Source organism: Episyrphus balteatus, chromosome 3 (genome assembly GCF_945859705.1).
Source record: "Episyrphus balteatus chromosome 3, idEpiBalt1.1, whole genome shotgun sequence".
In the NCBI taxonomy this organism is placed as follows: domain Eukaryota; kingdom Metazoa; phylum Arthropoda; class Insecta; order Diptera; family Syrphidae; genus Episyrphus; species Episyrphus balteatus.
In genome coordinates, this window is record NC_079136.1 from 54,156,000 (window position 1) to 54,300,178 (window position 144,179).

General features: G+C 30.3%; 3 protein-coding genes across 5 annotated transcripts; 2 read left to right on the top strand and 1 right to left on the bottom strand.

The window, feature by feature from the left end:
• The first annotated feature begins 5,345 nt into the window (after positions 1–5,345).
• LOC129914202 (uncharacterized) lies at positions 5,346–69,619 on the top strand. Of its 3 annotated transcripts, none has more exons than XM_055993332.1 (16): positions 5,346–5,808; positions 9,098–9,341; positions 26,267–27,114; positions 27,192–27,265; positions 31,382–31,556; positions 31,736–32,498; positions 43,321–43,909; positions 43,974–44,078; positions 46,112–46,635; positions 46,684–47,037; positions 54,009–54,290; positions 54,529–54,628; positions 54,755–55,067; positions 55,154–55,339; positions 68,276–68,545; positions 68,620–69,619. In XM_055993332.1, exons 1-16 carry the CDS (start codon positions 5,404–5,406, stop codon positions 69,019–69,021), a joined length of 5,634 nt encoding a protein of 1,877 aa, XP_055849307.1. In that variant the 5' UTR covers positions 5,346–5,403; the 3' UTR covers positions 69,022–69,619. The 3 variants fall into 3 exon arrangements, with proteins under 3 accessions (XP_055849307.1, XP_055849308.1, XP_055849309.1); XM_055993333.1 differs by having other exon boundaries at positions 68,276–68,539; XM_055993334.1 differs by having other exon boundaries at positions 46,738–47,037.
• A 23,139-nt stretch (positions 69,620–92,758) lies between these two features.
• Positions 92,759–94,371, top strand: LOC129915000 (keratin, type I cytoskeletal 9-like). The gene has a single exon (XM_055994454.1). It carries the CDS (start codon positions 92,809–92,811, stop codon positions 94,369–94,371), a length of 1,563 nt encoding a protein of 520 aa, XP_055850429.1. The 5' UTR covers positions 92,759–92,808.
• Positions 94,372–105,053: 10,682 nt separating this feature from the next.
• Positions 105,054–105,896, bottom strand: LOC129915001 (putative mediator of RNA polymerase II transcription subunit 12). The gene has a single exon (XM_055994455.1). The coding sequence runs from the start codon at positions 105,894–105,896 to the stop codon at positions 105,054–105,056; it is 843 nt and encodes a 280-aa protein (XP_055850430.1).
• Positions 105,897–144,179: the final 38,283 nt, after the last annotated feature.

Genomic DNA, 144,179 nt, shown 5'->3' on the forward strand with positions numbered 1-144,179 from the left:
TTTCATAATAAAAACTTTCCAGAACTGTTGTACACTGCAAACAAATGAGTTATGAGTTATGTTTTTTTCCTCTGCTAAAAGACGTAGTACCTACCTTTTAAAATTAATTTTGTATTACCATAGACTAAAATCAGGAGGAAAACATGGCTCCAACAGTATAACTTATATGCCAAGTAACGATAAGAAGTACGCAAGCTATATAGACCAGTGCCAATAATTTTTGAAAATAAAAAAATTATTAGCAGCATATGGGTGGTGGGAAAATTTAGGATAAATGGTATATGAAAGGGGAAAAATTAATTGCCCACAAAAAAATTGGTGGAAAGGGGGTGGGTGGGCGAAAATCATGTTTTTTTACGATTTCTGTCAAAATTAGACGTCAGTCCTATTGAAAAAAGTGAAATGCAAAAGTTGTAGGTAGTATAAATGTCTGCAACTTTTGCTCAAACAATTTTTTTCTATAACCTCAAAAATATTGAAAAAAATGCAAAAATACGATTTTTTTATTTTTTATTTTTATCTTTTACAAAAATAGTTGGATTTTAACAAAACTTGGTTAAAAATTACTTTGTTATGTTTTATATCTATTAAAAATGTTTTTTGAGCAAAAAATTTTTGACGAATTTAATTTGAAAAAATAGCCTATTTTTCAATCAAAAAAGTTACCGAAAAAATTTTTGATTTTTGAAAAGGAATGCAATAAATTAGCTTAAAACCGTTTTTTAAAGATTGTGTGGAAAAACTATACTTTTGTTTTAGAAAATATTGAGAAAAATTGAAAAAAACAAAAAAACGATTTTTAAAATTGATTTTTCCGTAAATGACAGTATAATAGGCGAGAAATAATTTTCCATAGAAACCAAATTATACTTTTCTAATGGTCATTGACCTTTTTATTTTGAATCAAGCACTAGAATAGCTCTAACGTGCAAAGTTTTTGAGATATTGAATTTTGAACGTCCCAAACACTATTTTTCTGATTTTTGGCATGGTAATATGTCAAAAACGTGATGTGATAGAATTTTTCTGACTTCAGATTCGAGCTCAGCGCACAAAAAACTATTAGAAAAATATACTTTGATTTCTATAAAAAAAATCGAATGCCTTTTTAAATTAAATTCGTCAAAAATAGATAGAAAACATAACAAAGTAATTTTTTACCAAGTTTTGTTAAAATCCAACTATTTTTGTAAAAGATAAAAATAAAAAATAATTTTTTTTTATTTTTAAGGTTATAGAAAAAATTTTTTGAGTAAAAGTTGTAGACATTTATACTACCTACAACTTTTGCATTTGACTTTTTTCGATAGGACGTCTAATTTTGACAGAAATCGTAAAAAACCATGATTTTTGACACCCACCCCACTTTTTCGCCCACCCACCCTCTTTCCCCCAATTTTTTTGTGTTCAATTAATTTTTCCCCTTTCATATACCATTTATCCTAAATTTTCCCACCACCCTTAAGGCTTGGCCACACTGGAGGGTATGCGGTAGAGGTACGGGTAGCGGTAACGATATTTGTATGAAAAAAATTCCACATCTGAACGTTGATTTGTCAGTTTGGAATTTTTTTCATACAAGTACCGTTACCTCTACCCGTACCGCTACCGCATACCCTCCGGTGTGGCCAAGCCTTTATGCTGCTAATAATTTGTTCAACTTTTGCCTTCTCAAAACCGGATTGGCACTGGTCTAATATAATCGAACAGAGACAGATAACTGTCAAAATAAGTGATTTTCATTTAATGTCGTTTTCGATTGGTTTCACTCAAGGATTCACTCATTCTGAAATCCAATAAAACAGTTTGAATCGCTGTCTCTCAATTTTGAAATTTTATATCTGTATTTTTTAATAAGCAAATAAAATTGTGAACTTTCAAACGTCAACCATTAAATAATTTTTTTCCTTCAAACGAAATAATATAAATTAATATTCAAAAACGGTAATATTCAACAAATTAATAGGATAGATGGGTGGTAAAATATTTTAAATAAATATAATAATGCTTTTATTTGTTTGAAAGTAAATTAAAAAAATAATTTCAGAAAACAAAACAAAAGAAACTTATTGAGTGATTATTTTGACTTTTGAATATTGATGTATTAGTGCTTCTTGACTGGATTCTGATTTTGAATCGAGAAGAGAATTTCTCTTCTGAGAAGAGTTTTTTCTGTCATTTTCTTGCGAATAAAACAGTTTCAGAAAGCTTCTGAATGATTCCGGACGCTTCCGGAGAGCCAATCGAAAACGACATAAGACTCTCAAATGTTTATAGTTTGGCCGGTCACATCAGTCACTCATTGAGAAATTTTCAAATTGGGAGTGACAGATGATGATGATAATTCTATAAAGCCATGAAAACTACAGTTTTTCCCGGACGCACCCTGGCACGATTGGTAAATTGCAATTTAAATCAAAGGTAATTATCGTCAAATTTCAAAATGCAGAGGTCTTTCAGTTCAAATTCTGACAGTTTTGTCATGCAGTCCGTTTTAAGGTTGAACGCGAAGATTGTCAGTTTTTTTTGTCAAAGTCCTATTAGGGTTAAACTCACTTTCACGCACTTTCCTGAAATACCAGTTTTTTTTAAGTTATTATTTGAATTTTTTTTCTATCTAAAAAAATACACAATATTCAAAATTATAAAAAATACGAGGAAAAATTACACAAAAGTTATGCTGTGAAAACGAAATGGTAACGGAGTTACGAGTTACGGCCGTCAAAGTTACGCGAAACCGAAGTTACGAAAAACTAGAGTTGCGAATTCTAAAGTTATGTTAAGCTATGACATGTGATTTTTGGGTTGGCAACAATTGCGAGGAACGATATGGAATTATGGAAACATAAATAAGAGAATATCGATACGTAGGTGCAATATTAGTTGGACAAATAAGAAGTTAATTTCAATTATGTCCCCGAAACTTACATAAGTATACTTATTTTTTTTTTCTATTTCAACGTTTTTGCGATCTTCTCACAAAAACAAAACCATATATGTATATCTATACCTATCCAATCAAAATTTTACAAGATTAAATAACACCCATTTTCGCTTTACTCATTTAGTTCTGACCAATGAGAAAAATGTTAATCTCTTGTTTGTATTTCCATAATTCCATATCGTTCCTCGCAATTGTTGCCAACCCAAAATCACATGTCATAGCTTAACATAACTTTAGAATTCGTAACTCTAGTTTTTCGTAACTTCGGTTTCGCGTAGCTTTGAAGCTCGTAACTCTGTCGCCCGTAACTCTGGTATTCGTAACTTCGTCGGTTTCCCTGTGAAAACGTTTGTTATATTGACATAAAGGGACCAATAATATCAAAATAAAGATAATAACTGAGGGAAATTATTTAGAAAGATTTTAGACGCTGGTCTAGATTAGTTTTAATAGAGTTTCAATTTTCGTATGTTTCCATACTTGCATTTAAGCTGTTGTTATTGTTATCCGTCAATTCCATTATAGTCTCTGAACAACAACAGCAATTTGAAATTGCTACCACCAATTATTTATGGCTAGAGTTTAGGTTCAATACTGAAGTGTGACGGAAAAACTCTAGCCATAAACACATGGTGATAGTGATAGCATATTCAAGTAGTCGTTGTTGTTGTTGTTCAAAGATTATAATGGAATTGGCGGGAAACAGCAGCTTTACTGCAAGTATGGAAACATACGAAAATTGAAACAAAAATAAAATTAATAACGTCATCCATCAAAAATACACAATACATGAAAAAATACGCAATTTTGCAATTCTAGTTGTGTGAAATTTCAAAAAACTTAAAAAAAAGCACACGAGACGCTTTCTAGTTTAAAGCAACAATTTGAAGTTGGTAGTCTAATAAAAACTATCGGATTGTTAGTTATAAAATATTCATTCATTCGATAGTTCAAAACCATTCATTCATTTAATAATTCGTAAAGTTACTATTTTAATTCGAATAACGTTTTTCATTTGATAGTTTTTTCAATCGAATGATTTTTTCATTCGATAGTTTTGTTATTAAAATGGTTTTTGATTTTTTGATTCGATAACTTATTCATTCGAATTGTTTTTTTATTCTAGTTTTAGGACTAACAAAAACGAAATAAAGATAAAGTATCTTCAAATTGTTCTAAGCCAAAACCAATAAAAAGTAAAAACAAAAATTGATGAAAATAGCAGGTAATAAGACGAATAGTAGGTAATAATCACAGTACTGAGGGTAATAATAACTGAATAGATGATAGTTTATATTCGATAGTTTTTATTCGATTGTCGATAATTTTATTCGATAGTTTTTTTTATACGAATGAATGAATAAATTTATTCGAAAGCTGAAACCATTCAGTAACTAACTATCGATAGTTCTCATCACTTCTCTTGTAGGTTTGTATCATTTTATGATAAAAAAGAATTGACTTTAAAAAAAAACATGATAAACAAGCAAACAAAAACATGTGTTGGAATATTGAAATTTTAACATTTCGAAGAACTTATCGTTTCTAAATACTTTGCCTGAAAAACCAACAAATTCTTACAATGACTATTACTAGGTATGGCTAGAAAATGGACGCTTAATAGAAAAGAAACAAGTAAACTTGATTCTGAAATAAAACAAGAAAATGGACTAAGTAAGGTGTAGGATGTAGGTCTTGGCTATTAGCTATTAAGCTTCAAAAACTTAAAAATGTTTTTGCCAAACCAATATTTATCAAAACCATAAGTTTTATTTTCTTTTATAACTTCGAGTTTTAAAGAACGTTTTATATATTCTAGTAATTGATCTACATTTGAATTTTTTAAGAAAACTGAATTTACCGACGCACGTCTTAGGAACAAAATTTAAGATACTATTATAGCAACATACAAATATTTGACTAATAATTTTATTTATCAATTATAATTGAACCAGTATTTTAAGAAACTTCGTGCTCACAAGTTGCAACTAACAACCAACAGTTTTTAAAGTCTCTACTTTAAACAGTCGAAATTGATATCTCCTTGATGTTTAAGATTAAAAGCGATAGCCTAATAGTGTTATCTTTTGGTTGCCAAAAAATCTCATTAAGGTGTCCAACGTGATGTTAACAAAAACATTTGATAAATACGAATGTCAAATGCAAAATTTTAGAATGCTTACAGTTATTTTCCTTTAATATATTAATTTATTTGATATCGAGAATTGTTCTGGCTAAGCCATTACAAAAAAATGATGGATGTTTTTCCAAATGCCAAGAATGAATTGATGCATTCTTAACTACTATTTACCCTTACCTAATCGTAAAAACTAAATTATTTAATTGCCAACCACTCTTTTGTTTTTTTTTTTTTTTTTGTTTCTCATCCAACCTCAGCTCACTCACTCAAAAGTGAAATATCTTTCAAATAATTTAATTTATTTATTTATTTCCAAAAAATGGCATTTATTCATTTAATTTATTTCTACATCGCGCTTTTATCATTTTTAATTAATCCCAAAGAAGTTATCCTCGACAATGGTGGCCGCGACTCAGACATACCTTTGCCGTTTGCCACTTCATCGTCCCCAGCAATTAGTGCTGTTCTTCTTGAATGCCCGAATGTCCAGAGGCGGGCAACAGCATCAGCGGCAATGGATACTTCCCGTCCAGACTGCGAAAGACAAATGATGGTCCACATCCGAGTTAGTCCAAGTTTTCAAGTCGAAACATTGGACAAATTCCTGCTGCTTGACGAAGTTTATGACCAAAAGAGGAAAACTCGAGCAAAGCTAATGTCACCCTATTTAATTGAGATTAGTCGGGGGGAGCCGGTTGTAATGTATCCTTTGCAATTTGCCAAGGTAAGTCAATGTGTGTTTGGTTAATTAAACTTTTTTTTTTTTGTTTGTTTGTTTACTTTGTTTGTCTGTGGTAAAGTGTCGTTTGTGTGTTTAGTTTATGTTTTTAATTTGCAATAATTATTTTTCTGTCCTTTGACAATAATGAAATCAGTGTTATTTTTATTGTAGTTCAATTGAGGGTTTGCATTTTGCTATTTGGCATTCGATTTTGTAGTAGTATCTACAATTTTAGATTCCAATTTAAGAAAATGGAATTTTCATTAAAAATAATGTAGTTTGTAAATAGAACCGTTCTTTTGACATGAAATAAGTTTTTTTCCTTATCCTTTAGCTTCTAAAAGGATCAATTTTTAAAAGTCAGTAATCGTAATTTTGTTGGTAATTTTTTTTGGCTTTAAATTTAGTGATTAAAACAAATAACTCACGAGAAATAACAGCTACCGAATTGAATATAATTTAGTGACATTGAATCAAGGATTATTTAACCCAAACCCACAAAAAACCATACGAAGTTTGTGAATTGCTTTTGACTTATATTTATAAATTAATTTTTAAATACTAGGTCTGTCTAGGAGAGAACAGATAAGAGCATCACAAGCTTGTAAATACTTTTAGAACAAGAAAGAACAGAGAAGTTCAACTTCGTATTTAACAAGATTAACAGTTTTCTATATCAGTTGCAAAATTTTAATTTAAAAAATCATTTCTTGAAATGATTTTTTACTTAAATAAATGATTTATTAGGACTTTTAATATTACTTTATTTTTGTTATTTATCAAAAACTCTTAAGAAATTCACTTTTTAAAATCTTATTTTCTCTTATTTTTATTACAATCAAACAGTTGACAATTGACACTTTTCACTCACTTGCTCTACCCCCAAAAGTAGGAGCTGAAAAATTTCAACTTTTCAGTGCTTCATGGAACATAAAATGACAGATTTTGAAATAAGTTGGGGAGAGTTTTTTTTCATGAAAAAAAACTTGTACTTTTCGGATCTTTTCTGTTCTTTTCTGTGAGGATCGGATTCATTAAACAGACCTTATTATTATTTTATCGAAATAATTCAACATTTTACACAGAAATGTCGATAATATTATGTTATTAATAGTTCATTTTGAAAGTTTGGTTTTCTTGAAAAGATATACCAATGCCTACAAAAGTAAGAAATTCGAAAAACATATTTTTTCTCTCTTAACTAACAGTTTTTTTTTTTTTGATTTTCGGGAAATGTCTAAAAGTATTTCAACTATAACATTGAACCTAATGTCAAATATTCAAAATTGTATGAAGTTCGACGAATGGTAAAAACAAATATTTAATGCACACACTGTGCATTGCATTTTTTTTTTTTCAATGGAGAAAATTTTTTATTAGCAATAAATTTTCTTTTCAATGCAAAATATTTTTATTTACAGTCAATATTTTATTTTCAATACAATTTTTTTTAATGCAAAATATTTTTAGTTGAAAAAATATTTTTTTTTCAATAAAAATATTTTTCAGTTGCAATAGTTATTTTTTTTTTTTAATGCAATTTTTTTTATTTGCAATACCTAAATTTTGATAATTCTTTTTGTATTGGAAAGCTGGTGGCTGCAGTGTGGTCCCATTTCAATTTCGTTCACTTGTAGCCATAGGAACTATTTTAAAAACCATAAAACCCAGTTTTGATCGATGGAAGTCGGTTTTGTTTTTTTTGCTAAAAATGATTATTATGAAATAAAATTAATTTTTTAGCAATTCTAAAATTGTAGTGTTAAGTGAATAGGTACATATTTTCTGATTGTACCTACCAAAAGAGTTTTTTTAGAATTTGAAAAATGCTACAATTAATAGGGGGGTAACACGCGAAAAATTGAACATAACATTAGGAACGAAGCGTCCTTAGAACGAGATTATTGTACGAACGCTTAACGTTTCTGTTGGGTAGTCCTTTAAAAGGGGACTAAGGCTAATTTGTATCAAAAAATGCATGTTTTGGAAACAATTAAAATCTATTTATTAAAAATAATGGCATTTGAATATATAAAATTAAATATAATTAAAAAATACGTCAATGGCTGCAATTATTCGGGCGTGTCTCGGAAAAAAAGGAGAATTGCGGTGCCCCTCATAACTTGTTGTTGGATCATCCAAAACTAAAATGCATTCGTTTAGTAATTTTTGAAATTTCAGTTTTTCAATTTTTTAGAACAATTTTTTGAAGTTATGAGGGGCACCTACTTTAAAAACGTAACCAACAAAATACCTAGCGTCATTTTTCCTTACGCATTTTTTTTTCAAATTTTAATTTATGACTGTCAACCTCAACCATTCCTATAAAATTTTAAGAATAATTTCTTATGTGGCTAAATATTATTCAATTCTTTAAATTGCTTTAAATGCATTTATAACTCAAACTTTATCCTATAATAAAGTAAAATACAACATATCTTTAATATTTAATGCATTTCTGTGTGCCTTTAAGTTTAATTATATATAAAAATCTTATTAAAACAACCTTTCTCCACAACTTTAAACGAACTAGTAACACAATACAAAGTCCTTCGAACTTCAATCATTTTCTGTTTTCCACAGAAACTATAATGAAATTAATCTTAAGAAATCTCTACGAAATCTCAATTTATTTTAACGTCATCTCGTGAGTCAGTCGTTGTACTCTTCGATCGTCTTTGTCCAAGTCCAAGCAATTCTTTCGCACAATTGCTCTTTAAAGTTTTTATTTCCCCCGAACACAAGTTTTGCTAATCAAGAAGTTGAAAAAATAAATCTCATCTACAACCATGCATTTGCACAATATTATCCCTTATTCGAATGCAGTAAGTTATTTTAATAAAAAAAAAAATAAAAATCCTTAGCAAACAAGACGACCGAGGACTGGCTGCTGCTGGTGCTGCTGCTTTAGAAAAAAAGGATATTTCTTTAACTTCATTTATGCAACCCCTATTCACTCAACGCACACACACACACATAACATCCCAAGGATATAGAAAAATGCAATCGAGTAAACTTATAACATGGAGAACTGGCAAAGAAGTGCATATATTTACCCCCGGTCTACTATAGAATGTCCTTTTTTTTATTCTTCCTCTCAAGGATCTATAAAAGTTGTGCAAGTTATTCGTTTTTTTTTTTTTTTTTTTATTCTCACGCTTCCTTGAACAAGCAACTACTTTCAATTTTGCACCCTCCACTCAACTATATCACACTATACCACTGCTTTACCGCACCGGAAGTGTACGAAACTACGATGACTACTTATTCTCATTTTCTTATTTTCTTTCAGTCAATAAGATGTGACACATGTGGACATAAAAATGGCAACAACACAAACACCAGTCAGGGAAATTGTGAACATCCCGTCGATGCTACCATCAGCAACCCCCTGCCTACCTCGGCCTTGCATTCAGGAGGAACACCCGTTTCAGGAATTCACGTATCTCGAAGTGTTCAACAGGAGAAGGTGCCCAGGGAACAACACCATCACCACCAGGAGCATCACCAACAACAACAACAAAACACCAATGAAGGTAATGTACTTCTGGTATCTCCAGGTAATTACTTCAGCAAGTTCGTACAGGAACAGGTAAAGTACCCTCGTTTGTAGAGCACCAGGTAATCATCATCGTCCTTGCTGAGATGTTTGTGTTTTCTCTTTTTTGTGTCTTCAAATTTCCTAAAGATATAATTTTCACTGTCATTTTTGCTTGTTTGTTTAGAAAGACGAAGAAAAACTGTGTGTTTTATTGTTTTTTTTTTCTAAAATTCTTTGTAATTTCAATTTAATTTTATTTGCAGAATATTATTTATTTTGTTTTTTTTTTGTTTGTAGCACTTTTTGAAATAATAATCATTACGAACAGTAACCATCTAGTATCCACCCTTTACCCACACTTGTATTTAGTTCATGTTTAATCACACAAATAATGGCTTCATTTTTAAGAGGTAACAGGGTGTTTCATGGTAAATTGGAAGCAATTAGGTTTCTTGTTTAAAAAATTTCAATTAGTTAACTTTTTTGTTGATGATGAAGAGTTCTTAGTTTGAGGTTTTTTTTTTCTAGGAAAAAGCAATTATTTCAAAAATGAATTAAATTGATGTGAATTTTATTTACTTTTCAAAATAAAATACAAAATTTAGAAATTAACATGTTTTTCTTGAACTGAACTCGTTATCCAAACTAAAAGTCCGTAATTATAGTGATTTTATTAAAAATGAAACTCGTGTGCATTATTTGCAAAATCTGAGAGAAAAAAAAACATGGAATAAGTTTTTGTACTTCGAAAATGGTCCAAAATATATTTTTTTTTTTCTTATGAAAAGTGATAAAGACATGTTTTATAGTGGAATCGTGAAAGTAAAGTTTAGAAAATAAAATACAAAACATTAAGATATAATCGTTCAAAATAGCTGTTTCAAAAAGTACTGAACAAAAATTAGCCTCAAATTTTGGACCATAGCAAATTTTGGGAGTGCAGTTCACGAACTTCATGCGTCCTTTAAAAGTCTGGAAGCTCAAAATTCGGATATTTTAATTTTTTTATATTTTTAATCTATTGGTACTCCCTGATTTTCAAAAAAAAAAATACGACACAAAGCTTGAGTCTAGGTCCTTGTTGGATCGAAACAACCTGTTTAATTTTTGTTTTAATATTTTGAGTTTGTCTGAATTCTCTTTAACAAATTTCTGTAAAAAAATTTAAAAAAATGTTTTGAAAAAGTCAAAAAGCATTTTCCAAACCTTTTTCAATTTTTTGTAGGATTTTGTAAAATCATCTTTTTACTTATTTAAGCATGAATATTACATGAAAACAAAATATAATTTAGGACCTTTGCTATACTTAGTTTTATTTTACAAAATTCAATCCTTTTTTTTATTTTTTTGCAGAGTTTTGTTGAACAGAACTCTGAAAAGCAGAATTTTGAAAAACAGAATTTAAAAAAAAACAGAATTATGAAAAGCAGAATAATTTTGAAAGCAGAGTTTTGTAAAAAGAATTTTGACATTGGCAGAGTTTTGACCCGTTTTACCACTATTAGTAGAGAGGAAATTATTTCCGAATCGGGCCGAACAGTTCCGAATTTGAAAAGCAGAATTAAAAAAAAAACATACTTTAAAAAAGTAGGATTTTGGAAGCAGAGCTTTGAAAAACAGAATTTTTGACCACGTTAAGCCTGGTACAGACATTTGTAAGAAGTTATAAGAAAAAAAAACTGAAATTTCATTTTTAGGACTAAAATTAACGGTAGGTACCTACTTGATTAAAAAAGCGATTACGATTGATTACAATTTTTGTATGTACTGTGAAGGTCGAAAACCTTTAAGGTCTGGAAACATTTTCTTCATTTCTTCAAGATTAAATATTAAAGTAAAATTTTCAAAAAATCATGTTTTTGTATTTTTCTAATACGGGTTCTTAAAATTTTTGAAACTTAGTTTTAACTATTAATTTCAAGTTTCTTTTTGAGTAATTTTTGAAATTTAACATACAGAAAAAATTATTCTTTTAAATAAACGATACAGATTTTTTTTTTATAAAAATCTTTTTTATGCGAAAAATCAAGTTACAAATTTAATATTTTAAACAAAAAAAAGAGTGGAAAGATGTAGTTCAACAATTATAGGTACAGTGACAAAAATGTTGTCATTATCAATTTCAATACGATTACTCTAAGAAAAGTTAATGACGATTATAAATGAAGACAGATAATTTTTTCACCCCAATATAGGGAAATTAGTAAATTAAATCGCATTTTTCGCGGGACAAAATTTTTTTCATGGAATGTGTTCGGGTGGTTGTCCTTATCATAAAAGTCAATTTGTTGGGATAATTGGAGGTTGGGAACACCCACCATCTTGAAAAAGAGATTGGTATCGTTTTTATTGAATAGCTCCATTGTTATTCATTTTAACAAAAAATGACAAAGGTAAGACTTATTAACAATAAAATTATCTAAAAAATCATATACAAAACATTTCCGTGAGTTGATTAAATAAAATTTTATAGTTGGTCAAAGTGCGTGTTTGTATCGCAAAGTTGGGGCAAAATGACATTTGTTCATATATCTGACGAACTTTTGATTTGTTTGGATAATTCTTCAAAAATGAATTCTAGTATTTATAATTATCTATAAAATGAGACCATAATCGTTATTGTAACCATCATATTGTAGAAGTAATCTAACTCCGAAACTCTCCCTGTACTAGTCAAAAGTGAGAAAAAAGCTAGTTTTTTGCTAGTAGGCCGAGCAAATTTTGGGAGTAGAGGTACAACCAAAATATAAGTACGCAGTTTTGCAGCCATACGCGTCTTAATATCGATTTCAAATGTCTGACAACTCTAATCTTGTGCTTTATACGGTTTTCGGGGGGTTAAATAACTTAAGTTTTCCACTTAATGTGAATGGGCTAAATTTATACTTTTTGAAATTATAAATATACAAGCTGGTGCTTTATTATTTTTCCTAAATCTAGACACCCCAATCTTGAGAATGTGACCAATAGAACTCAAGATATAAGCCGTTGATGCGATTATGTTTTAGAGGCTTTTTTGTTTAGATTTTGTTTGTTTATTTGAATTGGAAAGCGTGATATGGTTAGTTAAAAAAGCTTATATCGTGAGTTCTATTAACCCGATCGCAGAGAACTCTTATGATAAGGACAACCACCCGAACACATTCCATGAAAAAAATTTTGTCCCGCGAAAAATGCGATTTCATGCCCATATTTTGACTAATTTCCCTGAGCTAAAATATAAAATGTAACTTAAACTTAAAAAGGAACAAAAAAATCATAAAGTTCGATAAAATATTTTTGGTAAAAGAGTTTCTTTTTTTTTTAGTTAAAAAAATTTGAACTAATTGCAGAAAATATTTAGTATTGAAGTCTAGTAAGAATTTTTGATCGGAGATAAGAATCTAAATTCTTAAGTTTATATTAATCAAACCTCCTAATATTGCTGTTTTAAATGTACATAAATCTACAGTAAAAGAAAAAAAAAAAGAGTGTGTGTACACATGTACACGCGACTGAAGTTATACTTCTCATTCAGTATATGTATGTAAATGAATTTCATTTGATATTTTTAATTTCTATTATTAAATTAATTAATCCACTCTTCGTTTTTTTTACATTTTTATCAAGTGAACAATAAATTAATTCTTTCATCCTCCTTGCGTCCATGTAGTTTTCAATTTATTCTGTGAAATTTACTCATGTTGTGCGGTTCAGAACGTACGGTATATGCTTAACGAAAGTAAATGAACTGCGCATAAAATGTGCGATATGGTAATTTTATGAGAATTGTGTGTGCTTCAGCACTAATAGTAGCAATATGGAACTTGCAGGGTTGAGCTGAGCTGATGGTTGAGCTGAGCTGTTGGGTGAGCTGAGCTGTGATAGGTGAGAGGATACATTGATTTTTATTTGGAAAGTATAATGAAATATGAAGATATTTTAAACTTTTATAAAACACCATAGCTTAAGATGTTTGGTTCTAGTTATTAATGGAATTATTTTAACACATGGATATTTTTATAAATAAACAGATAATTTTTCGTGATCTTTTCTCTTGGTTTTTTTAATAGTAAATATATTCCTATTTTTTTAGTAAAATATTTCTTTTTTTATCATAAAAAAAAATTCCGGTACAATCCGGTTTTTCGACTTATTTCAAAATTCCGAGAAAATCGCGTTTGAAAGTTGGGGTAAATTTTTTTTTTTTCGAAAAATCCCCGAATCTTTGAACGCTCCTGGAAGCTAAACCGCTTGACAGCAATTTTTGGGAGTGATGCCAAATGATAGCTTGTGTCATGGGCCTACGCTTTGCACATTGTCAGATTTTTAAAAAACCGCCTTCCATGTTAAACCGCCACATCATGCCTATTTTTTCAGAATCGTGCCTATTTTCTTTTTTACTTTTAAGCTCTCCCGGTTTGAGAACGCGTGGACCTACAGGGATGAGAGTTGTACCCAAATGTAGGTTAGAGTCCCCGCTACCTTTTGGCATCAAAAATTTTATTTTCATTTTCTTTAAAATTCAGCGATTTAGGCGTTGGAACGCTTTGATCTAGAGACAGGGGAGTGGTGCCATATGAAAGCTTATATTCTCAGCAACCCGATAGTGGTATAATCCGGTTTTTCGATTTTTTTCAAAATTCCGAGAAAATCGCGTTTGAAAGTTGGGGTAAAATTTTTTTTCGAAAAATCCCCGAATCTTTGAACGCTCCTGGAAGCTAAACCGCTTGAGAGCAATTTTTGGGAGTTATGCCAAATGATAGCTTGTGTCATGGGCCTACGCTTTGCACATTGTCAGATTTTTAAAAAACCGCCTTCCATGTTAAACCGCCACATCATGCCTATTTTTTCAGAATCGTGCCTATTTTCTGTTTTACTTTTAAGTTCTCCCGGTTTGAGAACGCGTGGACCTACAGGGATGAGAGTTGTACCCAAATGTAGGTTAGAGTCCCCGCTACCTTTTGCCATCAAAAATAATTTTTTTCATTTTCTTCAAAATTCCGAGATATAGGCGTTGGAAGTTGGGGGCGCTCACTTTCAGCTCAGCTCAAATGAGCTGAGCTATGGTACCTAGCTCAAAAGTGAGCTAGCTCAAATTTGAGCTGAGCTGTGAGCTGAGCTGAAATGTGAGCTTTTTGCAACCCTGGCAACTTGCCACATGGAAATTACCACATGCAACTTGTCACATGCAACTTGCCACATGTAACTTGCTACATGTAACTTGCCACACGCAACTTGCCACATGCAACTTGCCACACGCAACTTGCCACATGCAGCTTGCCACATGCAACTTGCCACATGCAACTTGCCACATACAACTTGCCACATGCAACTTGCCACATGCAACTTGCCACATGCAACTTGCCACATGCAACTTGCCACATACAACTTGCCACATGCAACTTGCCACATGAAACATGTAACTTGCAACGTGTTGTGTGTTTTATGTTTGCCGTACTGCGGCGTACTGCATTTTTAAATACTAAAGTACTGCCTACTCTAAAGGTGAAACGACAGCCCTGCTACCCAGGGTGATCGCGTCATAATCCCTTTGACATTCTTGTCAAAAAGTAAATTTTCATACCCACCCTCCCATAAGAAGTATAACTTCAAAAATATAACTTGACGTGCTATTATGTGAATTTTCACTATTTCTCATACGAACAAGCATACATATATTATTTTCAAAACACCTTGTGGTATTTGCAATTCAACAATCATAAAATTGTTTGTTTTCAAAAGTTATACGAGAGAGAGACAACATTTAACTGGCATGGAATATTATAGCAACTTTTAATTTTTAAAGATACATAATCCTGAGTATGTCCTTGCCGTTATAATAGAAGTGTGACACCACCACCGCAGAGACAAAAAGGGTATACAACAAAAATATAAACCCACATTTAGGGATATCTATCCTTGTGGTGGCTTGCTACACCTCGTTTATGAAGTGTGATAAAATTGAGTGTGTTGTCTGTGGGTGTACACAATCGTGGTTGTGGTTTGAAATGAATTCCTCTGTTTTATTTGATGTGGGGAGAAAAAAACTTAACATGGTGTACCGAGCTTCATATGTTTAAATATGAGAAAGTTCTAAGCCAATTATAAGCATTTTGGTGTGCATTTTGTTCGAAAAATCTGATAGAATTTTTTTTATATAAACGCAATTTCGTTGAAAAATTTTGAATAATTAATAAATTTTCGTAAAAAATAATAAAAAAAAGATACGTTGTAAAAACTTATGTGGAGTTTTTGGTTTTCTAAGAAAAAGGAAAATCTTTACAGGTGTTCGGGGTGTATGAGTAACCTTTTTTTTTTGTTTTTTGTTAATTTAGATCATTGTATATGTACCTATATCTTTTTTGGGGAAAGTTAATAAATAAGGGTATTATTCAAATAATACACTGTTATGTTTTTTATCTACCAAAATCTCTCTTTAATACTATTTTTTAACATTTTACACCCATATTAAAATTTTTATATGATAATAGCTGACTTTCACGATGCCAGAACCTAGCATTCCGAGGTCAACAGTCAAATTTATTTTACCATTCGAGTCATGCTCTCTCATTGGGAAATGATAAATTGAGTCCTTTTTGATGTTTACTCCTTGGAGTGTATTTTTTTGCACAGGAGAAACATCATAAATTAATTCAAGAATTTTTTTTTGAGAAAAAAAAACTTATCTAGATTTTTTTCCAAATTCCTTTCAAAGCCAAATCAAACTATAACTTCTAGGGAAGCCAAAAAAAAAAAATCAATTTTCTACTCCATTCAACTTGATCTTGATGCTTTTGATGTGCCGTAATTTTCAATTCTATACCATCTTACCATCTTACCCTCTCCACAAATTTTATTCATGCTCATTCTACTTTCTTGCTATCTTTATTTGCAAATCAAAATTGTTATTAAGGATAACACCGAATCTCTGAATAAACAAAAACCAAAAGTTTTTCACACAAAACTTCTTGGCCTAACAACTGACTGACTATAGCAGGAAGAATGAACATCACTCGTGAAATTCTTGGAAAAAAACTCTCTACTAATGAAATTACACGTCATAATATCTGAATTTTTGATTTTTTGTTTGTGGTGCTGGTTATGAGGTTGTACAAATGAGTAAGTAAATGTTTTAAAGAATGAACACATTTCAAGGAATCGGTATTTTTTGTTTTAAGTTTATTAGTGGTTTGGGTAATGGTTTTTATGTCAAAAATATGATTTGAGTTAAACTTCAAAGATTTAAATGAAATTTCAATGATTATGGTTTCTTTAAGATTTTAAAGTAATTAGGAGTATTTTCTTATTATAATTAAATAAATGTTGACAGAGTAAATGAAAAAAGAAGGTTGGAAATTTGAAATTTTGAAAAAAGAAGCAAAAAATAGCATTCAGTAAGTTTCCATTCATATCGTATTATTCATTATAAAGTCCCCATAGGTGTAAATAACTAGATCATCATGGATTTGCTTCCTTGTAGTCCTAGAGAACATCCCTACAAAGTTTTAGCAAAATCTAAAATGAGGCATCAATTCCGATTGAACGCTTTCATACGGAATGACAGTAAACGGTTCTTAAAAATTGTTGTTTTAATAATGCAGCCCTATACTAGTTTTACGGATTCATCGACTTTCCCTGGATTCCGAGATTTTACCAATTTTATGCTTAATTTTACTCGACTAGAAAGCATTTATATAATTTTAATATAAGCCAAAAATAAAATATTAAAAAAGAATAATTTTTGGATTACAAAAAAAAATGTTTTATTGAAAAATCGAATTTTCAAAAACCGGACATTGAATTTTTTTTAAATGGTGATTTGAGATGTTGATTGGTAATTTCTACAAAATGGCATCCAAATTTAATTAAATTTTTTTTTGAAAAAAAAAAAAAAAAAATATCTATGTATTTATAAAAAATTAATTTTATAAAAAACGACTCTAACGATTTTGACATTTATTTTTTTTCTAAAAAAAGCCTCTTAGTAAAAGATATGAAATTGCATACGTGTTTTAGAGCTCATTTGCTTTCCGATGTTTTTTGAAAAACGAATTTTAAGTTTTTTTTCAAATAAATTTTCTAAGCTTTATTATAAATATGTAGTTTTGAACACGGGGCACATTTGAACACTGCATATAAAATTTTAGTATATCAATCTTTTTTAGAAGTATTTCGATATTTGAACCCGTCAACACGATATCCATAAATGTCAACGAATTTCCATCGTTATCTCGGCTGACTTTCAGATTTATAGGTGGAAGGTGATATTTATAGTGGTTTTGCATTATTTCAGTTTTTTAGCTGTAAGAGTTTAAAAAAAAATTGGTACGTGATTTCAAAACGCAATACAGTTTTTGTTAATGGTTAATGATTTTTAAACTAATTGACGTTGAATTTTTGAATGAATATATTAATGTTAAATATTTATTCAACATTTTATGTAGTTGACACAGTGGGGGCAGTTTTGAACAAGTAAGGTGGGGCACTTTTGAACATGTTCAAAACCGCCCCGAACAGTTTGTATCAGACATTTTAAGGACACTTGAATGTGTTTTATTTAATAAATCGTAATGTTCTTATAAAAAAAAATAATGAAACAAGCATTTGTGGGCAAAATTAAAGAAAAAATGGGAATATGTACAACATAATTGAACATTTAAAAAAATGCCTGAATTCTTCAAGTTCTGCTAGACTGTTCTCGGTGAGAACTCGATTATATACCGCTTAAGCGTTATAGAAATTAAAGTCAAGCTACCTACACCAATTAATGCTCCTGGTACATGAAGAACATCCGCTTTGTTAACATTTGGATTTAATGTCTAGAAATATATCTATATACATACATATATTGAAAATAAATCTATTTTACTCTGAGAAGCATAAATGGTATGAATACCATTTTTCTAAGATATATTTTAAATGAATTTTTCTTGGCTTTTGTTTTTCTTTTGAACTTATAAATGTGATAAACTGATAACTATAGTTTAAATTTTAATGTTATTTTTTCTGAGTTTTTATTATTTGTTGAAGATGATATAATATTCAATTTGGAGTTTTTGTATGTTCTTATTAAAAAACTAATGAAAAGTTAAGTATTATTTATTCATTACAACGAAATTAATACTGATGTTCAAAACTGCCCCATACATAGGGCACTTTTGAACATAAGATCTAATATTGGTTAAAAATTAAAATTAAATATAAATAATATGCTAAAATAACTAAATATAATTTAAAATCGAAGTTCAATATCACTGCTTCATATAAGTAAACTTAACAGATCAATAAATCGAATAAATATCTTTCTAGCAGTTGCGAAAGCAAAAAGTGTTCAAAACTGCCCCACTCTCCCCTACTCTAAAAAATTTTAGCAACATGAAGCCTAAGGGCAATTTCATGCATTTTATTTTTTTTTGAAACGAATCCAACAATTTTTCTTAAATATTAGAAATTCATTGAAATAAGTAAAAAAAAAATCAAGTGGCTTACTTTATTAAGGCCAAATTTATTCAAATTTTAAAATGGGTATGCGATTTTGTCATATTTTCAATTTTTAATGGTGACTTTATTTTAACATGATAAAGAGTGAATAAATTAAATGTTACAACAATTTAAAGAGGTGATATCGTAAATTTAAAAATAGCTTTTAGTCAAAAAATAATAGGGTTACCAAGGTAATTGTTGGCCTGCACTAATTAAATTATTTTATTATTTGTTCACTGTTTTGGCTTTAATTTGATTTTTTTAATTCTTTTACGAAACTACAAAGATTTGAAAAATGTAATTATGTTTTCACAAAGAATTTCGATGGAAATGGGATTCAAAATGCGATAATTTTTTATACATAGGTATTTCAAATTTGAAATGAAATGATTTCCATCTCATTTTCACGAAATCTCTCAAGAAATTAAGTCATGACTCTACGAAACGAACACACTCAATGCTCCATTTAGATCGAGAGTGGGTAGTACATTTCTTGCGTAAGAGGTAGCTAATCGATTTATATAATAATAATAATTACAGTCTGCCATTTGGTATCGGTGTCGATTCTGCGAAAAAGTAAGTGGAATAAAAGCGCAGTGTTTTCAAATGATAATGTTTCAAAAATATTGCTGGCTGTACGATATAGCTTTCATCCGTGATACCAAAAATACAAATTATGAAAATTTAAACGAATTAATTTAAACAAAATATGCAATTCAATTCCCTTGAACCTGGCGCCTGATTAGCGACTTTAAATATCCTAAAAATGCATTGATTACGTACTCTTAAATATATTTTTAAAAGAAGTGGTCCACACCTCGATTCCTGTGGTACTCTTATCTTGATTGCAGTAAATACGCCTTTTTGGTGAATACTTTTAGAAAGAACTCCTTACATTCTTGGTCATCTTTACAAAAAATCATTAACAGCTTATATTTATTAGATAATTGATGATTTGTTTCATATTCAAAAACATTGGGTAAGATTAAATTAAAATGATTTGCTACACAAAGTTACAATATTATTTTTTATTAACCTTACACATTTTGTTCTACATTTAGTTGTAATCGATAAATAATTTAAAAACGATAAAAAATATTTAAAAACTTCTTAGCAATAATTCTATAATGCACAGAAAGAATTTCAATTACAAAAACACATCCAGCCACACTTAACAAACCAGCAAACACCTGAAATGCTCCAGAAAAATGTTGCGGGGACATTTTAAATGGCAAATCATTAAACGATCTTCTCTTCAATATACGAGTATTTCTAATAAAATTCTTATACAATCTAATTGACAATCCACTCGAATGCATGTGTGAAATACGATTATTTAAAATTGAGTTGAAAAAAGAAAATTTTGGCATGTATATTACAGTCAAACCTATACAAATTGGACTCTTAGTTACGATCCAATCCTTAAGTTCTTCTTCAAAGGGTGATTTTCCATGCCTCAAACCTGCCAAATATTCACCACCTCCTATCATAGCATATTTCCCTTTGATCTTTGAAAATCTTTTATAAATTTCGTCTACAGTAATATCAAATATTTGTATACGAGATTTATCTCTTATTTTCTTCTGCAGAAATTGACCGTAAATATCGTAAAAAGTTTATCCATAAGTTATAGCTTCATCTAAATTTTCAGGAAGTTTTTTCATAGGATTTTGATGAAGAAATTTATAAACTGATCCTCCATAAGAACTTTGAAATATCAATATACTCCAAAGCCATATGATCATTAAGAGTTTAAACGATGATCGTTTAGTGAAGTTAAATCTATTTGATATTCTTTTCCACAGAGTTTTAAGTATAAACTTTCTCATGACAACTGACAAAATTGTTATCCAGGTAATATGATCGAAGGGGAAGAATAGAATAGATAGCGAACTATAGTTTTCAGGAGGCTTGAATATTAATCGAATAGACGGGTAAAAATATTGGGTTGTTGCAGCAAACTTAGCCAATCTTTTTGGATTTAGTGATGTTCCAGCCATCATTAAATCTCCAAGTCCTTTATTTAGCTTAATGGGGAAATAATAAAATTTGATACTAAACTTTGTAATATAATTTATATAATTTACCATCTTGAAGCCTTTCGTTACTGTTCCATTGGAGTAAATACCTCCTGGTCCAGATGGAATATTGACAATTTTCCAAGTCACTTTCATATTTTGTTGCAAGAAATTCAAAATTTCTATATCAACTCCTGACGGATGTTTTAAGTTCTGAACAAATGGATGCTCTACCCATAAGATAACTTTCAAGGGACATTTCCACAAGTTGATGAATTTTGATGGAAATACTGGGTTATTCCATCTGAATGTACCATTTTCATAAGAGTTATAGATGAAAGGTGTACTATTTCTGCAACTTGTTGATGTAAATGGAAAATATGTATAAATTGTAACGGTCCCGTTAGCATTATCCACTAGAATATTAACATTTGCTATCATATTTTCAAGGCAATATTGAGTTAACTGTTTCAAAACACTTTTCAAATAAAAAATTGTACTTGGCAATATAACATAAAAATACTGAAAAACTCCCAACACATTTTTTGTATGAGAACGTTGAAATATCACAAGTCTTCGAAAAGCTTCAAATGAATCAACAAACATAATTCGCCTATGAATGGAAAGTTCCTCAGTCTTTTGATTTATATTGTTGTTGACGTTTTGTATTTTGAACATCACATCGAAATCATTTGAAGCCAAAAACTGATCCACTATTTCGCCAAATTTCCACTTTTCTAACTTAGAATCAGTTTCTATGTTTATTTGGATAAATTTAATGGGTGTCACTTTATCATTTCGAATCATACTTTGTAGACATTTAGCTAGATTATGTTTGGTTTCGAATGTTTTCCAGGCAATAACACATGTTGGTAGAAGTAAAAACAGTACAATTGCATTTAAACGTCTCATAGCTTTGAGTTTTAATTTATAACTAACTGATTTTTTAGTAAAGTGTTTGCCACAATTTTTTTTTTATCGGTATCAGTTGTCACTATTAATAAGTTAAATGAAAATAGAAATTAAAAAAAAAAAAAAAACAATTTTCTTCAATTTTAGATTCGAAATTGATTTACAGTAATTTTACATTAATTGCTTCAAAAGAATGATAATTTTATAATTGGCGATATGGCGTATTAGATTGAAGATATTTGAACTGAAGTACAATAATATTCAGCAAGAGCTGAATGCACATACATATACCTACATAATAAAACTAACCTATACGAACATATTTTTAATTGCGGTAGGTACCTACGTAGGGGAAAATTGTTTAATACAAAATGCACCAAAAGGTCGCACGAATTTGCTCTGATATATAAATCATTATAAAATTGTTTATTCAAAAATTAAAATAAAAAATTAAACACATCATATAATTTGTTCTTTAAGTAATAAAAACGAGTTCTTAAAATCGTTTTCAAACGAATAAATTAAATTTAAATGAATATCTTGGTGTGCTGCATTTGTTTGAAAGATAACAAACATCTTAAAAAAGAAAAAGAGAGAAAAAAAAATTAAAGTAAAAAAAATTATTTGAAATTTTGTTTTTTAGTTATTAATTTTTTTTTAATCTAAACTATGATTTTTTTTTATTTTTTTTTAATAAGAAGATTTTCATATGAAATTAAGTGGATTTCTGCTTAATTTAAGACGGAAGTCATCTTGGCAAAAAAAAAAAGAAAAAACTCGCTTTATTTTAGGTGGTCTTTTTCGCCGTGTATCTATGTTATCTTGAAATAATATAAAATAAATCAACACTTAAAGTATAAATTAAAAACAAATCAATATCGACTTCAGCAAAAATTAATATTCAAGTCTGAAATTATAATTTCTTTTCGAATGCTGAAACACAGCCGTTTGGCGGGAAAAAGCCCTTAGACGCGTGCAGCTGTGGGTCGGTACATTAGCATTCGTAAAAAAACTAACTCAAGATAACAAATCAGACATATTATTAAAACGATAGCGAATTTAATTTTAGATGTCTATCTTTGTCTGTCTGTCTGCCTGTCCCTATATCTCCATCTGTAGCCATTAACCTACTATTGAATTTTTTTTTATAAAAAAAAACTAACGGTACTTTCCATACGACCAAATTGATTTTGAAAATCGATTAATATCTTTCCTTTATAAACTTTTCCTTTGTGTCGGTTAATATTTCATTTTTACTGGCATACCAATTTTTGTTTTGTTTTAAAAAAAGTTGGAATATTTTTAAATACATACAAAATTATTTTTTCCTCTTTTCACAATTTAACAAAAATCTTTCATGTAAAATATGTAGAACACTTAACATCTTGTTTTTTAACATTACGATGTTACATTACATTTTAACATTAAGATGTTAATCACAACCGGTGATAAGGGTAGGTACTTATATTTATCAAAATCCGCCTTTGGCTGATACATATTGGAGTCTCCTTTGATATCTACAGGGGGCAAATCTCAAAATTACTAGGTATACCGGGTCAAGCGGGAATACCCTTAACACTTGAAACTAGGTAATAAAACATTGAAAAATGAAAATAGGCGAGAAACTCGAAAATTCATGTATTAGAATATGTTTATTTGAACATTGTTAGTTATTTGGACCTATTCTAAAGTGAAGTTTACGTTTGTACCCAGGATTTCGGAGAACAAAAACTCAACCACTTTTTTTCTTTCAAGCTGAGTATGGTCTTTCAAGTGTTTGATTTGATGCTTATAAATTATGCCTTGGTTCTGGCCTACACCGAAAAAAAAATTGATAATAACAGCTATCAAATTAACATTTTTGAGTGACAAAAGTCGTCCAACAATTAAAATATCAAATTTTGAAATTTTTTCATATCATTTTGACATTTTTTAATTTTAGGTGGATATAGAAAATTTCACTTTGTCAATTAAAATATCATTTTGACATTTTTTTAAGTTTAAGTGGATAGTGAAAATTTCACTTTGACAATATTAAAATATCAATGCTGACAGCTGACTAGATTTTACGTTTTAGTTTATTATAATGAAACCTATTTCTTTCTTTTTCTTTTTTATTATTTTTTATTATTTTAAGTATTTTCTTTCTTTTTCCAAAACATTACTGAAAGTGAATATTCTTTACAAAATAGTGGTGATATTATTTTTTCTATTATAGGTGATATATTGGTTTGTTATTTTCTCCCAAACTATGTGAAGTAAAATCTTATTGCCGATCAAATTTTCTCAGTAAATCATACATTTTACTTCGAAAAAACACAAAGCGCCTTTAAATTAGTACACATTAAGAATATTTTATTTAATATTTTTCAATAATTTGGAATGAGAAATTGACATGAAAAAATGATAATAAAATATCAAAAAAAATTTCCAAAATGTGATATTTAAATATCATCCTGATAATAAAAATATTGTTTTAACATTTTAAATATCATAAAACACATTTTATAGAGCATTTTTGGCTGACATTTAAAAAAATGTTAATTTGATATTTAAAAAATGTTAAATTGATATTGGTTTTTTTTTTCGGTGTAGAAAGTACCTAAGTGTTGAATTAATTTTAGGTCAGACCGTAGGTACTTTTTTGCCTCCAAAACGATTTTATGTTCTTATTTTATTTTAACAAAGTGTAGCCTAGAAAATCCAATGACTGGCAGATAAATCCAAAACAAAATTTAATGATAAATTTTTAATAGAATGGTAAAACCTTAAGGACTTTTCTTGTCTAGAAAATCGGTATTGAGTCAAAGTCGCTATCTTGGATTAAAGTGTTCTAGAGAATAACTCAGCCATTTTTGATTTTTGACATAAATGAAAGAAAAACTTTGTAGAAACTTTTTTTAAGGCATCATTTATAATATTTACTCATTTTTTTCATCATTACATTTACTAGTTAAAAGATTTTATTTATAAAATTTAAAAAAAAAAAAAAACACTAACATCGCAGCTAGATTTTTCACCCTCAAAAATATAGATACATATAAAAACACCACCATATTGCGTTGATCTTAAAATATACCTAAACTCAAAGAGAATATAACTTTTGAGCTGAGTAAGAAAATAGTATTTTCAAATTAACTCATAAAACATGGATCATAGAGACAAATTTGCTGTATAAAAGTTTGAGAAAATAAAATTTTCTACAATTTTGTCAAAATCAAAAAATCAAAATGGCCGAGTTACTTGTAATTCTGGCCCTTAAACCACCAGAAAATATGCGAAACCTACCGACTAACTTGGCTTTTGAAATTTGAAAATGTCAAATCTTATTTCATTGCAATACCTATGTTAAAATTTCCTTCAACGTTGTATATTTTCTTGACCTTTTATTCCCAATTTCAATTTACGAACAAACAGAAACATACAGTTTTTTCTAAAGGTTAAGCATCATGAATATTTAAACTCAAACCATTTCGATTCATCCTCTCAAAATTGAATCCTTAAATCCAAGATGGCGACTTTGGCTCACGCTTTTTCCCAAAAAATGATTTTAAGCTCCTCTACAGAAATATGAAAAAAATTTCACGAGTACATATTTTTTCATTTCAGCTTTATTTTATGTAGGTACATTCATTCTACATAACATAGGGCTAAATCTGTCTTACTCAGGAACCCACACCTCGCTCAGGAATGGTAAAAATTATGTCGGCTTCATTAAGCACACTTTCCAGTTTAAATATGAAATTAAATGTGAAAGAGCAAATAAGTGCGAAACAGTCAAGCATTTTATTTCTTTCAGTTATTTCCTTTAAACTTCTAACAATTTCCAAAATTATTTAGCTAATAAAACGAATTTCCATAAAAAAAAGTATCTCAACTGTTAAATTGACTTTAAGACCCATTCAATAAGTAGGTTAACAAAAAAAAATTCTAATCGCATCCTCAAAACTCAAATGAAGCTAGTTTACCCTCCAAAAAACCATTATTGCTATCACAAGTACACTAACTTTAATTACCAAATCATTGTTGTTCTTGTTTTCCAAAAAATGAAAATTCTATTTGACAAAAAAAAATTAAATTCCCTACTCACCGCAATTATTTTATAAATCTAAGAACTCAACCGCAGTAATAATATGCCCCAACCAAAACGACGCACGACACAATGATCTTTATACAGAAACGAGAGTAACAGTTCCATGCCATTTCCTTTGCTAAATGCTTTAATAGACATCACTTCCATCGAGGAAGTGTATTTTCCATTTTCTAAACACTCGAACAACCACATTTTCTTGGCATTAAAAAATGGCAATCGTAAGGTCGTTTCCGCCCAAGTCAAACTCGAACAGAGGATACCAAAACCAAAAAAAAAGAGAACACAAAAAAAAAATACTGTTATTGTTAATTTTTACGATTATTTCTATTACCTACTTCACAGAATTCACACAAACTTACTATACTGTGCACGCTGCGCTGTTTGCCATTGAAAAATCCCATTTCGTTAACACAAGCATTTTTCCTTTAATAGCTCCAATGGGAAACGGGCATAATCCTACTGCTGCTTCTGCCGGTCCGAGGCCATCCGAGAAAATCGAATCACGGCAAAAACTCGCTATCGGAATATTGGATTCATCCCATTTTGGTGGCGAGGCAAACAAACAATTCAGCAGTCCCGTTGTCGATCCGAAGGGATTTTCTTCTAAGGACATTCAGCTGCGGGCCCAGGATGAGGTTAATATGATGATGGTATATGATGATGTCGATGTCGATGAGTATGATGAACTCAATTTGAACGATGATGATGCTGCTGCTGCTGCTGCTTCTGCCTTTGGTAGTGCAGAGAACTCTGGCCAAAATACACTTCGTGATAAACGACTCAAAACGCGACCCTCTTTGTCTTCATCGAATTCGGGTGATGTGTTATTCCGGCGGAATGGGGAACTTTTTCGTGAAACTGAACGTCAAGGCGCACAACAGGCTCGCATGGAAACGCTTCGAGCTTTCACCAGGAAACATGTTCATGTACAACCCCTTGGCAATGATGTTGGCACATCTGGGCCAGCTCCTGTTGATGGATATAGAGCCACAGCCAGGAGTTGGGTTAATGTAGGAAAACCACATGTCGTTGGCATACAAGAGGATTGCATTAGGCCACAGGGAGCGTTTGATGCTGATGAAATTGACGATGTTGAAACTGATGTTGGTGGGAAAGTTGTTCGAAGTAGCAGCAGTAGCGGCGGTGGTGATGGGAGACAAGAGCTGGATCCTCGGTTACAGTTGAAGAGTTTTTTGTATAAAAACGGACATCAAATGGATGGGGCAGAGATGGAAAATTTACAAATTGATGGAACCCAGCAAAAGAGTCAACCACGAAGGGTGATTTTGTTTTTTTTTTTTTTACCTTTTTTGGACAATTTGAAGCAAACTATGTGTATTTATTTTTCTTTATATAGCCTGTCAATAAACCGTTGAAAACAAGTACCAGTGCACATAAAGGATCACTTTCAAATCAAAAGAACTCAAACAGGTAAGTTTCAAGAGATGGTTTTTTTTTTAGAAGATGAAGTGAAGTGGTTTGGGTTTAAAAATTCATGATGCTTAACCTTTAGAAAAAGTTGTATTTTTCTGTTTGGTTGTAGGTTGAAATTTGGGAATAAAAGAGTAGGTATGTCAAGAAAATATAAAAAGTTGAAGGAAATTTTAACATATTGCTATGAAGTAAGATTTGACATTTTCAAATTTCTAAAAGCCAAGTGAGTGGGTATCAGATATATTTAAGCGCTTAAAAGGTTAAAGACTTCCAAATTTAAGATTAAGCGTATTGTGCGCTGATTCTATGTAATACTTAAAAAATAAGGTCAATATAGTGTGTGATTAGTTAGATATTTACGAGTTGGTTTAAGTACAAACATTTAAATAAAAAATATCACAAAATGGCTTCTCTCAGCGAGTATCTGTACGTGTCTTCAAAAAACAACGTACACCATAAATCTAGCAGTTTTGGACCAATTGCTTTATAATTTGTTCATAGCACATAAACTTAAGCGGACACTGTGGCGTATGTGGAACGTTTTTTTTTTATAGGTAAACGATTTTCTGGCTAAACTGAAACATTTAGTTGTGGTCAGTCGAAACATTATAAAAGTTATGAGGTGCTTGTTTCTATTAGAATTAAAAAATTAAAAAATTTGGACAGTAAATCAACACATAAAAACAAAGTTTCAATTAAATTAATTGGACCGTTTTCAAAAAATTTTTTTTTTGAATTTTTTTCTTAATGTATTAGAATTAATAAAACGTTTTTATACATAAATTTACATTGAAATCGGTCGTGTCGTTTAGGAGAAAGTCAAAATCGTCAGAGTCATTTATGAGAAAAACAACATTTTCCACTTTGGTCGGTGGGAAAATTTGTGCTCCAAAAATTTTTCATGAAACAAAAATCCGAATAAAATATAAACTTTTAAATATTTTCTCCCAGAAGACAGACCTAGACCAAAATGTAAATTTAAATTTTATGGTTAAAAACAAAAAAAAAAAAAAAAAAAATTGCAAAATTTATTTTAAAAATTATCTGGCTAGTTAGACGATGTATGCAGGGTGTCCCGCAGTCACCGCCCCAAATGAAAACCATGGATTCCTGAAGTCATTTTAAGTCGAAAAACTTAAGTGGCAATTTTCTCGTTTTCGTCCCATTTTCGAGTTATAACGGTTTTTATGATTTTTGATCTCTTGTCCTTTAACTGGCCTTATCTTTGCCCAACTACGTCTGATTTGAAATATTTTTTTTTGCAACCGATCAAGAATTTATTACAATTTTAGATTGTCTCACAACTTTTTTTTCTGTGGGCAACCGTTTCTCCGCAATTTTGCATCAAACACAATTTTCTTCGTTTTTTAAGTTGTTATTTATACTTTCATATCATTTGAGTCAAAAAAACAAGTAAATGGGTATTAACTTTTTGCACACATTATTAAAGCCCAGTTTGTTTCCTTAAAAAATAAGTTTTTTTCCATAAAAAAGACTACTGAAAGTAATTAAAAAAAATAAACAAACTGAGTGAATTAAAAAAAAAAAAATTTTTAGATAAAAAATTAATTTAAATGAACTTAAAACTTTTTCTGAGCTATTGTGGTTAAGAAAAAAACAAATAGATAAGCTCAGAAAAACTTTTAATTCATTTAAATTAATTTTTTATTTAAAAATTATTTTTTCTTAATTCACTCAGTTTGTTTATTTTATTTTAATTACTTTCAGCAATCTTTTTTATGAAAAAAAAAATTGTTTTTTTTTTTTTTAATAAACTAGCCTTTAATAATATGTGCTAAAAATTACTTAAACTTAACTTAACTTAAATTTAAAAAATGGACAAACAAAAAAGTGAGTTCAATTTGAGCGAAAAGTTTTTTTGTGTAAAATTGTTGTACGTGTGGTTCCAAAAGTATTTTACGCCGAGGGTTCATTTTAACACAAAAAGAACGGTAACGATTGTATTTTTATGTTTCCTCATTGCAATAACTAAGCAAACGTGATTATTCGTGTCATTTGAAGAAAACAGAAGTGTAGTCAAATGGGGGATATGGCACCCAAAAACCTCGGGATATATGGCACCGGTGCCATTTCCCCCACATCTACTTTTCAACCTATTTATTTTTGAACTGAGAATTATTGTATTAACAAAAAACTTCAGCAAACCAGGCCAAGTGGGCTAAAACCCAGCTCAAAGCAGCCGTTGGAGCTGCTGAATGTCAAAAAAAGCAGGACCTAAGCATTTTGCGATTCCCCTCACACTTAACTACATTAAAAAGGCTTCTAATGACCAGAACCTAAAAGTTTGCCAAATAGCTTTCAGATTGGCTGAAAAGTGCGGAATAAGGCAGTAATCATAATGTCACTTTTGGTCTCATGATTCGAGTACGTCTTTCAACAACACATGCAACAAGTGTCACAAAAAAATATCAAGAAGACATAGGGTGCCATATCACCCTCGATTAGGTGCCATATCACCCTCCATTTTTTCAATCATGTTTTTTTTAATGTTTTTATTTTTGCAAAAAATAACAAGAAATTATCTTTCAATTAAACTTATGTAACTATTTTGTATTTAAGAAATAGTTTTAAAATAAATCTGCTTTTGTTTGAAATAGAAATCTTCTTTATTTCCCAAGTAATAACGAAAAACGAAAATGGGTGCCATATCCCCCGACTTTACCCTACCCATTTACGTATTTTTTTGACTTAAATGATATGAAAGTATAAAAAACAACTTAAAAAACGAAGAAAATTGTGTTTGATGCAAAATTGCGGAGAAACGGTTGCCCACAGAAAAAAAAGTTGTGAGACAATCTAAAATTGTAATAAATTCTTGATCGGTTGCAAAAAAAAATATTTCAAATCAGACGTAGTTGGGCAAAGATAAGGCCAGTTAAAGGACAAGAGATCAAAAATCATAAAAACCGTTATAACTCGAAAACGGGACGAAAACGAGAAAATTGCCACATAAGTTTTTCGACTTAAAATGACTTCAGGAATCCATGGTTTTCATTTGGGGTGGTGACTGTGGGACACCCTGTAGAATTTTTACTTGCGATGCTAAGGATTTACTTGTTACGATGTTAGGATTTAAAAAAAATTGAAGAAATATTTTTTGAACCATTAATGGTACCTACCTACCTTCCAGAAAATATTATTTTATTGTTTCTGAGTTTCCCGTAAACAACTTAACCGATTTCAACGAAAGTTTTTGTAAAATCATTTCCGTAACCTTAATTTTTGGATTAAAAAAAATCATTTTTTTTAATCATTTCTTGAAAACAACCAACAAACCATAATAAAATTTTGTCTTCATGTGTCGATTTTTTTTTTCTTTTTATGGCATGCCAATTTTATTTTTTTTTTTTGGACCAAATTTGAAAACTTCAAAAACAATAATTTAATTTTTTTTCTAAAAATCCTCTGTTATAAAAGAAATAAAATTGCATTCTTGATTTGGAAGCTGAAACCGTTTAAAACAAAAAATTCAAATGCGGTTATGCCGCCATTTAGGAAAAAAACATCTTTTTTAAAATTTTAGCGTTCTTCTATAATGTTTGGAAAAAATTGCTCGAAAGAACTTGTTCCAACTTCAAATATGGTTGTTTTAAGTATGGGATTTTAAATTTAAAAGTCAAAATTTCCCTTAAAAATGCTACCAGTCTTGCGTCAAGAACAAAGTACCTACAGTACCAAAAGCTTAAATCGCAGTTGTAGCAAAATGGAATAGATACTTGTTCATATTATAATCATTAATTAGTGGATATTTAATGTTTTAAGAACCCAAATTTTATTTTTTTGCCAAAAGGTAAAATTGAAATCAAAATTCTAATTGGATATTACTTCCCAGTATATTGTGATGACAAAATAAAAAAAATATTACCGATATACCTACTGATTTCTTTTATAAATTTTTTACCAAATCTGATCAAGTTTACTAAAAGCTATTTTCTCCCTCAACAACATAGAAACAAAATAATACACTTAACAAACAAAAAAATATCTAACAAACTTTTATAATCCCGTTTTACTTTTCGAGAGAGAACGATTTCCTTGAAACATTTTCCTTTCTTTTCATTTTTTTTTGTCTTCTTTTTCTTATTTTTCCAGCAATTCTAATCGTGAAAAAGAAAATGCACTTCTTTTGGCTTCATTGAAATCGGTTCCAGGAAGTCATGGTCCCTTGCAAAAGGAATTACAACAACAACAAAAACTCCGTCTCCAGAAGCCCGATGACATCAAAAACGCCGCCGCCGCCGTTGTCGTCGTCTCACCAAATACAAAAGTATGTAGCGTGTACCAAAAAAAAATTTATATCGTTTAGAAATCAATATAAAAAGGAACATCCCCACTCACTATATCCGTTTTGTAATTTTTTTTCTTTTCTTTCATATATTCTATTCTGCTCGCTCGCATATCCTTTGGCGCAAAACATCACGTGTATATGGGTGGCTTCCTGTGTAGTTTCCATTCAGCAGCACTGATGGCGATGACTCCTCCGACACTCAACGATTCGATGCCAATGGCAGCGACGCCGATGAAGATGATGGCGGTGGTGGTGAAGACTACTACGACAGAATAGATGCTTCTGTTCGCGATTCCTCGGTAATCGAATCGAAGGGTAATATTACTACAAGTCCTGATCATATCGACACTGTGGCTGGGGGAATGGGCGATGAATTCTACTGGAACACCCTGCACTATCCTAGTGCAAAACACAAAGGAGTCGATGCGTCGTCGTCGTTTCATGATGATGGTTTAAAGATCAGTGCTTCTGACAGGGGTGGCAAATTCCATGAATCCTTGGATCATAATGTACCCAGGAAATTGAGCAATAACGTTAAAGCAAATGGTAGGGATGGTAGCAACAACAAAGAGTCTGGTGGAGCTGTCAAAATCCATTTGGAGAGAAACTACAATGACCGCCAAACTGCCTCCGCACGCAGAACTTCATCTAAGAAAAGTCCTGACACCACTACCGCACCCGATAAGGATAAGCAAGGAGTGGGAGCATCATCAAAGCATCCCATTAAGAGACTTGGCAGTAAGGTAAGGCGTGAAAAGTTTTCCGATAAATCAGCCATGGCCAGGAATAGAATGAAGATTCGAAGTAGTGATGCCGTCGCTTGGACTGGCAGCAATGGTGGTGGTGGAGTTGTTGAGACTTCTGGCATGTACACTGCCAAAGACGGTGTAGTTCCGGCATTTCCTCTAAATGGATACCCCGGTGAGTCTTGATTTTGTTTTATTCTCCTTTTTTTTTCTCTTCCACGGGTAAATAAGTAAAAAGTTATATAAGGAGAAGAAGAAGTTTCAATTAAAAATATTTATCAAGGACTCTCTGCAGTATCCACTCTCGTGGATCGTTGCTTAAATTTATTATATCCTTTATTTCAGTTGGTTGGTGCGTTTGTTCTGACTTTGTTTTTTGTTTTTTTTTTTTTTGTTTCTTTTGTTGGAATCCTCTGAAGGATATTTTTTGTAATTTTTTTATATACTCTTCTGGTTTCTATTTATATTATCGATGTGGTGGTTTGATTAATGATTTTGATCGAATTTTTGTAGAATTTTTCAAATGATGGCCGCCTTTGGGCTATTTTATAGAAACTTCAATTTAGCTATAACTAGAAGAGACTATAGGGAAGATTGGCGGCTAGGGATTGGAAATTGGAATTGTGGAATGAGTTTTTGAACTGAATAAATTGGGTTGTCATACTTTTGTTTGAATTAATCGACTATCGATTTTTATTTCATTTTTTATTTTTATTTAAGTTGAACTGGGTCAGAGTAAATATAAATACATAAAACGGTTTATAGTGTGTTGTTTTTTTTTTTCATAGGAAATATAGAAATTTTCATCCAGGATCAGAGGATAGATTTCCGGAGATGGTCGCTGGTCATGGGGGGTTGGTTTTATTTATATAGTGCGTCTATGGGAAAGTTTTGAAAACTCTAATTGAATGAATAAACTTAGTAAATCTGATTAGAGAGGCAGAGTGGATACAGATAAGAGCATCAGCCCTATTCTGCTATCCATCGGGGGGAAAAATCGCTAAATATTCACCAATTACGATTCTGCTATTCATCGGGGGGAATCCAAACTCACGTCAGTAATATCGGTAATGTTGTTCAGTATTCCACTAATCACGTGAATGAACTTGCTCCATACATTTGCAATCCGCATAAAAAATGTTGCGGATCTGTCACTTTTGTTTGTAAAAATAAATTCACCATCGTTGAAATTAAGCAAAATGCCACTTTTCATAAATTTTTAATTATTTCTTAACATTTAATCGGCTGCTTTTATTTTTTCTATGCAAATAAACACAAACAAAAAATTTTTTTTTCCTTTCAATTTACTTCGTCGCCATTTTTTTTTTAATTTGACGTTCACCTCGACGTCAAATTGAGGGATGATAATGCAGTTTACCCGATGGATAGCAGAATGGCAAGGTAGAGTTAAAGTGAACCGAATGTGTGAATCGGATCTGAGATTCACGGGAACAGCAGAATAGGGCTGCATGTCTATATATAGCTTTGACTTTGGCTTCGGTATATCGCATGATAAAAGTTTTTCATATGAAAATTAATTTTGTTTGGATATTTTTATATTATGTTGTATTATGTGTTGAAAATTAAAAAAAAATAAATAGTAGTGGGAGTTTTTAGATAATCTCTTTTTTTTTTGGGAAAATTTTAAAGGGTGGGAAACTCAACTTGAATGAAGGCTTTCATTGCTCTTTTTTGTTTGTAATAGGTATAGCTTCATATAAAAGTAAAACTTCCGTAAAAATGAAATCAAAATAAGAGGTGGTAGTCATATTTCATAGTGAGATTTGACCTTTATTTCATGAAGTTCTTCTGGTTATTTCTAAAAGTATGTAAAATGTAATAAATAAATTATAAAACAAATTGTATTTTTAGTTTGATTTAAATGAGTGAATATGAAATGAACTTTTCATATTATTCATTTTAAAATTTTCGTCCAGTGCTCCTAACTTGACTTCCAAAGTTAGTTAAGCTATCTTCAATTATTTTAAGATACATATATATTATGAAGACTTTTTAATGAGGACTTTTTACTTCATGAAGACACACTTTTCACTTCTTGAAGTTCTCATACATTATGAGGACTTTTTAATGAGGACTTTTTACTCCATGAAGACACACTTTTCACTTCCTGAAGTTCTCATACATTATGAAGACTTTTTAATGAGGACTTTATACTCCATGAAGACACAATTTTCACTCCCTGAAGTTCTTATACATTATGAAGACTTTTTAATGAGGAGTTTTTACTACATGAAGACACACTTTTCACTCCCTGAAGTTCTCATACATTATGAAGACTTTTTAATGAGGAGTTTTTACTCCATGAAGACACACTTTTCACTACCTGAAGTTCTCATACATTATGAAGACTTTTTAATAAAAAGTTTTTACTCCATGAAGACATAATTTTCACTCCCTTAAGTTCTCATACATTATGAAGACTTTTTAATGAGGAGTTTTTACTACATGAAGACACACTTTTCACTCCCTGAAGTTCTCATACATTATGAAGACTTTTTAATGAGGAGTTTTTACTCCATGAATACACACTTTTCACTCCCTGAAGTTCTCATACATTATGAAGACTTTTAAATGAGGAATTTTGACTCCATGAAGGCACACTTTTCACTCCATGAAGTTCTCATAAATTATGAAGACTTTTTAATGAAGAGTTTTTTCTCCATGAAGACACACTTTTCACTCCCTGAAGTTCTCATACATTATGAAGACTTTTTAATGAGGAGTTTTTACTCCATGAAGACATACTTTTCACTCCCTGAAGTTCTCATACATTATGAAGACTTTTTAATGAGGAGTTTTTACTGCATGACGACACACTTTTCACTCCCTGAAGTTCTCATACATTATGAAGACTTTTTAATGAGGAGTTTTTACTCCATGAAGACACACTTTTCACTCCCTGAAGTTCTCATACATTATGAAGACTTTTTAATGAGGAGTTTTTACTGCATGAAGACACACTTTTCACTCCCTGAAGTTCTCATATATTATGAAGGCTTTTTAATGAGGAGTTTTTACTCCATGAAGACACACTTTTCACTTTCTGAAGTTCTTATGCATTATGAAGACTTTTTAATGAGGAGTTTTTACTACATGAAGACACACTTTTCACTCTTTGAAGTTCTCATACATTATGAAGACTTTTTAATGAGGAGTTTTTACTCCATGAAGACATACTTTTCACTCCCTGAAGTTCTCATACATTATGAAGACTTTTTAATGAGGAGTTTTTACTCCATGAAGACACACTTTTCACTCCCTGAAGTTCTCATACATTATGAAGACTTTTCAATGAGGAGTTTTACTCCATGAAGACATACTTTTCACTCCCTGAAGTTCTCATACATTATGAAGACTTTTTAATGAGGAGTTTTTACTACATGAAGACACACTTTTCACTCCCTGAAGTTCTTATACATTATGAAGACTTTTTAATAAAAAGTTTTTACTCCATGAAGACATACTTTTCACTCCCTGAAGTTCTCATACATTATGAAGACTTTTTAATGAGGAGTTTTTACTCCATGAAGACACACTTTTCACTCCCTGAAGTTCTCATACATTATGAAGACTTTTTAATGAGGAGTTTTTACTCCATGAAGACACACTTTTCACTCCCTGAAGTTCTTATACATTATGAAGACTTTTTAATAAAAAGTTTTTACTCCATGAAGACATACTTTTCACTCCCTGAAGTTCTCATACATTATGAAGACTTTTTAATGAGGAGTTTTTACTCCATGAAGACATACTTTTCACTCCCTGAAGTTCTCATACATTATGAAGACTTTTTAATGAGGAGTTTTTACTCCATGAAGACATACTTTTCACTCCCTGAAGTTCTCATACATTATGAAGACTTTTTAATGAGGAGTTTTTACTGCTTGACGACACACTTTTCACTCCCTGAAGTTCTCATACATTATGAAGACTTTTTAATGAGGAGTTTTTACTGCATGAAGACACACTTTTCACTCCCTGAAGTTCTCATACATTATGAAGACTTTTTAATGAGGAGTTTTTACTGCATGAAGACACACTTTTCACTCCCTGAAGTTCTCATATATTATGAAGGCTTTTTAATGAGGAGTTTTTACTCCATGAAGACACACTTTTCACTTTCTGAAGTTCTTATGCATTATGAAGACTTTTTAATGAGGAGTTTTTACTACATGAAGACACACTTTTCACTCTTTGAAGTTCTCATACATTATGAAGACTTTTTAATGAGGAGTTTTTACTCCATGAAGACATACTTTTCACTCCCTGAAGTTCTCATACATTATGAAGACTTTTTAATGAGGAGTTTTTACTCCATGAAGACACACTTTTCACTCCCTGAAGTTCTCATACATTATGAAGACTTTTCAATGAGGAGTTTTACTCCATGAAGACATACTTTTCACTCCCTGAAGTTCTCATACATTATGAAGACTTTTTAATGAGGAGTTTTTACTCCATGAAGACACACTTTTCACTCCCTGAAGTTCTTATACATTATGAAGACTTTTTAATAAAAAGTTTTTACTCCATGAAGACATACTTTTCACTCCCTGAAGTTTTCATACATTATGAAGACTTTTTAATGAGGAGTTTTTACTCCATGAAGACACACTTTTCACTCCCTGAAGTTCTCATACATTATGAAGACTTTTTAATGAGGAGTTTTTACTCCATGAAGACACACTTTTCACTCCCTGAAGTTCTTATACATTATGAAGACTTTTTAATAAAAAGTTTTTACTCCATGAAGACATACTTTTCACTCCCTGAAGTTCTCATACATTATGAAGACTTTTTAATGAAGAGTTTTTACTACATGAAGACACACTTTTCACTCCCTGAAGTTCTCATACATTATGAAGACTTTTTAATGAGGAGTTTTACTCCATGAAGACACACTTTTCACTCCCTGAAGTTCTCATACATTATGAAGACTTTTCAATGAGGAGTTTTACTCCATGAAGACATACTTTTCACTCCCTGAAGTTCTCATACATTATGAAGACTTTTTAATGAGGAGTTTTTACTCCATGAAGACACACTTTTCACTCCCTGAAGTTCTCATACATTATGAAAACTTTTTAATGAGGAGTTTTTACTCCATGAAGACACACTTTTCACTCCCTGAAGTTCTCATACATTATGAAGACTTTTTAATGAGGAGTTTTTACTGCATGAAGACACACTTTTCACTCCCTGAAGTTCTCATACATTATGAAGACTCTTTAATGAGGAGTTTTTACTGCATGAAGACACACTTTTCACTCCCTGAAGTTCTCATACATTATGAAGACTTTTTAATAAAAAGTTTTTACTCCATGAAGACATACTTTTCACTCCCTGAAGTTCTCATACATTATGAAGACTTTTTAATGAGGAGTTTTTACTGCATGAAGACACACTTTTCACTCCCTGAAGTTCTCATACATTATGAAGACTCTTTAATGAGGAGTTTTTACTGCATGAAGACACACTTTTCACTCCCTGAAGTTCTCATACATTATGAAGACTTTTTAATGAGGAGTTTTTACTCCATGAAGACATACTTTTCACTCCCTGAAGTTCTCATACATTATGAAGACTTTTTAATGAGGAGTTTTTACTCCATGAAGACACACTTTTCACTCCCAGAAGTTCTTATACATTATGAAGACTTTTTAATGAGAGATTTTTACTACATGAAGACACACTTTTCACTCCCTGAAGTTCTCATACATTATGAAGACTTTTTAATGAGGAGTTTTTACTGCATGAAGACACACTTTTCACTCCCTGAAGTTCTCATACATTATGAAGACTTTTTAATGAGGAGTTTTTACTACATGAAGACACACTTTTCACTCCCAGAAGTTCTTATACATTATGAAGACTTTTTAATGAGGAGTTTTTACTACATGAAGACACACTTTTCACTCCCTGAAGTTCTCATACATTATGAAGACTTTTTAATGAGGAGTTTTTACTGCATGAAGACACACTTTTCACTCCCTGAAGTTCTCATACATTATGAAGACTTTTTAATGAGGAGTTTTTACTACATGAAGACACACTTTTCACTCCCAGAAGTTCTTATACATTATGAAGACTTTTTAATGAGGAGTTTTTACTACATGAAGACACACTTTTCACTCCCTGAAGTTCTCATACATTATGAAGACTTTTTAATGAGGAGTTTTTACTCCATGAAGACACACTTTTCACTCCCTGAAGTTCTCATACATTATGAAGACTTTTTAATGAGGAGTTTTTACTACGTGAAGACACACTTTTCACTCCCAGAAGTTCTTATACATTATGAAGACTTTTTAATGAGGAGTTTTTACTACATGAAGACACACTTTTCACTCCCTGAAGTTCTCATACATTATGAAGACTTTTTAGTGAGGACTTTTTACTCTATGAAACACACTCTTCGTTAAAAAGTGCCAAAAAAAAAACGTTGTTTTTATGATGTTTATATTTAAAAAACCAAGGCTAATAGAATATTTTCAATTCGGATTCGAGTTCAGCAGCCCTTGAACCTTCAGAAAATTATTTGGTTACTGTGTCAAAAATCTTGCAGACCAGTTTTTGTGTAATGTACCCCTGAATTTTCGCCTTGTTTGATTGCACTTTAAAATATTTATTTAATATGTTTTTACATTCAATACTTCTAAAGCTTTAGCCAACTTCAACTTGAAATTCTTTAATTGCTAAATTTCGAACTTATTTAGAGCAGAAAATAAACTTAGATTTAATTCCCTTCAAACACTTTAACCCAAAAAAAATTACTACCAAAGAATGAAAGAATATAATTCTCTTTATTGAAACGATTTTAAATATTTTTAATCATTTTTTTTTTTTTGAAATCCATGTGAACTCGAGGTCAAAATACGCATAAATCAAAATACCATTATTTCGCTTTTTTAGATGAAAATCTTTTCAAAAAAAAATCTTCCCAACATAACTTCCATCTGATCTTATTTCTGCCCTTAAAAAAATCTAACAAAAGATTCATCTTTCTGAAGCTGACCCATACACAGTTCAAAAGGACACCACTCTTTAGTGTCCTTGTATCCAAATATTATACTAAACCTTACATCGTCTTATAAGATAATCAAAATGAGAATACTGTGGATGGAATTCTTTTTCGTTGGTCCATTTTACGACGACAAACTTTGTGCATAATATTAAAGGACAATATTTTCAAGGACTCTTTTTTTTTATTTCCTCGTCTCTGGAATTTCCTAAATATCCCAATATAACATGACGATATTATAGAGAGACTTTTTTACGTTGTCACTCTTTACATTGTTGACCATGTCCATGGCCAAGGATGAAAACGACTATGACAATCCCTATTATGTCAGTTATGGTGGCGAGGCGAGAATACAAAGACCAACCAATATTTATAGAAAAATAAAATAAAATAAAATCAAAAAACTTTATTTTGGTAGCAATCAAGAAAGTTTTTCAGTCAATCAAGAAGAATTTATTTACAAAAATGCAAATACTCTTGGCCTCTGCACACACACAAGTCTTCAAGACGATACTCGATTCGTTCCGTGTTATGCTAGGTCGATCTTCTTGGACCTATTTTGCTTTCGCGCCCGCAAAAGATGAAATTTTATAAAAAAAAAATTGAATAAGAAAAGAAAAGTGATTTTCGTAACGCAGCTGCAAGATTGGAAAATCATCTGCTTAAGTCAACACTCACTGAAAAACCGTCGAAAGGACAAAGTTGGGCCAAAGGATTAGTATAGTGAGTCCGTGTATAAACTTGGTTGGTTGGATGGATGAATGGTACGACCAAAGCAAGTGGTATTCAGGATCAGTGCTGGATTTTGTCTAACTCAAAAAGCAATTGATATCTTTGAAAAAGCTCTTAAGGCATATTTTCGAGGGAAAAAGATATTAAACAAGATATAAGACTTTGTCAAAAATCTTCGGCAAGCGTTAAGTCTGTTCTATGTATTAGTTTTTGGAGATTGTATTGGGGCCTGAAAATTTAAGTTTCGAAATTTTCTTACGGTATGCAGTTGCACCAATTAATACACCTTTATATGCTGAAATAGGGCATTGTATGAAATTTCACTCGATTTAGGCAATTTTAATAGGTTCTGAACATCACTTTTAGACATTTTTGTTCAATTATTATTGTTACCATTTACCAACTTTTTTTTTGAGATATAAATTTTTGGAAAACGGACCGATGAAATTTTTCAGCGCTTTTATTTTTATGTGTTGATTAGTATTTTTGAAAATTTAATTTATAAAAGACTTAAAAACTTAAAAAAATAATGGCTTCAATGATGTTAAAATTTATTTGTTTAAAAATTACTTGATATAAAAGAAACAAAAGGCTAAAACTAAATTTTATATTATTTTTGTTGTGTCTTTTAAATCAAAAATATTTTTGCTTCAATAGCTCTAGTATTCTTATCAATTTTTACCCAATCGTAGATTGTATTATATGTATTTTTTAATTTTTGCTTCGATATCTCAGCGTCGAAGTGGCCCTATCAACTCTTAAAAATCAAATTTAAGCTTAATGAACAAGTGATTGGATTCATATAGTGGTGAAGCTATAAATTGTTTTTCCAAATTCGTAGACCAAAAATAAAAAAACCAGACGAACTTAGTTCTCAATAGGATTGAGCGGAACACTTTGTTTGGAAAAAATATTCATCGTAAAATCTGAAAAAGATGAAATTTTTAACCCAACCCTTAATTTTTCCACTAGTTAAGTTGGCAAAGATAATGAATTTAAAAAAAAATAAATGGAAAGTTTTCAAAATTGTTGCTTACTAAAAAAAAAAAATTACACGACTGGGTCGAATGAACTTGTTCTTGTAGTTCAAATCGCCTTTATATGAGTAGCCATTTAAAGTTTTAGTTTGTGGTAAAGTTATCAAACGAAAACAAAATAAAATGCCTGACTGGGTCGCACGAATTTGCTCTTGGAATTCAATATACTAAAATTTTTAAGACTTATTTTTACAAATTTGGTAAATTTATATGAAAATAAAAAAAATATTTAAAAAACATAACTTCACGTTCTTCAAATGAAAAAAATAAAATGTAATTAAATGTAATCGTGCTCGAAAAAAGGAGTATGCAATTTAATTTTGTTTTATAAAGATGCATTTTAGAAAAAAAATTCAAAATCGTTAAAGTCGTTTTAAAAAAAAAACTAATTTTTTATAAATAATTAAAAAAAAATTAATAAAAAAAAGTTGGTATGCCATTTAGTAGAAACTATTATATATATTAATCAACTTCTAAAGCCAAAATTTCAAAAGAAATCAATATCTCGTTTTCAAAGGTTTGATTTTTCAAAAAAAATTCGAAATTTTTTTTAATCCAAAAATTATTTTTTTCCAAATTGAATTTTTGATTTATATAACAATTATAAAAATGCTCTTGTTAAAACAATTTCGTTGAAATTAAGAAAATCGTTTGGGAGAAAATCAGATTAAAAAAAAAACCGTTCCATGGGAGTTATCGTTAATAACGATTTTTGAAAAAAAAAGCTTTTTTCATGAAAAGGTAGACCTTGTCTCAGAACTAATACTTGAAATTTTTTATCAGAATCGTAGAAACCGTTTTTGAGAAAATTACACTTTTCTAAAATTGGTATATGACAGCACAGGTACCGTTATTTTTGGTATAAAAAAATCCCAAAACCCTTCTGTACAGGATCTAAAAACTGCTGCATACCAAGTTTGAAATAGATCGGCCCATCCGTTTAGGCTGTAGCTCCTTATACAGACCGACAGACATCCTGACCGACTAACGTAAGTAAAGAAAAGTTGAGGGTAAAATTATTAAAACAAACCTTTTCTTGAAAATTCGAATTCATAATAAATTTCAAGATGAAAAGTAGGGCTCCGCGAAATTAGCCCTCAGGAAAGAAATGAAATAAGGCCCCACAAAATATACACAAAACAAAAACATCGAAATTTCTCCAGTTTTGGAATTTTATTTAATTTATTTAATAGGCATAAATTCATCCGTTTCGGAACCAAATCCAACCGTGAGCGTCATAGAGAGCGCATAATACTATATGCATATACCATTGAGATTGAGACCATTGTTATAGGCTTTGTTTGGAGAATTGAGCGCAAAACTTGGTCGTTGTGCTGGCGAACAAATCATTAAAAAACAACGACGAAGACGACGTCGTCGTCAACGACGAAGGATTGCAAATGGCCAGGATTTGCTGTTTTTCAATAATGGCGAAAAGTCTGCAATCTTTCGCTTGCTATATAGGAAAATAGCACGAGACTCTACTGAATAGATGCATTATCCTAGTTTAAATTTTTTTTATTTAGTTATTTTCTTTTTCTTTTGTGTGTGTTCACGTAAAAGACGACGACGATGATGATGAGAATGATGATGACGATGAAGACGACAACTATACGTTGGGACATTCGAGTCGTGAATTAAAGTTCGTTAAGCTTGCCTGAGTCCATTCTCTTCTTCAAATGGCAAGAAGGATTAGCTAAAAGATTGCTTGTCTTGTCGAAGATTGAATTGTTTGCGACAAAGTTGTTAGTTTTAAATATTAGTTATTTTCACTCTAAGCGAAATTGTAATTAAAAAAAAAGAAAATCCTTCTAAAACTTAATCAAGTTATTTATTTTAGACTTTTATGGTTGTTTTAGTTTGAGTAATTTTTTTGCAAGCAGATTTGAGATTCAATTGCATTGTTCTGCTTCTTTCTTTGTAAAAAAAAGTAATTTATTCGTTTGTTGATTGAAAATTTGGAGTATTCTAAGCAACATGTTACTAGAAACATTTCATAAACTGCGATTTAGTTTCTATATATGTTTCTTGCTTTTTATTGCTGGAAACATAAACATAACCAAGCAATAGATAACAGGAACAAAATGTTGCTGAAACAAGTGACTAGCCATGAAACAAAAATGTTGCTGCAACAAGTTGCCAACCAAATTTTTTTATTAAAAAAAGATTTTATTTTTTCTTTAAAGGATACCTTGATGGAAAAGCATCATCCGAATATATTCCTCCCGAACACTCCAAATCCCAATACAGACTATTGGAAAATGAGCCACAAGAATATCTGCCACATCAACCACCTTATGCCAAAGAATTAGCCGATCCTGATTTGACAGTAAATGATAAAATCAACTTGCTCGAAGTTTTAGCCGATCATGATGATGCTAAAGATGAAATTCTGCGAAATCTCGAGAACGAACTTGATAGTTCGGTTATCATTCACGATATTACCAATCATGATCGTATGCCGATGCCTTCTGGAAGATTATCACGAAATGGCAAAAAGAAAAACATTAAAAAGCGAAGCTATTTGACTTATGATGATTTGACTATGCGTGATACTGATGAGCAATATGATGACATGGATATGAGACAACCTATTGATGTCCCACTGTTTGATGAAGAGAGAATTTCAAAAGTTGAGAAATGTCATTCGTGTTCGGGTAATAAATGTCCAGCTAAAAGAAACGATGGTGAAAGTTGTACTTGTGATAGAAAAGGTCGTCATTGTGAATGTAGTCAGAAGTCGGAAAAGAAAATAAGATCAGTTTCGGATGCTTGGTACTTTATTTGGTTCAAAGTTGGTATTCTTCTTTAAAAAAGGACTAACTTTACTTGAATTTAGGTATTCAGTATTCAATATGAGTGCGCCCTTGCAGTTCCTCACTACCCGAGTAGGGATATATCGAAAACACCATGGAACTTGGTGGAAGACTGCCCCATCAATAACGTAAGTATAAATGACTTTTGTTTGCATACATTTTATGAATTTACATCTTTAAAAGTTCTTAATCGGAGTAAGTCTAGACTGTAGAGGATCTCTCCCAATTTAAGGTCTCATGACTGGGATGACCACCTCTTTACTGAAGCTCCTCTTGGGCCTCCTAACTATGATTCATTCTAATATTTTGTTTTCAAAATTCGCAGCTTTGATAGAAGACCTTCAAGCAACGACTTTCTTGCACCCAAACGAACATCACCAAATTGTTAAGTGCCTTTTTGAATATCGAGAAAAAAAAAGTCTGCTAGCACCATATTCATTTTTGCTACGAAATCAATAACAATAAACTTGAGGGTTGGGGTCAAAATTCTGCCGGGGTCAAAATTCTTTTCTCAAAATTCTGCATTAAATAAGAAAATACCAAGCTGTTAAGAAAATACCAACCTAAAAAAACATTAATGAGGTGTATTTTGGTATAGTAAACTCATAGGCTATGAAAAAAAGCAGAATTAGCAGAATTTTTTTTTGTTAAAAAAAATGCTGGTAGAATTTTGAAAAGCAGGATTTTCAAAGACAGAATGGAAAAAAAGCAGAATTTTGAAAAACAGAATTTTCTTGAAAAAAAGACAGAATTTTGTAAATCAGAATTTTGAAGACAAAATAATGACCCGATTCTATTTGTTATTTAATATTTTATTTAGTAGTTTTACTGAAAAAAATCTTAATTTAATGAAGCAACCCGTGATTTTACGGTACTGGGAATCCCATGATTTTTCCGGAGTCAAACGCGATTTTATAGGGCGACTCGTTAAAACAATTGATTTTATTGGGTGCGACCCGTGGTTCTGTTATTCGAGGCAGCCCGTAATTGTTCCGAAGCAATACGAGATTCAAACGGAACCATCAGTGATTTTAAAGATTCTTGCCTATACCAAATTTGAGAAAATTGTGTTCTCCAAAAGACCTTCTTTTAAAAATAAAATGCATTAACACTATTCAAAAAAAAACCTGAATTTCCAAATATTTGCATTTCATTTAAGCACTTTGTACGAAAAGGTACTGGGTATCCACTGTACAATGGACCATTACCTACTTCAGTAGGTAATGCTCGAAATTTCCTCAAAAAAATTCGCAAAATATTTCCCAAATTTGCTACAAAATTGCATGCTTTTCTTTTTGTTATTCTATCTTCTTAAACTACACCTATGATCTCCAGTCACATAACTCAAGGACTTTCATGCATACAGTAACTAACTGGAGGATAGTAATCGATGGAAATTAGCCTTGTCTCAACTAGGGAATATTGATCTGTAGGTAACTGACCGCTAAAGCATCCATACAACGAACTCTTAACCTGGAGAGCCAGTATATGAATCATTTAATAGAGGCTTGTTCTAGAAGTAATATATTTACATCTAATTAGTTACCTATCAGTCCTTTTAGGTATTTTCTCATTTTTCTCTCAAAAAGAATTAATGTTGTAATCTAATTTCTAATTTCTTATACCTATCCTCTTTGGAAATTAAAATTACCCACAAAAATCTCTAATTTCTGAGCAAAAATTCCATTTTATCGCAGAAAATTTAGCACAAAAGCAAGTAAAGCCTTATAAAGATGGCCACTCCATTCTTTACCTACACAACTGAACGCAAACCAAACAACTTTCAATTTTCTATGAAAAAAAGAAATGGCTTTGCATTCTGGTTGTACATAGTTAATTCCAGTCTCTTGTTCTCTATCGTTCAATTATCTTCAAGCACAACAAAGCACGTAAATTATTTCCAACTAGCTATATGATGCGCACACAGTTCTCTAGAAAATCTCATTTTCCTTCTATCGCATATTGCCCCCATAAATGTACAGTACATGTATGTCCTCTCTCTCAGCTCGACTAACAAAAGATCTAGATTGAGATTATGATGTAAGCAAACTTCTTCTTCGTCCTTTTTGGCTTAATTAAAACTGCATATGTTCACATGAATTTATAGTTGTTGTTGTTGTTTTTGTTTATTTTTTTTTTATTCGCATGTATACACACAAAGTCTAACGAGTTTATCGGGGATCTATGCCAGCGAGAATCTCTCGATTTTGTTCTCGTCCCATGTCGACATATTTCAACTTAGACGCCCACTCACTTTGCAAAATCACAAACTTCTCATACCCCATTCCATTGATTCTGATGATGCTCCTGCTGATGCAGTTGATGAAGTCAAAGCGAAACATCGAAATCTCTACGAGTCCATAAATCCAAAAGATGTCCTTGCCATCGATAGCTCCAAGTTCGATATCAATAAAATTCACGACGACTCTGACACAAACAACAAAGAGGACGACCAAAGCAATGGGGCTTCTGTTGCTGCCAAAAGAACTCTTTGTCATGCTACAAGTGCATCAGAACGCCAACGAAAGCAACGCAGCAGCAGCAATCATTTGGTGAATGGTGAATCAGAGGCAGTCTTTAGTGTTGGCGATTTGGGATACTTTCCTGGCAACATGAATATCCTGGAACAATGCCCATCCGATCCAAATCATCTTTGTTTGAATATGCTTGACGAGGAGGCTCCAGGTTTGTGTGTGAGATGTCAGCTTTTGACATTTTGACTTTTTATTATAGGTACCAACGCAATTTTTGTTTGTATTTGTATTTCATCCTTTGCCATCGCACTAGCCTTTACAATTAAAATCAAACAACCCTTTTTGAAGAACGCTCTGATATTCAGCGGCGAATACAAAGTACGAATTGCTTCCGTAATAAGTGACGCAACAACAAAAGGTGCCCTTCAAGTTGCTGTCGTCCTTGTTAACGAGGATTGTGTTGCTCATGAATTTACCATTTGCATATGCAATTGCCCAATGACCTGCGGAGCAAAGACGACGGTTAAAAAGGATTTGGCACCCCACATTAGTGAAACGGTATCCTTCCTTTTGCCATTGGAAGAGCACAAGGATACGAAACTTTATTGCAATGGTAAGTAGGATATATTGCACAGTCAAACATCACACCTAGGCGCACAAAATACACACACACAAAAAATATACCCCTCTACTTTTCTCCCATTAAAATAAAAAAAGGATACACACAGAATTATTATGGTAATGCGACTCTTAATCCTCGAAGATGGAAGTTTTACGATGCAATTCCTTTTTAAGCCTCAAGGATATAGTTAAAACCTGTATAGAGTGTATATACCTACTTGCTGCTTGCACCCCTCCATTTTGAATTTTTATTCAAATGTGTGAAATTATATACAGTTGGAAAAGTTTTTAGACCAAAAATGTTTCATATACCTACATAGTTTGTAGTTGAGTTTTTGAAAATGTTGTAGTATGAATAGGATATCTCAATGAATTTTAGTGTTTTTTATGAGTTGGGATTAGAAAAGCAGCCAAAGGTACCTACTCTATGAAGATAAAGTTTTTAATAACCATTGATGAGGGGTTAATGAGAGTTGAAAATGAGCTTATTATAAAGTCAGTAGCGGAATATAAGTTTTATTCAAACTCGTAAATATTGTAGTAGGGTAAAGTCGGGTGATATGGCACCACGGGTGATATGGCACCCTTTCAATATCTCCCACTTAGTGACTTCTTTTCAAAGCAAAAAGAGCAAAAAAGAATTAAGTCTGACGTAAGCTATCAGTGGATGCATTCGGATCCGCAGTAACCATTGCCACTAAAATTTAAAAAATGGACAAACAAAAAAGTGAGTTCAATTTGAGCGAAAAGTTTTTTTGTGTAAAATTGTTGTACGTGTGGTTCCAAAAGTATTTGACGCAGAGGGTTCATTTTAACACAAAAAGAACGGTAACGGTTATATTCTTGTGTTTGCTCATTACCATAGCTAAGCAAACGTGATTATTCGTGTCATTGGAAAAAAACAGAAGTGTAGTCAAATGGGGGATATGGCACCCAAAAACATCGGGATATATGGCACCGGTGCCATTTCCCCCGCATCTACTTTTGAACCTATTTATTTTTCAACTGACAATTGTATTTACAAAAAACTTCAGCAAACCAGGCCAAGTGGACTAAAACCCAGATCACAGCAGCCGTTGGAGCTGCTGAATGTCAAAAAAAGCAGGACCTAAGCATTTTGCGATTCCCTTCACACTTCACTACATTAAAAAGGCTTCTTAAATGACCAGAGCCTAAAAGTTTGCTAAATAGCTTTCAGATTGGCAGAAAAGTGCGGAATAAGGCAGTTATCATAATGTCACTTTTGGTCTCATGATTCGTGTACGTCTTTCAACAATACATGCAACAAGTGTCACAAAAAAATATCAAAAAGAAATAGGGTGCCATATCACCCTCGATTAGGTGCCATATCACCCTCCATTTTTTCAATCATGTTTTTTTTAATGTTTTTTATTTTTGCAAAAAATAACAAGAAATTATCTTTGAATTACACTTATCTACCTATTTTGTATTTAAGAAATAGTTTTAAAATAAATCCGCTTTTGTTTGAAATAGATGTCTTCTTTATTTCTCAAGTAATAACGAAAAACAAAAATGGGTGCCATATCCCCCGACTTTACCCTATAAATAGCAACTAAATAAGTCGTAATATTTATGAATGGATACATAACTTTTTAGATACAGTTACAATCCACTAGCAGGTATGTGTATTAAACTGGAAATAAGTTTTCCAATTAAATATAAAATATTAATTATCGTGTTTAATTTTATTATTATTTTTATATGTTTTTTAACTACATTTGCAAAATCTCCTTTAATATTTTTGAAAAAAAAAATCAACTACCTCTTTACATTTGCATTAAAAAAAAACTGCTTTGATGGATTGCTATTTTAAGCCATTAAAATTTTATTTTTTTAAGTTTTCCCACTAGAAAATATGTTACGCATACGTCACAGTGACCAATTTTTACATTAGACTAATGCATCAAATGGTTATGGTATTAATGACAAAAAGTGGGTAAATTCGATTTTGAATCAAAGTGGTATCAAATCTTGAAGCGATTCTTAAAACAAAAATATTTATTTTTTTTTAAATTAGTCAAAGGTAAAAAATTGGAATTTTTTTTAATGTTGTCTCAATTTTATGTTATTTTTTGGCAATTCAATTTGTGGTCTCAAATGTTGACTGATTTTTATTTTTGTGTGCCTCACATAATTAAAATTTTAGTTTTCAAGTATAGTCTTACTTTAAACTGGGTCGCACGTTTTTTGCTCTTAGCGTAAAAGTTGCTTAGAATGTTAAGGTACTTTATAGAATTAAAAAAATAAAAATTTTAGTTTAGTTTTATTACTAATTTTGTTGGACATGTCGGGAAAACAAACGAAGACTATGAAGATTGCCATGGAGGCCTCGGATACGGCACTAGGAACTCTCCTGGTGAAGACATCCTGAGCTCGTGCAAAACATATGGTCTTATCGTACTAAATACCATGTTCATCAAACAAAGCCGACACCTGGTCACTTACAGCAGTGGTGGAAATGAGACCCAGATTGATTACCATTTGGTATCTAGTTTCATGAAACCTCGGGTCAAGGATTGTAAAGTGATACTGGGAGAAGCGATCGCCCACCAACACCGTCTCCTACTGACAGAATTTTTTATGGAGACAGTGAACGACAACAAACAGACAAAGACTTTTGGGAAGATCAAATGGTATAATCTGGATAAGGAAAAAGGCAAAGCTTTTATTTCGAATATGCAAAACTATCTGTATAACAACACCAACATTTTTCGAAATGAAGAGAGTACAGCACAAAGTATGTGGGACCTCCTACAGCGAACTTGCATAGAAAAAGCCAAAACACTGTTAGGGGTTTCAAAAGGACACAACCAACAAGGCAAAGAAACATGGTGGTGGAATGATGAAGCTAAAGCAGTTGTAAGTAAAAAGAAAATGGCTTTCAAAGCTTGGTCGAAGTGCCCCTCTAATAATACAGAGCAAAAGTCACGCCTCGAAGTGGAATACAGAAACTGCAAGAAAGAAGCGAAGAAGATATGTGCCCAAATTCAAGCCAAGAATACGGAAGACCTATATCGGGAGCTAGATGAAATTTCTACCCCGACTGCTGGTGCTATTCAAGAGCTACGACAAAACGTGAATAAGGGCGCAACCATTTTCAAAATAGCCGCTCAAAGAAGAAGAAATGCTCAGGAGATCTGTTCGCCGAAGTTTATTAACAATGCTCAAGGCCAACTACTTGTGGAAAACGACGAAATCCTCCACAGGTGGCGACAGTACTGCAGTGACGAACTTCTAAATGAACAATTTCCAAGGCTACACTTTCCAATAGCTTCACCTAACTTAAGCGAAGTATCCGATGTCACAGTCGAAGAAGTTAGTGAGGCTGTAAAATACTCCAAAAAGGGAAAAGCTGTTGGGCCAGACGAAATACCCTCAGAGTTTTGGAAAAAGATAGGAGACATCGGGTCTAGATGGCTCATGGTTCTTGTTTCCAAGCTTATACGAGGTGATCGAATGCCTAATCAATGGAGGGAAAGTTACCTTCTTCCAATATACAAAGGAAAGGGTGATACTCGAAGCTGTGATAATTACCGTTCGATTAAGCTGATGTCACACACCATGAAGATCGTTGAGCGAGTCTTGGGTAGCCGACTGCGAAAAATAATAAGGCTATCTGATGACCAGTGCGGGTTTGTTGCGGGTAAATCAACCACAGATGCAATCCAGAGTATAAGAATCATTATGGAAAAACATCGAGATTCCTTGGAGGATTTGCATGTGGTATTGGTTGATTTTGAAAAAGCATTCGATCGACAACCACGAGATCTGATATGGGTGGCCCTCAGACAACGAGGAGTTCCGGAAACCTATGTGCGGATAATTATGGACATGTATGATGGAGCAGTAACTAAAGTAAGATGTGCAGCTGGAGTCACCGAAGAATTCGAAATCACAGTAGGTGTACACCAGGGAAGCGTCTTGAGTCCTCTGCTCTTTATTACCGTTCTTGATTACCTGCTTGAAGGCAAAGTGACGGGCCCAAAAGTGCATCAGTTATTCTTTGCTGACGATGGAGCCATCATAAGTGAAGACCCGATATCCCTGCAACGAGCACTTGATGTATGGGTGGATGTTCTAGAAGGTAGTGGGTACCGCATAAGCGCGAAAAAGACAGAATACCTATGCTGCCCATTTTCTGATCCACACAGGCCTATTCCTGACATTTATTTGAATGGTGTAGTGCTTCCCAAGTGTGAAAAGTTTAAATATCTGGGGTCTATGATAAATAACGAAGGCACTTGTGATGACGATATCAATCATCGCGTAAGCGTAGGGTGGATGAAGTGGCGGGAAAATTCTGCCATCTTCTGTGATCGAAAAATGCCCCATAAGCTGAAAGGAAGACTCTACACCGCAGTTGTGCGTCCAGCACTCACATACGGTTCACAATGTTGGACAATGTACAAAAAGTATGAGAGTAAGTTAACGGCAGCTGAGATGAAGATGCTTCGTATGACAGCAGGAGTAACAAAGCTTGATAGAATTAGAAGTACGAAGATCCGAGGAAGCCTTCATGTTAAAAACACCATCTCCCAAAAAATTGAACACGACCGACTCAGTTGGTATTGCCATGTTCAAAGGAGAGATCCTGAGAACCCCGTCAAAAAAGCAATATCATACAACGTTCCAACACGAAATAGAAAGAAAGGTAGGCCTAAAAACTCCTGGTACAAGCAAATGCAAAACCACCAGCATTCAGTTGGCCTTAGAAATGGAACAATACAAAACCGGGAGGCTTGCCGCCGATTTCTGAGGTCAACCCGGCGAACCCCACAGGCGGATCACTAGTGTGAAGCAGTTACGTGGGATAGTTATGATCCCCTCGACATCGAGATCATAACAGCGCCGAGAAAAAGGAAGAAGAAGAAGACTAATTTTGTATAAAAAAAATTATGAAAATAACTTTTTAAATTGTTTTAATCTTCAATCTCAAATCTCTTGGATAAAAAAAAATTTAAGAATTTTCTTTTTTGAAAATTGTAGGAACCGTTTTTTTAATAGTTTTTATTAAATACAAATTTTCAAAATAATTTGTATGCAATTCTGAAGAAATTGATATTAAACACATAAAAAAACTAAATTAAAAAAAATAATCAACCCGTTTTTGAAAAACTGATTTTTCAAAAAAAAAAAAAAAATTGAAACTTATTTTTTAAAAATTCAAACAGTTTTTTATTCGTTCCATATCTTGATTAATAAACTACCAATTTGAACAGAAGAACAGGTACCTAAAAGCTGAATAGATAAGCAAACATAACTTTTCTTGGTCACCTCAGATGTTTAAGCCCAATAAACCAAAACATTTTTAAAAGGTAATTTTTGGCAAAAAAAAATTAATCAAAGAATCCTGTAAATTTTGTGTTTATTTTGATTACTGGCAAGTACAAAAAATATTTTTCTAAATAGTCTACGGATAAGTAACAATTTATTTAAAAAATTTAAGAAAAACAATTCAAATCAAGAATAAAATGACATTTCGATGTGTTTAGTATATAGTTTATTTTAATCCTTGAGAGATGATTTATAGATATTGAACATAATATCAAGAAAAACAAAACTTAAACATGATGTTCACGAAAATTGAATGCGGCTAAAATTTAATGAAAAATGGACCTAAATTTAAAACAAAAGTTTGCCATAATTTTACAGTTTTTTTTTTTAACGTACAAAAACTTTAAATATGAGTATAAAAATTAGATTTTCATTGAAAATATTATATTAATGGATATTTTATCCAAAAAACAAAAAAAAAATATTTTTCTACAAGAATAATTAAATTTGTTAGTTTTATTTTCTTTAAAAAATTGTTAAAACATTAGTTAAGTCACTATGGCTCTCAGGAGTTCATATAAAAACATCAAATTAAAAGTTAAAACAACAAAAAAAAGTCTGTTTACAAAAAAAAAAAAAAAAAAATACAAAAGAAAACCAAAACGCTTCATTTCTCGAAACCCTACACTATGAGCCAATTGTTGCATTTTTTCGAGTGTGTCTAGCTTATTCCATGCTTGTTATTAAATTTCCAAGTAAGAAATTAATTAGTTTAGATGTTTAGAACTATCCTATATATTCAACTTAACCGTTCACTATGGTGTATACGTACCTTTTTTTCATACAAATAATAGCTTTAGCATTATTTTGTTTTCACATCACGACATGAGTTCGCAAGTTGTTAGAATATTGAAAGTATCCTTGTAACATGTTTAGTCCATGACAGACTAGCACTGAAGGCCCGATATTCTAATTTTGTTTATGAAGCCTAGCCCACTAGTAATTCCACGTTTGTCCTGATTAGAAATAGGGAAAATGTCATCGATGCCATTGAGATGATTCTTCGGCAATGTGAAAATACTCCTGCTTGCGGATAAATTAGAAATTGGGTATTCTATGATGAAGCCCATTATAATACTGGAACTAGTTCATTTAGCAAACTAATTATAGAACTTTAGAAACTAGCTGAAAAAAAAAAGATCTGTCAATTAAAATGATGAACAATTTTGATTTCAGCCTCAACTGATGTGAGACACAGACAAGCTCCATATTCCTGTTCCAGGTAGGTACATCATAAACTTTGCCAGACAGACAATTCTCATCCCAATATTTATGTGACAATAGCTGCCCTCCCGCTCTTCCTCACAACCGGGCTGTACAATCTTTTGTGACATATGACTTCCTCCACTTGATCGCAGTGCATTTTATTACATTCAAAGTTGTCATATCCGCTAGAGTGCACATTGTCTGTGGTGGAGTCTCGTCGTCAACTCTTGCCATAGTGTATCTTCCGCTCCATACACACACTCTGCACACTTAACATTCTTGCACCTTGTACATAAACTACATTTATACGAGTATACCGTTTCGTGCGGCGGCGAGTGACTCTCCATCTTTCTTTTTCTTTTTTATTTTATTTTTTTTCATCTCATCCGTTATCCCTTTCAGTTGAAGTAAAGTCACCCGATCAAAAAGTAATTTCAAAACGAAAATTTATAGTTGAACCTACAGCCCGTTGCTTGTGTATCTGGGATTGTGACTGCCACTGCATCCAGGACCTTGTGTCACACAATGACTACGACGTTTGTCATAAGCTCACTGACTACGAGGAACAGGCAGCCGGATTTATCGAGGGCGGAATACCCGACCAGGACTTGACAGGATGGCGGTGGTTTTGGTGGCGAATGAACTATTATGCATTTAGCTTGCTGCTCTGCATGTTGTTTCTAGGTTGAGTATACAATTTCGTTAATATCATCGATCCGGGAAGAGAGAGAGCTCTCACGAAGAGTATCTTTGTTGACGACGTTGAAGTTGTTGTCGCGGCAGCAATGCCCATTAAATTGCATCGCTCCCGCTATATCGACTTGACATCACTTTATTCTCAAAACTCTCCTTCCTCGTTTATCTCTTCGAAAAATGAATCAATTTTTTAAAGACGTTCGTTTTCTATTTTTTTTTTTGGCAGGACTCCTTAAAGCCATTCTCGGAGCGTTGTGTCTGCGGAGTTTTGATAGATGCGGCTATGATTACGTGCAACCGCTGAAGAAATATGACTATGCTAGCAGGTGGGGATCGCGGTCGGGTTGCGGTATGCATACCGTAAACTGGGTCATTATGCATTGTGGCTTCGCAAGGACTTTAAGTTTATATCCTGTTTTTTTTTTTTTTTTTCTATTTTTCATGGATCCTAGATGCCGTCGATTTTTTATCAACATTGTATTCTTTGTAGTACTGCCGTTTATTTGTTGTTGCAAGTGTTTCACTCCGAACGAGGAGGACTTATTGATGGCTAGCACCGAATGGCAGTGCTCCCTGATACAGCACGGTTTGTATGAAGATAGCAGTGGTGACGGAGACAATAACGGCGGTGGCGGTAATGGAAAATGGAAGAAGCCTTCTGGGCTTTACTACATTGACGATGAGGATGTTGGTCAAAATACCAACAACAACGATAACAATGATGACGAGGACGACGACGAGGAAACTATTCTCCGACTCAGTCAAGTATGGTTGTCTAGTGTATCGCTCATAATAATGAAGGAAATTGAATAAATTTTTTTTTCTTGGTTTCAAAAAATCGATTACTCCAGAATTTCGAAAGTAGTAGAGGAAGGGGTTCAATAATGGGTATGGAAGAAAACGGTGGCAGTCCATCAAGAGTGACGATGAGCGAATATCTGTTAAGTACTTGTGAATTTGATGATGGCGAAGAGGAACGTGACAGAAACTTTGTATTGCAGGCACTGACTCAAAGTCGTGAATCCATCAAAATGCTAGTAAGTGTAATTAGAGCCTTTTTTTATTGAGTGTATTTTTTTTTTTTTTATTGTCTTTTGTGGTGATAATTGTTTTATGAAGCTTGTTTAACATTTCGGAAAGACTGTAAAACTCCCAAAAGCTATTCAATTTGTTTCGTGATTGTTGGAAAATATGTCTTTTTGGAAGTTGTCGTTATAGAAACAACTTTATTACTTTTTGTACTTCCTTGCTGAAACAATTACCTAAATACAAACATTTTTCATTTCTCTGTCATTTCTTTTGGAGACATAAACTTTTTAACTATTTAATTATTGCGATCTCGAGTTGATTTGTACAAAAATAAATAAAAATTTTTTAGTTAATTGAGTTTTTTGAAAAACATTGAAATTTTGTATATTTGAAAATTCAGTACGTAGAACCTTCTTTAAAAAATTAAAAAAAAAGAAACGGGCCGAATGATACTGATCAATTTTAACTGAATTTTAAATGATTTGACCGTTGTTTAAAATTTAAATATTTTTGTTCTATTACTTTTATTTTCAACAAAGTAAAATGATTCTAAGCTACATGTGCTCCTGCTCATCTATTAACAAATTAATAAAATAAATCAAAATATGTACTTTATAGCTGATCCTTTATAATATGCTGACATCGAATGCATTATGCATCACAAACATAAGCTTTTGAAAGGTACATATTAAGTGGTTCATGTTTTATTGGGGAGTTAGAAGTTAGAAGTGAGAGTGCCTTTTTCCCTTCCAAAGAAAATGTTTATGGATAGGTTTTTGAGATATGATTTTTTAAAGTTTTTTGTCGTTGCTTTTCCCAGCATAGTATTCGGGATCTTCAGTAAAAGACGATAAATCCGAAGAGGAAATTCGGCACCTGAAAGCTGAATAAATAAACAAAAAACATTAGACTAACTTTTATGCATCACTCCAAATGTTTGAGTGCAATGTATCAAAACATCTTCAAAGAAAAAAAAAAAAAAATTGATTTTTAAAGGAAATTTTTGCAAAAAAAATCTTTCAAGTCCTCATAGTTTTAAATTTTGCATGTGTAGTACACTTTTTGGAAAAGATAACAAGATAATTTTTATCAAAATCTATGATATGACCATTTTTGTAACGATCAATATTTTCGACTTTTTGAGCTTTATAGATATTGAAGATGTAACGGAGAAAAGAAAATACTTTATTTTTCAACATAATATGGTCACACAAATCGAATACGGTTAACATCAGATAAAATATGGACTTTCAAAATCTATTGTTTTTGGTCTTTCTCTATAAAAATAATAAGAAATCTCTATCGTTGATTTTAATAAGATTTCTTTATAATAAAGCTCAAAAAGGCAATCTGCTAATTTTTAGATAGAACTATTTTTCTCTGTGTATCATTGCTTTGCCTTGATATGAGTTTTTCAGGAATAAAAACACACGTTTACGGGGATATTAAAAACAAATCTGATCCGATTTTGTTAAAAACCAATTATTATTGGTGAGACACTCAGGAACAAAGCCTCATTATTAGTTTATGTCGTCATTCTGGATCAACCTTAAACTTGTTGATTCCTTTAAGTCTAGTATAAAAAAAACCATGTTTTAAATCGTTGCTGGTTTTATTTTGAAGTGTCCTTTAAAACAATTTAAAATCGGTGTCCAGAGCTTTTTGTCCCAGATTTATTTCAAACATACAATTAAAAGAACTTGTTTCGTTTTTTTAAAGTTTATTTTTTTTTGGTTGAGTATTCTAAAATACCACGTCTTCTGAGTGAAATATTTTAAATTTTAACAACCTTAAGGCCCAATTTATTCACACTCCATTAAATTTAAAGTCTCCATTAAAAACGGGAAATTTTAAAATTTGTATGTGATTTGACAGATTTTTTATTTTTAATGGGGCCTTTATATATAATGGAGAGTGAATAAATTGGACCTAAATCAATTTAGTAAGATAGGAAAAAGTATAATTGTTAATACAAATTTAGCGAAAATGGGTGGTTACCACGGCCTTTGTGTTGACAATTTCAAATTTTTATTTTGTTTCTTTGATTAAACTATTTGTTTAAACATTTTACTTTGGTTCTGCGGTATTCAGAAATACTTCATACTGTTTTCAAGAATGGTTGTAACCACCCCTCCTGAATCTCAAATTCATCGTGCAAATTTTCAAGTTTCTACTATAACGGGATGTAATTTTTTGAGAAAGGTGAACTTTTGAACCACTACAACAACATAAAATGGAATGAGATCTTACAGAATTGGTTAACAACTCTTTGCCGCCGGATACAAAGGGGTTAAGTCATAAAATTGCACTTTTCGGTTTTTGATAAAATAAGAATAAGCTCTTTTTTCTCTTTTAGTTTGTATCAAAAACATAAATTATAAAAATCCTATAAAAATCAGAGAATCATTGCTCAAAAATTCATCGATTTAGCTTTAATCGCATTTTCTGGCAAACTATCATTTATGACTTAACCCCTTTGTACCCGGCGGCAAAGAACTCATTTAATTGTTATGTAATTAAATTTTCTACAAATTTTGATATCGATTGTTTTGGGTTAAAATGAAGTGAAAACAAAAGTTACACAATGAAAAGGATCCACCCTTCTTTTCAAAATGGCAACTTCTCTCATGTCCCCAAAAGTTCCAACGAATTGTATTTTGTGTTTTACCGAACAAATATTTTACGTGAAAATAAAATTTTCGGATTATTCTATTAAAATAATATTGTTATGTGTAACTTATTGTTTCAGATGGTGAAATAAAAAAGATATTATCAACTTTTCTGAGAAATTTTAATTTTTACATTTCTCATGCAATTTTTTCAGAAAATATTAATTCGTTAATAGTCAGAATTTCAATAACAAATAACTTTGATTCCTTATTTATGCATAAAAGAATTATTTAAATTAATTTTTTTAATACAAATATTTAACTTTCGATAATGGATAGTTTAATATTTTATGCTGGGAATAATTTCACTTGTAATGGCCGATTAGTTCATAATGATAACTACCAACATCAGTTTTGCTGGTATTTTTTTATTTTTGTTTTTTTTTTTTTTTTTTTTGAAAAATTGAAAATTCGCCAATTATTTGCAACATGAAACACAAATTACCTAGAATTGAAAATATATTTATTTTATTTCCAACAATTTATTTTGTATGTTATTTTCATGTTTGATTTATGTAAACGCACCTATCCATATTGTAATCAATTGAAACAGGGTGATTATTATATTGAACAACAACAAAACTCAATTTAATTTCTAGTAAATTCTAAAATAAAAATGTTAAATTTTCGAAGAAAAAATTGTAATTAACTAACAATTTCATTATTAAATCTCAAATATTGATTTGCCTTGACCTTTAACAGGATTAAATTGAAAAAAAAAAAAAAAAAAAAAAAAATGAATCTACATGCGCGCATATTGGGTCCTGACTAAGGATACATTTTGAGAAAAATGGCATTAATGTGAAACAGTGGAACGAGTAAAAATGTTTTTTTTTTTCTGGGAAAAGACTAGACGTAATTCTGGTGGTAATATTAAGCAACTTTTTTTCTGGAAATTATTTTTATTCCCTTAATTGGAATCTCCATATTATAATAACTTACTATCTTCTTTTAGTAGTGTGTATGAAGTATAAATTCGTAGAAAATTGTTTGCATTTTAATTTCACAACGATTTATTTTGAGTTTTTTTTCTACGAAAAATGTGTGTTAATCTATTTTTAACAGCAACAAATTGGGTACATCAGTTTCTTTTCCAGCAAAATTTTAAGTAAAAGAGGATTTGCTGAATCTTCTCAATGTGTTAAAAATTCTGGAATCTGGATATCCATAGTACATACATTTTTTTTATTTAAATAACATTAATGATTGTTTCACTTGAGTATACTTTTTCATTGAAATTGTCATTATTTTCAAAAAAAATTATTCTTTCGAATCTAGGATTGGTTTCACGCTTTTCTATTTGCATGTTTGAATAAAATTGCTAAAAAGCACTCTTTTTAGTATATTACTAAAAAATTAAGATATAGACTTCTATTCTTCAATACAAAATTCAAGAACCTTTTTTGATTAGAAGTTTTGAACTTAAAGTACCTACAAGAAGTTACTAAGCTAAAAACTACTGATTTTCATATACGTATGTACCATTCCAATAAAAGAAATATTCATCTATTTTTAGGATAATAAATTTGTAACTGTAACAGACAGTTTTCTGAAATTAAATTTCAAATTAAAAATAAAATGCACGACTGGGTCGAACGTACTTGCTCTTATGGTGAAAGTAGCTTAGAATGTTAAAGCTTTTTATAAACTTCGTAAAAGAATAATTTTAATTTAATCTAATAAAGGAATTATAAGGAATGTAAAAAAAAGTTGGTTTTAAAATGACCAAAACACCCTTTTAAATGGTTTTAATCTCCAAATGAAGTATGCCAATTGATTTCTTTTAAAAATAACAAAGAATTAAACAATTTTTTGTTGGAGCCCTTATTTAAAAGAAAATTTTGTATATAAAAATTTTCGAACATTTTTCAAAAAAAAACTGTTGGTACTCCATTTTGAAGAAATTATTTTTCCACATGCACTGAGGCAGCTAAAAAAGAAAACCTAAAAAAAATTTAAAATTTTCTTACGTTGTGTTTCAATTTTAATTTAAATTTGTTTTATGTTAGTGTTTTCAGCAATAAATCAACGTTGACTATATTACATTTTACGTACCGTATTTTCCCTCAATGTATTCAAAAAAAAATTGTAATTTTGTTTGAATATGTAAATTTATTGATACGTTTGGAAAAATTGATAAATTTGAAAATTTTTCAAAAATTCAAAACTCCCATTTTGAAAAAATAAAATGAGCTTGCAATTCTGTCTGTTTGTCTGTGTGTTCGTCTGCATGTCGCTATCTCAAGCTCGAGCCCAAACCACTGAATCTATTTGTTTCAAACTTGTTTGTTAAGAGATTTGAGTTCAAAATAAGCGCTACTTGTCATATGTCCGAAATTAAAAATTTCGCTTTTTCAAAAACAGCTCTAAATATTTTGATTGAAATAAAATTCATAGCTGCATCGCACGTAATTGCTCTTATGGTAAAAGTTGCTTAGAATGTTTATGTTTTTAAAGCATTAGTAAACACAATTTATTTAATTTTATACATACTTTACTAATTTTATAAGACATGTAAAAAAGGATTAAAAACTGTTAAAAAACTATTTTTGTAAGCAAAGAATTTTTTTGTTTGAAACCGTTTCTTAAATAAATAGTTTTTGCTAAATAAAAATTTTCAAAAAAAAAAATTAAAATTATCTGATTGTTAAGAAATTATTATCTGTCGCATAAAAATAAAATTTCAAAAAAATTTTCAACCTGTTTTCAAAAAAACTTAACATTAAAGATTTTAAGACCTTTTGTGTTACATAACGCGTATTTTTTTTTTAAATAAAAACCGTTGGAGCCGTTTCTGAGGAAATATTTTATTTAAACAGACAGACAGACATAATTGCGAGACCCACTTTTTTGGCTCATTATGTCCTCATGCAACTTTTACCAGCACCTGCCATAGTACCGTTTTCTGGATTTCTGACTTTCTCGTAAATGACTGTACTGTAAAAAAAAAATTGGAAAAATTGGTTTTGCATTTAAATGAATTTTTCATTTTTTTAAAAAAGTAAGTTTTATAAAATGGACCAGCGAATTGTTATGAAACTTTTTATTTTGATAAACTTAATATTTTTTTGGTAAACTTAATATTTTTTAAAGATTTTATGATTTTTTGCTATGCAAGAAATTGAACGGAAATATTTCACTTGGTAATCAAAATCATTTAAAAAGATGTTTTTGTAATCTTTAAATTAAAATTTTTATTATTTTTCTATTTATTATTAGAATTCATGCAAAATTAAATTAAATTTAAATAAATAAATAGCGTTAATATTTATAGAAACTTTAACGATTAGATTATAAGTACTTGTAGATAACATTGCATTTTTTTTTTAATTTGTCTTAAAATTTCTTCTAAAAAAATACATTTGTTTTTTGAAAAAGTTCCAACGATTTAAGAATTCTTGTTCTTATTAAAAAATTTAAATGATTTAATTTAAGAAGTCATTTAGGTTTTTTGAGCAAGACACTTTATATTCTTATTTATATTTAAATTTTCTTAAATATCAAATCATATTAATTCTGAGGGACCAGCACTATTTGCCATCAAAATTGTGTACAAAAGCGTAGGTATAGCCAAGATATTTTTTTTAACCAATTTTTGATTTCACTTTTTTTTTTTTTTTGAAGTGTAGAAAGCGTCAAATCCTTTAGTTCGAGTCCATCTGAAATGCTCCTTCAAAATTGATTAATTGTGAAATCAAACGGTTAATTTTTTTTCCTCACATCACCCTGTTAAATCACAAATAAATTATACAATTTTGTGTAGAGAATTTATTAAGGATGTTCAACTGCACGTTTAACATAAATATGGCTGTGAAATTTAATCTCATCATGTTGTGTGTGAATTCACATTTAAGTGTGGGGTTCTTGCCACACAAAAACTTAAATAACACGCGTCCATAGTGCAATATTGTTTCTGAAAATGTTTGGTTTCCGCTACACGAACCGTATACCAACGAACACTGGCATGAAGGAAGGTACATAGGTAGCTTGTAAAATACTCGTTTTATTGAGAATTATTACAATGCAATTATTTGATTTAATTTTCCAATCGAATTATTATGCAATCGGGATATTTTCATTGATTTCCCATGTCCATCGAATCTACACGGTATATCTACGTAGTTGTATATGGGAAGATGCAACAATGTTTATGAATCCAATAATATAGACAGTTAATATGATTATTTGGTATGTGTGATAATATATGAGAAATATGTTTTAATGCTGTTTAATATTATTACTTATTAGAAGCGCTTGAAATAAACAAAAAGAAAAACACAAATACTTTATTAAATGATATGTTAGAGTTAAATAGATCACCTTTGCTGAATTTGAATCTGCCCTAGTCTTTCACCACACATTTATGTTACATGTTGACTATGTATGTTTCTATACGTACACTTAATTTATAAATGTAATTGTTATTGATGTTTGTTTTAATATTGTAAACGTAATCTATGTTGTAAAGTAATTGACTATGTATGTTTATGTACGTATACTTAATTTATTCAAATGTATTTGTTCTCGATGTTAGTCTGATATGTTTGATGAAGCTTTTGTAAGTTTGAATACTTTAGTCTGAAGAAGGTACTGTGTGCCGAAACGACGTAACAAAAATTAAAACAAAGAAAGTGCAGGTTCTAAAATCAACAAAAAAAAAAACAAAAAAAAAAAAAAATGATTTGCTTAAATACTGTTTAATATGAAATGGAAAATATAGTTAAATTGATAATAAACAAGATCAAAATTAAATATTCTGACAGAGTGTAATTTCTTTCTTAATATTAAATAAATGAAGGTAAATAGTCATGTCCAGTGAAAAAAAAATTGAGAGAATCAAAAAATACGTTTAGGAAATGAATAAGTTGGAGAAGCGATAGAAATAACTTTGTTACCTCATATTTTTTAGACATTCGTTAGAGAGAGAAAATTTTACCAAGTTTGGTTGAAAACGGGTTATTGAGCTTTCGTTAAGCTAGCAAGTGAATTGGTGAAACATAATTTTTTATAGATATAATTTATTTTTTTAGCTGCGATTAAGACCTTAACTGTAAAGACAAGGGCAAAACTTCACAGATTATTTTGAAGGGATGTCAATTGCTTAGAGAAACTCTTGCCTTGGAAAACCAATGGTGTTTAAGTGGCATTGTTTTTGTTGGTTTAAATAAGGAAGAGAGTCAATTGAAGATAATTCTTGAAAAATCATGGTTTCAATATAACCGGAGGATACTGTACAATAAAATGGAGCGTTTTTGGACTTGTCTTTCAGGTCACTGCATCTTCGTGCAACTCATGGTTTAAGTAATCTCTGAAATCTCACAAAATATAGAGTTTCCATGAAAAACGAGAATTTTTCATAGGTTTCCCGATTTTCATTCTTCCATTATCGAATATAAAAAGTATCAGAATATGTTCAGAAGATCACACACAACGCATAAACTATGCACGCAGTGATCTGAAAGAAAAGTCCAAAATAAACGCTCCACTCTACTATACAACCAAGAAGCGTTAAAGTAACTGTTACATTAAAAGTTTATAAAGTTTTCAAAAAAAACACATTTTTTACAAGTTTTTGAGTGTAGATTTATATTTTTTTAAGTAGTTAATGGCATACAAAATTTTGTTTGGCAAGTTTAGACAAACTTAGGTGCAGCTTAAACCACTGAAGCGATGTACCTCAAATTTCGTAGTTAAGAGTTTTTGGTAATACCCTAAAGGAACGGTGACCATTGACCATGTTATTGAAAGCGAAAGCTGGGACAAGAAAAGTTTTATAAAATTTTATATTCAATTTTATTAAGTAAATAAATTATAAAAGAGATACAAAACAAAAAACAAGATAAGAAAATATTGATTTTGCAAAAAAAAAAAAATAATTTTTTAAAATGAGTTTTCTAAATTTTTCCTAGTTGACATCAATCAAGGTTTCTTAAATATTTCTGTGAGAACATAAAGGAAGTAAGAAACCAAGAATGGGGATCGTTAGTAGATTTCTGTTAAAAATATTTTTTTTTTTGAGAGCTGTTTTTTTTTTTAAATTCACATTTTATTTTATATGATTTTCAAATTATGAAATCTTGAATTATATATAATATAACTTTAAACATGTCCTTAAAAGTTTTAAAAACTCGTCCATACATAATGTTGTGTATTATTCGAAAAAAAAACTTTTTTTGATGTAGCTTTTCAACGTGTCAAACACAAGCTTTAATTTTGTACTTTGCACATAGTAAATTTTAAAAATTATATGAATACGGTACAGTCACGGGTTAATCGGGACTGATGTTCACAGTAACTATAGTGGAAATTGAATTGTTTTATCAAAATTAAGGTTTTCTCAAAAACGTCTCTAGGAATTTTAACTTAAAAAATACATGTACCTTACCTACTGGAGTAAATATCGTCCTACTTTTGATAAGAATGTATCATAGAACGATTATCCATTTAAAGTAAAGGATTTTAATGAAAACTTTCTCATAAGATCAACCTTAACGCGCGTTGACATTAACATTTTTAAAAAAATGTTTGGATCAATTTTTTTTTTGAAAAATTAATTTTTAAAAACGGATCAATAAATTTTTTTGAAACTTTGTTTTTATTTCATTATAACTTCAATTTTGTAAACTCTTATACTTTTTGAAAACTGAAATTTCGACCTTCATAAGAACAGCATTTTTTCGAAAACAGTGAGGGTTTGAGATAAAGAATTTACTTAATTTTGGGAGCTTTCTAAACTATTTTAGCTAAAAACGGCTCTTACGATTTTGGAAAAATCGAAGTCGAGATAACAATTAGATAATGAATTTTAACTATCTATCTATTTATCTGTCTGTCTGTATATACCTCAAGCTACAGTCTAAGCCCCTGGAGCGATTTTTGTCAAAGTTGTTAGTTGCCAGTAGAAAGGAGACATTTGTTATTTGTTTTGATCATAACCCTAGATTAGTGATTCAGCTTAGCATTAAAAAAAACAGCTCAATCGTGCACTTTGTGATAAAAGCATGCATGCATAAATTTTCTATGTGGTGCAATGGGGAGCGTATCGGAATCCCGCTTTTTAAAATCCGGTTTTTCGAAAATCCCGAAAAAAGTTTCAAAATCCCGTCTTCTAAAATACCGATTTTTTTAATCTCTTCTTATTTAAAATCCCGATCAATTAATATCACGCATTTTAAAATCGCGTCAAATCCCGAAAATTCCGTTCTTTTTTTACAAAATACATGATTGATTCATAAATAAAAACAAATCATGAGAAATAGACAAAAAATTAGTAAAACAAATTTTTTTGCATCGTAAAGCCCACAGAATAATGTACCTTCAACACATTATGAAAACGGTATTTTTTTTTATAAAAACATAAAATGATTAAAACCTTAAATTGAGTTCACAAGTAAAAGAAATAAAGTAAATATTTGTTTGTTAATTGATTTCTTTTTAATACATTTCTTACTTTTTCATACATATATATTATATTTTTTTGTTAAAGGTTTTAATTACATGCGTTTAGAAAAATCTCTCATTTTTTAATTTGCTTTATTTTTTTACTATCCCGATTTTGCAATCAAAACTAGTTTTGTATCCCGATAAAAAAACTAGTTTTGATTGCGAAATCGGGATGAAAATGGGATTATAAAAATCAGGATTATAAGAAACGGGATTACAAAACCGGGCTATTAAAAAGCGGGATTATGAAAAACGGGATTTAAGATACGGGATTTTCTATTATATACAGGGTGTCCCAAAAGTAATGGATCAAACGAAGTATGTTAATAGGGGATCTTAAGGGCTCTCAGAATTTGGTAACTTGTTCATCCCAAATCCTTACGGTTTTCGATTTAATGCATTTCTTGTGAAATTTCGAAAAATCTCGACTTTGCAACAGTATTTTGCTTCCTGTTGCCATTATTGATTTTTGTTTTTTACAATTCTTTTACTAAAACATTGACAAATAATTAGGAACAATTAATTAATCAAAATATTTTTTATTCCATAAGCCATTTCGATGCAAATTAACTAACAGTTTCAAGTTTTTTAAAAAATCAATTTTTTACTTTTTTTTGAGAGCAACACCGCAAAAAAAATTTCTATGGTGTGAGAATGGTTTATTATTTTAAAAAGTTGCCCTGTTATTGTAGTTTTCAAAAATGTATAAAAGTTTCCAAAGTTGCAGTTAGATCGCAAAATATTACAATTTGAATTCAACAAAACAGGGTTTTTCAGAGCGAAAAACAACCAAAACAAACACATTTTCTCGAACTGTTATTTGTTTATTTTTCTTTGAACAAAAGCCTCTATTTTCGTTTGTATTTTTGCTTTGAAAAACCCTGTTTTGTTGAATTCAAATTGTAATATTTTGCGATCTAACTGCAACTTTGGAAACTTTTATACATTTTTGAAAACTACAATAACAGGGCAACTTTTTAAAATAAAAAACCATTCTCACACCATAGAAATTTTTTTTGCGGTGTTGCTCTAAAAAAAAGTAAAAAATTGATTTTTTAAAAAACTTGAAACTGTTAGTTAATTTGCATCGAAATGGCGTATGGAATAAAAAATATTTTGATTAATTAATTGTTCCTAATTATTTGTCAATGTTTTAGTAAAAGAATTGTAAAAAACAAAAATCAATAATGGCAGCAGGAAGCAAAATACTGTTGCAAAGTCGAGATTTTTCGAAATTTCACAAGAAATGCATTAAATCGAAAACCGTAAGGATTTGGGATGAACAAGTTACCAAATTCTGAGAGCCCTTAAGATCCCCTATTAGCATACTTCGTTTGATCCATTACTTTTGGGACACCCTGTATTAAACGTCCATACAAAATTTTATCAGCCTACCGCTTTTTTTCAAAGAGCAATTTGTTAATATTCTGATTCTTGTTCTTTAAGTAAAAGACTATTCATTAAAAGTCCAATAACTTTTTACATAATGATTGAGACATTTTGGTATCAATTTTGATCGATCGGGCGTTAGAAAATGCCTCGAAATCATGTATCGTATTAATAAAAATGTTTCATTACCTATACTATGATAAGCAACATATCGAGTGCAACAAAAAAAAAAAACTCTTGTATCTACCCTTCCGGATGGAATACAAGGTTGCCCAAAATCTCAAAATAACTCGTATATTGAGTACTACCAACGATGAAAATTTCATGCTTTTATCACAAAGTGCACGATTTTGTTGCTAAGCCGCCCCACAAGATTCAATTACATTTCTTTTCTTTTTTTTTCATATAAATCTCGACTTTCTTCTCTGGATAAATTATTTGTTCTCACAAAGCAAGTTCAAATTACAAAAATTTCTCAGACTATTTACCAATTCAATTCTAGATACTGCTTATTAAAATACAAAAAAAAAAAAAACAAAAATCAAAAGAAGACAATTAAAATCCTTTTTAATCTTTTAACCCATACGTTTATTTATATTACACTCATTTAATTAATCCCAATTAAGAAAAACTCCCCCCAATCCATTTATTTAGAATTTACTTCCCTCTGTTGCACCACCCACAATAAACCACAAAAGTAGTTATCATATTTTAAGCTTCACATTATAATTAAAGACATGAATCTGATGAGTCAGTGGCTTCTTCTTATGTCTGCTGTTGGCTCATTGCAACATTCAAGCTCAACGTATTTATTATATCTTCAGTGAATCTCATCTCATCTTGTGTCTCATCCACACCCAAACCGAACTATATAACCAACCCACAAAAACAAATGCCAATCCCTTCGATATTTTAATTCCAATTAAGAAATTAATTTCAATTAAGATTTGAAAGAAAATAAACGTAGGGTAAAGAGGATTACTCTGTATATATTCTCTGTTGAATGAAAAACGACAACCAACCAAGCTTGCAAAGGATTAAATGGAGAGACAGGAGACAAGAGGGTTTTGAAAGTATACTGTAGGTATTAAAAATTCGTTTTTAACTTTGATTCCCTTGAATATCCTTTGAAAAGTTTGTTATTTTTTTTTCCTTGATTATGAGCACTATGCAAGTTCATATTGAAATTGAAAAAAATAGTTAAAAAAAAAAATAATTTAATCCTTTTAAAAAGGACACAAATAGTTGAATATTTAAATATAATTTCTGCTGACATCTCTCTCGTGTGAAGTTCAGTTGGAAACAAAAAATTAAGTTCAAACAGAGATACCAGAGCAGTGGATTAAGTTAAATTATTTCCTCTGCCAATTTCTGTTGGGACTGCCGCACTGCCACTCTGACAATATAATTCAATGAAATTTAATTATGTCCTATGTTTCACAGTTAAAATCACACCACAGCGAGGACTTGCAATTGGATAATCCGCTGACGGCTAGAGCTGAGGATCTTGTGCGGCAACTTGTTGCCGCTAAAATAGTCTATCGAACATTCGAGATGGCCTTGCAACGTGTTGATGTTCCCCCAGGACAAAAGTATTCAATTCAAGGCTTTTTCGTGCCAGCAATGGGCCCCGGCTATCAGTTCATTCCGACAAGTCCCTTGTTGCAGCATCGGCGAATCACAACAACAACAATATCGTCATCGGTAGTAAGTGTATGTTATTGCCACAAAATTTTCCCCCGAAATAAATCAATTTGTTCCCTCTAATGTAATTTCGTTTCGCGCAGGAAAATACAAGCCATAACCTAGAGCCGCCAAATATCCTTCGAGCAGAATGCTTCCAAAGGACTTACAGAAGCAAATTGGAAGTGTTGAAGGCTGGTGATTTATCAGTAGCACCACCAGTCGATGCACCATGCATTAACAGCTCGCATACCACTAATGAGACTCAATTGACAGCAGAGTCACAGGCATTGTCACAGTCACCTCCTCCATTTTCATTCTCAACCCCACTACAACAATATTCAACACCACCTGTGGATAAATTGGTACCAATAGCTAATGACGTAGTAAGAGAACATGGACCTGCTATTGCTAATGACACCATAACTAGGAGCGACCGAGTCGATGATGCAAATAATGGAAGCAATTTGACGGCTAAACAAAAGGATTCACCGAGAGGCTTTTGAATGAGCTAAGCCCAAACTATTACCACCGCGCCATCCTTATGTCGGAGTAATTATCTCCCATATCGCCTGAACAACAACGATATGACTACCACAAGCGACAATGATCACGACCGACGACGAAAACGACAGACGACAACGACAACCCTTCGGGGTTGTTAGAGAGATAATCTCTGTTTAACGTGTGTGCATCAGACACAGGTCCTCCTAATATGCGACACTTCTGTCGCCCATCAACCTCTTTTTCTTCACCCACCTGTGTGCCATGTGACCCGTGTTAGTTGCTGCTGCATTTGCACACCATGATGACATCATACAGAATAAAGTGGATTGTGTTAATATGCGAGAGGAGAAAAATTGTCATTCTGGAACACAGTCAGACGATGTGCAAGGATATAATATCCTGGCGTGGTTTTTGCATCGGAATCAAGTGGGATTATATACAAGTTTTGGAATGCGTTTTGTGTAGGCTTTTTTAAGCTGACAGGTTGTTGTGTTATTCATAAATGTTCTTTTGCTAATTTTTGTAATATGGTTTTTTGATGTGTTTTAAGCTACTTTTGTTATTTATTTTTGAAAATTATATTTATTTTTTACTTAATTGTGAGTTTTACTTAGTTTTCTTTTAGAAAAAAAAGGAATTTACTGATTATTATTAATTATAAGATAAAAAGTCAAAAAGAAAAGGTTTAGTGGCAGTAAAACTCATTGCGTAAACAATTGCAATATAAAAAAGTACGTATACGCCCCAGTGAACGAAAAAGTGTGGTGTAAGTTTCTTCAATATTTGGAAATAATGGGAGTTTGAAAATGTCAGTGTTTCCACTCAGGAATTATTAGAATTATGCTATTGAAATTTCTTTTCTATGTAGAAAATTTTTGATTTGCACTAATTTTGTTTTTAAGGCAAAATATTTCTATTTACAGTAAAACTTTTATTTTCAATGCAAATATTTTTCAGTTGCAATACATGTATTTTTTTTAATGCAACTTTTTTTTCAGTTGTAATATATACAGAGTTGCAAAAATCATTTTTTTAATGCATTTGTTTTCCATTACAAATTAAAAAAGAAATATTTATTGCAAATAAAAAATGTTTGCATTAAAAAAATATTTATTCTTCTTCTTCCTTTTTCTCGGCGCTGTTATGATCTCGATGTCAAGGGAATCATAACCTTCCCACGTTACTGCTTCACACTAGTGATCCGCCTGGAGCTGAAAAAAATATTTTGCAATAAATTTTATTTTTTAATGCAAAATATTTTTATTTGCAATAAAAATTTTATTTTCAATGCAAATATTTTTCTGTTGCAATAACTTTTTTTAATGCATTTTTTTTTAATGCAAATACTTTTCAGTTGCAATGAAATTTTAATTTTTAATAGAATGTTTCTTCAGTTGCAATAAATATTTTTTTTTTGTTTAATGCAAAAATATTTTATTTTCAATAAATATTTTTTTTTTTGATTTCAAATGTATTTTTTTCAATTGATATTTTTACAACTCGAAAAATGATATGATAAATACCAATGATGAAGAGGACATACGATTCTACGTTGGACTTTGAGGCAGAACTCTACATGTAGCTTTAAAAAATATTTTTGGATATTAATAATAATTTTTTGTTTAATTTAATATTCAAATTATTTCTTGAACAAAAAAAATAGAGTATTAAAATCTAAATATTTCACTAAAAAAAAATTGTTATTAATTAATTTCAATCCCATTAAAAGTCGTCCATTTGAAATTTTTCAATTAATCATTCATTATAAATCAGTACATTGAACATACATGTGTGATTAAATTACAAATCTTGATTTTTTTTTTCATAATAATTATTTCCAATATGAAAAAATTCTAATTGTAAATTTTCACGCTCCAATCAGCATGACGAAAATTTTAATTGACAATGCAAAAACATTTGTGATTTATTAATGTTGGCATTTTGCCGTTCAAAACTAATTAATCCATGTGATTTTAGAGTAACACATTTTTTTTTTTGTTTTTGTTAATTATAATGCTTTAATAATAATAATTTCAGATTCTCTTTACCATTGCACTCCTGCTTTTATCAAATTAATAATAAACTATTGCCACCCACTTTAATGTGTTTCAATTATTATTAATCAAATTAATTTCTGAATAGGCTTACAACCATATCAACCCCCCCCCCCCAAAGAACAATATTTCTGTTTTCGGATATTGAGCGACGAACAACACGACGGGTTGCAAATTAATGCATTTCCGGTTGTAGAAGCAATTACCATCCAATTTCACAAATATTAGTTCAAATAATAATGGATGAGTTCCACACACATACCTATGTTAGTAAATATATATGTGTTTACCTAATTACTATGTTGATAAATGAAAACAAATTGAAACAATTTCTTTATGGTAAAATAATATATAAAACATCAAAATTTGAACCGTTTATGATTTTATGAAAATATAGTAAAATTGAAAACTAAAAAGATTAAAAGAGATTTTCTTTTAAATAGCACTGAAATTATTACTTTAAAACTTGAACAACTTTAAAAAATAATTAATTAGGGAAGGAAAATGATAATAAAAAAAAACAAAATGAATGGGTAGCACTTTACTTACTGTTATGGCAAAAAAAACAAGTTTTTTTTTATGACCTTGAGATATTTGAGAAAAACTGATATTTTTGACAATCAAGGTGGAAGAAAAAAGTTTGTTTTTTATTATTTTTTTGATGAAAAATAATTGCATATAAAAAAATACTCTAGTTTTTTTCTAGAAATGTCGTATAAACATGATTGAGGTGAATTTTGAAAGCTTAAATAATAAGCTTTTAGATGATATAAAATTTACTATAAGTTGTCATGTAAAAATATTGACAGTAAATGTGTACAGAAAAAAAAGTTAAAAGTTTTCATAAAAAATGTGTGATTTCAAGAAATCATTCTTATATTTTTTAATTCTTTAGAAGAAATATAAGGCTTATTGAATGTATAATTTTGTTTTCTTGTAAACTTTTGCATATAAAAAAAATTGACAATGAGAAATGCTTATTTTAAATTTAATTAATTTTAATTAATTTGTTCGCTTTTTTAGAATTATGGTCCGTTAACCGATTTTAAAGACAATAAATAACACCGGTCTGAAAGGAAATCCTCCTTTAAATAAAACTATACTTTTCTAAAGGATTTTTGTATGCTGATTCCGAATCCGAAGTCAAAATTGATCTATCACGTCACGTTTTTTAGATATTCCCCTTAGAAAATCTCAAAAACCCATTTTTTTTTGCTGTTTTCGAAGAAATATTTTGGCATAATATAATATTCTTTAATTAAAATTGTTACGGTTTAAGAAAGAACTTATTTCTTTCTATATCTTAATTTAAGTAAGTTTAGTAGGTTTGGCATATCTTACCATAAAAAAACCGATCTTTAAAAATTAATATATTTTTCTCCCTAGAACAAAAATATACTTTTGTAATGGACTTTAGTGCGCTGATTTTGAATCCGAACTCAAAAAATTTCGGTCAGCTCTGGTTTTTGAGATATAGTAGTGTTTTTTTTGAGATTTTCTAAGAAAAAACTTGATTTTGTGATACTTTAATGCGAATATCTCAAAATCCTCACGTGATAGAATTTTGACTTCGGATTTTAACTCAGCACAACAAAAACTATAAGAAAAGTATACTTTTGTTTCTAGGAGAAACAAATCTGAAGCTTTACAAGGCAGTTTATCGAATGGTTTATTACAAACAAGATATTTCTAAATAGATAAATAGTATATAAAATTACAAAACACGTACAAATTTTGTTTAATGTATTTTATTATGGTTTTCTTTATATATTTGACTTTTTAAATATAATGGGCGTTGATATTTTACATTTTCCTTAATTAAGGTGTTTTTGTTCATGTAGGATTTCCTAAAAAGTGAAGGATTTCTATATTTCTGCTTTTTTTGTAAATCAGTATTTTAAAATATGAGTAATCATTAATGTAAAAGGACATATTTTGTGTCAATCGATAGGCCATATTACGAGGAATAATTTCTCCAAATTTGAGCTACAAACAGTTTTAATTTTGCACGAGTTCAAATGAATCTAAAAGGTTGATTTTTTAGAAACTACCCACATTTTTCAAAAATCATTTTTACAAAAATGGTACCTGATAGAATTTTTCTGAAACCAGATTTAGATTCAGGAAAGTGTAATCTTTCATAATATCAAAACATTATTTGAAGGAGAAAAAAAAGTTAAATTTTGCAGACCAGTGTAATTATAGTTGCTTGAGATGCTAAAAATTATTATGTAATTATAGCTTTACCGCTAAAAACTCATTTGCACTGGTTTATACCTACTCCTAATAATTTTTTTATTTTAATTTTCTCCTTTTGACCTCTGAATATAGACCTTGTTTTTGTAGAGTTTTAATTTTTAAAAGAAAATTACAAAGGTTCATACAAGTAACGAAAGTTAAACTTTGAAAACTTAGAGAACAAACAAACTTCACCTATTCAATCCTATTTAAATGTTAGACAAAGTTTCTTTTCTCTTCAAATCAGGATACATCGCATTCCAAGAAAAGTTGAGAAAAATTGTTAATTAAACTTGTGGGTCAACAAATCACACATTTCTTTATCCATTTCAGTTATTCCAGCTATTCTTTTACTACTGTCACAATAAACACAAAAAAAAAAGAAACAACACACAAATCAGTTCTTATGTAACGCATATCCCATTATTCACTGGTGGATGGTCTCTTTCCTTCAATAGGCAATCATCTTGGGTCAGAATCTTTAGAATTTGCAATTCATTTCATGTAACAACCTCCTTCCTATAGCAGCCAGATCCTCATGAATAGATATCTGAATAAGGTTTTAACAAAAGGGAAGATACATTAGGTACTGTCTATTTTTTTTTTCTTCTTTTCTGCTCATATATCTTTTTTTTTTCTGTTCTTATTGTTTAGATGCCCAGTCAGAAGAGCGATGGTTTCCACAAGTTAACACTGTGTATTTTTTTTGTAAGTAATTTAACCATTGGGCTTTTGTGTTAATGTTGATTGTTGGTTCTTATAGTCTTTTGTAGACATTTCAGTAGGATAATACATTGAGGTAGGTAGGTATATTTTGGGAACAAAATTATAATAACCTTAATTTGGTATTATTTCTAAATAATTAATGTTTTATTTCCTTTCGTAAGATAAAAGATGTTGTATTTAAGTTCATAATGTCCTTTAAATTTTCCTACATCTCGGGTTTTATATTATATTGAAGTATTCACTGCAAAATGGATCCCACTTGTTGAAATTGAAACTCTTTCGCAAGCAGAGTAACGCACCAGTAACGCACTTTGGCACTGGAAATAAACCTACATTGACATAGCTTTCTTCAGTAGCAAAACAAGAAGTTAGATTTACCTATCACATGTTCACATGTCAACATTCTTCTTCTTACATAAATACATGACCCAGTTTTAATGATTGTGTAACGTAACACCTTCTCGTGTATCTAATTTATCTATGTGATAGATTGGAATTCAAAAGTGATTATATACCTTCATAATAGGATACAACATTTGGTCATCAAAAACCAAAGTGATCCAATTAGTTTGCCATAACCGGAACAAGAGACAAACCCAACTTAATATTTTTTTTTTCAAACTCACACTTTCAGTGAATGCCCCAAAAAATTCAAAGAATCATAAAAAAAAAAAAAAATCGATCGACCCACCGACCGGCTTCTTTACACACAGAAAAAAAAAAAATAAAGTTAAATAATAACGCTTACGGCCAAATCATTTAATAAAAGCAACCCGTTTGTATACTAATTTTTATGCCATGCGACTTTGGTTGGTTCCGAAAATAATTTAGGTAACTATAAGCTTCATTCTTTCCATAGCATCGTCGTCCGTCGTCTCTTCTGCCTGAGGCCTCTTGTGTTGGATACCCAGATACAAGATACGACAAAAAAAAATTATAAAAAAGAAAAACAAAATAGAGAAAGTGCGAATAATAAAAGTAAAAGAAGAAAAAGAAAGAAAAAAAAAACTCTTCGAACAAAAAATCTACTAAAAGTCTCATAAAATTGTCAGGAACACCCAAAAAGGTACAAAAAAACTCAATTTTTTTTTTATTTTTTTTTATAAAATAGCCATTTCCTACGTCAATTCATTGTCAATGGTTATGGCTTATGGCGCTGATGACAATGATGACGGTAAGACGGTGGAGTGCGGTTAAGCCAGACTTTGTGCCGTCATTAACATGATTCATGACTTAGTGCGAGTGATACCTACTCAATTCAATACCTACTAAACATTTGAACGTGTTCAAGCGCAAATATTCATGACGAAATATTACGCAATTATTAATTAAATATTTATTGCGGAAATCTTCTTGAGAATATTTACTTAAGGAACCATATTATTTGTGATGATGCTGTGTGTACCTACAATCACGATATTGCTCAAAATATTTGCCCTGCAATTACGAGTAAGTGTACAAGACTTTGGTTTTTATTTGCAAATATATTGCATAGAAGAGGTATATTGCAAAATGAGCAAAAATTGCAAGTAGGTTTACTCATATTAAATTGGTCAGTGGACCGAATTTATTGCTATTTTATTTGTCGTTTTTATTAGCCATAGAGCTTTTGAATCAATATTATAGTCTGGGATGTAAAATGGCAGTTTGATTTTTAGTTTGGATATGTTAAGCAAGTTAAGCATTAAAAAAAATCGAATTTGTGATAAAAATTAAACATGACATTATCATTATATGAAATTTGATAAGAAAAAGTGCACATTCCAAAAGCCCATAATATGGACCATTTGCCCCAATTGGGTAGGGGTATTTCCATAAACGTCAAAAATATCTAGTTTTGATTAAGCGTACCTCTAAAAAAATCGATTTTATGCAAACAGGGTTTTTTCTATTACATCTATTTTCTATTACATAATGACCCCACAAATTTTGCAGAACTTTTGCAGGCAATCTTAAGAACAATTGAATCGTTTATTTCAGAAACAGCATAAGTCCATTTTTCCCAAAAATTTTTTTTTTGAGATTTCTCATTTATGTATAGTTATTCATCTTCTGAAAAAAAAAATTAAGTATGTCAGACCCCCCGACCCCCCCAAATACGAAAACTGAAAGAAAAGGGTTCAAAATATATGGAAATATTTCACCCGGTGACAACATTTTTGACTGCTAAATACATGACTTTTTACCAGTTTTAAGTTATTTTGGCAGCAATCTTGAAACGCACATCCTTTTTTTATACATCTTTAAAAAGGTAAGGAATTACTCTATCAATATCTATTTAATTCATTAAAATTGAACTCAGGGTTCAAAAGTTATAGCCAGATTTCCTCGAGGTGGCAGCGTGTTTAACTCTTGAATATATGACATTTTATCAGTTTTTAATTATTTTGGCAGCCATCATGACACTCAAGCTTAAAAATTATACATCAATGAAGAGGTAAGGATTTAATCTATCTACTGCTATTTTATAGATTAAAATCAGAAGCAGGGTTCAAAAGCCATAGCTAGATGAAAACAAAAGTTTTACCAACAAAAATTCGTTTTGAGCAGAAACGACATAAGTCCAGCGACCTTAAAGGCTAAAAAACCCGCTAAGACTTGAAAAAAGGTTTATATTTTTTATATTTTTAAATGCGTCTTTAGCTAGATTATAACTCGGCATAGGTACTCTAAATTTGAAGTGTTGTGGAGTTTTAACATAAAAAACAGTTTTTTGTTGCTCCTGAAAAGTTGGTTCTCATGGACTTATGCTGTTTCTGAAATTATCGATTCAATTTTAATAATTAATGACTGAATGTTCATAAACGTCAGACAAAAACCAAAAACGACCACGGAATAAGGTTTGTTCAGCAAGGTTTGAGCAAAATAATATTTCCTTTTTCAGTTTCTAAAAATATTGTTTGTAAAAATTTTTAAACCGATTACATTAAGGTGGCACAGAAAAAAATACTTTCTTCTACTTTTAATAGAGGAGTTAACAAACAAAAATGGTGTGGTTCACATATTTTAAATAAATTTATCGATGGAAAAAAATATTTTTAATTAGAGTGTTCAGAAAAGTTTTTCTTGATTTTTTGAAAAAAATGAGTTTTAGTGCTCATAAAGTTTGTAAGCTGCGATTTCTTGGTATCGTAATATTAAATTTGCATCAAATTAATTATACATATGTATCGATTTTGGTTGCTTTCCAAGAGTAAATGTTAAATAGCATTTCGCTGAGCCCACTAATGCGTATCGTATATACTCAATTTTATATTATTTCATAACAAATATTTTACAAACTTTCCCTGAAGTGAAAATCAATTTTTTTTTTCAATTAATTTGAGAAAAATTCTCACCACCCTAAAGGCAAATATTCTAAGTTGTTTTTAACTTATTTATTAAATTTGTTTAAAATTAAAACACATTGCTTAGCGGTTCTAAGAATTTTGATTTTTTTTTTCTTAGGGTGCAAACAAATTTATTTCACAAAATAATTCAGTATGAGTCCATCTTAAAAAAAAAAAGATTGCTGCAAAGCTTTAAGAGCATTTAATAAATCGTATGAGATCAAGAACACCAAAATATTCTACTAATTTTTTCACAAAATTCAAAGTTTGAGGAACACTTTTTTCAAGAACACTTCATTCAGTTTACTTTATTTTAATTTTACAGATAGGTACTGGATCTATAAAAATGCATATCTTAATAATGTATGTGTTGCCGTTGTGTTGTAATAGATTTTTTGTACATTTGAAGTCGATTTGTGAGAAATTTGCTTCTACCACCTAATCGATTTAATCTTATCCTTCACTCTAATATATTTTTTTTCTGTTAATAATCTAAATAAATTTGTGAAATTAAAAAAAAAAAAAATGTTTTGAAAAAAATGATTTTTAATAAAAAAAAATAAGAACAAAACGGCAACACCGGCATTTTTTAACTCATATAGGTTAAAGTATTTTTCATTACCGACGTTTAAGAACAGAAATTATCAAAATTGGATCTAAAATTTGCTTTAGTTACTCCACTAAAACAAAATAAAACGATAACAATGCAAAAAAAAAAAAACAATATTTTTGAATTTTGTTAACAAAAAATTGCAAAATTTTCGAATAAATTGCTCAAAATTGTTTAACTGTCTTAATGCTGGTAGTAAATAACGTTTGAGCAGAATAAATAGCAATATAAACAAGAAAAATGACTTAAACCGAGCAAAATGCATAAAATTACCGATAGGTATATCGAAAAAATAATGATGCCAATCGATTTCTCAGGTTTAGGGGGAAATAGTCAACAGCACACACATGTCTCAAAATTTTTTTTAACAAAACTTGGACAGTGAAATTAATGAACTCAGAATAATATTCTATACCAAAAATTATAACCTGAAGATTGCTAACTGACATAAACTCACTATAAAGGTCAAAAACCCAAGATATTAGTTTCATCAAAGTAAGTAAAGTAGTTTAAAAATTTTAGAAAATAAGATTAAAAAAAAAACTCAAAATTTCATATTTTGTGTATGTCAAGGTGATTTTCTATTATTTCTGAGGCCATTATAACAACTCAAAAAAAAAAAAAATTATTGTATTTCCTTTCAAAATATTTATTGGAAATTCAAACACACAGTAAAGGAGTGAAGTTTCGCATCTTAAACGGAAGAATCACCATTGTCTAAAAAAACTGCCATGACTACCCCTTCAAAAATCCATTGTTTGAGGAAGACATTTTTGAATACACACACGCAAAAGGCATTGTATCACAAAACAGTATCTATTTCAATATTGGGTGATAGTCCGTAAAAAATGAAATTGAAAATTCCTAACAGATATCATCGTCTCGTTTGATGAAAAAAAAAAGAAATACACAAAAATACAAAATAACAAAAAAAAATAAAATCTCAAATGACATTAACGTTTCACTTTTCTTCTTTGCATTACAATATGTTGCTACTGCCGTCGCTGCTGCTGGTGCTGCTGACTGTTGTAGTTGATTTCATGAGTCAAAGCCTGGCAAAACCGAATTGTTATGAAATTTTCAAAAAAAAAAATACGCTCAATAACCTCCACACAATTTATTCATGTTCACGTACCGACCCACATGTGTGCCTATCAGTACATCCACCTAAATGCTACGTGTTTCGGATTTTTTCTATTTTTTTTATTTTTATTAAAATTGGTTTATCCAGGTAAAGTATTGTAAGTAAGAATTTTCCATTTTTTTTTTACAATTTTGTTGAAACTTTAAAATAGATATCGATAATTTTGTTGAAAGCAGATATCGATAACATCAATAACCTATTTTGAATAAATTTTTCAAATGAAACGAAAAATTAATTCAAAATACGTTATCGGTGTTATCGATATCTTTCAACAAAATTATCGATATCTACTTTCAAAATTCAACAAAATTGTTGAATGAAGGAAAGTTATCACTTTTGGAGTTGAAATTCATAACAACTTGCATTCCCAGGAAGATCACGTAGCGTCGTAAAAGTATTAAAATTAGCATAAACATGCAACCCAGCAGGATCTATAAGCTTTACAATTTTTTATTCAATCGATTTCTGTATAGGAACAAAAAAATATCGTCCTCTCCAGATACATCAATGATGCCACGGACGAAGCCTAAAAATGACAAAAAAAAAAAACGAAAAAATAACGCCGACGAAATGAAACTATTAAGCAAATCATGATCACGGGCGCTGATGCAAATATTAATGAAGCCTTGGAAGCCTTTAGGCCCGGATCACGCATGCTGCTCGGCTCGCTGTTTTATGAGAAGGAAATTTGTTTATTTTCATTTTTTTTCTGACCGCATCATTGTGCAATTATTTTTTACATCTTTTTATCTTTTAGTTGGTAGTTTATATTTTTAACATCAATGAATCGCGCAGAAATAAAAAAAAAAATAAAAAAAAAGGTGAATTTTACTGAGTCATGTGGATGAAATTAATGTGCTTGCTCACACGCTGACGACCGATGCGACGATGACACGCACAAGATGAAAGAGACATGTTTCCGTGGAATGGTGGCGGCGACACAGCGTAGAGCGGCAACGTTATGGAGAACCTGGATATGGGCATTGCAAAGTGATAAATAAGGATGCCAATTGAAAGAATAAATAAGGTTTCAGCTTATGGGAACTTATGAAACGTATCATGGCAAATGGGTGCCATTGCCACTGCCTCTGCCGCCATGAGGGCTGGAAGGTTTTAACTTTATACAATCTTGTATACGCGACGAGAAGCAATTTGTTGTAGACTCAATTTGTGGTTACATCACTTTTTTGCATGACCGATTACTTCGCAACGTCCAGTTCAGTCTGATGCTCATATAGTGCCTGATGCGATATTTACACTCGAGGCATCACAACCATCGCACTCTGTGTGTTGCAAAATGCTTGGTTAAGTGGTTAGCAATTTCTGACCATCAGTAGACACATGCAAACCTTCACAGTGTTGTAGCTCTTGCGTTACAAATTTAATAATTTATAAGAAATATGTAATATTTCAGGACTTGTAGCTGCGTTTACATTTGGTGTATATTGGGTTCAATGGGTGGTCCCGAAAATTGGTTCGTCTTTTAGTTAAATTATGCACATTAAATGGCGAACATAATGAGTGGGTATTTATCACATGAGAACCTCTCGGCATCGACACGTTTCTTTTAGATTAAACAGCGCTATTAAATCGACATAAAAGAGTTTATACATTTAAAGAGCACCTGGTTTGAGGTTGAATAAGGACTGAAAAATTGTTCATGCTTCAAGGACTTGATGTGGTGAAAGTGATTATGAAAAAAAATTGATTACCAATTTTGCGTTGTCAACTATAATTTATAAATATTTTCTTGAACTGGGTTTAATATAGCCTTAAGAATCCTCCTTCAATGAAATGTATAGAAGCTGGATTATAAGCAATAAACTTGCGTAAGAATATCATACTTATTTCGTACAAAATGTATCAAAACGTATATAAAATGAGACAATGATTACTTGAGACAAAAAAAAAAATTAAGACGTTTGGACAAAAAAAAAATCATGTGTGCAATTCACACGTGGTTGAAGTGAAACCTTAAAAATAATTTTAAAAAATTGAAAAAATATAACTTTTTTTTATTCACTTTTTTCATATGACAACCTACAACAAATTTTATACCATCTGAAAATATTTACATCGACCATGTCTATACAACATCTACAAAAAGAGCTAGAATTTTGTTAACCCAATTAGTTTTCATAAAAAAAAGCAAAACAATCAATCTCTTTTCTCTTCTAACGGCATTAAATATATTTTTTAAAAGACAACCTAGGTATATTAAATTTTATATCTTTATTATTTCACCTTTTATATGACCCTTCAATCATATTTCTACCATGCCTACAAAAAAAGTAAGAATTTTTTAAAGCCAACCATGTCAAAATTTCAAACAGAGATTACGGTACTTCTATGCTGCTGGCTGGTCATCGGCAACAAATCTTCACAGGTGTTTTGAGGTATTGTTCAAGTTTTTCAATTAAAGATTATATAACTTGTAGAGCACGTACCGTTATGTGTGATAAATTAAATGAAAGGTAATATTATCAGCATGCGTATTAAAGTTAAAATAAAATTGTTATGCGCTCTAGATCAAAAGATATAACGTGTTTAGAAAAAGAATATCTTTTCACCGTTATCTCAGAATTTTGAATATCTATTAAAACAAAAAAGTTATAATCAATTGATTTTTCGTGTCGCTTTTTCGTTTCATCTTGTTTCAAATCACTACAATACTAAAGAAGTTTTCACTTCAAAAATCTTTAAAAATTGAGCAACATGAAGCAAAAAACATGTATTTTTTTCGCTTGGGCCTAATAATATGGCAAGGTACTGTAATTTTATTACTTCCTGTCATAAGTCCAAAAGTTTCATAGTATTCTCCCTAATTCAATTCTTATCTAGTGGTATTCAAAATGTGCTGTTTCCTACTGAGGATTTATTTAGTAAACACACGGAGCACAGTAGGCCCACATGGCCTTAGGCGTCTCAAAAATCTGTAAATTTTTTGTCTCTTGAAATATAATTGAGTCGAATTTGCAAATGCATTAAAACATGAGGCAAGTTTTGAAAAGTAAGATTATGGTTCGACTTGGGCGTTTCAAAAATCTGTAACTTCTTGTGTCTGAAAAGTATTAACTCAAATAAAGAACATATTACTCAATAAATTATTTGAGACACTGTTTTTTCAACTAATATTTTTTATGAGTAGCTATTAAAAGATTATTCAAAGTATTTAATTTATTTATTTATATTTAACATTTTTTTAATCTATATTGTTCTTATTAAAACTTAATTTAAAGTTAAAAAAAAATATTTAGGCACTAACATAAAAAACTTTAAAATCTGTGTTTTCAAATAGGTTTTTATTTAATTATTATTTCTATCTTCGTGACCTTTTAATCTTAGGATTTAATATATGGTTTTTATTTAATATTAAAAAATTAATTTAAAAATAATTAATTAAATAGTTTTTATGTTTTTCGAAAAATTCATCATCTTTTAAATACAAACAATATATTTGTTTTTATTTTTAAAAAATCGCCTTTCTGTGTAAAGTAAAATGATTCAAGGATAAGGAAAGGCGCTCCAATCTCTCACTTCGAAAATTTACCTTAAGAAAAATGTTACAGCATATCAACCTATGACGCAAGTTCCAATAATCTATGGTGTCTTTAAAAAGTTAATTACTACTCTTCCTCACTTTAATATTCTTTGTTGATTTATACTTTTTCTTTGACCTTCTTTGGGTCATCAACACAATGTGTAAGGTGTTTGTAAGAAACTCATAACAATATTTCATGTCCAGTTCCTGAAGGCTTTTTTTGAGTGTTTATTTGTGTCTTATAGCAACCGGGAACATTATTACTTAATGAATTGTGATTGAGTGAATGTTTCGTAGTCAAACATAAGAAATAACCTTTGAGGTGTAGGTAGGTACCTAAAGTTGTTAATGAGCATTTCAAATTATTTGCAATAATTATATATGGATCCTAAGGGTCCTACCAGATGATATTTTTAATTTAATGTGTAATTGATGATTTTTTTATTTAAATTTAAAATAAAAATTAATTACTAACATCTATTCAAATTAAAATAAGTTGAAAGCTTCAAATGGTATTTTTTTTATGACTTTTTATTAATACATTTTTTTTATTATATGCAAATAACCTCAGTTTATAGTCGTCGGAAAAGAAAACAAGAGAAGGCTACGGAAAATTCTTCTGAAGCGTATGTACATTTTGTAACATTGAGAAAAAAATTCTGTTAAAGAAAGAATTATTCTGTTAAAAAAGAACTCACTTTTCAAAAAAAAAACTCAAAAATCACATAAAAAAAAATGTTGTTATACCTTTTTAGCAATTTCTCAAGTTTCCGTAAAAAATGTGTTGGAAAAGATAAAAACATAAAGTTAGATATTAAAATCATTTACACCAGAATTTTCATCTCTTAAATGAGTGGGAATATTATTTGACTATACTATTAGTGAAAACAAAGAATTAAAATTGAACAGTCTTATCTCTTAGTTAAGATTCATTTCATGAATAGTTAGTCCTCCAAGAATTTATTATTTAAAAACCTACTTTCAGTAGTGGCTGGCGATCATGGCTTTTAACGAACTGGAAATGTTTTCATGAGAGCCTGGCATAATCTGGAAATTTAAATTCCGGAAACGAAAAATCCATAAAGGCCAAAATCCCGAATGTAAAACATAAAAAGGAAAAAACTCCTCACAAAATTGTCTGTTTTCTGAAACTTTAATAGAAACATAAAATAAAACACCAATTAGGTATAAAAAAAACGGGTTGGGGTCAAAATTCTGCCGGGGTCAAAATTCTTTTGTCAAAATTCTGCTTTCAAAATTCTGCTTTACAAAATTCTGCTTTCAAAATTCTGATTTTCAAAATTCTGTTTTTCATAATTTTGTTTTTCAAAATTCTGCTTTTCATAATTTTGTTTTTCAAAATACTGCAAAAAATTAAAAAAGGGTTTGGAAAATCATCTTCTTGAAAAATGATCTGCTTATTTGATTACTTACCTTAGTAATTTGTCATTCTTTCAATGCATATTAATTTTTGTTTTATAAATGAATAAATTTGAAAATATTAAGAAAAGGTTTTTAATACTAAAAATTTCCGAAAATAATTCAAAATTTTTTAATTTATCAAATAAAGATGAATATTCAAAAATTTGAATAAGAAAAGGAATATTTTGTATCAATAACATCGGTTCCAATAATTTATAGAATTTATTTAAAGAAAATCAGTCTATGCATTTTAAAAAATATTTGCGACACTTAAACAAAAAAATTTAGGAAAGTACCAATGTTGAATTACATTAATGAGGTGTATTTTTCTTTAGTCAACGCATATGCTATAAAAAAAAAACAGAATTGGCAGAATTTTTTGGTTAAGTATAATAATGGCAGAATTTTGAAAAGCAGAATAGAAAAAAAAACAGAAATTTGATAAACAGAATTTTCGTTAAAAAAGCAGAATTTTGAAAAGCAGAATTTTGAAGCCAGAATTTTGACCCGATCCCTAAAAAACATATAATTTGAACTTAAATATTCAAGCCGAAATCCCGAAAATTCTAAATCCCGAAAACCCAAGATCCCGAAAAACCAGAATCCCGACAACCCGAATGGGATCTCGAAATCCCGAAAAATTATATGAAACGAAAAATTCGCGCAAATTTTTCATTATATAAAATTTTTCGTTATTTCGATTTCGAAAACAATCCTAAGTGTGCAAATTAAGGTGTCAACCTGTGAAAAACAATATAAGTGTAAGTGTATGTATTTTGAAGAGTTGTTTACTTTTTCTGGTTTATTTTCGTGATTTTGGCTTTTCTGGGATTTTTGGGATTTCGGTTTTTGGGTTTTCTGGATTTTGGGCTTTCTAGATTTTGGATAACGGGATTCTGTCCGGCTCCCTAAAAATAATTACTAGTACAAAATGCAATGTAATGTATACATTTTTCAAGGTATAGTAAATACCTTCACATTTCACATATAATTCTGAAGCAAAAAGAAAACAAAATGGGTTTTGAATTTGTCATCATAAGATTTATCATTTTTGAATAAGTCAACCAAATATGTATTACAAAACAAATTAATCTCTTAAACCATCAATCTTAGGTAATGTTTACGACAAAAAAGTATAATTCCTACACAACCTACTTTCAATTTATTATTATTGACACAAATAATAATTATATTGATTCCAATGAAAGTAAAATACCTCTGAAGGTCATTCACAGTTCACATGAATTCAAATTTTACTCACAACCAATCATATATTCAAATTGTAATAAATGAAAAAAAAAAAAAAAAAAAATGATAAATAAGTTTCTCCCGTTCGTCATTTCAGATAAAATCATGTCAACTATCCTATAAAACTGGTATAATGGTGAAATAAAATTCATTTTTCTCCCAAAATACACTCAGATAAACTTTATTTCCCTTCCCGGACGTTTGTTTGTTTCCAGAGAGCAAAGGTCCGGAAAAGAGGCTGTTGCATAAGTATCTTCATCATCAATTCTATCTAATTTCCATATGCTTAAAGATGCAATAAAAAAATGAAGATAAAAAAAATGTTGATAAAAAATTCCCACAATCAACGTAAATAAATAAAAACACAAAAAATAAAAAAAAACAAATGATAATCGAAAAAAGTATCTATAAACACAAAAATTTGCATATTATGTGGTTCGAACTTTCATTAAAACTAATTCGCAAGCATGTTGTAATCATTCGGATGACTATCTTTCTCCCTCTCATTTCTCTCATTTCTCTCTTTCTATTACTGAATTTGTTATGAATATTTTCATAAGCACGCCTGGGCCCGGTATAGACCAGGCGCTATATGACTACAAGTCAATAGAATTTGCATATTGTTGTTTTTTTTTTATTTTTTTTTGACGAAATCACTTTTATTTTCTATTTTTTTGGATGTCGATTTGAAGATATTCATAAGGCAATTCATTTGGAAGGAGAAAAAAAGAGAGGCACACAGTCTGCTTTGGATAAATCTTTCGACTGATTTGAGATTCAGTGAAAGTGATGAATGGAGGGAGAGACGGCCGTGGTTGTTTGTTTTGATTTTGTTTTTTTTTTTTTTTAATTTTTTTTTTTAACTTCGGTATTGTTGTCATTGTAGATATATCCGGAAGATACTACAACTTTAGGTCTTGAAAATTTGAAAATTAAAGAGCATTTTTGTTTAAAATCAGTCCGTTTGTCTTCAATTACTTTCTTTAATAGTTAAATGAGAGTGATGCGTTTTTGAAAGTTCGTCGAGTCTTTTTTTGTTGACTTAGGGTCAACTTTTTATGAACGTCTCATTAAACCATTGGAAAGCATGTTTCTCCTCAAAAAAAAAAGGTACTCTGGAAAAATCATAAATTCATTTTGACTTAAGGGCTTCCCACTTTGATATGACACTGATGTACCTAGAGGTCGTACAAGCACTTAAAAACTGTTTTGATGTCAATACCGGGTTGATTGACATACAAATTGGTCATCTTTTCCCAGAAAAAAAAAAGATTAAATAATACAAAGTCAATATTAGTTTTTTTATTTTTTCATCTTAATGTCTTATAACCTTATAAGTTGGAAAGTTACATATATTTATAAGAAATAAAAACCCCATGATTAATGGTCATATGAATGAATGACTATAACAAACGGATTTACAACTTTTTCTGTTAGATCACGCATTGTTATCGCGTTAAGTATCTACCCACTTGAATCGTTTTTTTTTGGTACCAAATAGTGTGCCTTTTTATTTAATCGGCTTGTTTAGCTTTTATGTTTTTGTTTTTTTGGCTTCTTTTAAATTGGATAAGGGAAAAAAAAAGTCTATTAAGAAGTTACGTCAGATGGTATAATAGTTAAATTTGCATAAACCAATAATAGTGGATTTGATTTTAAACAAGAAAGCAATATGGTCATTATCATTAGGGGATAATTAAATGGAGTTTTAAGTTCGATATTGATTTCGTCTGCTCTTTTTATTAACTTTGGTAGAAAAAGTTGATAATAAAAAAAAAGAAACATTAAATTTGTTTTTAGAAAAAAAAAAAAAAAAAAATATGCGAGGATGGTCGCTTTCAAGTCACCATCAAATTCCAGTGACAATAATTATGATAACCTTTCAGTTGATATATTGTTTAGGTTTTTTTTTTTTGAAAACCTAGTTCTGTCCTGTTAGTTTATTGACAAAAAAAGCGAACCAATGCTGTAATTAAAATTTAGAACGTTTGTTGCACTCGGAAACAAACACTAAACCTGTGATTAAAACGGAAGGAAACCTCAATGAAGTGGTCCGTTTTGACATCATCGAACATACAATAATCAAAACTATGACCCAAGTGTTCTAGCCAAACCGTTTCTTACTGCAAGAAATGTAATATCCCGCCAGTGGCGTAGATAGGGGGGGGGTGGGATCAGGGGGATATATCCCCCCATTGGGATCGATAATTGTGCAGTATAAACAGTCATGAATAAATAAGTTGAAGAAGCGCACTTTGAAAAAAACGCTATGGATTTCGAGTTCTTGATTAGCTTAAAGGTTATAAATATGGTTTACCAACTTTCGTTGCCATTAAGTCGGTGTTTCAAAGAGTGAATTTAGACTTGGTCCAAGCAATGGAGCTCGCTAAAGATTTAAGGGATCAACTAAAAATTAAACGGGCAGAAGACGACTCATTTTCGAAAGTTTTTTGTATATGGGAAAAATTAGCTGAAATCCTTGACATAGGCGTTAAACATAAGAATAAAGTGAAGCGACAAAAGAATCGTTCGAACCCTTCGGTTCAAAGTACAGCAAAGAATATTTTCGTGTTACTGTTTTCAATCTTTTTCTCGATTTCTATGTAATGGGCCTTGGAGAAAAATGTACAAACCATGAAAACACACTAGAAGGGTTTCCGGTTCTTTCTAAGGATTCTTCGTCTGAAATAGTAAATAGACAAAGCAACTAAAAAATTTAATGAAACTGTTGAGTTTTACCAAAAACTAGACCACATAAAATAGAACAAAAACAATAAGATTTCCTTATAGTTTTCATCCAAGAAGGAAATATTATTTAAACAATCGGGATTTCCTAATTGTTTTACCGACTTCCAAAAAGGAGGAGTTATTCAATTCGTCTGTACTTTGTTTTTTGTGTTTGTCACCTCATAACTTTGGAATAAGTGAACCAATTTTGATAATTCTTTTTGTAGGTATTGAAAAGCTGGTGCCTGTTCAGTACCATTAGAAAAACCATAAAACCTAGTTTTGATCCATGGAAGTCGGTTTTGTTTTTTTAATACAAAAAAATACGATCATGTACGGGATCACCTATTCCAACTTACTATAGAAATATTGGTCACAATTTTTGTTCTAGTGCCAAGTTAGAAAAAATACATATGAAATTTTTACAAAAAAATTTTGAAAGATTTTGTACATGAAAATAATAAGAAATCTCTATGGAAAAACCTTATTAATTGTTGATATTAATAAGGTTTCTTCATAAAACAGTTCAATAAGGAAATCTGTTGGTATTTGGGTGGTCCTGGTCATATTTTTCTCTGTGTGAAGAATTTAAAACTCAGAAAAGATATTTGATTAGAAGGGAAAATACTTCCTCTATGAACTCATTGAAAGCGCTCGAAAGCTGCACCGAAAAAAGTTGTCCTGGTATTTATATTTTATTAAAGATATTAGCTACATTGCTGGTTTCTACGTCAACTACCGAAAGAACTTTCTCCAATTTAAAGAGAATAAAAACAATACAAAGAAGCATTATTAAAACTTAAAAAAAAATTTGCGAACTAGATCTATCCCCCCCCTTAGCAAAAAGCTATCTACGCCACTGTATCCCGCTACATCCAAAATGAAATAGAACCGTTTTTTTTTTCGGACTTTCTCGTAAATAACTAAACTGATTTCAAAAAATTTGTTTTGTATTTTTAAAACAAGTTTCAATTTTTTTTTAGTCAATTTTATGAAAACGGGTTGATTTAATGTGTTAAATATAAATTTCTTAAGAATATAGCATAGGTACAAGAATTTTTTGTATTTTTTTTTTTGAAAATTTTGTATTTAATAAATAGTGTTTTTTAAAAAGGGTTCCTAGAATTTTCAAAACAAAAAAAATATAAAAATTGTTATATTACAAGAAATTAAATGGCATACTTATACCTAAATGTTTGTTTTATTAATTCTATAAAAAATTTAACATTCTGAGCTAACTTTTACCATAAGAGCAAGGACACATGTAACCTAATGGGACATTTTATCTCATAAAATGTCTGATGATCTTTCTTTTCAATTTTGTTTTGCAAAACCTTCAATTTATTCTATGAGATCAATTGCACAATGAAAATTTTTCATTTGCAAATAAGTACTTTTCAAAATCTTTTTGGCAATACGACCCCTGGGACTCTGTATAATTAATGCAATAAAAATATAAAAAATACTCATTAACAATAATAGCTTCTATCTTATGTTTTAAATAAAAAAATCATTCAATCAAAAATCATTAAGTAATATTCCCCGTTCTTTAGGACACAAATAAACACACACACAAAGAGCCTTGAGGAACTGGACATAAATAAAATTGTTATGAGTTTTTTACAACCACCTTACGCAGTGTTGATGACTGCTGATGACCCAAAGAAGGTCAAAGAAAAGGTATAAATCAACATCAATATAATAAAATTGAGGAAGAGTAGTAATTAACTTTATGACACCAGGCATTATTAGAAATTACATAACATAAGTTAGGTTGTAACTTGTAACATTTTATCTTTATAAGATAGTTGCTTTGTCTAATTTTCAAATTATGTTACTATTTGAGAAGTCACAAAGCTTTTATTAAAAGTTCTGGTAAAAGATCAAAATTTTAAGCAATTCATCAAAATGCTTTGTACTGAGCGATATGACGATTAAATCCATTTGAAAAGTTGAACACCAGGCAAAAATAAGACATGGAATCATGAGTCTCTTATCGTCGTATGTTACAACCTATCCCTGCTAACAGTCTAAACCTCTAACCGAATTTGTTTCAAATTTGTTTTTTTTTTCTTAAAAATCAGCTTAGTGATTTTGATTAAGTAACTTATTTACTATGTAGGTAGGTATCTGTAATTTTAAGGTGTCTTTTTGAAATAAGAAATAACATCTTTTGAAATGTTTTTTTTTTTTTTTTTTTTTTTTTTGAAGTGAAAACTTCTTTAGTATCGTAGTGATTTGAAACAAGATGAAACGAAAAAGCGACACGAAAAATCAATTGATCATAACTTTTTTGTTTTAATAGATAGATGAATGAAATTTATACAGTAGATAGGTAAATAAATAAATTATGATTGTGCAAAATTTCAATTAATTTCATATTCAAAATTCTGAGATAACGGTGAAAAGATGTTCTTTTTCTAAACACGTTATATCTTTTCATCTAGAGCACATAACAAATTTATTTAACTTTAATACGCATGCTGATAATATTACCTTTCATTAAATACATCACACATAACGGTACGTGCTCTACAAGTTATATAATCTTCAATTGAAAAAACTTGAAAAATACCTCAAAACATATGTGAAGATTTTTGCTGCCGATGATCAGCCAGCAGTAGAGGAAGTACCGTAATCTCAGTTTGACATGGTTGGCTTTAAAAAATTCTTACTTTTTTTGTAGGTATGGTAGAAATATGATTGAAGCGTCATATAAAAGGTGAAATAATAATGATATAAAATTTAATATAGGTTGTCTTTTCAAAAATGGGTTTAATGGCGTTAGAAGAGAAAAGAGATTGATTGTTTTGCTTTTTTTATGAAAACTAATTGGGTTAAAAAAATTCTAGCTCTTTTTGTAGATGTTGTATAGACATGGTCGATATAAATATTTTGAGCTGAAACAAAAGCTTTCAGATTGTATATAAATTTACTGTAGGTTGTCCTATAAAAAAAGTGATGAAATAAAAAAAAATTTATATTTTTTCGATTTTTTTTTTTTGCAAGAAAAATGATTTTTAAGGTTTCACTTCAACCACGTGTGAATTGCACACATGATTTTTTTTTTTTAATTTCTAACATGGCTTACCTAATTATTCTTTATGAAATACAGTAAAGTTTTCGTAACCATAGCACAAAAATTGGAAATAAAAATAAAAATTTTTTATTTGGTAAACAAAAATTTTAAGAGTTTTAACCTAGTAATCAATTTTTACTATAAGATCAAAGTTGTGCTGCCCTGTACGCATTTATAACAATAAAAGCTATTATAAGCAAATAAGTTATTGATCTTGATGATAATTTGCATCCATAAATTAAGTGCAAATATTAATCTAAAAAAAAAAAACTAGTTAAACAATAGATAAAAGATTTCATAAACAGAAACTTAATAAACATAATAACTTTAACACAAGATTTGCAAAACTGTTTTTAAAAAAACTTCATTTCATACCCAAGGTATCTTGTTAAGAATTCGGCTAGACATCTTTGATCTTTTATAAATATTTAACTAAATTGCATCAAACAACACGATTTGAAATTTGCTCAAAACTAATTCATTCACAAGCACACTCACGTCATAACCCTTTCAATGCATTCAAAAGTCAAAACAGAAAACCAAATTACAAAAAAAAAAAAAACAAAATCTCATTGACTTGACTTCATTGGTCTTAACTTAAAATATTCAAATTCAATCAGAGAGTGCTTAAGTCAATTGTTACTGAGGTAACATTCTGCCCATCAGTTCCGTTTCGTCCCGTATGCCAACAATTTCAACTCTATCTACCTGGCAAAAGCAAAACCAATCTCATAAGCTTCCAATTTGCATAAACCACCTTACATATTGTCATCTTATTGAATAGGAACTTCACATACATGAGCGTATATCAAACCCGCATGTACGCATCTTTGTTATACAAATTTCCATACACATCTACATACTTCCGCATGCATGTTTTGTCTGCCAGGTATGTGTACTTGCGTACTTTTTTTTTCAAGTTACATGCGTTAAAATGTATCTCACACGTTTTCCATCGTCTCTATTGTATTTCTTTGCCACCTCCACCTTTTTATTGTTTTGCACTCTTTTAGACGGTTTGACACTTTGATTGATCATTAACGGATATTTATATAGGTGAACGAGGACCGCTCTCGACTCGGTTACGTGATATAGACACACTCGACCTATCCTAAGAGCTCTCAAAGTGACACTTCATCATAGGAAACTGCGTCTTAAACTTCCACTTCTTGTCCACCATAACCAATTCCAAATTTCCATTAAACCTTTTTGGACCAAAAAAAAGTCAAAAAAAAAAGTTTGTTTTTTTCTTGGAGAAACGTGTTAAAGCCAAACCTTTAGAGAATCAAGATTCGATGACGGACGCAACGATACCGCTGCCACACAAACCGATGATGATGCACGCATATGGTAGTGGTAACAGCGCAAAATTTCGTTCGGTGGGGAACTTTAGGAGAGGGCTGGGCTTTTGCGGCACACGCGGGAGAAAAAAAAAAACAAAAAAGAAAGAAGAGAGATTAACATTTATATATATACCTTTTTCGTGTTCGAGTATAATTGATTCGTTAAACTTTCGAGGTATAAATAGTATCTTAAGATTTCAGATGACGGTCATTCGGTTAGATACATTCATCAGCATAAGTCAAAAATAAAGTTAAAACGCGGCATACCCTTTCTCTTGACGTGTCGCGAAGTCTTATACAAAAAATTATACCCTCGAAATATAAAATGAAGTGCTTTGTGTTAGTCGCATTTTGCGTCCAATTGGCACTTTCACTGCCACAAGGATATAATTACAAGGATGCTGGTGGTCCAGTGGATTTAAATTTCGGAGGAGGAGGATTTAAGCCTGTTGTGGGTCCTGGTGCCCCATGCAATCATGGACCTAATGCAGCTGCTTTGGTGCAACAGCAATCAGTTGGAAGGATTATTCATCATGGATCCGGGCATGGAGATTCACAAGCTGTCACTTTGAACAGTCATATTACTGTTGGTGAGGGTGGTCACTCTCATACCCAGTCTTTCCAAAACGGACAGGGTTATGCCGAACAGTCTAGACCTGCACCTATTCCTCTGCCATTGTCACAAGGACCTCCTCTTCCATTGCCAGGACCAGCACCGTCATTTTTACAAAATTCTTTCGGTTCTTCGAACTCATTTAGCCATGGTGGACATGCAAGTTCTTCGATCAATGGAGGTGGCAGGATTCCAGGACCTTCTTCACATGGTTTGAGTGGTGGATATTCGGGTGGATTTAGTTCTGGTGGTGGATCAGGATTCGGAGGTGGTTCAGGATTTGGTGGTGGTTCAGGCTTTGGAGGTGGTTCAAGACCTCAAATCAATTCGAACTTTATTGCTGGAGGAGGATCTGGACATAACGGAGGAGGACATTCCCACGGTTCTGGATCAAGTTATCAGAATGTTGGTGGATTTAGCGGTGGTGCTAGTCAATTCCAGCAATCGGGAGGATTTAGTCAACAATCAGGTGGATTCTCTCAAGGAAGTGCATCGCAATCTTTCGGTCAGTCGAGTAGCTTTGGCGGAAATGGTATTTTGAATGGTGCCCTTGGCAATGTTATTCGTGAAACCTTTGCAAGTGCTCCTCTTGATCCAACAGTTGAAAAGCACATCTATGTTCATGTCCCTCCAGAGGATCTCGAAGAGAAGGAATCCCGTCAACAGATTCAAACTCAAGCTGCAGCTAAGAAACACTACAAGATTATCTTTATCAAGGCTCCAACTGTCAGTCAGCCTACCAACTATGCTCAATTAGCCAATGCAGCTGGACAATCTGAAGAGAAGACAATTGTTTATGTTTTGGTGAAGAAGCCTGAAGAGCCATCTTATGAAGAAATCCAACAAATTCAACAGAATGCTGCTAAGCCTAGCAAACCTGAAGTTTACTTTATTAAGTACAAGACTAGGAGTGAACAGCAAGGTGGTGGTGGAGGTGGTGGTTTCCTTGGAGGAAGTTACAGTTCCAACATTGAACAAAATGCTGGTGGATTAGGAGGAGGACATTCACATATCGAATCAATTGGTGGATCGATTGGAGGTGGTCAATTTGCTGGTTCCGAAATTGTTGATGGTGGTGTTGATATTAGAGGTAATGGAGCCGCTAGTGCCATTGAGAGTTCCCATCAAGAAGGTGGTTCATCGTTTGTTAGTAGTAGTGGAAGCAGCAGTAGCAGTAGCAGCAGCAGTTCTTTTTCGACAGGAAGTGCTAGCGTGAATATTGGTGAGACTGGTCCTGGTCCACAGCATGAAATCTATGGTGTTCCAGCTGTTTAGAATTTTTACAGAAATGTACTTAAATGATTTTGATTGTTTTTGTTGCGTGCATCTGTGATGTGATTATAACCGATATATTATTTGTATATTTTCCGATAGACTTAAGGAATTTAATTTTTTTTATTTTTAATTTTTTTCACGAGCATTATCTATATAGTCATCATTTTTTATATATATTTTATTTAATGATACCTCATTTTAATCTATTTATTGCGAGAATAAAACGAAATTATATAATTTAATAACTAAAATTAAAAAAAAAAAAAATTGTATTTTTTTATTTAAAAAGGAAATATGTACAATGTACGTTGTAACATTATTCCAACAAGTTTGTAGAACAAAACTGAAGAGTCCAATCTGCAACAAAATTAACAATAATGTGCTAATAAGAAATTTATTTACATTCCAAATTTTCTTAGCAAGTTTCTTTTTGTTTCAAATTCATAAAACATTTATTCAATGATTCAGTTTGATTTTAAAATTTTCATTTTCGACTCAAAATAATTGGGAAAATTATTTGAAGCAAGGTGCTTTAATTTTTTTTTTTTAATTCATAGAAACATAAAATAATAATTTTAGTTTTATTTTATCATTAATTTAAAAAAAAAAGTTAAAAACATATTAAAAGTTGTTTTTAAGATAACGAAAACACCATTTTAGTTTACAAATGAATATTTCAATAGAATTCTTGTAGAAGAAAAAATTATTTATTTATTTTTTTTTTTTTTCAAGAATTGCAAGAGCCGTTTTAGAAAAAAAATAATTTTTTGTATATTAAAAATTATAAAAAAATTAGGATTCCATTACGTAGAAATAAAATTTTCTGAAAATTCATAATTCAAAATATTTTACAAGAACTCGAAAATTCATATACATATTTATTTTGAAAATCTTTCTTAGTTTTTAAATTACGATCACTAAAACAATTTCGTTTTGTGCAAATAAGTTTTCGGAATTTTGAGATTGGTGATCAGTTTTTCAAAAATACTTTTTCACTATTGCTCAACTTGAAGCAAACTCTCGAGTTAGCCAATTTGAGAGTTGACTTTAACTCGAGAGTTGAAACGCAAGTTGTAATTTCTTTTTATTCACTAATTATTTTCTCAACTCTCCAGTTGAAGATCTAAAGTTGGTCAACTTCAAGTTTGAAAAATATCTCTGGGATATTTATGAAATATGAAACAAAAACTGTCAATTATTTAAATTAAAATTTGAATCTGTCATATCCATATACCATATTTGTATTCTTTTTTGTGTTCAATTTTTCAATTTTTGTTTGCTTTGGAACAAAAACTGGCTATATCTAAAAAATATGGCCTCATAAGTCAACACATAGCTATTTCAAATGTGAAAAAACTTTAACCCTCTTGGGGCGCCATCTATGTAGTTTCAAAATAAAAATCTGAAAAAATTAGAGGATTTTTTTTTTATTACTTAGAAACAGTTTTTCCACTTAGGAACTTGATTCAAAAGTAACGAACGCCCTAATGTATATGGCATTGGACTTATATTATTACCTACAGGATTTACTTCCTCCGCGAAAAAAATCATTCTTTTAGTAGAGTAACTAAAGCAAATTATTAGGGAACCCGGCCGAACAGCTCTGATTTTAACGATTTTTTTATCAAACGTAGGTAATTAAAAATACTTTAAAGTCTATAGATTAAAAATTGTCGATGTTGCCGTATTGTTTTTTAAAATTAAAATTAAATTTTTTTTCAACAAAACCATTTTTTTTTTTTGCTTAAATTTCATAAAACAAATGATGGCAAAAGATTCTCTAGGGAATTTAAGGAAAATATATAAAAAGCAGTAAGGGACAATCTTCCATCGTTTAAGCGATAAATGCAATTTTCTAACATTCTACTAAATTTAATTAAGAGTTTTTGAAAAAATGGTCCTCAAACTCAGAATTAAAAAAAAAAAAAATGTTAATAAAAAAATTTAAAATGACTTTTTTCCAAACTTTTTCTAAAAAAATGTAAATACTATCCGAAGAAGAAAAGGTAATATATATCACACTTTTGAAAAAAAAATTAAAAATTACTTCAATTTCAATGGGTTTTTTTTTAATAAATAAAACTGAAAAAATAATTAATTTTCTCAAAGATTTTGGTAAATAAGAACTTTAAATTTTTGCTTTTAACTTTCAACAGTAAGAGTTATTAAATGAATAAAAAGTAATTTTTTTGTGTTAATGTTGAACATTAAAAAAAAAATAAGTTAAATTTTTTTTCAAAACTTTTATTAAAAAAAGTTCTTCGAAAATGAAATACTTTTTAATATTTTTCATAAATCGTAATACATATTGACATTATCTTTGTTAATTTCAAATCATAATAAATGTGGCCAAAAAAAATTGAAAATAAATGCATTTTATGTTACGAACAAGTTTAAAAAACGACATGTTAAAATTTTTTCAAAAAATTTTTTTTTTTTTCAAAAATCTGACTTCAGTTACCATTCTTTCAAAAGCCCTTAATTCAATTAACTTAATTTTAATTTTACAAATATGACTAGGCTTCTAGCTTTTTAAAAATGTTTATTTGAATATTGTAGGTGTTGCCGTTGTGTTCAAATATTTTTTTTTGTGTTTGAAGTCAATTAATAAGAAAAGTGCATCTATCGCTTGAACGATGGAAGATTGTCTCTCACTCCCATATATTTTTTTTCCTTGAATTGCCTAGACAATCTTTTGGCTTTATTAAATTTATGAAATTTAAGAAAAATTTTTGAAAAAAAAATTTTTTTGTTCACAAAAATCTTCAATTAAATTTAAAAAATCAAAACGGCAACACCGGCAATAGACTTTAAAGTATTTTTAATTACCGACGTTTAAAAAAAAAGATCATCAAAATCTAAGCTGTTCGGCCGGGTTCCCTAATATTGCCAATTTTTGAGCTTTAGTTACTCCACTATTTCACTCAAAATGATTTAATGAAGTTTCTTCATTCCTGCTTTTTGTCCCAAATGCAAAGTTTTTACCCATTGATTTTTTTTTCCAATAAAAAAATAGCCATGATATATCATGGAATATAATATATTATTATTAGAATATAAGAATATATTCTTATACCCTTAAGATTGTTGCTTTCATTCTCAAAAATGACTTAGTCCTTGCAGTAGACCTACATTTTTTCTATGTTTAAAAGAAAAACACCCTTTCACATGCAAAAAAAATATTTTTATAGAATTCTTACAACCTTGGTGCCTGTGATGAACGAAATATTTTTAACAATTTTCACTGGGGTACCTATCAATTTTGTCATAATTTTTTTCAGTGGCAATTTTGAATTTCATCTCTTCTTAAAAAAAAAAAAAACACCCTTCACTTAAGACAATTTTTGAGACTGTTTGGATGAATTTCTTAGAAACAAACTAAATTTTTCCATTGTTTTTTTTTTTTTTTTTTTTTTTACAGTTCCTATTAAGCTTCTTCTTTTCATAAATAAATTACTAGCTCCAATGTTTCCATTTGACGAAAACAAAAATACAATAAATTTCCTTGTAAATTACATCAATTTTCTTCAATCCAAATAATTTGACTTGTTATATTATCTCATAAAGGACATTTTTTTTTAGCATAAAAGACAAATAACACTAATATCTTGTTTTCGTAAAAACGAAAAAAAAAAATCTTTTATCGTCAATTCATTTCTTTGTGTATCCTGTTGGACTATTGTATGAAAGAAGAAAAAAATAAAAAGAAAAGTGAAAAAATATACAATAAAAAAAAAAACTTCAGATCGTCGTTGTATTTTCATCTCTTCATTATTAATATTTTAAGTTAAATTTTTGATGAGAATGCTTTACTATACAAAGTTCTCTCATATTAAAACGTTTCTATTAACAACGTCAGGATATTATTTCATTAAGATTTTTCTTTTTCTTTTTTTGTATTATTTTTGCCTTTTTTTTTCTTTTCTGTTCACAGTGTAAAATTTAAGCTAAAAAGCGCTGTGCTGTGTGCTATTAAACGGAACTAATTAACTTTACTTTGCGCCTTTCCTTAAAATAGCTTTTGAAGTATTCCTTGGTGAATGCAATAAATCCCCTTGCAAATCATTTCCTGGGAAAGACAGGCTACTGTATGTATTTATGTATATTTAAATTTTACTCCCTCTTCTATCTATTACCTTCTTCTTCGTTTTCTGCTCCTCGCACAAAAAGAATTAAAAATTCCTACTCTCTGCAAACAGCAACAGCAGCGGTATTGCATTGCAAATTGAATATAATTTACAGCATTTAGAGGGCCTGTAAAAACATTACGTCGTAATTAGCTTAAACAGTTTGTTTGTATTTGTAAATAATTAAGAACCTCCACTTACTGAATATTCTACTACTGTATACGAAATATGGTGGTTTTTTTTTTTTTTTTGATACTTTTGATGTTTTAGGTAAGTGCTTTTGAGATTTGATTTTATCGTGAAGAAATCAAAATTTCAAAATATTTTTACTTCGAAATTTTAACGAATCTGCAGACTCTGCATAGTATTAAATTTTAACTAACGGTATATTTAACAAGATAGATATTAACAAATTTGTGCTCCTTAAATTGAATTAAATCTAGGTAATAAATTATGGGTAGGAGAGCAGATGTATGGAAAATTGTATAAAAAAGTACGTATACGCCACAGTGAACCTTTTTTATTTTATTTTTTAAAATAAAGTAATGAAGAGTGTATGGACTTTTAACATTAATAAAAATCCAATAAATTAAGCAGCATAATGAAGAGGTACGAAAGTTCACCATTTCCTTTTACAAATCTAAAACGACTACCCTGTATTAAGTTGTAAGAGAAAAAAAATTGAATATTATTGTTGGTTTACGGATGGGCGTCCAAATTATATGCACTCAACTCAAAAAATCTGGCAAACTAATAAAACTGAAATTTATTTACAGTTATAAATCATTTTGTGGATATTATTTTTTACAGTTTTTTCTTTTCTTTAGGATAAATTATGTGGGAAGTCTGTAATTTTTAAAACGAAAAATATAAACTTTGTTTTTTGTTTGTTGTGCATGATTTACGGTTATTGCATTTTAATTATAAAACTAGGAAAGATTTTCATTTAAGAAATGTGAAGGAGTGAAAGTCAAAGTTTTCAAATGGTTGGTATTCATTATAATATTGTATATGTAATGTGATACCAGGCGCTAATTTTGTGTTGCATATTTCAAGGATAAATAAAACTTTTGCAGTTAACAATTTGAAAATAAGAATTCTGTTAAAGATGCTTAGATTCGAATTAAAAATAATAAACCTAGATTACTGAAAAATTTTAAAATGTTTTAAGATGTTTTTTATTCCTCAGGAATTGGTTTTCTTCGCTAAAGAGTTGATATTTTAATCCACGAATTTATAGTTAACTGAGTTATGTTTTGTAAAATCTCAAAAGATAGAGGATTTTTAAAGTTCTTTTTTGAAACTATTTATATAAAATAAAATTGCATAGCACATGTAGCTCAACTTCATGTATTCGTTTAAAAATTGTTTAGACTTCAAGTTCAATTATGTTTTTTTCAACAAAATCTTGAATGTAACTTCAAAATCAAAACTTTACATTAATTTATTTTTGGTTTAAAAAAAAGTATGTATGGATTAAGAATATTTATGATTAATGGGAAATTTAAGTGAAAAAAAATCAATGTATATTACATATTTGACCAATTTCACCAATTCTTTCCTAATATCTCGTTATTTTTCCCAATTATTTTTCAAAACGTTTCGTTAAAGTTTCTTGCTTCTTCAGTATATTTATTGTTTTAGCAGCAGATGGTCGAAAGTGAGCTGGGGGAGGCAAAAAAGTGGAGGCGACTATGGAACAATGATTTTTTTACCGATTTCTGCCAAGCATCACTCTTATCGAAAAGAATTAATTGAAAATTCTATATAATGAAAAGATCTATTTTATTTTTTTTTAAGTTAACCTCAAACATATTGAGAAAAATGTAAGAACTTTTTTTTTTCATTTTGAACAAAAATCGAGTAAAATGTACGTTTTATGTATCAAGTAGTTTGTTTAAATCATGATATTAAAAAAAGTCAAAAAAGTTGATGACACAATTTTTTAATAGTAAGTAAATATTTCTATACATCATAATTTTGTATCCGTTGAAATCGTTTAAAAATTTTTTCTCAGCCAATTTTCAACCGATTCTTATAAAATTAATCCAAGAAAGTGGGTTTTGTCATATCGTCTGCCTAAAAGAGTAAAAGAATTTTCTTCAAATTTAATACAAATGATTTTTATGAAATTCTGAAAGTCTTTTTGAAGTGAAAACTTCTTTAGTATCGTAGTGATTTGAAACAAGATGAAACGAAAAAGCGACACGAAAAATCAATTGATCATAACTTTTTTGTTTTAATAGATTGATAAATGAAATTTATACAGTAGATAGGTAATAAAATAAATTATGACTGTGGAAAATTTCAATTAATTTCATATTCAAAATTCTGAGATTACGGTGAAAAGATGTTCTTTTTCTCAACACGTTATATCTTTTGATATTCATTTGATATATCACACATAGTTGCTCTACAAGTTATATCAAGGGGCACGGTAGTGCCCAGCCAAGTTCTCTAGCAACTTTGGCACTACACCCTGATTTACAGAAAACAACTCAGGCCATTTTCGACCCCCCTCTAACTTCCACACCAAAGATGCTAGAAATTTCAAACTCACTACATTTGTTGAGCTCGTAAAAACCAAACTCCTCACAAAATTTCAGCCTCCTACGATGAGTAGTTTCTGAGATATAGGGCTTCAAAAATCGCAAAAACCGTAACTGACTCACTGACTCACTGACTCACTGACAGATCATCAAAATTATGGAGAACTTCCCGATATCGTAGAAACTTGAAATTTTACACGGTGATAGGACTTGTGGTGTATACAAAGGAAAAAATCGAAAATTTGAGATTTTCAATTCAGGGGGCGTGGCATCCGCCCATTTCCGCTGAATTTTCATCATATATTATAGAGCACTTCTGATTATCGTAGAATCTTGAAATTTGGTAGAATAGTAGAGCTGGTAGTTAATACAAAGGAAAAAATTTAAAACTTGAGAATTTCAGCCAGGGGGCGTGGCAACCGTCCATTTCCGCTGAATTTTCATAAATTATTATAGAGCACTTCTGAATGTCGTAGAATCTTGAAATTTGGTAGAATAGTAGAGCTGGTAGTTAATACAAAGGAAAAAATTTAAAACTTGAGAATTTCAGCCAGGGGGCGTGGCAACCGCCCATTTCCGCTGAATTTTCATAAATTATTATAGAGCACTTCTGATTGTCGTAGAATCTTGAAATTTGGTAGAATGGTAGAGCTGGTAGTTTTTACAAAGGAAAAAATTTTAAATTTGAGTATTTCAGCCAGGGGGCGTGGCAACCGGCATTCCCGCTGAATTTTCATAAATTATTATAGAGCACTTCTGATTGTCGTAGAATCTTGAAATTTGGTAGAATGGTAGAGCTGGTAGTTTATACAAAGGAAAAAATTTAAAATTTGAGAATTTCAGCCAGGGGGCGTGGCAACCGCCCATTTCCGCTGAATTTTCATAAATTATTATAAAGCACTTCTGATTGTCGTAGAATCTTGAAATTTGGTAGAATAGTAGAGCTAATAGTTTATACAAAGGAATAAATTTAAAATTTGAGAATTTCAGCCAGGGGGCGTGGCAACCGCCCATTTCCGCTGAATTTTCATAAATTATTATAGAGCACTTCTGATTGTCGTAGAATCTTGAAATTTGGTAGAATGGTGGAGCTGGTAGTTTACACAAAGGAAAAAATTTAAAGTTTGAGAATTTCAGGCAGGGGGCGCGGCAACCACCCATTTTCACTGAATTTTCATCAAATATAGAGATTTTATATTCTACAGCCATACCTTGCAAAAAGTAGTGAAATCACAACAAAAACATTACTGTTAAAAAAAGAGCCAAGTTCTCCTATGTTGAAATTATGCTGCCACAAAAAGTACTGAGATGTAAAAGTGTACCAAGTTCTAAAGTTTGGGTTCAAATTCGTATCAATAAAATTTTGATTGTTTACTTGGCAATTTTTGAAATAACTTTAAAAATCGATAATTAAGAAAAATTGTCAAGAGAACAATCAAAATTTTATTGATACGAATTTGAACCCAAACTTTAGAACTTGGTACACTTTTACATCTCAGTACTTTTTGTGGCAGCATAATTTCAACATAGGAGAACTTGGCTCTTTTTTTAACAGTAATGTTTTTGTTGTGATAATCTTTAATTGAAAAACGCAGTGGAGGAAGTACCGTAATCTAAATTTGAAATTTCGACATGGTTGGCTTTAAAAAATTCTTACCATTTTTGTAGGCATGGTAGAAATATGATTGAAGCGTCATATAAAAGGTGAAATAATAATGATATAAAATTTATTATAGATTGTCTTTTAAAAAATGGATTTAATGGCGTTAGAAGAGAAAAGAGATTGATTGTTTTGCTTTTTTTATGAAAACTAATTGGGTTAACAAAATTCTAGCTCTTTTTGTAGATGTTGTATAGACATGGTCGATGTAAATATTTTGAGCTGAAACAATAAGCTTTCAGATGGGATAAAATTTATTGTAGGTTGTCATATAAAAAAAGTGATGGAATAAAAAAAAGTTATACTTTTTCGATTTTTTTAAAATGATTTTTCAGGTTTCACTTCAACCACGTGTGAATTGCACACATGATTTTTTTTTTTTTGTTTTCTTATTTGTGTGTTTGTGGCCCAGAAATTGTAAAATGTTCGAGTTATTGCAATTTCGTCCAAAACTGCTGCAACGATTTAGGTATACCTTTAGATAATACTGAAACCAATCACAATACAAATGCTTTTTAAGCTTTTCTCAAAAAAAATTAAATAGCAAAATATGGCGTTTTTTAAATCTTTCTGTGATGTCGGCTTTGAGCAGCAAAAGCAAAATTTATAAAATCCAACACTTTTAGTAAAAGATAAAAATAAATTATGAAAATAGATAGATTTTGACATTTTTCTCAATAAAATCTATAGTTACCATTATCATTCATTTTCTGAAAAATGTTTTTTTTTTCAACTTTTGGCCTCTGAAAACGGGTTTGAAATAATTGGTCTATTAGCTTAAGTTTGAAAATTAGTCTTTCAAAAACTTCACTGAAACAAATCCATTTAAAAAATTGAATTATAACACCTTAAATAATTTCGTGTCGAAAAAAAAATTGAGGTCTTAATCAAAACCAAAAAATTTTGCTCTGAGTGTCAGCTCTTCCCCAACATCAACAAATTTTCTTTAAAATTTATACAGAGGCAGCTCTTAAAATTTACAAGTTAACTTACATAAAAGTGCAAAAGCAAGTACGAACAAAAATACTCCATTTATTTCAAGTCGGAAGTCTTCTTAGCAAAAATCCATTTAGATATCTGTTTATTTTAATACCAATTACCTACATTATTTTAAGCAAGTCTCTTTTCTCTGTGTTTAAGCCCTCAATTTTCTGATCGGTTAGTTTCGTTCCTCAAATATTCCCTCAAAGTAATTAAATATTCCAAACCATTTTATTCCCACGACTGGATACTGCATTTTTTTTTCAAAATATTCTAGCTGTCATTTTAAACAGCTGTCTAATTAAACTTTATGAATTACCTTACTGAGAACTAAACAAAACACCTTTTAATCAATTTCTTTAAAGTAGAAATAACTTATTTAAAATCCTTTTATGCAATCGGTGGAAATAAAACAAAAAATAAATAAATTATAATAATACCTAACCTATACCATCATAAACGTAACAGTTAGAAAAAGCAAAAAAAAAAACATGAATAAATTACATCATCATAATCATCAATTCACAACACAACGCAGCCAAAGTAAAAAAACAAACCAAAATTTGAATAATATAGCTCAAAGATGAAATGGTCCACAAAAATCACGACAAAGTAGAAAAAAAATTCCAAAAAATTTGCTTTCATAAAATCAAATTCACAAAAATAAAAGTCAATATTACGATTACATAGAAAAGACAATGTCAAAATAAAAAAAAAATTAAAATAAACAACAACTGCCATGTGAAAGAAATCATTTCATTACACAATCTAACTAAACCTATCCCCTCTTCTTCTACAAAATTGTAAGAAAAAAAAAAAATATAAAATTAGCATTTAATTAGTCGATGCTGGCTTTTCGAAGTAAAAAGTGAAATGATTTCCTATTAATTTATGTTAATTTAATACACAAATCCACCTGAATTCACGAAAATCAAAAAAAAAAAAAATATTCAACAATTTTTGTTTACTTCTTTTTTTCATGTAGGTATAAAAAAAATTAAGAAAAAAAAACCAACAAATGTTAAATAATATTTATTTTCAACAATAAAAAATTAAAAGAAAAAGATACAAAAATATATCTCACTTTCTTACAGCTAATAAAAAAATAAACAAACAATATAAAGTTGAGATGCCAAAATTTCGAAATGAACCAAAAAGTTCAAAAATTCACGTCATTCTTTCTATATCCCTCTTTGGGAGTCATCTCAACGTCAAAACTGTATATCATCCAAAAAAACATTCGTTTTGTCGAAGAAAATGAAGAAGATTGGCGCGAAACGAACTTGACTAGAACCGCACACCAAATCGATGTTTATCTATTTTTTTTTCCTTATAAATGTATCTACTAAATTCTATCTCTTATTTCTAATTCTCATCCTTCATAACTTTATTCGCCTCCTCATCTTCATCGTTCTGGTTAAGATTCTTAGCCTCACGTTTCCTATTTCCATCGTATGAATAACCACCACCACCGCCGCTATTACTGCCAGTGGCACCTTCTAAATTATTACTATTCAGTTGCTGTTGAATGGATTTTTCCAACAACTCCGGTGAATTGGCAACACCACCATTACCACTATTGCCCAATGAACCATCTTCAGCCCTCTGCTCATTAGCTTTGTACTTAATGAAATACACTTCCGGTTTGTTTAGTTTAAAGGATTGCTGTTGTTGCTGTTGCAGCTCAGCGACGCTGGGTGTATCCGGTTTCTTCACCAAAACATACACCAAAGTTTGTTCCTCGATTTCGGGCAGCACTGGTGCCGGTGGAGGTGTTGGCGGCGATGGGCTTCGGACCAAAATGATTTTATAATGTTTCCTCGGAGGATAACGGTATTGGGGTTGTTGGGGATATTGCTGTTGTTGTGGCGGAAGTTGCACGTAGATTTTCTTCTCTTCGACGCCATCGTTGGGTATTGGGATATGCAGTTGAATTGGTGGTTGGGTAATTTGCTGTTGTTGTTGTTGTTGTTGTTGGTTTGAAGGTGATGTTAAGAATGGAAGCTGTTGTTGTTGTTGTTGTTGTCCCGCTGGTGGGACATAGAATGTTTGAGGATTATTATTGCTGCTCTGAGATTGCAACTGCTGTTGTTGTTGACCAGAAGAAGGTGGTAAATAAGCCTGCTGCTGTTGTGGTCTGCATTGGGTCGCAGTGGAAATCAGAAGAAGCACAAAAGCCGTCAATGAACGATCACTGATCGATGACATTGCTATGCAGCACGAAATGTATCTTTTGGTGGTAATTTTTGTATCTAATTTTGGTTTAGTTAAAATACGTTTCCGTTTTGGAAGGCGAGCGCACTAATGAAATTCAATAGTCGACTGAATGCACGTGTAGGGAGTTTTCCGTATTTATACCGCGAAAGCCACGCGACAATTAAAACGAAAATTTTTCTTATGCCTCTGTGGAACGCGAGACACCAGTACTTCTGTTTGAATCGGAGTTCAAAACTAAAGTAATGAATCGAATGTGATTCTCCTCGAAGCGATGGGGCTTGTGGCCATGGATGCGATGGTGATGGCATGATGAAGATTGAAAAGCTGGCGGTAGGTAAACCCGCACACGGTTTCGAAATGCAAACATCAATCTTTCTCTCTTTTACTGGTTTTTTTTTCTATTTTTTTTTCTGTCTTGTCTACTATTTTGTATCTAACGGATGCCAAATGAAGTGCTGGAATATACAAAATAAAATATATTCATAGATTAAAAGTGCAACACCAGAAATTTGTTATGTGTCGTGTTTGGCACACAGCTGTTTTGTGGCTTATAAAAATGGATTTGAATATGAATCCGCACTTGTTGTTAATATAATATGAAATAATACTAAAATAGGGGAAATGGAATCTAACGAATCTGTAATCCCTTTTGTGTGTTTTTATTTTTGTTGTGGGTTAAAGAGTAAATACTATTGTTGTTAGGTACATTTCCGTGTTTTTTTTTTTTGTATTTTATTTTATGATAACTATCTCTTCATGATGGTTTCATTATACAGATACAATATTTTTTGATCTATTTTGCATTTGTATTAGCAAGCTGATTAGCAACTATAGTGACTCTCTAACTGTTTTTGTTGGACATACAAGCTAATGAATGTGGACAACCGAGATTACCAACTTCGAGAAGAAGAAAGAAAAATAGATTGAAGAAAATAAAAGATACAATTTTTTTTTTGTTTCTTTTAAAGCTATTTTCGTTTGAAACTATTACGCATCAAGAAGTATCAAGGTTAATCGGTATAAATGGTGAATGGACTGAAATCGTTTTTGTAGATCAGTTTAGTAGGTCATGTTGAGTGATGATGAGTATATTAAATTAATTTATGAATCTTTAGACAGTTATTTTGAGTTGAATTGATGTTCAAGGAATTTGTTTAGATTTGCAGGTCTTATAGTTCAAGGCTGTGATTTTTCTGATCAGAAGATAGAAATATGTATTGAAGATTAATGATTTATTATTTAGGAAGATTAGATGAGCAAATACATCCTGTTTGCATGTAGATTGGATGCTTAAGCCATTAAAGTTGCGGATGTAATTGATGTTGTTGTACATCGAGTTTAATTAGTTAATTAAGACAATATTTTTTTTTCCGTTGAAGAACCAATTTTAAATTTTTTTTAAAATTTAGTTAAAAGTTTCAAAATTTTAAGAGCAAGCTATTGCGACCCATGAAAAACTGTCTCTTATATTTTGGTTTTTGATTTTATGTTGAACTTTGCTAAGTCACAACAACATTAATGTAAAATAAAATTAGTTGGTCACTGTGGCGTATGCGTAATTTTTACACAAAAACTTAAAATGATATTATTTTGGTACTTCTAGCTGGCCCAACTGACACACGTTGTAAAATACGTTAAATTGATATTTTGTTGTGATATCTTGAAATGAAAAAAGGTTTCATCAATTCAGATTTAATGAAATACATGTTAAAATATGGAAAAAAATTTTGTGCAGTTTTTTACCAAATATTTGCGACTTGCAAGTTTTAAAAAAACCTTTTTTTATATTCAAAGGTGAAATCTTAACATTAAAAGCATGAAAGCTATAATATAATATATAAAAAAAACTTTTTTTTTCATTTAGTCAATATTGGTCGATCGTTATAATATTTTTTAAATCAAAATTATTATCTAATAGCAGAGGATTAACTTAAAAAAAATATTTGTAGAAAGATTCTGGTACAAAATAATTTACATCGGATTCAGAAAATATTTTAGTAATTATGGCAGTTCTAAGTAATTTATACAAAATTGAATTAATTAAACAAATTTATGTCAAGTGTTTTATTTGAATTTTTTTCTAATTTAAATAAACCATTTATGTTTTCGGAAAGTTTTTCAAATTTTTTTTCATTATAAAAACCAAAAATTTCCTTTAAAAATATTCCGTGCTGATAACTAGTTAAAAATAAACTACCTTTTTATAGCTAACAATGAGTTTGTTGAAAAAAAATTTAACTGAATTTTCACATACAAATTATTAATTTATTCTTAAACACAAATATAAGTAGGCTTATGGCCACCTGCATTATTTTTAAATTAACCGAACATTTTAAATTTGTTTATATTCAAAAAAGCTTTCTTTCTTTTCTTGGAATCATTGTTCTTAATAACTATATTGTTTCTTGATATTATACCAGTTACCATTCAAACTTAAGCCTTTCTACAACCTTGAACTAAACTGGTTGAGTTTAAATGAATTTCATTTATTTGATTTCTATCAAAAATTCTACTAAAAAATTAAAAAAGAATTCTCATTTTTAATTGCAAACAAACAATATTTCTTCTTCCGTTAAAATTTCAAAATTTATTTCAAGCTTGTCACAAACACAAAAAAGAAAAAAACAATCCTCAAAAACTCACGACCTAGAAATTAAGAAAAATTATGTCTTTTATACTCAGTACAGCAATTCTAAAATGAATTCCTTGGAAACTGAAAAAAAAAGAACAAAAAAACAAAACAAAATTCAAGGAACCTCTCAGAGTCCCTTAAAATGCAATAAACTACATTTCTGCACCACTATTATACATCCCCGCTGCAGTTGTATAAGTGTAACATTTGAATCGGTAAATCTTAACAAATAGACGCTCGTTTTAGTATAGCAGAAAAATAGCAAGCAGCCAGTAGCAGTAACAGACTAGCATCACATAAAACTGTAATTCTTCACGCCCATTATTTTCAGCTTTCTCTTACGAAACTCTAACGTACGACATGCAGCAGCAGTAGCAGCAGTAAGCAAACGAGGCTAAAACTATATCCTTTCCTCATCTGGTATTCAATCCCGTCGCCAGTATATCATTTCGCCAAAAATCCTCATCAGGTACAAGACATATAAATCCTGGACGAACGTAAACCGTTCCGTTCGGTTGGTCGTCGTTCTCCTATCATATCGTACCGTGGATTGTTCTCTTCGGAGAATATGCACCAAAATAATGCATTTGCATGGCGCAAGGAGGTAAGGAGGGTTTCTTTTTCAAAATATGAAATATCCGTTTTCTTATCCTTTTCCGCCCTGGAGCCTGCTTATTCTTTCAGCATTTTCCCCCATCCAAGGAATATACAATTATAGCTTCAGCAGACTTTGTTAAGTGAGAAATAATATTCTTCCTTCGCTAAATGCACACACGTGGTGGCGTGCAGAGATGTTAGAAGGGAACGACTTTGATATGACGTTGCATTGTAGGTATGCATGATAGATTCCAAACCCACCTCCTCTACTCCTTCCGTTCATCATCCCTCAGTGATAGCATAAGAACAAGATAAATAATAATGCCTGGCAAATGCATAACCATTAATAATTTGAATCCTTTCTTCTCTTCTGGCGCTGCGACTTCTACGAGCTTCTATTCGGTGTGATGGTAGCGGCGAAGGCACATCAGCCAGAATATATTTTGATTTATAAAATCATCCAGCAATGTCGAGAATGCATTAGGTGTGTGCGGTGGTATCTATATCTTTCGCATAATATCTTTTAGCAAGCTTTGTTTATCTACACATATTGGAGGGAACCGAAAAGAATCTGGGGCTGGTTCAAAACGGAAGAGCTGTTGTTAGCTTAGAACCTCATTTTATGCTTTTTACGATGGCTTGTATTGAGGCAAAGAATCCTTGACATGTGTCTCGGGATATACATAGCTATACATAATCTTTTGTTCGAATTTGTTGCCTCGTCATACGGATGAGTAATAATCTTTTTCGAAGACAAGGTATATACAAATTCCCACCTCGAGCGGAAATTCCATTTTTGTTTCATAAAGTTCAAAATCTTGTCTAAGGATATTGTTTAGATTTTTTTAACCTCAGATATTTAAAAGTCATTTGAGAACTAGGAAGGGGAGGGGATGGAGATCATGTATTAGAGGCAAATGACTTCTGGAGAAGGCAAAAATTAATGAAATTAATTCCATATTATCTTTTTTAAAGCAGCTCTAGTTAGCCGATCCTCTATGGACATGGACAATGGGAGGCTAAATACAAATTAAATGACTCACTCTTATGCCCTTTTTCGCCTTATTGCGAGCTGAGTCCTATTATAAAATCTTATGAGTTTTATAAGATTCCTTAAAGCCGTTATTGAAATTTTATTTTTAGTACCAAAAATAACGGTAGGTACTTCCCATCTGACGAAAATAGAAAATAAAGTAATACTTTTGATATAGAAAAAAAAAGGTTATTATTTGTACGTAGGTACCTATCTGATATAGAACCGTTTTCTTGATCTCTGACTTTCTCGTTAATTACCTAACCGATTTCAATGAAAATTTTTTGGTAGCTTTTATTTAAAAAAATTTTCAAAAAATTCAGTTTTGGATTTTTAAAAAATCTTTGAAAAATCATTTTTTTCAATGCGTATTGATGAATTTACTTGAAATTTTGTTTAAATATGTGGAAAAATAATTTCTTCAAAATGGCGTACCAAATATATTTTTGAAAAAAATTCGAAAATTTTTATATAAAAATATTTTTTAAAAAAATGTCTCCAACTATTTTCATATTCATATTTTCAAATTCCATAAATTCTTTGTTACATAAAAAAAAATTAAATCACGTACATATTTTTCTAGATTAAAACCAAAATTTGGAAAACATCTTTTTTTAGATAGATACAATGGTCGGAAAAAGTATTTTGAGAAAATGAACATTTTTCTAACTGATGCGAATAATCTGTTACGGTTAAACATAAAATAAGGAAGTTGACGGTTATTTAATAAGTATATTATGGTGAATCTCATGATAATCAATGTCAGTTGGTATTATGCTTCGGAGATGCATTTTTTGTATAAAAAGTACTAATTTTTGAAGGAAAAAAGTATTTTGACAAACGTTCTTTTTCAACGTTAGTAAGGTAAGGTAATGTATTTTACGTGTATTAAGTACGTATAAAACTGACAGACTCATTAAGGTTCCAATTTATAAAAAATTGGGCAAAACGGCGGAACTTAACATTGAAATTAGTGCATCTTCTGTTGCAAGTCATAATTTCGGTGTGTCTGTTAAAAAATCTGTGGAGAACTGAATTTATTACGGGAAACTAAAAATTACCAAATATTACAACACAAAAATATAATTATACTATTCAAAATTTACCATAAATGGACAAAAAATGAAAAAAATACACTAAAAAAAATAGACGCATTTTGAAGAATTCACTTTAAATCGGGGATTGAGTCCAAAAAGTCTGAATTTGGAAATACCATTCTTTCATCAAAAACTTTGTTAGCAAAAGTACCCTTTGCATTGAGCTCGAAGAAGACAATTTTACCATATTTATGGGAAGATAATACAGTAGGTACTTACCTCATAAAGCAAAAATTGAAAAAAACTGTATTCTCAAAGGAACATATTGGTATGCTTCTTTCATTTAAAGTTAAGTTCCGCCGTTTTGCCCAATTTTTTACAAATTGGAGCCTTAATAAGTCTGTCAGTTTTATACGTACTTGAAATACGTAAAATGCATTACCTTACCTTACCAACGTTGAAAAAGAACGTTTGTCAAAATATTTTTTTCCCTCAAAAATTAGTACTTTTTATACAAAAAATGCATCCTCGAAGCATAATACCAACTTTATGACTGACATTGGTCATCATGAGATTCACCATATTATACTTAATAAATAACCGTCAACTTCCTTATAATATGTTTAACCGTTACAGATTATTCTCATCAGTTAGAAAAATGTTCATTTTGTCAAAATACTTTTTCCGACTGTTGTAGATACCTAGATAATTTTATTTCGTTATAAAATTTTCAAAAAGGTCTGTGACAGAGTATTTTCTACTTCAGAGATTTGATATCATTAATTTGACATCTGAAATAAAGAAAGAAACGAAACAAAATTTAAATGATTTAGGAAAATACGCAAAAAAACCTTAATTCAAAAGTAATAAGAAAAAATAAAAAAAAAAAATTAAATAATGTATGTATATTAAATAAAGTTAAATAAATGAATTTAACTCAAAGAATAAATTATAAAGCAAAAGTAAAAATTCACAAACGTATGTTTTTTGTAAAAAAACTAAATAATGTTAAAATAAATAAGTTAACAGAAAAAAAAAAAAAACAATATAAAAAGAATTAAAAAATAACATAAAGTAAATAAATAACATTTAACTAATAAAAATAAGAACAAAAATAAATAAATAAACAAAAATAAAACAAAACGTATAAATAAATAGATAAATAAATAAATAAATATGTTAGATAGGTAAAAAAATAAAATTAAATAAAAATTCTCAAATGGTGTTTATGAAAAGCTTTAAAATTCTTATAGAAACTTTAACCATTAGAGCAGTCGTGCATTTTATTTAATTTGTACTTTAAAGCAAACGCAATAAAAAGAAAATGATATTTTACAACCCTGCATGGTACTGACTTTTATTTGTTTATGTTTTCCTTATTCAAGCAAAATGTGAGAAAAATTTTGATATAAGTTCTGACTTCTGATGTATCTTTAGTGTATCAAAATAAATAACTTATAACTTAAGAAATGATCAAAATACCGTTTTAACCAACATTACCTATGTATGTTAAAAATTTTAACACTTTAATAATTATTTATGTACATAAAAGCCTTGAAAAATTACGTTGCCATAAAAAAATGACAAAATAATTCGTATTCACACTATGATGGAGAATGCAGACACACCTTTTTTGCTTGAGAAAGTCCATATTTTACTCCAGACTTCATAATTTCATTTTCATTTTAACTTATGAAAGCAATGAACTCCAGCCAAGAAAATATTGTTCTTTAGTGATTGCCAAGTCATGAATCAGACCACCCACATCGTTGTCGAAGAAAATTACATAAAATATTATCTTATTTTATCAACTTTTTTTTTTCAACGCAAAATAAAAGTAAATTGATCACAGTTTGACTTTTATTTGTGCAATCGAACATGTTTTACATGAATTTTTATTTATGGAATTTATAGTTTCAAATCATTAAATTAATCGAAATTGAATTTTATAAAAATGTTTCGATTACATCTTGTAAACTTTCGACTTTCATGAAAATTCAAAATTATCTATTTCATTCATTCGCCACTGGGATTAATTAATTTTAAATATTTCTCAACTTTATGATTTGAGCCCCATTTAACAGATCTCTTGAATGATGGGTATTTAACAGCACCCATTTTCGTAATAGTTGTTGAACATCTTCAAACACACTATGATCAACATTAAACAAAAAGTGGTAACTCGAAGATGAAAAACCCTAATCTGTTTTCTTTTGTTACAAATCATAAATCGATATTGTAACAAATTAACACTCAATCAGTCACATTTACCGGCTTTTTTTCAAATAATGACTTAAACTTGTTTATTGCCTTACATAACTCCGAGAAAGCTGAGGTGAAGAAAGATATAAAATAAAACAAAAAATATAAACACAAGAAGAACCACATTGTGTCGCAAGCCATCTGAAAGACTTATGGATTTTATGACTAATTTATACGCTCATCATCAGGTAGCTACTTTACGATACAACTTCGACCACAAATCTTAAACTCAAATTAAATGCTCATATTTCGCATCATATGTGAATTAATATTAGATTTCTCGAGGGGACTTATTACAAATAAATATGAGTCCCACCCCAATAAGCCCCTTTTGCGGTTTATTTGTTAAGAAATTTTCAGTTTTTTTTTTTGTTGGATGAGTATGTTGACTTTGCACAAATATTTGTTAATAATTAGTTTGAGTGGAGAAGAAAGTATTATACCTACTCTTGGTTTTTGTTTGGTTGAAAATCGGAATAACATTTAAGATTTCTCTGATCTTTTGATTTGAAATTATACTTTGACCGCAGATGACATTTTTTTTTTTTTTACTTTTTTGTTTGTGATGCAATTATGGGACAAACTTTAACATAGCAGTTGATGAGAGTTGGGCATTTTAGTGGCAAAGAAGATTTTGTATTTGGGTTGAATCTTTGGATCTGAATATGTTGAAATATTGAAAAATCTATACCAACAGAGGGCACTTACACCAACATTGGATAATATTTTGAGTGGGTTTGGTAATTATTATTTTACAGGTTGAACATTTGGTTTTTGGTACAATTTTTTTCTATAAATCATAATGAAATGCATTTTAATAAATACCTAACTCGTTATGGCGATGAGGCCCAAAATTGAAATTATCGGCTTTGTGAAATTGGCATCCGCAAATGCTAATTTTTTTTCAAACTTACCTGGTTCAATTGCCTAAGGTTAGCCCATAATTTTTTTCGCTTGCCCACCCTTAGTTCTAAAATTATAACGGAATTAGTTTTTTTCATCTCAAAAATCACAAAAAATAATTGTTGGTTTTGCACTGTGGTTCGTTTGTCCAAGATAGCCCAACTTTTTTTTCTTAATTTCACAATTTTTTCAAAAGATACAACAAAAAACTTTTTTTCATATCAGAAACAAAAAAAATTGTGATATTTTTTTCTTGTGAAAAAATTGTTAGTGTAAAACCTTGGTTTGTTTGCCCAAGGTTAGCCCAGGATAGCCCAACTTTTATTTTTGCTATTCTACCCTTAGTTTAAAAATTAGAGAAGAATTAGTTTTTATTCACCACAAAAAAAGTACGCATACACCACAGTGACCTTTTTTTAAATATATAATTTAGAATACCTAATCATTTTTATCAAAAAAACAAAAAGCGACTTCCATGGACCAAACCTGAGTTAAATGGTTGAAATGGGACCACACTGTAGGCACCAGCTTTCCAATACAAAAAGAATTATCAAAATTGGTTCACTCCGTCCAAAGTTATGAGGTAACAAACATAAAAAAAAAAAAAAAAAAAATACAGACATACAGAATTGAATACCTACTCCTTTTTGGAAGTCGGTAAAAATTAAATCCACTGGTGTTTGCATTGTATGTTATTTATTTGACTCAGAATTTTTACTTGATTGAATGTAGTCCATATAACATTCCTGTTAAGAAGCTTAAGTTGATTTGTTTCATTCCAGCTTAAAAACCACAACATACAAATATTTTTTCAAGTGTAAAAATCATTGATTTTTTTGGTTTGCCAAAGAAATACGACATGCAGAGTAAAATCTTTCGAAACATTTTGCAAAAGTAACAACAATATAAAATGGTGTGAAGTGATTTCCTTTTCAGTACACGAATAGAACTTGTTAGACCTTTTTGAACTAACCTTGGTAATTCCAACAAATTATATAACTTTTTTTGGTTAGCCAACCCTTAGGTAAAAAATTATGACAAAAAACTTTTTTTCAAATTACCAACCTGTTAACCCTCTACTGCATGAATTAATATTAGCGGACATAAAAATTAAAAAATGCTTTACATGGGTTCTTTGGGTTGTTTTAAAATGGTTTTCATTAAAAAAAATTTGTTTATAAGCCAAATTTGGCTTCGTATGCATTGAGGGGAAGAAATTTTACTAATATTACTTATTCAGATTATGTAAAGAATAAAATTAAAAATCTCAAAAGATAATTATTTATCATTAAAAAAAAAAAAAATAAAGTAAAATAAATACATTGCATTACAAAAAGTTAAGAATTCAAATTTGGCTCATTTTAAGACATATGGAACAGAGAAAAGCAATTTGTTTTTGTCCGTTATATATATTTTTTCTGATTCACATTCTTTCCACTGTCGAAGTAAGTCTTGCTCAAAAATTTTCATCCACACCCAGATCATAAAAAAACTAAAAAGTAATAAAAGGACTGAAAAATATTATAGGTGATCCCCTCTCCCCCTAAAATTTTTGTGGTTACGTCACTGGAAATGGTGTTAACATGAGAAAAATGTATCTAAAAGCGAAGGGGCTCCATTTCTGAAGTAAAACATAGCTTCCAAGCAAAATCACAATGTAAAGAAACAAAATTTTCCAACATAAAATTTTACAAATTGTGTAGATTGATAACCCCTTAATGCATACGAAGCCAAATATGGCTTCCGTACTTTTTGCCCTCCCAAGACCAGGCCAAAAATTTTTTTTCAATCAAAATTGGTTCATAGCATACACAATCAGACAATCGATCAAAAATAAATTTTTAAATCCACTTTGCTTTCCAAACAAACGCAGTTATTAACACTTAAAGTATGAATAGGTATATTCTACACTTTCGATTTTAATGCACACGACTGATCGACTCACCTGTGATCATAAAATACACCTTTATTTTTTGTCGGACACACGAAAAAACTATATCTGTGGGTTCTCAGAAACACAAAGAAGAGGATTGTATTAAATCTTTACCATTTTTTTGTAACAGAGAAGAGAAAAGTGCATACAAACAGACAAAACCATATTTGGCTTCGTATGCAGTAGAGTGTTAAAAATCATAATTTGTTTTTTTTTTTTTTTAGTGTAAAAATTGTTCTTTTTACACTGAAAAAAAAAACAAATTTTGAGTTTTAAAACATTTTCTATTTTACATTTTAGAATTTTAATGTCTTCGACAGTAGGTAATGATGATATACAAATTCCTTTGGACCAATCAAAAGAATCTAGACATGTTTTGACTTTCAGTTTAAGGATACCGGAACACAATAAATTAACGCCTGGATCACAAGTACTTGATCTTATGGTAAAAGTAACTCTAATTTTAAAGCGCACGATTTGATTGCTTGATACACAACTTGCGTATCTGAAATTTTGAAAAGGCCCAAATATGTTCGTGATATGTGATAACTTACCTCAAACATTATGTTTGATTTACCTAACTTGCAACATCATACAGTAAAGTTGAATGATGGTACAGGCACACGAACTGAAGGTCAAACAACCAAGGCTCAAATCACAGGTGTTGACATAATTTTTTTTTGCTGTTCCGTCTTCCGTACTCAAAGTGGAACCTTTATTATTTTAAAATTGCCTTGTTTGGTTCCAAATTTGCTTTGATTTACAGTGGTTTTTTTTTTCATTGTAGGTATATGGTTTTTTTTTTTGCTTCTTGGAGATTTTTGGGGATTTGGAGAAAGTGGGAGAAAAAATTATTTATTCGAGATTATGTCCATTGGATGCCTTTCCCCACGGGGAATTCATCCCTTGGGTCAAAAATTTTCTGGAGATTTTATCCCATTGAGATTTTTTTTTTGGAGATAGTGTATGTTTCCCCTTTCCACCAACTCCAATACACATTAGACCTAACTTAATTCATGCAATTTTTTTTAGCCATTGACAATGTCTGCGTAGAAATCATAAAGCTGTGCTACATTTCCGCAATATCAAAAGAAGTCCCGCTAAATGCTTTTTTTTCGAACTAAAGAATAAAGCCAAATCTTCTATTTCAAAAACCAAAAAAACTTTCAAAAAACCAAGAATACATTACTGAAGTCGGTTGTATGTGCTTAGCTGCTTCAGCTTCTTAAAAATTGTTTAAAGATTGAGGGTTCACTTTATGAGCTTACAAATCTAATAACACCCACTCCTCAGACTTTAAAATTTTCTTTCAAATATTCAAGGATGACAGATGATATCGATAAATTAAAATTTACACTAGGCATCAACTAGGGATTATTTTCGAAGAAATTTTTTTGAACTTAACTTTGAAAAGCAATAGTTTGAATGAAAAGAATAATCCGGGGTTTATTGTGTCATCGAGTTGACTCTCTCCAATTGCCACCTAATAGGTAGTAAAATACCCCGTCGATAAGGATTAAGTTGACGTGTTATCAATTAATCGTTTAAATCAGCAAGTTCTCTTTTAATTTGAAAAGTTCTGGAGCATAAAGAAAGTTACATAAATATCAGTCCAGTGTTTTACCAAAAGGCTTAGCTTTTTAAAAAAAAAACTTTTTCATTAAGATTAAACCTATAACTAACACAAAAGCTAGTAAATTAAAAAGTTAATTAAACTTTTATTGAAATCACAAATAAAGTCAAAAATAAAAAAAAAAAACTTTTCAAAATATCCCGAAACAATTGCTAGAAATGAGAGAAACGAGAAAAAAAACATTGAAAACTATCCAAACATGCAAACCTCATCAAAGGGAATAAATTCTTGGGCTATATGGCCTGGCCTGATTGCAAAATGTTTTCAAAACAAACATCAGAACCGAAACTGCATGCGGCTTGATATATATTTTTGGTATAAAATAGGATTTCAGCTTTGTTTGTCATGCTGTCAATCCGGTGTCACTCTTTTATACGAATCTAAATACAGGAGTATCTATAGGCACTTTGTGTCCCTTATAAAGATATAGAGATATATGGAGTACTTGCCCGCATTCTAGAGAGTCTATATTTGTATGAGGTCTAAGCATTATTCACACCCACATCATAGTGTTTGTGGTAGATGGAGAGGGTATGGAATGGAGTTTTGGGTTGAAGTCAGTCTGTCTGCAAACATGTGTGTGCCGTGTCAACCACGAGAAAACCCTCTAAATGTGTCCTTCCAGACCGGAACTAGCTGCTATGTGTGTGGCGATACCGATGGAACCATTTGAACTTCGAATTTGTATATTTATCCAAAAGTTTGCATGCATACGAGTGTTGTATATATGGACGAAATCGAAAATGTGGTTTTGTCCTATGTTGGAGTACATAGAGACGCACTCTCACTCTTCCTCCTTATCTTCCATCTATTGCATTGTATAGGGATTTGATAGTGACAGCGCGTTTGAGTTTCGTTAATGAACAAATATCTCTTAGGTGACGGTGGCGGCGGCGGCGGCGAGCTTTTTGTGTGGTCCTTTGGGGGTCGTCAAACCACAGAGGAGCGGAATTCTAGAGAGTCGAATTTGGAATTTGAGATTTGTATTGAGGGTGTTAGGTCCATTATCACTTTGGTGATGCAATTCCAATACAGAGTGCTGCTTAGTATAATGCGGTTTGTATAGTGTGAAATCCGTGGCATTGGCAATAATCTTATATAGTCAAATTACAAAATTTAAATGAAATTGATTTCAAAGATAAATTCGTAGTGGAATTTAATTGAATATAAATTAAATAGAAGAAGAATTGACTCACGAATTTAAATTCGAAATTCGGAAGATGATGAAAATGTTTTGAATTAATGTTTTGAAGTAATTGTTTCGAAGAGTTACAAGTATTTTCGCCTGAAGGTATGCTATAAAAATATTGATATATTCATAGAAAACTATAACTGTACGATCATCGAAGACAACATCCATTTTCGTAGTAATTTCGAATCCACGATCCACAATTCGAAACTCAAAATTTTAATTTAAACAAATAACGAATTTAAAGGGTATTTTACAATGAATGAAATTTCTGAGCGATATTAAAAAAAAGTGCGTTATATAATTATTGGATTGTTGTAGGGTTAGCTATTAGATACTAAATATGGAGATGTCTGCGACATTGAACTGCTATGATTTGATTCTTCATAAATCTTCTTTTACATACCGGTGAGCGGTGAAGAATTGTGTCATGCAGGTACGATTTCGATAGAGTGAACTAAATGGAGGAATTCAAGCAAGCACTTGGTCCATTTCCTTCTGTATTCTCAGTTTTCAATTTCTATTAATTGCAGTTTTCGAGCAGACTAGAAAGAGAAATCATCACAAAATTCAGTTTTTTTCATCACGACTATGGGGGTCTACTCTGGTCCTTCCTGCTTCTTCCACTTTTAATCATTTCAGATTTGATAAGGAGGGGTAAGATATGATGCAATTTTCTAACAAACTAACTTTAAACTTAAAAAAAAAAAAGTATTTAAAGAGAACGGCAACACCTGCAATATTAAGAAATACATTTTTAAAAGTCGTCAAACTCAAAATTTTGGAAAAAAAAAAAATATTATCAAAAATATTTTACCTTTTTTCAACCTTCAAACATTTTCGATTTATCCTTTCCCAAATAAAGCCTATACCTATTGAATGAAGAAAAAATAACTTTATATTTAAGTTTGGAACTTTGAAAAAAGTTGTTTAAAAATGAAATACTATTTTTTATTATCTTTGCTCTTCTGAATTCAACTTACAATAAATATGGCCAAACATTTTGAAAGATAAATTTATATTTTATTATGAAAAAATAAAAAAAGACGGTATTTTTAATTAATTTTTGTTTCCAATATGTCAAGTTTTATGTAACTACCAAACAATTAAGTGGAAAATTAAAATACTAAAGGAAGTAGTTTTAAAATTTAAGTTATGTAGGTATATACCTATTTATTAAAAAAAAAACAATCTTAATTTTTTTAATCAAAAAATAAAAAATCAAAAAAAAAAATTGTTAGTCAAAGATACAAGCTAAAAATAATATTTTTTCATGTCTTAAAAAAAAAATGTATACCTGCCACTTTTCAAAGAATTTAATTGATGTTTCAATGAAGAAGCAAATCGTTTTGTATTAAAACTCAGCAGTTTTTTTTTAATTTTTTTTTGAAACTAAGCAAAATTAATCAAAAACTCAACTTTTCAAAAAAAAGGCAGTACCCAACTAATGCAGGCACGATACATTTTAATGTACAAGTGTGAGAAAAAAAAAATAACACTGGCTAAAAAAATTTTAAACTCGTTTGGATTTTTAATAGGGAAGAAAAAAGACCCTTTGCCAATGGGTCACCTCTGCCAGTCCAGTTTTTTTTTTTGCTTAACCAACAAAATCTCGTTTTTAATTGCTTTAAAAGCTTTTGGCTACACAAAAATCAAATTGGAGGCGTGTATTTGTTTTCTAATGTTAAGAATAATATGAAGGCAAATTTTTCATAAGTCAATTAAAATATCAGATATAAAAAAAAAACTAAAACTATCGGAAAAACTATGCGTCAATTTTTCTAAATCCTTCAAATGCTCCCTCTTCCAGGGGCGTACACTCCCTTGGGGCAAGCGGGGCGACGCCCCGGGGCCCCCGACCGACCTCAGGCCCCCCACTGAAGACAATGCAGAGAAGGAAACTGTTAGCATAAATTGAGTTACGAAGTAAATTAAAATAAGTTTGAATCACTTCGGATACAAGGGAGACAAATTATGTCATTCAGTGTAATGTATAATGTAGCCACATAATATATATTGATTTGATAAAAAGGTTACCCCAGGGGCTCCAAAAGGAAATAAACTGCTTTTTTAAAAGAAAAATTACAATTTTATCTTAGGGCCCCAAAAAATATTACTTGAAAAATCTTTGCAACCACAAATAATACATTAGGGGCCCCCCAAAAAAAAAAAACAACTTCAAGCCAGGGCCCTGCAGGGACCCCAAATGCCTTTACTTCAGTAGGGGAGAGTGGGGCCAAATGTAACATTTTTTTCTAAAACCGATGGTTCTCCTACAAATTTGAAAATGGGTCAACCAGACCTTTTTTAAATTAAAGACCCATGTTTTATCTGCAAGATCCATCACAAAAATTCTGCAAAACATAACGGTAATGTTGAAAAATAAAGCTTCCAAAAAAAAAATCGTGTTTTTTCAACTTACCCCACATACGGGGCAAAGTGTAACACATACCGGGGTAGGTTGTACCAAGAACTAAAAATAAGAGAAAAATACCTTTATTTATGTTTGTATTTATTTATTTTTAATTAATAACAATAAAAACAAACCTCAGTCACGAAATTTTGGTGCAAATTTAAAAAAAAAGTTGAGCAAATCCAAGATTTCCAGAGAAAATTTAACAGTAGTCTTAAATTAAAGTTATTTGAATTCATAAATTGTTTTATAAGATTTATGAATTCAAGTGGTGGTTCAAAAAGTGTTTCCAATTTCAAAATAAATACAAATTCAATTACAAGCATTCATATCCAGGGTTGTTTATTATATTAGGTAAACAATTTTTCAGTATAGGTAGGTTTTTACATGGTACAACTTGCCCCGGAAAAATGTTACAACTAGCCCCAGCATGTAATTTTGCAAACAAAATCAATTTAAAAAAAAGCGAAACTGATATAGACATAACATATACACGCAATTTGAGCCAAAACACAATTGCATATAACAAAAAAACACTTAGCACTCTATCTTTTTCGGGTAAATAGGTAGACCAAAAATAAAATTTAAAAAAAAAGTTACAAACATGCTTTTTTTGAGCACCACTAGTATAACTTCTCACCCTGTCGTCTAATCTTCAACTGAAGAAAATGTGCCGGTAGATATGGAAAAATTGAGCATTTTTCTCCTTTACGCGTTTCTTAATATTGAAAGAAACATCGCTTTTTTTAACTGTTAATTCTTACCCCTGTTACTTTTAGCCCCACTCTCCCCTACTTAAAAAAAAATTAAGTTAAAAAAAAATTGTTTTTTTTGCCCCAACATAAATACATCAGGGCACAAACTAAAAACATTACGTTATTGGTTGCATTCCGAATATTACATCAGAACAGAGGCTTCAATACCTATTAATTCTTGGCTCCAAAAAAATTATATTATATTTTAGGGGCCTCTAAGCACTTAATTTTGATAATTTTGAGACCCCAAAAATTATTTTTCAGGGGCCCCAAAAGAAATAAACTATGTTTGATGATGGAAAATCAAATGTGTACACATTACTTTAGAACAGAGACCCCAAGAACTATCAATTCTAAGCTAAAAAAATTTTATTTTAGGGGTCTCTTAATATTTAATTTTAGTTTTTCCGGGGCCCCAAAATAAAAAAAATATGTCTGATGATGGAAACTCAAATATGTATTTATTACTTCAGAACAGAGGCTCCAAGAACTATCAATTCTAAGCTTCAAAAATTTTTATATTAGGGGCCGCTAAATATTTAATTTTGAGGGCCCCAAAATGAATTTTTCAGGGGCCCAACAATAAAAAAAATTATTTTTGATGATGGAAAATCAAATATGTACATGTACATATTACTTCAGAACAGGGGCCCCAAGAACTATCAATTCTAAGCTAAAAAAAAAATTATTATAGGGGTCTCTAAATATATCATTTTAGGCAAAGTGCATTACGAACATATTAAAACATTAAAATAAACCTAAAAATATATAAGCCATAGAAAAAAAATGTATGGCGTATACATACTTTGTTTTTGTATCTAAAGGGCCCCCAAATATGAAAGGGACCCCAAAATTTAGTCTTGCCCCGGGGCCCCGACGACTCAACGTACGCCACTGCCCTCTTCCGTACGTTTTTAAAACATTTTTTGTTATATTTTCTGCTTTTGTATATTGTTTTGTTTACACACACTCACTCTTAATGTGGATTCTCATTTGGAAATTGCAACATGTTTTACTGCTTTGTAAATGCATTCAAAATGAGAAATAATCATTTTTAGCAAAACAACAAAACCGACTTCCATGGATCAAAACTGGGTTTTATGGTTTTTAAAATAGTTCTTATGGCAAATTGAGATGGGACCACACACCAGCTATCCAATACAAAAAGAATTATCAAAATTGGTTCACTCAGTCCAAAGTTATGCGGTAACAAACATAATAAAAAAAAAAAAAAAATACAGACGAATTGAATACCTCCTCCTTTTTGGAAGTCGGCACAAAGAGCCTAATCTTAAGATTATACATTACTGCTATTTTAATTTAAGGGTTGTACGAGAAGTCGAGAATCAGGTTCCTAAGTTTAAAATTTATTTCAAAATAATAAAAAATAAATCCCTAATTTTTGCAGATTTTTATTTTAACGCTAGATGGCGCTCCACGAGGCTTTTGTTCTCATTTGAAACAAGTGTTGAATTATGACATAGTTTTTCTAGATATAGCTTTGAAGGAAAAAGTTTTCTTAAAGTTCTTGCCCACATTAAACACCTTATAATTCAACATATACCTATGTACCAATTTCAAATGAGAAAAAAATTTAATCCTCAGGGGGCGCCACCTAGCGACAAAATAAAAATCTTAGGATCTTGACTATCGCAAATCCCTTAAATAACGAATAACGAACGCCCCTTTATACATAGCTTAAAAAAAATAAACACATTGTTTTTTTGTTGAATATATGTAATTACTGTGAGAATTTTGAAAAACAAAATTTTTGTAAGACAGAACAGAATTAGCGGAATTTTAAAAAGTGGATTTTTCGTTTAAAAAGCGGAATTTTGAAAAACATAATTTTTAAGGTTTCAAATAAGAATCCATTGATTTAGCAACAAAAAAACCAAAAGAAAATCTTATGCTATTCAAAAATTAATTACAAGTATCTAGATCGAATTTTAAACAGCGATTTTTTCCACAAAATTATGAACTCTGATTTTCAAACAGGACACTTGAATAGATGATTTGGTTTAAAGGATCAGCTTTTTTTTTGATGGGATATGGATCTCTATAGTTCATACAAAATATACAAGTATTACAATAACTTTTGTTCAATTTATCTTTTTGGGATTCTTCAAACAAAATATATCAATAACTTTTTATATCGGCCCATTTTATCGTAAGCTACATTTGCTGGATATCGATGTTATAATTTAAAAACAAAAGGTTTAATTTTTCTCTTATTTCAATCTGTCTTAAACTAAAAATTCACTATGCAATGTCCCATAAACCTTATTTTAAGTACCTATACATCCCAAATTTCTGGCTTGATGGCAACTTTTAACGGTAAATAAACCTCAACCAGGTGTTGTAAATACACTTTTAAATGGCAACACCAGAGACTCATTACTAAATCCCACAGCATTGAAAATTCAATTAATTTTTTTCCTTCCCAGCCACATGCCAATTTAAATTTCATCCACCGCCAGTCAAAAAAAAAAAAAAACAAGTACTTCACATCCTTTTTTTACCCCGGCCAGAACAATTCGCAAAAGTTAATCTCAGGAGCTCAATTTTTCATGTATCGCTGGTGGTATATTACCCTTTATCGTGGTTGCCAAAACAATTTACTCAAAAAATAAATAAATAATAATAAAAATTTTAAAGAAAAAAAAATCCCTCATTGTTTTTATTCTGTGATTACAAGGCTAAAGAAAAAAAAATAATAAAAAAAAAAAATAAATAAAGAAACTTCTTACTATCGGCTGTCGGTTGAGTCCCCAGTCCTCATGTCCAATGTCCATATTATTTATCATAAAAGCAGCACTGCATGCCGCAGCTATAGCAGTCGAAGACGACAGATACGCGCGAACATTATGCACGAGTAAAGCAGCGATACCAAAATATATACGAATTATGCGGCTTTGCCTTGTTTCACAGTTTTAATGTTGTTGTTGTTTTTTTGTGGGGTCTGATCCCGGGTTGTCGTTGTGTCGTCGAAGTCGGAGCTCTCGTAGCGCAGTCTTCATGATGCATTATGAGAAATTGCATATCTTTTTTTTTAAATTTTTTTTTTTAGATATAGCTCGGAGGAAAAGCGTGCTTCCTTCAACGGAAGTGCTTGCATATATTTATAGTTGTGTTTATGCGAAGTGCATCAACTCAGCAGTGATGGTTACTTTATGCGTTCGTATACAATAATATACAGACCGCATAATTTTGCATTACTTGACCATTATCCAACTCGAAGTTCATATAAACCAGTTTGGTGATGTTCCAGGAGCGCAGTTGACGAATTCATAATGGGCCTTTTTTCACAAGTAGTATTTTTTTTCAACTCTTAGAAGTCGTAGTATGCCTGTTATGACCTCTAGCTGTAAAAACTTAGCCTCTAAAAAAAATCAAACATACTGAATTGAACATATGACCAATCTTTGAGTTGAAACCTCTGCACTTGATGAACAAATTTCATTCCACAAATTCTCATCTCTCTTTAAGACCCTTGGTCTCTATGAACAAATTTCATTTCCCAAGTCTCAATTCTCTGTAAGTTGAGACCTCTGCTCTTGATAAACAAATTAGATTTCAAAAATCCCATTCTTTCTTTGAGACCCCTGCTCTCTACGAACAAATTTTATTTCACAAAGACTCATCTCTCTTTAAGACCCGTGCTCTTGATGAAGAAATTTTACTTCAAAAAAGCCTCATTTTCTTTGAGACCCCTGCTGGTTATAAACAAATTTTATTTCACAAAGTGTCTTCTCTCTTTGAGACCTCTGATCTTCATGAACAAGCTTTATTTCACAAAGTCTTATTTCTCCTTGATCACCTGCTCGTGATGAACAAATTTCATTTCACAAAAACTCATTTCTCTTTAAGAACTCTGCTCTCTATGAACAAATTTTATTTCACAAAGTATCATCTTTCTTTAAGACCCCTGATCTTGATGAACAAACTTTATTTCACAAGATTTCTATTCAAGACCCCTTTGAGACCCCTGCTCTTGATGAATACATTTGATTTCACAAAGTCTAATATGACTTTGGGACCCCTGCTCTATATAAAAAATTTTATTTCTTCGAATGTAATCTCTCTTTGAAACATCTGCTTTGGATGAATGAACAAATTTTATTTCATAAAATCTCATCTCTCTTTGAGACCCTGCACTCTCTCTTTAAAACCTCTTATTTTCATGAAATCATGCATCAAGGCCTCGAATAGTCTAAATACGGACAAGTTTTACATGCATTTTGTTTTTTCTCCCTTTTCAGACCTAATGTTACTTGCAAAAAAAAACTTATAGGAATTGACCTGGGGAGCTTGTCCAACTAGTGGCGCATACAAGAGAGAAAAAAATTTAAATTCTTATTCGATCTGGCAATACTCTTTGGGGAGCCCTCTCATTTCCCAAAACGATCCAATCCATACTGCATACTGAATGAGCAACGTTGTAGTAGCTGTATCTACTGGATACTGGTACTGGATCCATTTGCGCGATCGTGGCAGGGGCAACCCAACCGAGCCACTATAACACTACTGTTGAATCCATATGCTCTCCAGCAAGTTAGTTGATCTTGCAACGTGATCGTGTGTGGACAAATATTATATTTTTGTCCGCTTTGTGTCGTATGCGTCGCTTATCGAGTGGAGAGTTGAGTGTTGTATCTTTTGTTTTGGAATTCAGCCGGTTTTGAGTGTTGTTTACTGTTTATGTGTTTATTCTTTTCAAAGAAACAAAACAAAACAGAAAAAAAAAGTAAAAACGGTTTTTGTGGATCGTATCTTTTCGATCACATTTTCAACCCAAAAAAAAAGATACACGTTGATCGTGTTTGAAAAATATATTTTACCATATTTGTGTGTACAACACCTTCCACACTTTTCTGCGAGTGTGAAGTTCTTTGATTTATTTTGCAAAAACGTTGTGTTTATAGAAGAGGTACCAAGATTCGGTACGATTCTTTGCGGATGAGTGCTCTTTGTTGTGCAGTTGCACATTTAAGTTCGTGCAATTGATCTTAACTGGTTGAAGATCGTTTTGTTTAGATTTTCTCGCATAATAATGGCGGCCATTTCCTCTTGCCTGAGGAACGATTGTAACCGTCTTCTTTGTCGTTGTTGTTGTTGTTTTTGTGTTGTCTTTACCTCGTGTAATTCTGTTTGAAAAAAATAGAAGAAGAAGAAAAAAAGTATCTTGAAGATACATTATTGCGGTTTTTATGTTTTGTATCTTTTTGTGCGATCAAGAGAGTAATCAGTGATCTTATGGAGCTTTACCTGTAATTTCTGATGGTACCTTAATTGAATGTGTTAAAGCTTTACCTATTTTTTTGTTTAATTTAATGAAAAATATCTAATTTGTGGATAGATACTTTTTTTTTTATCAAAATTTGTATCTTTACGTGTTTCTGTTTATGGCCAGTAATTAAATTGTTATTTATTGAGCGTTAGTTAACATACAAACCATCAAGCGGGCAGATTTTTGGATTACCGCCAGCGGGCAATAAATTAATAACCCTTTTATTGTTAGTTTTTTTTCACTTTGTTTTATTGGATCTTGGATACACAACATTGAGTAGACTTGAAGCTGATTTGCAAGTTGGTAGGTGAGTAGCAATATTTACAAATAAAATCATATGTACCTAATGGAAATGAACTATAAATAAAAATGAGAAACATTATCGATACCTGTGGTTTTTTGGTTATTGATTTATATATGAGTTTATGTTATGTTTTACGATTTATGGAGCAACAAGTATTGGTTTCATGGGAAAATATACCAGATTTAACAGAAAAAGTTAATTCATTTCACATTGCAAGCCTTGCCTTACTGGCGACAAGATTAGTTTGCGTAAGGCGTCGCACAGTGTGTCGAGCCCATACAAAAGTTTATCATAAATACTTGCAGCTAAGTTTTTGGAGTTTTAATATCTTTTTTTGTGTTTTTATGGCAGGAATAGAAAAAAAAATTACAAATTAACAAATTAAACAACCTATTACTTTTATTTTAGTATAATTTATGAAATTAACATTTATTGAAGAAGCCACTTGTGAGCAAAATTAATTTTTTTTTTTATATATAAACAAAAATATACTTTTCGTAAGGTTTTTGGTGTGCTGAACGAATCCGAACTCAGAAAAATTCTATCATATCACGTTTTTGAAATATTCCCGTTAGAAAATCTGAAATGTCGTTTTTTAACAGTTTTTGAGGTTATGTTCTTGAACGTGGTGATTTATTTTAAATAAATTTGTGACAGTTTCTAAAAGAACTAAATGTTTTCTTTTAAAGCCCGTTTAAATCTTTTCAATATCTTTTTTCTACCTTGAGAAATCTTAAGTTGAAGTCAACTTGTTTTGTTTATCTTCTCTATACAAAAAAATCGTATGTTTATTTGCGTTTCATAGCAAATCTCGAATAGTTTTTTGTCAATCGCGTTCAAATTTTGAAATAACGTTTTATTTGCATTTTCGTAAATTCTTATATCGGCGAGGTTGGTAAATACGCTATAATACACAGTAGAGCGTGGCCGGGTCGAGTAATTATATTAAGAATCTAGTATGCAGAAAAATATAATTTTTTTCTTGTTGAAAACAATATTTAAATATTTTTAATTACATAAACAGCTTTTTGTTACTTGTGTATGGCTAAAAATTATTAAAAACATCGATTTTTTTCATTTTTGTGATCCCCTTGAAGATGTTTCTCAAAAAATGAATTATTTTGATTACTTGACTCGTAGCACATAAATGTGAATATCTCTGGTAATCGCAAACAGAAGCAGACCAAACTTTGCCAATATTAAGTATAGGCCTATGGCAAAATAATATAAAAAAATTATCGATATGATTTAGTAAGTATTTTTTTAAATTAAGTTTAAAAATTAATTTTTTTTTTTTTTTGCCATTTATCAAAGAAATTTTAATAACTCATATATAATTTTATAAATTTAATTTTTTTTTGTTATACGTTTTACAACAACACTCAAATAAACAAAATAACATTAACAAAATTTTTCAAACAATTACCAAACGTGAAATATATACTCTCAAAGTTTCCCATAAATTCCTCAAAATATTTTCGATTTCCGAGGTACTCATGTTTCGGAGCTTATTTTGAATACATAACCTGGGTTATTTTGTAAGATAAATATGTTTTCATATGAGTTGACACTTCTAAATTATATTTTAATAGCAAAAATATTAATTTTTAACAAAAAAAAAAGTGATTTATCATAAGGGGACGACACACTGTGCGTCGTCGCGAAAAATTTTATGCAGGAGTGGCTTAGCATCATAGAAATAAATTATTGTGTGTGGAAGGTCAAAATCGAGGTCTTTAAAACTACTTCCTCAATAAAAAATGAAGCGCTTAGAAGATTAAAGAATGAAGTTTGTTGTTTATGCATTTCTATAGTTGCGGGTGTGACACCTTTACTTATATTTTTATTGATAAATTATACATTTTTCACTATCACTAGAATAAAACTTTTGAGTTATGTAAAATAAAATGCAAAACTAGGTCGAATATAGGTACCTGTTATTATTTTAAAAGTTGCTTGGAACATTAAATCTTTCTAAAGAATCATACAAAATAGATTTTTTAAGAAATTCAAAACTAAAAAAAAATCTTTAAAAAATATGATACATTTTGGATGACCTATATTTACAAAAACATCCCCTCAAATGGTTTTAACGAAGAATGCTATTGAATTTCTTGTAAAGCAAAGTATTTTTAGAAAAAAGAGGTTGTCTGTAAAGCCGGTTTACGGACGATGATTTTACGTGATAACGTCGTATAAAAACAGGTTGTGTGCATTTGTTTGAAATGAGTTAGTTGAAGCGTTTATTTATTTCAAACAATCATAATTTACAAGAAAAAGCTAAAAAAAATTTACTTTTTTCTTTTCTCATTATATTAATTTTTTTATTTTAAAAGCTTACAAAAAAGCCAAAAATTGCTTCTAAAGAATAAAACCATTTTTAAATTTTTACAATTTGAAAAAAGTATTAAAATAATCATTTCTTATGAAAAAAGTGAAAAAATCACTTCCATCACCCAAAAATCCATTTTTTCGATATAATGACCTATAAAAAATTTTATACTACCTGAAAGCTTATTGCTTCATCTCAAAATATGCATATCGATCATGTCTATTAGACATCTATAAAAAGAGCTAGAATTTTTTGAACTCGATCAATTTTCATAAAAAAAAATAAAAAAAAAGGATATAATTTTATTTTCTCACGCTTTTGAATCAATTTTTGCAATGACAACCTATTCAAAATTTTATAGCATGTAAAAGCTTATAATTTCACCTTTCAAATGACGTTTCAATCTTATTTCTGCGATGCCTAAAAAAAAGTTAGAATTTTTTAAAGCCAACCATGTCTACATTTCAAACTGAGGGTACTTCCCGCACTGGTGGCTGTGATCAAAAGAACTCCACAGGTGTTTCGAAGTATTTTGCAAGTTTTTTAATTTAACATTGTGTAGCTTGTAGTGATTGTACAGTTATGTGTCAGTGGCGTATTGAGGGGGGGGCTCAGGGGGCTCAAGCCCCCCCCAAGCCTGCAAAATCATGTCATTATTTGGCTGATTTCATCATAATCTACATGATTAACTGAGACTTGTTCGTAAATCTTGGAGATCTAGAGGCAGCTCAGATGATCGAGCCCCCTCCAAGTTCTGAAATGGCTGTTTGTGTTTGTTTGAGTAAGAGCCTTAGCTGACGTTGAGGGTTGGGATAATTTTTTCGGATTTTAGTCCAATTCAGAATTCTTCAAATATTTTTTTAGTATTTTGACGTCGAACTACCTACATCACCGTTAAATTTTGCAAAACTTCTTTTGCAATCTCAAAAAGCCGTATTTTATCGTCTTTAGTATATTTACTTTTTTTCAAAAATAATATTTTTCTCAAAGATATTGGAAATAGACATTTTTGATATCTCAAAATCTTAGTGGTCAACATAGCTAATGGTTTTTTTAAGCAAATTCCGGTTTGTGCTTCTGATTTGGATTAAAAAAGGAACATATTATGAAAAAGTATATAATTTCGGACTAGACATCAAAAAGAATTTCATTGAAAACACTGGCACACAAAATAATAAAAGTGTCATGTACCAGGAACCAGACCTATCTTTCTATATGTTTTTGGGCCCGCTGAATCCGAATTTCAAGTCCGTTTTGCCCGTTTACCCTCCAGTTTTGAGAAAAATGTAAAAAAAGGCACAAAACTTCTTTTTTTTGAGTTTTTTGCATTTTACTCAAAACTGGAGGGTGACAGGGGCAAACGGACTTGAAATTCGATTCAGCGTGCCCAAAAACTTTAAGAAAGATAGGTCTGGTTCCTGGTACATGACACTTTTTTTATTTTGTGTGCCGGTGAAATTAGTTTATGAGACTTTCACGTTCTGCATTGGACTTTTTGAGCATTCACTTGTCCATAGGGCAATGATTTGTTCGGCATTTTTTCATTCATTTAGATTTTCTGATCCAATTCAGTTCACTTTGTTTTTGTTCTTGAATTTGATGCCTTTTTCAGTGAATCTGCAAATTTTGGACACAATATTATCGAAACTTATATTTTGATTGTTTTGTAATGTTTATTTGGTGTTAAATTAATACAAAAAGCATAAAACACATGAGTAATGAAATATCATAATTCATCACTGCCTCTGTGTTTGCAACCTCATTGCTTTAAACTCTACCCAACAAATTTTTCTTTGAAAATTTGCAATAATATCGCCCATGTTCTGCATTTCACTTACATACATATTTAATATGTCTCCCATAATGTGACTTCTTCTTATATTTTCTTTTAAATTCTGCTTTTTTTCCATTAAAGTTGCCAATAAAATTGCATCCATGTTCAAAGTAGCAGTAATTTTACTTTAGAAACAAAATAAAATTGGATGATCCTTTAGTTTTGACAGTTCGAAGCATTTTCGAAGTTTTCGAAATCGACCAAAGGTCAATTTCACGTGAAATTGAAAAGTGATTTCAATTCACTCTCGGTCGAATTGCGGAACATGGGCGTTTATATCGAAAAAAGTGATGAGTATAGATCAAAAACTAGACGTCATAGGAATAAAAGTGTTTTTTTTTTAAGATGACTGAACACCTCGCTGTTTGTGTAAAAGGTTTGCGATACAAGATTTAAAAAAAAAAAACACTATTTTGAATGTAAAAAAAAAGACAGTAGTACGAAATTGTCGAAAGCAGTAAAATGCTACAATACCACTTTCAGTACCGCAGCACAGCGCTTTTCTCTTGATCAAAGAAGAATAAAAATGAGAGAAAAAAAAAATTAAAAAATTTTTTCAGCCCCCCCCAAATTTTTTTCTGGATACGCCACTGTTATGTGTGATATATCAAATGAAAGGTAATATTATCAGGATGCTCAATAAATCAAGGTTGTATTTGCTCTAGATCAAAAGATATAACCTGTTGAGAAATAGAACTTTATTTTACCGTTATCTGAAAATTGTGACAACAAAATTGATTACAATTTTGCACAGATATAGTCCTATTTATTTATCTATTTTTATTATAAATTTCATTCATTTATCTGTTGAAAAAAAAAGATAAAAATAAAAAACGGTCAAAAACGGTAAAAAAAACTTTGGACAGAAAATTTTTTTTTTCCCGTTATTCGGTCAAAAATCATTTTGAAGTACCAATTTTTTGCACATGTATGTGCACAGTAGGGTGTCCGTTATTTCCCAAAGTGATGTTTTCGGGGGAGACACCCCCCAGATCGAAAGTTTAGGGCCTAAATAAGGGGAAATTAGCAAAAACAAATTTTTTGGAGGTCATTAACCCGTGCCTCTAAGGTCATACTTTCCCCATACAAATTTGTATGGAAAATTTTTAACTCATACATAAAATTTTTTTTCTCTCGAGTTAAATCATCTATTTTTAAAATGTTTGTTGATTCTGGTTGGAAAATAGTTCCTTTAAAAGATTACATTCAAAATTTCCCGTTAAAAAATTTTTTTATATTTTATTTCGGTTTTTGAAATTATTAGCTGTTTTCGTAGTTTTTGCTTTCACCTATCACATAATTTTAAATGCAGTTTTATTGGTTTTTAATTCTTTTCAAATAAAAAAAAAATTTTAGTTTTTTTAAATTTCTGTTTGAAATTTTTGCCGTTTTTATATTAAATAAATATTATTATTATTTACCCTATTAAAAGATGGAATTTTTTAAAAATCCTTCAAATGTATTCAGCTTTAGATTATTATCTTTCAAATAAGCTATAGAAGATTTTTGTATCTGTAATAGTTTATTTTTAATTGAAATTTTAAGCCGCACTGCGAAAGTGCGAGAGTGGAACAGGAGAAAATGGCGTCACTTTTTTGTGGTGGCTGCCATGGTTCATCGATTTATAAGACGTTATCACGTCAAAATGAAGGAAATTAAAACACTTATGAAAATTTTTAGTACACGCAGAAAAATTATCGGTTAAAAACAACGTAAAACTCGTGTTAAATTAGCAGAGTGAGTTTGCTAATATAGCACCTGCAAACTTAACCCTGTTCAAATTACAGGCGAGTCGACTCGTTTATTCCAAATTGTTTAATCTTACCTACTTTTTTGGTTAAATTGTACTCAAATCTAAAGTTTTAACCGAATTTCTCGATCAATATTAAACAATTTGATCGGGTAAAATAACGAGGTTACTACGTTTATTTTAGCAACAAGAACTACGTAGTTTTTATCGCATTTTTCATAAACCCACCTAAAAAAGCTCTCGGTTAAAAACTATTTTTCTGTGTGTATGCAACATTATTTAAACACGACACGAACCTTGTATAAAACTTTTTTCGATAATATTTGAAAAACATATTTTGAAAATGAGGAATATCCTTTTACTCTTTTGTGCAAGTAATACATCATTCATGTCCTTCGAAGTCAAATATAATTATCTGAAAGAAACTTTTTCAAAACACGCCTAAGCGAGTGATCTGTGTTGTTCAATCCCCTACACATAATTATTCCTTTTCTTTTATTTTATTTCATGTTGAGCAATTATTGTTCATTGTTTATGTTTGAATGGCTGACGCATTTAAATACAAATTATCATTAAAGCGAAAAATTCTGGTATGAAGTCTCTGTTGAGCCCTCTTCATCGGCAGATTTATCGAATTTATTCAACAAACAAAAAAAAAAAATGGTACTTTTGAATTTATAAATAAAAAAATGTATTCCATCTGATGTTGATGTTCCTTAAAAAAAAAATACCTATTTAAGCTTACTTTTTGTTAATGGACTGTGAATGCTTTAGCCATGCAATAATGTAGATAATACATTTGTAGATTTAAATTAATTTCCTAATGAGTGACAACAATCAAGGGCGATTTTAATTAATAATGACCTTTATTTTTTTACAAGAGAATTGCTGTCAATAATAATTGTCAAATGAGTTCATAAAGGGCATTCGTTTTCTCTACCGATTGAAATGAATCGAGAACTTGTAGACATTTGTTCAAAACTTATTGGAATACCGTACATTTCATGGAACTATCAATCCAAAGACAAAAGGTGTCGAAAGTCATATCAAGTAAAACAACAGAATTTTAATCAATAAACTTGTTAAAACTGTGTTAATTTTTTACTTGCGATATAGGTACTATAGGGCAAGTTTAGGATTCGTAAAAAAAATCGAACTCGAGATAACAATTTTACATGACATTACGATGATGGAGAATGCCAAAAAAGTGGGTCCGGCAATTCTGTCTGTCTGTCTGTCTGTCTGTCTGTGTGTACCTCGAGCTACCGCCTAAACTAATAGAGCGATATCCTTCAAACTTGGTATGCAACAGTTTTGGGTAATTCCCTAGAGGACAAATTAAAATTTTTTTTTTAGGACCAAAACTAACGGTACCTGTCATATAACGGAAATAGAAAAGTTAATTTTTTTCAAAAACGGCTCTAACGATTTTGATTAAAATTTTTAATTTTTCAAAAAACACATTTTTAAATTTTTAAAAAATATTTCGAAATTTTTTTTTGAAAAATCAATTTTTTGGAAACGGGTTAGTAAAAAATTTTGAAATTCCGTTTTTGTGTTTAAATTAATTATTTCTTCAAAATGGCATACCAACTTTTTTTTCGAAAAATGTTAGAAATTTTTTATATATAAAAAATTATTTTTTTTAAAAACAACTCTAACGATTTTCGAAAAAAAATTTCTAAAAATTCCTTTTTATTCAAGAAATAAAATGGCATACTTAGTTTTTTGTAAAAGATCATTTGAAACGGTATTTCATTATTTATAAAAAAAGATTTTATTTTTTTTTGTGCCACTTATGAAATTCCGTGAAAATATCAAATTTTCCCTTATTTAGTTCAATAAAAAGCTTTAACATTAGAGTAACTTTTACCATAAGAGCAAGTACGTGCGACCCCAGTCGTGCAATTTATTTGTTGTTATTGTCCAAAAAACCTTGTTAGGATATCATTTAGAACATCCATTCTGAAACGTGTTTCCTGTAAAATCTTGAGCTTTTTCAGATATTATCTAATACTTTAGCTTATGTTGAAAAGTTTTATCAAATTACAAAAAAAATTACAAAAAATTATAATTAGTAGGTACAAATAATTTCTGGGTTATAACAATAACAACCAAAAGCTTCTTTACAAACTTTTTGTTACAGGACCTAAATAATAAACATCTTCTTCCGAATTTCTTCATTCCCTGCTCTTATTTCTCCTAACTGGACCCGATTTCGAGAATAAGTCTAAATAAGATTTCTCGTTCATGAAATAAACTTTCATTGTGCATGAATTTGTTATATGCAATAAAATACAAAAAACCATATGGCATGCCTCAAGAGCATTAACTGAATCGAGCTACATTCACCGCCGCACTTATAAATGCTCACATAGTGAAATGAACGAGATTCAACTATCCGTTGCGATCTGTGACCTTAGAAATTTATGTATTTTTCTTCATAAAGGAAGAATGCATGCTCGATGCATTTAAAAAATGGAAACGAAAAAAAAGCAAGACTCCATCCAAAGGTAGGTATGTAATAGTAGGTACGAGTACCTAGTACCTAGCAGCTTTTACTTGGGTATGTTACGACTTACGAGTATCTGTGCTGATCGTTAGTCACGATCAGTCGAGTATTCAGGTTCACCTACTTCTCTGGAGTTCTTCAATTTCTTTGCAAGAGAGTATAAAGGGGATTCTGGGAGGGGAATGTAATACTCTAAGGTAGAGGATACCTTCTGTGTAAAGTTGCGATTACAATTCTCGTTCGTCGCGTCGTCGTCGTCATTGTACAGACGATGTTTCTTTTAGCCAGCATTTTTGTATCTTTTTATGGTCAAAACATTACAAAACTGGTCCAACCAGAGATGATGCTTGTTTTGCCTTTGTATAGAAAGACAACATATATTATAACGAAGAATTTTACCACGCAAAGCCTCGAAATGTATGTTTTTTTTTTTTGTATTTTTTTTTTACACAACGCGTGGTGTGGTTGACCACGAAGTTGAATAAAAGTCTGGATGTCGACACTTCATTCCCTTCATCATTTTCAATTTTTCTTTGGAAAAAAAATGATACTTTTTTTCTTGTTGGATTTTGAAGTTCTTGCGTAAGAAAAAAAAGCTTCGGTCTTGGATTCATAGAAAAAAAAAAGCAAATGGCAGAGAGCACAATAATTTATATACAATTTTCTGTTTGCAAACATTGAATGAGTTTATAATTACGAAATATCATTATAATAATTAAACTATAACTGCCTCAACATAACAATATTAACAAAGGAGAAGATATAATATAACGATTACACATTATTTTCCGCATACCTTGATAAAACTATTTTTGCACTTGGAATTTTTAAGACAAAAGAGGATCTCACGTTTAATTTTATGTAAGTTAAGCGATAAGCCTTTAACTCTACCAAAAATAATATAATGTTTCTACAAATTTCCTGAAAAATAAAATTTTTTTTAGCATTTAAGAAATGACACCCAACATTTTTCAGATAGAAGAGAGTACCTACCAGTGCCATCTAAATATTGGTGTTTAGTTAAACTTTTTAGTGTAAACAAATTTTTTGCTGTCGACATTCTTTATATTTTTGTATTTGGGCCAAAATACTATTTAATGCCTAAAAAGATAACCCTTTTTTGAATTTCATTTTTCTTGAAGAAAAAGTACAAATTATAGTGGAGTAACTAAAGCTCAAAAATTGGCAATATTAGGGAACCCGGCCGAACAGCTTAGATTTTGATGATCTTTTTTTTCAAACGTCGGTAATTAAAAATACTTTAAAGTCTATAGATTAAAAAATGCCGCTGTTGCCGTTTTGATTTTTTAAATTTAATTGAAAATTTTTGTGAACAAAAACAAATTTTGTTCAAAAATTTTTCTTAAATTTCATAAATTAATTGATGCCAAAAGATTGTCTAGGAAATTCAAGGACAAAAAATATATGGGAGTGAGGGACAATATTCCATAGTTCAAACGAAAGATGCAATTTTCTTATTAATTGACTTCAAACACAAAAAAAAATATTTGAACACAACGGCAACACCTACAATATTCAAATATACATTTTTTAAAAGGTAGAAGCTTAGTCATATATGTAAAATTAAAATTAAGTTAATTGAATGAACGGCTTTTGAAAGAATAGTAATTGAACTCAGATTTTTGAAAAAAAAAAATTATTGAACAAATTTTAACATGTCGTTTTTTAAACTTGGTCGTAATATAAAATGCATTTATTTTCAAATTTTTTTGGCCGCATTTATTATGATTTCAAATTATAAAAGGAAATGTCAATATGTATTACGGTTTATGAAAAAAATTAAAAAGTATTTCATTTTCGAAGAACTTTTTTTAATAAAAGTTTTGAAAAAAAATGTAACTTATTTTTTTTTAAAGTTCAACATCTAAACATAAAATTATTTTTTATTCATTTAATAACCCTTACTGTTGAAAGTTAAATAGCAAAAATTTAAAGTTCCTATTTACCACAGTCTTTGAGAAAATTAATTATTTCAATGTAAAATTCAGTTTTAATAAAAAAAAACCATTGAAATTGAAGTAATTTTTCATTTTTTTTTTTCAAAAGTGTGATATATTTTACCTTTTTTGCTTCGAAATTCAACTGATAATATTTATGGCCAAAAATGTTTTTTAAATAAATTCATATTTTAATAGAAAAAGTTTGGAAAAGAGTCATTTTAAATTTTTCTAATAACATTTTTTTTTTAAATTCTGAGTTTGAGGACCATTTTTTCAAAAAGTCTTGATTAAATTTAGTGGATTTAAATTTAAGAGATAAGAATGAGCTTCTGGCTTTTTAAAAATATATTTTAAAATATTGTAGGTGTTGCCGTTGTTTTCAAAATATTTTTTTTGTTTTTGAGGTCAGAATGTTAGAAAATTGCATTTATCGCTTAAACGATGGAAGATTGTCCCTTACTGCCTTTTATATATTTTCCTTAAATTACCTAGAGAATCTTTTGCTATCATTTGTTTTATGAAATTTAAGCAAAAAAAAAATGGTTTTGTTAAAAAAAATTTAATTTTAATTTTAAAAAACAATACGGCAACACCGGCAATTTTTAATCTATAGACTTTAAAGTATTTTTAATTACCTACGTTTGAAAAAAAAATCGTCAAAATCAGAGCTGTTCGGCCGGGTTCCCTAATAATTTGGTTTAGTTACTCTACTATTAGTAGAAAAACTATATTGAGTTATAAAATTAACTTACGAATTACTTACAAATCACGGTAACAGTGTGGTTTATCTTGGTAACTCTTAACGCAGTGATATTTAAAGTTTTAAAGCTGATTTTTGGTACCTAATAAACTATTAAGCATATTTAATTGAAATTAATTTTTCTGTGATTAAACTTCATAGGAGACTTTCGTTGCTCCCATAGTTTCAAATAGGAATATCAGAGAGCTTAATTATATGATCATACAAATAAAATTGAAATTTGCAGTAAAGTAACTCAGTTGTTTGGTTTTGATCACTTTTTGTTTAAACTGTCATACATAAATATAGAAATATCTTTCCAAACATATCGGTGCAAATTTTTTTTTTTTTATAATAGATTAAAGTATAACCATTCTATGTCAACTAAAAAATATAAAAAATATAAAATTAAAATTAGTGAGAATTGTAAACTTGGCATAAAAACGTTGGCTTGCAACCATCGAATGAACAGCTCTTTTGATGGGGGTTTATTATTGTAACCATTACCTCCAATCATATCGGGCAACACAAATGGATATCCCTGAAACCCAAATTTGGATCGAATTGCTTGCAAATCACGGTAATAGTGTGGTTTATCTTGGTAACGCTTAACGCAGTGGTATTTAAAGTTTTAAAGCTGATTTTTGGTACCTAATAAACTATTAAGCATATTTAATTGAAATTAATTTTTCTGTGATTTAACTTCATAGGAGACTTTCGTTGTTCTTATAGTTTCAAATAGGAATATCAGAGAGCTTAAATATATGATTATACAAATAAAATTGAAATTTGCAGTAAAGTAACGCAGTTGTTTGGTTTTGATCACTTTTTGTTTAAACTCTCATTAATATAGAAATATCTTTCCAAACATATCGGTGGGAAATTTTTTTTTTAAAATAGATTAAAGTATAACCATTCTATGTCAACTAAAAAATATAAAAATATATTGATAAAAATGTCCATATTTTTTTCAAAATTCACTGCTGAAGGGGACAACTTTTTAGGCACTAAATAGTATTTTGGCCCATTTGTTTTGTTCAATATCTGGGATGGTATTTATCATTTTAAAAATTTTCGTATATGATCAAACTATAAGGATATGACAAAATAGGGTTGTCACATAGAAGTTTACATTTTTAAAGCGGTAACCCTATTTTTTTCATTTTCAGTATCAACTTATCTTACGCTAAAAAATCAAAATTTTTTAACAAACTTTTATTAAAAAACATTTTTTTATACATAACTTTTTTAAATACCTACTTTTTAAAATAAAGTATACCTATTGTAGTTGTTATAAATAAACATCTAAAACCAAAATTTAATTTGATTTAAGAAAAATCAATTTTTTAAAACATCCAAAATTGTAGTTTTTTAACATTTTGATTTATATTAAAGCTATATAAATTTTGGAAGATACATACTACATAGTAGGTAATTTAAAAAACGTTTCTAAAGATTTTTTGAAAAGTTAATAACGATTAAAAAAAAAACAAGCTTTTTATATGAAAAGATAGACCTAGTGTAAAAATTTGATTTTTTGCACTGATTTTTTAAATTAAAAAGTGGGCCCGGAAATCGCGTTTGTGTATCTGTCTGCTCCAGCCTAAACAACTGAAAAGATTTACTACAAACTTGGTTGTTAAAAAATTGGGCTGGTTCTGAGGTTTGGAGCGAAAATGGATTTTTTTTTTTTTAAATATTTTTTGAGCCGTAATTAATGGTAACACAAAACCGTTTTTTTTTTTGTTACTGTAGTTCTTATAAACGATTTCAACGAAATTTTTTTTATAGATATGTTGAAATAACTATGATGTAATAATTTTCAAAAAATACATTTTTTAGTTTTTAAAAAATATTTCATTTTTTTTTCCGAAAAATAAATGTTTTCAAAATAGATTGGTGAATTTTGTCGAAATTTTGTTTTTAACAGTTTATATTTTCTTCAAAATGCCATACCAATTTTTTTTTCGGAAAATGTTGAAAAATTTTCATGTTTAAAAAATATTTTGATTTAAAAAGAGCTCTATCACAAGCATTTTCAATACTTTTTTTTTCAAAAAATGTCTCTCAGTACCTACAACAAATCAAATGGCATTCCTCTAATTCCATTTTTCAGACTTCCTATGAAAAAGAATTTGCTATTAAATTTTTTGAAGGGTGGACAAATGAAAATTTGGCGTGGAAAAATCTTTGCCGCCGGGTACAAAGGGGTTAAGTCATAAATGAAAGTTTGCCAGAAAATGCGAAGTTGCGCTAATCGATGAATTTTTGAGCATTGATCCTCTTATTTTTATAGAAAAGAGTTGCTCTAAATTTATATTTTTGATAGGTACCAAATAAAAGAGAAAAAAGAGGTAATTCTTATTTCATCGAAAACTGAAAAGTGCATTTTTGTGACTTAACCCATTTGTACCCGGCGGCAAAGAAATATGAATATGACGTGAAAAAAACGATTAAGACTAGTTTGGTTCAAAATTTTTGAGATCATAGTTTTGTCTCTACCGGATTTTTCCAAAAATTAATCGAAAGCTTTTGGTCTAAAAAGAAAAACTGCAATGACACATCAATATCAGGTCGAAAAAAGAATCTAACATGTGTTGGTATCGTCTAAAATGTCATAAGACATTAAAAAATAAAATGCACGACTGGGTCGCACGAACTTGCTCTTGGAGTTAAAGTTGCTTAAATTTTTAAGACTTTTTATGTAGAAATTTGGAAAAAAAAAATAAAATTCGTTTAAAAAAAAAAATAAAATAAAATCTGAAATTAAATTGCCCTCCAAAACAAGTATGCAGTTTTGATTGATATATTAACGTGCATTTTTAGAAAAAAAATTTTCAAAATCGTTAGAGCCGTTTTTTAAAAAAACAATTTTTTATAAATAATTTTTTGGAAAAAAAGTTTAAAAATAAAATTGTAATGCCATTTTGTAGAAATCACTAATCAACATCTAAAAACAAAATTTCAAAAAAATTTAATGTCCCGTTTTCGAAAATTTGATTTTTCAAAAAAAAATTTTCAAAATTTTTTTAAAAATCCAAAAATTATTTTTTTGGAAATTTTATTTTTGGTTTATATTTAAATTATATAAATGCTTCTTCACAAAAAGTTTCGTTGAAATCGAATAAGAAGTTTCGGAGATATTCGAATTTAAAAAAAACGGTTCTATGGCAGGTACCGTTAATAATGATTTTCAAATAAAAAATTTTTCATTGAAATATAGACCTTAGCGTAAAACTAACATTTGAATTTTTTAAACAAAATCGTTGGAGCCGTTTTCGAGCTATTTTAATTTTACTAAAATCGGTATATGACAAGTACCGTTATTTTTGGTCCAAAAAAATTAATTCCAAAAACCCCTCTGGAGAGTCGCCAAATAACGCTACATACCAAGTTTGACATTAATCGGTCCATCCGTTTAGGCTGTAGCTCCTTATACAGACAGACAGACAGACAGACTGACAGACTGACAGACAGACTGACAGACAGACAGACAGACAGACAGACAGACGGACTTCCGGGACCCACTTTTTTGGCATTGTCTACCATCGTAATGTCATGGAAAAATGTTATCTCAACTTTTTTTTTTTGTACGAATGCATAACTTGATATATAGTACCTATATCGCAAGTAAAAAAGAGTTTTCACTGTAAAAATGAACTGATGTATTAAAGAAATTTTTTTGATACTTTCTTGGCTTTGTCCTAAACTGCTTACTACTTTTATTTATTCCTACCATTCTGACAAATTTTTAGATTTACGTGATGGTTATGATGATGATGAATTTCGTTATTGGTAAATTAATAAAAATTTCAACCCGTCCCGATTTTTGTTCTATTTAGAATACTCATTTTACTGCAAATAAGGTACTTATATAAATTACAGCAAGTGTGTACGACACAGTGTTATATTTATTTATTATTATTGATCACAATTTCATTTCTAGTTAATGAATGTTTTCGAGTTGTGACTGGGGAAACGTGCAGATTTAATTTTAATGAGTTTGGCGTTGTTTTTTTATTTTATTTCTTGTTTTGTTTACTTCTTGGAAAACAACTCTCTTGCTTTTCTTTTTTTATACTTTTTCTCATTAAATAAAAAGAGTTACATACATTGTATTTATGTATATAATATATAATCCATGTAATCCGAGTAAAAAACAAAATTATGATAACTAATTTATGTGCGCTCAAGGAATTTCAATGAACTTGACAAGAAAAAAAAAAAAAAAAACATAGTCATTAGAGCTGAATTTATATTTATGTTATGTCCAAGAGTTTAATGTGTAGTTTTTGTGGTCATTAAAGTCACGATTTTTATTTATTTTTTATTCCAAATCCAAACAAATGAGTATAAACATTGTTTACATACAATAAATCTGAAGAGGATTAACATAAAATAAAAAAAAACCGCCCACAATAAAGAAAGCCCACGAATAAATCAATATGATCTCCCACGACCATTATTGTGGGTTCTACTGTATTTGAAGATGCTCTGTGGAACAAAAGAAAACAACAACAAAAAACATGGGGAATTATGAATAATTTGTTTGGAAATTTGCAATTTTATAATAAGTATAGGAATACCTAATAAATTAATTTTTTTACTCTTAAGAGCTTCTTTTGTGCTCTATTTGAATGAATTACAACGTTCGTGAGGTTGGCCCGTTTGGTCTCTCAAGTAGCTATTTGGAAAGTGAAAGTGGAAATTGTGTTTATTGCATGCAACAGCCACAACCAGCTGCTGCCCTAGGAATTTGAAGACTTGACTCTGGCAATAAAATTTACACCCAGGTAAAATGGGAGTTTTTTTTGTATCAAAACAAGTATGATTTTTTGTGTTTTATTAATTAAATGCGGAAAAAAAGTTGAATGCAATTACAATTAAACCAGATGTGTTTATTTTAATTGCATTTTTTTTTTATTTTTTTTTTCTATTTTTTACAAAGTGTGTGAATGGAAAGCTGATTTTTTTTTTTATGTTTTTTTTTTATAAGAGCCGATAAAGTCAACTTTTATTAATGGGAAATCAATTCAAGTTAATTGATTTTTGTCACATTGGAAATGGAATCCGATGAATGTATTGCTTTGTGAAAGCATTGGCAGCTGAATTGTAATTTCAATTTAATAAACTGGGTTTGGTATAAATCGATTTACATAAAATGA

Bases quoted from the DNA above. Each gene is read 5' to 3' on its own strand.
- LOC129914202 (XM_055993332.1), top strand. From the start codon at position 5,404: ATGGCATTTATTCATTTAATTTATTTCTACATCGCGCTTTTATCATTT. The intron at 32,499-43,320 runs GTGAGTCTTGAT...TTTTCTTTAAAG, and splicing joins TCCTCTAAATGGATACCCCG to GATACCTTGATGGAAAAGCA. The intron at 43,910-43,973 runs GTACTTTATTTG...ACTTGAATTTAG, and splicing joins AGATCAGTTTCGGATGCTTG to GTATTCAGTATTCAATATGA.
- LOC129915000 (XM_055994454.1), top strand. From the start codon at position 92,809: ATGAAGTGCTTTGTGTTAGTCGCATTTTGCGTCCAATTGGCACTTTCA.
- LOC129915001 (XM_055994455.1), bottom strand. From the start codon at position 105,896: ATGTCATCGATCAGTGATCGTTCATTGACGGCTTTTGTGCTTCTTCTG.